Source organism: Diadema setosum, chromosome 21, assembly GCF_964275005.1.
Source record: "Diadema setosum chromosome 21, eeDiaSeto1, whole genome shotgun sequence".
Lineage (NCBI taxonomy): Eukaryota > Metazoa > Echinodermata > Echinoidea > Diadematoida > Diadematidae > Diadema > Diadema setosum.
Genome location: NC_092705.1, coordinates 9,558,972 through 9,683,222, shown reverse-complemented (window position 1 = coordinate 9,683,222; position 124,251 = coordinate 9,558,972). Strand labels below are relative to the sequence as shown.

The window sequence follows — 124,251 nt, the reverse complement described above, 5'->3', positions numbered from 1 at the left end:
ACTTTCAAGTCTCGCGCAACTTTTGAGACCAAATTTGTCGCGACCGGGCATACCGTTCCGAAGCCACGCCCCTTCAAAAAATGTTCGTCCACCCCAAAATTGCTCAAAAACGTGATTTTGTGTACAAAGTCAATACAAATTGTGTTTTTTCAATTAATTCATATAAAGATTCATATTTTTAATTTTAATGGCTGAAATAAATGTATTTTAGTATAGCTATGCTTCTAAAGATGTGTATGACAAATTCTGCTGAAAAAAACAACAAAAACAAAAGTTCGAAAAAACAAAGAAATACATTAAAAAATGATAAAACAATAGAAAACATAGGAAATTAATTTTGATACTGATTTTCTTTTTACGTACAAATGTTCGGAATGTCACTAGGAAAATTTGAAACAAAAATCAGCATTCCATAAGCTTTTATAAGCCAATTATAGACGAAAATGAGTTTTTTTGCATATATTTGCATAATTAATTAATTTAAAATAAAAACTGCAAATTTTTTGAAAATTGAACTTAACAGTCTTGTAGATTACATCCGGCTTTATGTTCATGCAAAATTTTGCGGCGATCGCGCGATCAACGGCCGAGATCTGAAGGGGGGGCCATAATGGCCCCCCCCCCCCCCCCAGGAATTCAAGCTTGCTAAATAGCCCAGGTAAGTTAGGGTTAAAAGAGCTACTGGACAGCATGCTTTAGTTCATCAGGAGATGCCACAAGTTCATAATTTACCCAAAACATACTGAAAACTCAGAACTAATTTGCAGCACATACTGCTCTTCCCTTTTTAAGGTGGCTCTCTACCTTCAATGACCAAAAAAAAAAATCACGTAACAAATCATTAAAAATCAATCATTTGTCATACAACTTTGTAACCTTGCACAGGTCAAGGTCAAGTTCAAAGGTCGAGGTAAAGGTCAAAAGGTTATTTCCGTCCAAATTGTAGAGCGATTTTTCAAAGTTTATGCATTTGTTTATTTTTTAATCCGATTTCTTCCTTCGCAGGAGATGTCGATCTCGGTTTATCCTGATCATTCTTCTGCGAGGACTGGTGTCTCAGAAGGAACACGCACAGGTGAACAGCTTCTGCTCATCCGGCTTGTCGGTCTTCTTGGTAACCTTTCCTCGAGGCAACCTGTTGGATGTACGTGGGGACCATCATGAACTCCTCGGCCAAATTTTAGAGACCATCAATATCTTTAAAACTATGGTACCTTTCTTGATTTCGGCCTCCCTTTTGAAATTAATGTGTTTTTATCTGTGTTTTTTTTTTTTTGAAAAATTGTCAATTTTTTTTGATCGGCCATATCTCATTAACTAAGGTACCTAGAAAAAAATGAATCATAGGAATAAAGGTCATCATCCAATAATGATGTGTACCAAATTAGAAACAAATCTGATAAAAATTAAACAAATGCATAAACTTTGAAAAACTTTGAAAAACTGCTCTAAAATATGGCCGGAAATGACCTTTGACCTTCATTTTTCCACCATTTTTGGAAGCCCCAATTATTCTCATATAAGTGTGCAAGGTTACAGTGATTGATTTTTAATGATTTTAAAAGTGATTTTGGACATTGAATGTAGAGGGCTCCCTCTGTTGTTGAAATGCCATTTCACTAATTAGCTGATTATCTCATTAATGGGATCATATTTTTTCGGAGAACAAAATCTTTTTTTCTTCAGTAGCAACCATATAACCAATCTATAATGTAAGATTCTAACACCAGTCATCAGACCACGCAACTTTTTAAATGAAGCCTTAACATTGATATGGCCTACAGTCTATATGCCACATTTTGGTACCAAAATAGCTCAAGCAGAATAAGACAACAACCCCCCCCCCCCTTCCACTACGTCGCATTTTCACTCTTCTATGAATAACTGGATGGCATTTGTTCTCCTTAATAATTGACCAGTGCTATCTTGATGATTGACCGTCTTATGCTGAGTTCTCACTGCCGTGCAGATTGTGATATACTGTAGGAGCTGGAATTTTCGCGTACAGATATTTTCGCGAATTGCTACTAGGACATTTTCACGTGTTGTTAATTTCGCGGTTGCGAGGTCTAAGTGTACTTAACGTTCGCACGTTGTTATTTTCGCGTGTTGTTATTTTTACGGTTCAAAGGCGATTCGCGAAATTCGTGAAAATAAAACCACCGCGAAAATTTCAGCTCGTACAGTACATAAAACAAAAGTTTCGCAATCAGCTACTAATGGCCAATCGTGGCCTCCGTAGCAGATCATTCCACAGTGGGAACGCAGCATTAACAAGGAATGCCAGGCAGTAGAAGATGCAGACAGATAAAGTGTTCCAACAATGTCAGCCTCCTCCAACACCTCCTACTAATATACGGCATGTCCACCATAGGTACGCCACGTCATTATGCAGCCCACACAGGAAGTGCAGTCTTGCCGCCATACAACCAATACAAATCCTCGGACTGGTATGCATTTATTGGTTATAAAGTCCTGGTGCCAGTCACCATCTGCGGACAAAATTTGTAGGACGCGAGAGAGCTTCCGAAGGAGAGCTCCCACCCACTCACAGCAATGTCCATCACGGTTAATATGAGTTGTGGTTGTGAATTTGATTCCTGAATGGATTCTTGTTAATATGATCTCATAGTAGTGATGCATCTGATAGTCAGGAATGTAGACTTGCTCCATAGCTGAGGGCTGGTTGGATAATGCAGCGAATCTGCGTAGACCAAGAAACAAAAGTACGAACATTGCCCCTCTGCCATTTCCCAGTTTTTCACCCCAAAAATTGCCATCAATGAGGCAAATTTTACAGATCGCTCATCCTAAAAATCATTGATTTGGTCCTTCCGGCAAATATGTGAACTATTCTCCGATAACAGGCTCGTCCAATCCATTCAGATTTGAGTAGTTCAACTAAACATGGATTGCACTTAACTCATCGACCCTGTTGCACTGAAACCACACTTCTGGGAGTTTCTCGTCACGTGAGCCCACTGTAGCACAAGCCAGTCACACTCAGCAACAGGTTGCGTTACAGAGTTGCAATGAAACAGGTGGAAGTATTGCATGCGGTACATTTGTGTACATCCGAGAGATGGTCCTTTTCATATGCATCCGAGCGACTGTCATGGTTTGACCACATCATAGTTCCTTACACTTTTGAGTTGTATTTGAAAAGAGTTTCAGCCTGCGTCATTACAAAGTCGTCACCAAACGGCCCAGAAAACGCTGTAACTTGCTCTCTGGGAGTAAAAGTAAAGTCAAAGGATACAGTGGCAACGTAACACGTTCCAGCTACCTCCTGCCATGTTTGACTAGTTTGCAGCATTTTTGACCCAGGAACATAAGGGCAAGTGAAACATCTGGCCCCATCCCTTCAAGAAAACAAAACATAAAAACATTGGACAACTGCATGCACTTGCCCAGTCAGCATCTGACATCAAGGCTCATTATACCTGATTAACTACCTCAACACCAAAAGGTATCCATCAAATGCTCTTGGTGTACAGACATCAGTTCACACACACATATCACTGACTGAGCTTGTTCCACTTGGTCCTTGCACATTCTAAAAGTCTTGCAGCACTGTACCTTGTACCTGCAGTTTTGGATTGCTCACACTTGTCCCAGTGAGAACAGACCCTTGAAACTACATAATACTGTGTGTATTGCATGCTCCCGGTAATGAAGGCTTGTTTCCACTGGACTTCTATCGGGCATCATGCAACATACACCTGGCATCTGTGCTTGACAATGCGGTCTATGCTGGGAGCTGACTGGTCCTCTGAAGCAGGGGGCGTGGAGGCTGTAGGAGATGACCTGCAAACATAAGGAAGATAATAGTACAAGGAAGAAGTGTAATATTTCTACTGTCAACCTTTCATCCAACCAAATCCTGGGATAGTTTTGCTGCAGAAACTTTCGTCTCGTCTTCACTAACTTTGCAAAGGTGAATTTCACTGCATATTCTATATTGGAGACTGGCTAGATGGAGCTAGAACTTTCAATTCATTGAATCTGCACAAAATTAAACAAAAACATTTTTAAAAATTGCCAATTCGAGAGAGAAGTATTATCATCAATCTTCTTAACTGACCGGCCAAATTAAGGACCAGTTTTGAATTCAGTGATGTAGACACTTTGGATAATTCTGCAGTCTGAAAATAGAATGCTAGCATCGGCCAAAACAAGAGAAAGTTTTATTCCACCTTATGAAATACTAACAATGAATGGTACACATTGTAGTAAAAGATAAAACATCTTACCACAGAAGAATGGTTTCTGGGACTTGCTGGGTCATAGCTACTGATCTCTTTTGAATAGGAGGTATCTGGATATCTGACAGGCCAATGGCTTTGAAGCCACCACGCTGCCATCTTACCATGCACATCGCCCATACATTTGCGTACACTGCTCACGACCTTACGTGATCTTGATGAGAGTCTCTACTGGAAAATACATGCAATCCCCATAGAGTGTGCCTGGTAAGATGGCGGCATGGAGGCTTCACTTGTTTGTAAAGTGTGAGTGGGCTATTGAGATATCACAATACCACCTACAGAGATCAGTGGTCACAGCATCATCTACACAAGGAAAAATAAATTTGTACTTTTTGTCCATGGACAGATGGAGCAAGAGAAACATAGATGGATACCACCTACAGAGATCAGTGGTCACAGCATTGTCTAAACGAGGAAAAACAAATTTGTAATTCTAGTCCACGGACAGACGGAGCAAGGGAAACATACATGAATATGTGAACAGGACAGAAGATCCCCAACAGAGATACTTATTGATAGAAAGGAATAAAACAAAACAAAAGAGAGATAATGCTCTGGACTGCTCACTGGTCTATGTCCTTCATTACACAAGAATAGAAATGAGGTGAGTTTACCTGATTTCTGGGTCACTTTCTGCACTTCCATCCCTTTGGAGGTCACCTGACTGGTCGTCATGGTGACCCGCATCCCCTACGGACTCACCGCTGAATGAGTGGGAGCGGATCCCGGCCAAGAACTTCCTACGGGTGAAGTACATACAGGAGAATCAAAGCACTTTATGTATGAAGTGTTCTATTCGATTCAGTTCAATTCAATTCTTTATTTTCATCATCTTAACATGAGGCAATCAAAGTACAAAGTGTACAAGCAAAAAGTAAAGTATACATACTATAAAGAATAGTACTATTAAATGTAAATTTTATGTATGCAAATGAATGTATAAAGTATAAAACAAACAATGTATATTTGGCAGAATATTACATTATTAAAGAAGTAAATAAAGCTTGTACTTTACATTTGCACATTTCAGTCTAGTGTTCTTTCATAGATAAACATCACACAGCACATCCTTGTAGGTTCAAAGCAATTTATGATGAGATGTTGATCAAGTTGTGATTAACTTTACTGCAGCAGGGGGAGGGGGAGGGTTTCGCTGCATAAATACAAAGCATGACATTTGCTCTTTTGATTTATGCATGATGATGCATATAAACACAAAAGTATCTAGATGTATATGTCAGCAGTTTACACTGAAACTTGAAATGAAATCAACCGAGTGACAACCAAGGAATTACAATTGTAAATATTTTTGCAAATGTTCATCTGGTCACGATGACCTTTGGCCCTGCATACGATGGATCAACGAATGCAACAGGGCAAGCAATGAATTTTTCCTCTTTATTTGTTCACATTTTTAAGGAAGATAAGTTCCAGTCATTTTTGGAGAGGCGCATCCAAGTCAACTCATGACAAAAATATATGAACAAATGGAAAGTGAAGTCTCACACATCTAGGATGGAGCAACATATACAATGAGAAATGAATCTTTATACATGACAAGAGGAATAAGATTATTAAAATAATCAGATTATTAAAATAATCAAACTGTAAAGACTGCAGTGACAAATGCACAATAATGGGACCAACCTTCTCCAAATGGTTGCTAAAAAAGGGAGTAATAACTCATTCATACAAAACTTACCACTGTGATCTAGATACCATACAAGTAATCACTGTTAAGTAATTTTCCAGTCTTTTACAAGACTTTTTGCCAACAACTTCATCTGTTTTAAATCTGTCCCATTTCCTCTCCGCTGCATGCTAGGTCACTTGACATGACCTCTGCGGTACGTTTCACAGTTTACTTTAATGAGTCACACTCGACCAAATCATTGCAACCAGGGCAATGTGGAGTACCAAACGAGAACGGAAAAAGAAAACTGCTAAATCAACAGTTACTCAGGAGACACGCTGGCTAATGTGGAAGTTTTTTTGTTTCATGCCAAGTGGTGAGGCCTTCTTTATAGGGTCTTCCTATTCGGAAAAAAAAAAAAAATTCAGAGATGGCATTTGGTACCTGGATTTAGGTGTCATAACAAGGCCAATCTAGGCAAAGATACTAATATAGAAGGGAACTGGCTGGGACAAAATGGTAACATTAAAGCATCATGCACAATGTGTTCCCTGTTAAGCCACTGAGGACGGGCTGATTTTGCTAAACACGCATTTCCCATAGACACCTGCCCGAGTATACTCGGGACTCGTCTTTAACGGGCTAACGGGTTAAAGAACAACAACAACAACAACAAATATGTCTTTTATATAGCATGTCAGTATGTCTTCATTTTGTCTCTTTCTTGTTGTTGTTGTTTTTTTTTCTTTTTGAACACCATAAAGGTCCATCTTACTTGATGGGATGAGCACTGGCTGGAGAGAGGGACATCTGCCTGGTCAGCGCACTTTTCTTCTTGATGAGGACACTGTTCGGTCCGATGCTGAACACCTTCCGCAGGGCCACGGGGCTATTGGAGGTGGCTGTTGTGGTTGTGGGGCTGGGCTGCTCTGCTGTGGGGGTATCGGAAGACTCGGGGGCTGCATTCTCTGGCAGTGATTTGGGGGCAGAGGATGAGGATGTTGCCGTGGTGACGGACGAGACAGGAGATGAAGAATGAGGAGATGACTTGGAAGGTTGGGATACTACAGATGATATCTTACTGGCTAAAGGCTGGGCGGCATACTGGAGCTTCATCTTCATGTACTTTCCAAGCTGCATAGGAAATCAATGTGTAGAAACAACAAACTGGATAACCTCAGGATTCTGTCTGACTTTGCAAAAGAAAAATGAAGAAAATGATATACTGCATTGTTTTGTAACTTGAGCTGCTCAAAATATTTTGAAGAGCTACAAATGATCTTGCCTTTTTAATTCTGCTCAATTTACTACTAAATTGTTCAAAACAACATAAACATAAGAAAATAATACTTGCTATAATTGTATGATGAACCTCGCACATCAAAAGGGGGCACACTGCTTTGGTCACAGTACAATGCCAAATCAATCATCCTTCCAAAAGAGAAATATTTATAAAAACTTATGCAACTGTTTATTCTATCCCACACTTAATGCTTTTGGTTTCTCTTTCATGAAAATAATGAAGTCAATGTAAATATACACGTAGAACAGCAATATATGAGTTATTTGATGGAAGCATTGATCGGATAACTCCAACCAGACAATTACTTCACAGACAATTTACAATGATCACCATTTTAATGTCAATGTTGTGACAAGAGCTATTATCACCTTTCAGACATTTTGTACACAAAAAATAAGGACATTAGAAAGGATAAAATTTTCAAAAGCAATCAATAATTTTGTATTTAGAGATGTATAACAAGTTGACAACCACAAAGGTACTAGGATGATGTCATTTGCAACTGATATTTTCATGGAGGGACTGTTTTTCTGAAAGCCTGAAACTGTTGGCTTTCCTGTAATTCCTTAAAACATGTATCCAGTACTGGGACTTTCCTGCTTTTCTGTACCTAGCCAGGTTTCAAGGGAGCTGTAACACTGACCTCCTGTATGCCGGCTTGCAACGCCTGGAATGTGATAGGCACTTTAATGGTTGACCCCTTCTTAGACGGACCGAGCTGCTTGACCGGTTCCTGACAAACTAACCTACCAGCTACGTTGGAGTCTTCTAATCTGTCACCTATGGATGAGGATCACAATAACACATATCTAGATCACACGCACACTATTTTTACTAAATCAGATGAATACTGTACATCTGAATTTGGATTAAATCAACATGGCCATTGAAGGAATGAATGAAGTGCTTATAAGCAAGCAGATACAAGGCAACCTGCTTTGAAGTTCTATTCTAGGGACTACCAATACTAACAATGTGATAAGTAAGGACAATATGCCTTACAGCTGTATCTACATTTGTTCTGCCACTGTCGCAAACAGACCCAAATCAAAGCATTGTAAGCTTCATTTTTATAATCACTCATCTACAGCTCATGAACAACATAAAAGTAATTTTCTGAGTAGGCCTAAAGAGCTAAATTAACAGCTAAACAGGCAACAGTTGTACATGTTATTTGCATTCCAAGCAAAATCACAGGCAATATCAATGGATATGATAACATGAAGTACACTAGTATGGGTGAAAGAATGGTTTGTTCCCTTTTGAACAGAGCGTGAGTGATGTCATGGCAATTCACGATTGGAATAGACTATAATTTTATAAGAGTATACTGGTCATCAAGCACTGTTTATTTCTGCTCTGAAGACACTGAACTAGAATAGACAGAGGAGTAGCCTTCAATCTTTAAATTGCAGGAAATGCAACTAACAATATTAAATCTTTTGCATTCAATGCAGATGGCATTAGAAATGGACAAGACTTCAATAATGCTGATATGACATGAAAGAATAATGCAATCATACAAATATATACAATATAATTATGAATTAGTGATGAATTGTGATGGTTTGATTTCATTTACATGTTTGACATGACTATTCAAATATGACCAAGATTGAAACGATGTCATGTGGCATGTGTACCACGTGATGATGACTTTAGGACAAAATAAAACCAGCGTAGCTTCCTATATTTATGAAGAGAAGAGCGACTATTAACCATACACCCAAACATTCAGACGGCAAAGGCCAGAGATCCACGCACATCAATTCAATAGAGACGTTTTAATGTATAAAGCTAGGAATCAATAACAGAACTTTAACTGACTGAAATAGAATTACATTATATATCTCATATTTTTCTCTCCCTTTTGCACATATTCTAGTCAGCTTCTAAAAATAAAGATTCTCTGAACATGCATGGTAGTATTAAAATGGAAGACATGAGTAGAATGAAATGAGAAATAACAGGCATTAGTTTCATAGACAAAAATGACATGCATTTATGCTGGCTACTAACGTATGAGATGTATGACGTGCAATTAATGAATCATGCATTCATTGCAGATTACACAGGGATGATGTATTCGGCATGACCATGACAAGCAGAAGACAAAACTACATAATGCATGCAATTCTACAAGTTAAGGGGATAGTATAGCATTGGTGGAGATAATGATGGAGCTTTCAACTTTTTGCAAGATACCAAGAAACCACTTATGAAATACTACAAAACATATATCATTTTAAGAGAAATTCAAAGCTTATTTGATGAAAATTGGTTTTGGAATGGCCGAGACATCCGAAAACAAGGCAAAGCAAAGCAATTGTAACAAGGAAAAGTAGAAATTACGCGGTGCGTAATATATGTCCCCGCCGGAAGTAGCATTTAGTAGCAAAATGTACAATATAGGTAAAAAGATCAAGGTCAAAGGTCAAAGAAGTCAAAGGTCAAAATTCTATGTAGAAGTTTTGAAGCCCTCACCTAGTGCCATCACATAAAGCAAACGGAATCGAAATCGGGTTAGAAATGGCGAAGGAGTAGCATTTTGTAGCCAATGTACAATATAGGTAAAAAATCAAGGTCAAAGGTCAAAGAAGTCAAAGGACAAAATTCTGTGTAGAAGTTTTGAAGCCCTCACCTAGTGCCATCACATAAAGCAAACGGAATCGAAATCGGGTTAGAAATGGCGAAGGAGTAGCATTTAATAGCAAAATGTACAATACAGGTAAAAAATCAAGGTCAGAGGTCAAAGAAGTCAAAGGTCAAAATTCTGTGTAGAAGTTTTGAAGCCCTCACCAAGTGCCATCACTTAAAGCAAACGGAATTGAAATCGGGTTACAAATGGCGAAGGAGTAGCATTTTGTAGCAAAATGTACAATTTAGGTCAAAAATCAAGGTCAAAGGTCAAAGAAGTCAAAGGTCAAAATTCTGTGTAGAAGTTTTGAAGCCCTCACCTAGTGCCATCATATAAAGCAAACGGAATCGAAATCGGGTTAGAAATGGCGAAGGAGTATCATTTTGTAGCCAATGTACAATATAGGCAAAAAATCAAGGTCAAAGGTCAAAGAAGTCAAAGGTCAAAATTCTGTGTAGAAGTTTTGAAGCCCTCACCTAGTGCCATCATATAAAGCAAACGGAATCAAAATCGGGTTAGAAATGGCGAAGGAGTAGCATTTTGAAGCAAAATGTACAATATAGGTCAAAGGTCAAGGTCAAAGGTCACAACTGAAATTCTTTATAGAAGTTTCAAAGCTCCCATGTAGTGCTATCATATAAAGCAAACAGAATCAAAATCGGGTTAGAAATGGCGAAGGAGTAGCATTTTGAACATTTTGATCACACACGGACGCACGGACGGACGCACGGACGCACGGACGGACACACGGACGCACGGACGGACACACGGACACACGGACACACACACGTACGGAGCCCGTTTCATAGTCCCCTGCTCGAACTCGTTCGGCGGGGACAATAAAAGGTGGGTCCCAACTTTAATTATGATGACTTTGTATTGGATATTGCAGCCATTTCAAAACTAATTTTCATCAAATAGATGCTGAATTCCTTTTGGAATTACATGCTCTTTCTTATCTTATGAAAGGTTTCTCATTATCTGACCAAAAATATTAGGCCTATAAACCTGACGTTAGGTCTCCATCAAAACTATACAACCCCTTTAATCCTATGGGTGCATATAACATAAAAACATCAATGAGAGCAAAGCACTGAAAAAAGAAAACCTCTGGATAGTTCAATGTCAGGAGAGGGACAGTTGTGTGGCAGATTGCAGTCATTTGTAAAAATTAACCACATAAATGTAACTGATTGACAAATTGTCCTACATCGTCGTAAAGAAGCACTGCATTGATCAGTGTTTTAGTAGTAATGACAAAAGAAATCATGGGCATACATGTACACTATACTCGAGCAGGATTCAAGCCTATGACCTCCTGATCTCTGGACAGGTGTCTTATCCAATAGACCACTGAGATTCTGCCCAACAGCAAGTGCTGGTTCTAATCCTAATAGCATGCAGTGGGTACTGCTAATTATTCAAATTTGTGAAATTCTTCTGTCGAGTTGCTTTTATTGCAACCGATTGACAAATTGCCCAACGTCGACATACACACTGATCAATTCAGTGCTTATTTACATCGATGAAGGACAATTTGTCAATTAGTTGCAATAAAAACAGCAGAATTTCATAAATTTGAATTAACCACATTGTTCTATTGACCACATGAAGATTACATGCCTACTAATCTGTAAATTGCAAGTACATGTACTACGATTTTTTTAATATTTCCGTCCACATAATTAGCACTACTTACAAAGGAATGCACAAAAACTCACATAAAAAGATATATTTTCACATACAGTTTTAAAAAATTCACTGCAGACAGGGAGGTGCCACCTTCCTGCTGCAGATCAACAACTTTCTCAACATACATCACTTTACATAGCATGTTCAGTTACTTGTGAGAAGAAGAATTAAAAAGTGTTATGCTAAAGCAATAGCAGGCAAATTAATTAAACTATATGAAGTGAACATATAGACAATACAGAATTAAGTCCGAGAATTTCTAGCAAAAATATTGGCAAAATAGCCCAATCTGCAACATCACTGGGGCCATACACACATATTGTGACTGTCCAGCTCAAAACCCATAAAAAGTCACAGATTACTAAGATTTTCTGTAATGGAACAAACAATGTCATTTGGGTTTACCACTCAAATTTTTTAAGTTTGTCTTATACCTGGGAGAGTAATCTTTTCTCTACCTACTGTCAAAATTTGATGGCTTAAAACAAAACTGAATTAAGACATTAGCAGCTTTTCTGGACCGTATTTGGGAGGATAGGCACTGCTTCACTGAGAATTTGACACCTCTACAAAGCATGCTTCCTCTTTTCTCCTTTTCTATGAAACCCAAACTTCTAACTCTCAATTATTTCAATCACTTTTTGGATTGGTTAGGATGGTCCAATTCCTACAGGTTATAACATACACACTGTACATGTGTATCATTTCAAAGATTGGAGCTTACTCTTTTAAACTATGTAGAAAAGTGGAAATTCATTTTGGCCTACTTTTTGTAGGTTTTGAGTTGGGTGGTCACAAATACACCACACACACACACACACACACACACACACACACACACTGGTTCATAAAAGCTGCAGTGCATGATTTTTGCATATTGATATGCGCAGCACTTTTGAAGTAATTGAACTTAGTGCTGGAAATCCTGGATGTTATATGTGGCAGGTGCAAAATTTCATGTGTGTGCTAAGTACTTGTAGCACAAAATCTGAAAAAAAAAATCAATGTGCTTACAATATCTATAGCGTCACAGCAGTTTGTCCCTTGAAACATGCATTTTTAACTCCTTTCAAGAGGCTGCATCTTGTACATCAATTGGCAACAACAGAAGATGAAAGTATCATATCTAATGAACATTTCAAAATACTTAAATTAATAAGTCCCAGCTTATTTCCTGTATAACCCTTTAAAAAATGGAGGTGGTGTGATGGGGGGGGGGGGGGGGGGCTGCAGTCATGGAAGGGTACACTCAAATTACACAGCAAGATGAATGTGTTTGCTCCGACACGCCTTGACACATATTGTGGTCACTGGCATGAGATAAAAGCTCAAATAATAAAGGCGTGCCAGACCTGAAGAAAGCAATGTTATTGCAACAGGGATGTCTGGAACATTGTGTAAGTATGCACAGCAAGTACGCACGTACTCTCTTGTTACTACACATTCTATGTCCATTATGCACTCTTTTGAATTTCCCCTTTTTCACCACACGCACATACACACACAAACACACACCATAAAGAGAAAGCACTAGGTGTGGTATTGGACAGATTAAGTGGATTTTGGTTAAATGCATGCAATACACTAGTTGGATGATAATCAATGACCGAGTAGAATACTTCATACGCCATATATTTCGCGAGTCTAAATTTTCGCGAATCGGGAAATCTCGACGATTTCGTGAGTGGTTAAATTCGCTATCATGGAGTCCTGTGCTGAACGGAGAAGTGTACACGCGTACGTCATATTCACATCGGGATCAGAGTCAATACTTTTGCGTGTCTTTAATTTTGCGAATAGCACCTGACTCGTGAAATTTGTGAAAATAAAAACCTCACGAAATATTTGGTGTATACAGTACCAGATTGAATATAATATGGTGGACATGGTTTGTTATTGAAACGAAATAAATTTTATTTTTGTTTTTGTTTTTTGTTTTGTTTTTGTTGGGTTTTGCTTTGTCTTGTTTTGTTTTTTTTGTGTTTTTTTGTGTTTTTTTTTTTTTTTTGTTTTTGTTTTTTTAGGGGGGGGGGGGTATTGCTGTTGTTTATAAATCACAAGCTATGGAAATTACAAAGCAATATAGGGTGAAAATATGAGGCCAGTGACATGCTATGGTAATAACACCACTTACCCTCAGTGGAGTCTCCCTTGTAGATGCCAATTTATCATGTTAACACTGTATGTATCTTGGAAGGTGTTTGGTGCATAGCTACAACTCATATACTGCATTTTAACAGAATCAAATCAAATCTATGAGGTACACACTTTCCTTCCTGGATACTGGATTAAAGACAAAAACACCTCCACATTGTCTTCCCTTTCAAATGTTCAATATTAGATTAAGAATGTGATTCAAGTCATGATGTCATTGAGAAACATGAGTATTTGTTTCTGAGAATATTTAATGTCACATATCGCACAATTTTGTACCATACATCTATATAGAATGTATTTAATATAATGTATGGGAACCTTTACTGAATGCAACAAATTGCTGGTATTTTGATTGGCCTTCATCCTGAAATGGGAAGAAAAAAAATCATTAAAAAGAAATCCCTTTGTGTGAAGCAGGACTTTGGATCCTCCACAAATTGAATTGTCCTGAACAAAATGGATCCAATGTAAATATATCTCAGGGTGAGGCTCTCTTTGACAGTTAAACATAATGCAAATGCAGAGGGAAAAAATAACAACAACAAACGAGTGAAATGTGTAACAAAAATCTCTACAGTAGAAGAGAGGCAGACAGACTAAGAGAGAAAGAGAAGGGGTAGAGACGGAAGTAGACAGACATTTAAGCTACATCTAATATTGAATTACTCAAAATTGAGCCGTGGAACAAATACAGACTGAGCATACATTATGCTGTCATGTAATGTTGGCCTATGGCACAAATACTTCCACAGAGGCACTCTATCCTTGGGTCTATGTTAACTTAAATATAGGAACAACAATTATATGTAGTAAAGCTTGAAGGGCCACCAATATTGTAACACCAGAAATGTTTGCATGCATTTAAGTTTTGCAAATTTCGTGAGGCAAGATTCCCGAAAATGAAATGCACATGAAAGTTTTTGTCTATACTATATATGCATTGAATGCCAGTGGCAATTCACAAAAAATTTTATGCCGCGAAAAAGGCCGTCAGCTCCAATTCGCAAAAATTTCATGCAGCGAAAATATCTTTCTTTACAGTACTTTGAAATGCCCTGGTCAATATTCAATGTCATATTGAAGAAAGAGAGTGGCCATACTCTAATGAGATCTGTCTCCAAGTTAACCAGTTGAAATGCACTTGTCATCCCTCAATTTTTACCAAGTTACTCGGTCGGATTCCTTGTAAAGCTTGTCAATTTCTTGCATGACATTATACATTTAAATTTGACCTTTTACCATTGATGTGGTATCTGACATCTCAATGCTGAATGCACAGTCATATATGTAAACAAATCATGTCATTACAAGACCGTAAAACACACTGCCTTTTTAATAAAAATGTGCAAGGACATGTAAATACTGTAGGTCTGTATAGTATGAAATCTTACAAACTTTCCATACAAACTTACTTCTACTAGTAAGAAGCTAAGCACACTTGAAGTATAAGACCCAAAGTTGCTCATGCGAACACAAACTGAAGTCCCCCCCCCCCCTCTCTCTCTCTCTCTCTGGCATGCATGTGCCTTTCCAAAAAAAAAAAAAAAATGAAGTGATCTCAACTTCAATTATAATTTTCTTGCTTAACCTGCAGGCTTTCTTCTGATTAGTATCTAACATGCAGCAGAGGGTTACAAAGAGAAACTGAAGACATACTGTACAAACAGTAATTTTAAATGGAAAGTGATCAGTATATTGTTTGCACTGTGACACTGTGGTGAAACAAACATATACCAATGGTAGTATCTGTCATATTATAAGTGACTGATGAAATATTGATTACTATATTGGTGTAACTTTGGTGATATCAAAAGAGACACAAGCACAGTGATAAGATACATGCATCATATACATGTAGTATACTGTAAAAGTGGATATTTTCACGTGACAAATTTTTCACGCTCGGCCCAGCAAGAAGAGTTTCACATGCTTTTAATTTTGCGGAATCAAGACAGTAAGTACAGGAACATAGGGCCTATGGCATGAAAAAATATTTCGTGTGCTATCATTTTCGTACTAGTTTCTGGTTGCACGAAATGCACGACAATTTCAACACCGCGAAAATTTCCACTTTTACAGTATACTCATGGGAGATGGGTGCATAGTTCTTGGTGAGCAATGTGCATGTATGTACATCAGGTGACTGTGTAATGATTATAGTGCTCGGCAGACAGTTTGTACATAACTACAGTTGTCAGATTTAGTTTATATCTGGTTACATTTGATAAACAACACACAGTCTGTGGGGTGACAAGACCTCATATCTCAGATTTGGGTAAAAATCACTTCTCTGTATGAATCAAAAGATGATCGCTTAAATTAATGGTCAGTACAAATCCGAGCGGTCATATCCCAAAAATGAAGCCACCATTGCATGTCAAAGGACAGGCAATCCTATTTGTTATTGTGCTTTGGCTGCCATGCTTTTTCGCTCTCCTGAACATTTTACAATTTTAAGATACAAGGTTTTGTCACCCTAACAGTGACATGTGATTGCCCAGCTTAAAACCCACAAAAAGTACAACGTTGTATGCCAAAATGAATTTCCACCTTTCTACACAGTTTCAGAATATTAAAGTTCTCAGCTTTAAAATTATATAACTTGTTAAAATGGGACCATCCTAACCCACTCATCAAAAATAGATTAAAACTAGAGAAGCACTCTGAGGGCGCAGACCTCCGCCAAGTATGCAGCTCATTTCCACCACTGATCTTGTTCTTCCATAGAGATATCAGTGATTTCCACCCATACATACTTACAGCATTGTGTGCCGAGTCGCCCGATTTCCCAATATAGAAGCCTTTGTCACGTCATAAACCCTCAGCTGCATGGCACACCTTGCCCTAGCAGAAACTAGAGCACGCACTTTAGTGCGCGTATGCAAACCTCAAATATGCGCAGCCTGAACTCCCAAGTTCATTGACCCTACCTACCAAAATATAAAAAATCCTTCATAAATTCCCCAAAAATTCTAGGATCACTACCAAAAGTTAATTGTTTGGTACTTCTCAACCTTTCCTGCAAGTTTCATCCCAATCCGTTAACTACCTTTTGAGTTATTTTGCACACGGACAAACGAACTAACAAACAAACCAACGGTAACGAAAACATAACCTCCCCCCCTTGGTGGAGGTAATAAGAGGGAAAGAAGGAGTTAGAAGGTGCCGTTTCATAAAAAAGGGAGTAATTAGGGTCAATCAGGAGTGCTGTGCAGAAGTATCAATGAAAACTTGTGTCACTTTCCAGCGAAAGCAGTGCCTGTTGAAGAAATACTGCTTATACCTGGCTTTCTGTTTTGTTTTAAGCCGTCAAATTCCACTACGTAGTCGTAGAGAAAAGATTACTCTCCCAGGTGAGACAATCATTGTTTGAGTCGGTCAACCCAAAAGGGTATATTTTGGTTCACTGCAGAGAACTCTAATCTGGGACTTTTTGTGGGATTTGAGCTGGGCAGTCACATACAATTTGTACATATGTGCTGCGTCATGGCATTTAAAGCAAATATTTACAGTGATACCCTCTCTGTTTTTCAAGGGCAAATGCTTTGCATTCAGTAGAAAAAATTATACTTTGATACTATGATATCTGACTTCATAAATAAGGCAGACCAAATCTTATTTGCAAATCAATTGTGGCAATCAAATACTTTTTTGCCTTGTTATGGGGGAATTTTCAGAAATAATATATAGTATGATATACACTACTGGTGATTCAGGCAGCATTTGTAGCATAAGCATAATGAAATTGTGCAAATGAGGGGATAATTAAATCTAGCTTGTTATGAAAAACTGGGGATAGAACTAGAACTTAATTAGGTTGCGACAAATCACACGGTAAGAATGTGATATGTTTCCATTCTATCAAATCGGGTCAGAATGCACAATTACATTGTACAGCTTTATGCGGAAGAATGGAGTGGAGTCTCATGAATAAAGGATGGTTGCATAGGGAAGCTATGGAAATATAATTAACAAAATGGGTCATTTACCCCAACAATTAGCCGGTGAAAATACCATCACCATCATCAAGGCTGTGAATGAGTACATTTTCTTGTGTGACTGACATGCAGGAGAATATTACATGGATCTGGTGAGCTATAAAAGTTTAACCCATTCAGCACCGTGTCATTTAACATCCAAGCATGCATGCTTTGCTGAGCAATCCCAATCAATGAGACATTTCATGCAGTTCTTTTGGCAGCCTTCAGGTTAATATACCTTTACGGTCCTTGTCGGGCAGCCAAATTAGGGTTACCCCCAGGAAATCTTGCAGGTTGTTCAGGAGAGTGTAGGTGACGGTAAAACTAAATGTAAAGCCAGAAACGATGGGAGGGCCAAAAGACACATCACACAGCATGGATATTAAACACCAAGAAAAAAAAAAAATGACTGTAAAAATAAAAAAATTCTTACACGAAGCCACACCTAAGCCACCACAGGCAGTATGTACATTGCTATAAATATTGATCTGCCATACAGCTGTAGGCATTACATGATACAGGTATACTAAAATAATGTATGTAATATATATAGAGCAAATTTAAGTTTTACATGATATATCACATATACACAGGGTCACATGTAAAGCAACTGAACAAAACAAAACAGGGGAAAATGCTCACATGGGATTACATATTGACAGCCACTATTAAAACTAAAGAAAGGCATTGACTGTAATGTGACTGGTTCAAGATGATTCCCAGAAATAATAAACCAGTTTTCACTTTGTATTGAATATTTATCTTTGTATGTGTGTTAAAGGGACAGTACAGTACTGGTTGAGGTGGGGATTCATCTTTTGAACATTCCTAAGTGAGATACTGAGAAACCTCTTATGAAATATGAAAGAGCATGTAACTTTAAGGAGGATTCGTTTATTTGATGAAAATTGTTTTTTAAATGGCTGAGATATCCAAAAAAGTGATAATAATAAAAGGCGACAGGCCACGCCTTTTATTATGATCTCTTTGTTTCACCTTGTTTTTGGATATTTCAGCCATTTCAAAACCGATTTTCATCAAATGAACTTTAGATACCCCTTAGAATTACATGCTCTTTGACATCTCATAGAATGGTTTCTGAATATCTCGCAAAACGTTAAAAGCTAAATCCTCACCTCAACCAGAACTGTACACACCCTTTAAATCCATCCTCTGCCAATCATTCCATGCTTATACTGTTTTCCACTGATCAATTAGGTAAAACAAGATATTCAAGAATTCTATATTTCATGAATTTTATATATTTCCATATTTCTATGTATGTATGCTTGGGGTATATGCATGATGTGACACAGTTTGATTTCACTGCAAGACAAAATTCTAGTAAACAGTCCAAAAATGGGACAAATGCACTGAGGCACTTTGCCACATCTGATTGATGTTTTGTATAAACTGATTCTTGACTACAGCATTCAGGTATGCAGTGACCTATAGTATTCAAAACATGGTTGAATACGTCTTGAATATATGTTGATCATATATATATATATATATATACTGACTTTTCACTTCATCTATCACACTTATTTCATCTTTCAGTAAAGTTGAAAGACAGACAAAAGAGGCCGAAAAGGGTGTCACTGACCGGTGAAGGCATGCATTAATAGTCTAGCCCAAGATCCACCCTAGCAGGTACATGTCACTTATGGTGTAACTAAAGAGTGTGCTAGGAATAGTGTTTATTCAAATCACAAATCTCATGAGCATATTGATCTGCTTGGCAAATTCTTCATCATGTTTTCATTTGGGAAGCAAAAGAAAGATATCAGCAATATATCGACCATACACATACTGAAGTATGCAGTTTGGAATACTATCAGTATTCAGAGCAACTTTCTCTTTTGGACCAATAATTGAATCTGAAAATTACAATATAAGTAACAACATTTCTTGCCTTGTAAATTACTGATACTGGAGTACCATACATACTTTGGAAACAAAATGATATTTCTTCCCTTCTCTTTCCAGATGTTACTGAGTATAACCCCAGCCTCAATACTACGTAGATCTATAAAGAAAATATATATTCACAACCAACATCTACAAACTTGTATGAACTAAAAAAAAAGGTGTGGAGGCAGTGAGTATGTAGAATACACATCAACACAAGTTTGTAACAAAATTCTGCTTCCAGATTTTGGCATCAAGACAATATTACACATGAAATGAAATGCACATAAACAAGGGTTTTCGCTATTAAAACAATCTATGTAAAGATGACAAATGTTAGCTTGATATACATTTTTGAATGGCCCTGTCACGTTGACTTTTGGCGAATAGAATCTATCAGATGTGACTGTATCACTTGCCTTGTTCATACACTGTTTTCTGAGGCCAACTGAGGTGAACCAATTTGATAGTACCAATGGCAACTACATCCAATGACCTACTGTAGTATGGATGACCTCAAACTGCATCTGTACGAAAGCGGCATACAATCAAATGTCTCTACACTACTGCTAGTTCAGCATGGAGAATGAAATGAAGGCATGAAGCATTCTACTGGCCTATCATCTGTACCTAAAACTAGGGCAATTTGCATGAGATGCAGCATTAATGTTAGAGGTATGATTTTTAGACAGAGGCGCCATTATTTGCATATATGACATCACATGAACTTCCAGTTTCTGAACTGATATGGTCGGGCATAAAGATGTCAGGTACATGCTGATGACACCATATCTTGGTCTTCATTTTTGAAAGACACAAATACACTGTTTTCAAGTTTATTCTGTGAGCAACAAAAAAGCTCGCCAATTTTTTGACATTACAGTTTCTTTGGTGCCTGGAGCATATTATCAAAGTGTCACGCTGTTATTGTTTCAGCATTCCTTTGTTTCAACCCTAATGATTTCACTCCAAAGATTCAAATGCGCTGATGCAGTATTAACAACATAAATCTTTGAATCTACAGGTTAAATAAATTGAGAGCAAGCTGTTTGGTCCAAACAATACCTCAAAAGCTCTTATCTGAGATTAAAGATACATTGGACATTACTGTTTCAAAGTTGAAATGTGATGTCACATTATAATTCATTAAAGTTACTTTCCCCAGATCCCCCTCCCCGTACCTCCCCTGCCCAAATGCAGATAAGTGCACCAATATCAAATGGAAAAGGTACGACATACACTTCATCCTTTCACAGAATAACTACTTGCACAACTTAACAGCATCAAAAGGCTACTGCTTTCACACCAAAGTTTAGAAAATAAGCATTTACATGAACTGACCTTTGACCTGTGCCGACAGGTGACTGGCACTGCGCAAGCACAATGAATGCTGGGAAGTCCATGGTAACTGTTGGGAGATGGTAGTGTGTTTGGATGGACTGTTCCACTGCCATTGAAGGGGTGTGCCATTTGATGACAAGGAAAAGAGGGAACTGCACAGGCTGTACAAAGCAACAGAGGTAAACAATAAGGAGATCAAAGCTCACACATAATGATGAATGTAAAATGCCCTGGTGATATCTATCATTTAACAATGCATTGGAAATATCAATTATGAAAACCATTTTATCCGGAATCAACTGAATATCTGATTACTTACTGTTCTTCGATCAGGAACTCAAATTTACTTGTCCCCCATAATGGGACATACCACGTGCATTATAGATTTCTCCTACACAATGAATACCCTAACATGCAATACTTTGAAATCTGCTCCTTCACTTTTCAAGAAATGAAAGTAATATAGAATGGACATGTTTGAAAATCCAAACTTTGACATTTTATACATTATCTAGATAAATTTTGGATAAACAATACTACTTCATGCAAAGTACAAAAGATGATGGCATGACATTTAATGTTTCTTTTCTTTGTGGAAAAATTCACATTTAGATAAAGAGCAAACTTGTTCAAACCCAAACTTGTTCAAACCAAAACCTGTTCATTGTTGACATTTTGTCAATAGAGGCCACAAATATTCCTCAGCAAACAGGTACTCTTGTTTAAATAACCCTCCCCCCCTCCTTTTAAATAATAGCATGCTCTCATCTTCTTTCTGTCATAGCCGTTTCTATTTCTGTCCCAAGAGATGCAGCTGCTGCAGAAAAGAAGCTTCTGACAACCAGGCTTGGAAATGCCTCGAGACTTTCTCACTCAAATTCCAATCCAAATAATCCAGCGCTACATTGAGAGTGTACCTCGTCCGGTCTGTTTGACGGCAGCGAGCAGTCCCAGGTGACCTGGAAGACAAACGTATGCTCTTCTTCGGGGTGGAGACTGGTGGACAGCTGGTCTCGCTGGCTTGGTATGAGCTCGATGGCGAGAAACGAGGACCAGTCTCCTCCATCACTGCAATGAGAAGAAATCAACAATGCATTCCCTCCACATTCTCCTCATTGTGGTAAATGCTATGCTTTACACAGGGCTGCACACTAACTCATTTTTTTCTACTGGTCTGACCTGTCTGTCGGACCAGTAGGTACCCAGTTTTTCCATTTTTTTATACTGGTCCATTCCTGAAAATGTTACCGGTCTGACAGTGATGTCTACTAGTCAGGGACCACTGGACCAGTGCCAGTGTGCAGCATTGCTTTACAAGGCATTGTGTAAGTACTGTATTTGCCATATATTTCATGGATCTCTTGAGTGAAGTTCCCCCTCACAAATACACTGTATAACACAAAAAGGTATATTAACTCAGATCCCGACACAAATTCACGGACATTTCTTTGTTCATTACTGTACTACACAATCGCGAATTTCAAACCACTCTTGAAATTGTCGGGAAGTCCTAATTCGCATAGAATTAGACCCACTATAAAATATAAGGGGCCTTTTACAATATCATCCTCAACTGAGTGTGGTGATAAAGGGGAATACATCTGCCTCCAAAGATAATAAAAATGAAAAAGTTGCTGAAACAGGGCTCTGTCACCCTCTCGCAGGTCTAGATCCATATCAAATATTCCATTTGAGGTTGGTTACATGCTCTTTCTCCAGAAAGCTCCATCTGATCATGAATAGGTTTGGTTTGGTTGCAAGGCAGATTTATACACACAACACTTTAATGCAATCTTTACAGCCAAGATTTGAGACATTAAAATGCATGCAAAAGTTTTTGTTTACACTACATGCATTGAATGCCAGTGGCAATTCACAAAAATTTCATGTCACAAAAAAGGCTGTCAGCTCCAATGGGAAAATTTTCATGTCACGAATATTTTTTGCTTTACAGTATGCTGCATCCACAAATCGAACCTAAGTAGTCATATCATTTTCATATTGAAGGGAGTTTTACTGTACTATCTCATGACCAACTTGAAAGCTCACTTACCTTGATAATACTGATGAGGGGCATGTTGCCTCAAGGTTGCTATTTTTGTTGACAAACACTTGGATGTTGCAAATCAGCAGCTCTTCTGGGTAAGTATTGCACACTGGCAGGGTTGTAACAGAGAAAACTTTCCTTGAGAATCGTACTCAACAATGTTTTGGCATGACATAACATGATATCAACATACAGTCTGTACAATCCAATATCAGTGACTTGTGAAGATACAGGTCCATGATTGTGGCACTCCAATAATAACCTACTAGTATAAGTATTTGATTACAAAGCAACAATATTATGAATTGCTACATGACAAACAAAAAGAGCAAAAAGAGTTGATAGACCAGCCCTACATTGTATGTCAAAAGAATGAACCTTCATATAAAATGCTGCATATGTCCTGTTCCCATAAAAGTTATTTATATACTGGTCTGAAATGATAATAGTCCTTCATCTGATTGCTAAATCATTCATCTGAATAATGCCACACCTTTCCATACCATCAATGCAAACTACAGTGTACTGTGTCAGTCATTTGATCCCACCTGAATGACAAATTGATCCAGATTTAAAATTCCTGGTCAATTTCCCAAAACTGTATCTAGAATTTGAAGGTTAATACAATAGCTTGAATGGCTACATGCACAATTCATTCTAGTGCATATTATATACTGTAGCACTTAATAAAACAGCAAAATCTTACCTTTTGTTACTAGGTAATGTTTTCCAGATACACTGAAATGTTGACAAGTAACCTGAGGTGGTGGAAGCACAGGGAAATCTGCTGAAACTGAAAATAAGCAAATTTATAAGCAAAGTTTGTTAAATGTAATTGTTCATTCCTTGTAGTAACAACAATCTTGTAATATACCTCCTGAAAGTATAAATACTAACAAAGTCAAGTACTAAACATCTTCAGGCATAGAAAAGCTTTAAAATATTAAAAACTCATACACATCCATTATATATCACAACTATCTTTATCTAAAAAATTCCTAAATAATGACTCCAAGAATGGGCAAAATTTGTGCAATCTTTTGTTTGATTGACTCTCTCTAACTGATCATGGTTGATGCAATCAATGTAATGTAGACTAATATGTATTATTTAATATCATTATTGCTGACCTTGCATACAAATGTACACCCAGTCGCAGCCATTATGGTGCATGCATGATAACAAAATGTAGTTAGTCTATACCTAATGTATGCCTACTCTATATGCATGCGGTGGATGCTTTAGATGCTATATAAACACTGAATGTTCATTTTAGATGAAAGTCACACACATTGAATGTACACACTTGATACAATGTATCTCATAATAATTTCTTGGTTTTTATTCACAGATATTATACCAGTGCTCTTTGGCATGTGTCTTCGGAGCAAAAATTCAGTTCATAAATAAAAGTCTTCCTTTGCCTGGTGGAATGGTCCCCAATAATACATTGTACTTCTAGCCCAAAAAAAAAAAAAAAAAAAGTCACAAAGAATCTTGGAATATGTGCGAGAACAGGGTACCAACAAACATTTCAAAGTAGATCGACAGATTTTTTTTTCAATAAAAAGGAAAATCAGGAACATCCTAAAACAAAATAAACAAGGATCATCACAAAAACAACCTTTTAATCATGTGATATCACAATCTACTAAAAATAAAAAGGAGTAGAAAGAATACATATTGATTTAACCCTAACTAGGCCGGGCTATTTAGGTAGTTGACAGAGCCGGGGGGGGGCCTCCCAGGCCCCCCCTCCAGATCTCGGCCGTCGACCGCGCGATCGCGACGAAAATTGGCACACACATTGCCTATGATGTAATCTAATATGCCATGAAGTTAATTTTTCAAAAAAATCATCATTTATGCTAAATTATGCTAATTTATGCATGATAATGCATAAAATCAGACTATTTGGTATAAATCACAAAATAAAGCTCAAAACAGGCACATTTTTTGTGTAAATATTCTTTTTAGTGTCCTTAGCAAATGTAATAAAAAAAATTGTGATATCAGAAAAAATTCTTAAGTATTTTATTGTTTTTTTTAAATTTCTTATGTATTTCTTTGTTTTTTCGACTTTATGTTTTTCTTTGTTTTTTCGATGAAATTTGTCCGCGACATTGCTCCGAACAAGAAAATATGTTATTCATTGATTTTAATCAATAAAACACCAAAATAATCATGCTTTTATGAAATTTGCCAGTAAGCACAGTTTGCATTGAAATTGTACACGAATTAACGTTTTTGAGCAATTTTTGGTCTGACATGCATGTGCATATTTATGCATTACTTCGGAACCGCGCGCCCGGGCGTCGCAAATTTGGTGTCAAAAGATGCGGGAGACTCGAAAGAAAAAAGTCATGAAACGTCGCGGCGATAGCTTTTTGCGATTGCGATACATCGCGCGGAACGTCGAGGGGGGGGCCTCGGAGGCCCCCCCCCCGGCCTAGTTAGGGTTAAGTACATATCTAATATTCAAATCATTTACATTGTCTGATGACAATTAAATCATCAGTGCACCATTCCTCTTAAAATCTATTTTCCTATTTTAACTCAAAACAACATTCTTCTTGACATAAACCATTTTGCGATGGGCCCTATACATGTAGACCATGAAAATAAAGAGACTGTATGCACAAGACTGACCATTGTGGATGATGTGATGTTTCTCCTCTGATTGAATGACCTCTTCGAGTGGACATCTCAGAAGCATGTCCAGACGGTCACTTTCATCCTTGTCCAAGATGAGCCTGGGTTTGGTGATGTCCACGCTGATGGTTGCTATGTGATTGAAGGCTCCGCCCACATCTGGTAGGTCTCCCAGGGATACGCTCATTGGCAGGACCAGGTTCCGCCCATTCAAAAAACAAACAGGTTCAGTTTGCTGAAAGAAAAATAAAATACAGCAGTGTACACCAGTATATTAAATTTATAAGTTGCCTGACCTGAGCAAAACATTTGTGGGACTTACTTAATAGAATCAACTTCATATTTGCTACACTTTTACTTCTACAGAGATTTCTGATCATCTTGACAGGACATAAGTCTCCAATATACTGTACACCCATTTTGTTACACTTTACCATAGCTGCATAGGTTTCTTCATAATCATCTTTGTACAAGATGCAGAATAATTTTTTATTTGCAGAAAATTATTTACAGAAAATTGCTTATTTTCAACTGCAAATTGCAGACTTTTCCTGGAACAAATGCAGAATATCCCATTACATCATTGCACACATTTGTGCTGGTCACAATACCAATTACCATATCCAATCCGGCAGTACCACTCTTCACTACCCTACCCTTGTTAGCATACAAACCAATGCACAAACACTCACACATTCAGAAAGTGACTGACGGGGTATAATTCTGCAGTTAAGCCCTTTTCCACGATAAATTATAGGGTCCACTCACTCCAAGTCCGAAGTCTTTAAGCAAATGTCCACACTAAGTACTTTTGTATAAAGACAGAGTTTTCTACATTTGTACATTGGTACTTGTTGGTTGTGATGTTTTGGAAGATTCATGCTAAATTTCACTTGACATCCACACATTGCATAGTAAAATATTACATATAATTTAAAATTATCTTTTAGGCATTCATTCTAGACTGCCACTGGGCCAGGAAATAGACAAACATTCTGGAGTGTTGAATTGCGACACAAAAATCAAGGTCTAAGTGATGAGTATATAAAAGCAGTGTCTTGGGTATTTCGGAGGAAACAAATCACTGACTTGTTACTGTTTATAGGTGTAAAGGCACATTAACACTCGATTGCACAGATCATATCTATCACTGCCCGCATGCAGGTGTTCATATTAATAATGTTAAATCTCTTCCTGTCCAAGACGGTGTTGGAATCTCACCTTTTTGGAGACCGTTCTTGATTTTGAGGAGCTATCAGCATCTTGCATAGCTACAGAAGCAAATGGAGAACATGCAAGTTTGTCACTTTGCACAGAATGACCGTCAGAAAATCGTCTCTCCCCGCCTTTAGAAGGATTTGCTGAACCCGCTGCTTCAACACTCATGGACCGAAGCGCGTACATCATCCTCAGCGAGGCCGCGTCGACATCAGCGCCGGAGTTGAGGGGCGAGCTGTACCCAGCACTTGCTGCGTAGCAAAGTGACTTCCATGTTTCTGGCATATCATTTGCACCTGTTGGTTCTCCATTTGTTTCCGGAAATGTCACTTTTAATCCAAAATCAAGAACCTCCCCCGCATAAACATGCTTCCTTTGCTTATCATCCTGTATGTCACCCCAGGAGCCATGATGCGTCTCAGGCAAGACAAGACAAATATTGTCTACTTTAGCAATGAGTGATTGCAGACTATCCTCCATTGCCGATCTTATTTATTAATACGGCGCATGCGCGTACGAACTGAGATGTTATCGGTAAAATGGCTCAGTGTAAGCGTTGAGGCGCGTTTTACTTTCCAAGAGACGAGGAGCAACATTATTTTTTTTGCATTATTTTTACTCCAATGTTTTAGCTCTCATCCCGATATTCAGAGTGTATTTTTTTTTGTACCAAAACTTCTGCCATAGGCCCTATCTGACGAAAATATTTTGTTATCACAAAAAAAAATCCACAGTTTCAATATACATATGCCCAGCGATGAAAGCAATTTTACGACAAAAAGTATGCAACGCAGTCGCGTGATTTGTTTTTATTTGTGGTTAGTGGGAAATCAAACAAGATCACTATTTTTACATAAATAAAATTCAAACAATTGTAAAACAAAATCAATTGGCAAATTATTCTAAGTGAATGAATTGATTGATATATGCAATACAGAACAAAGTGGCAAAAACCGAAGCCTAATATAAGATAGTCTTATGTTTCATTTTCATTTCCATCCATTTTGTTTAATTTCCAAGAAAACACAACATTTACATAGGCCCCTACGCATAGTAATACAAAATCGGTTGTAACAAAGAAAATACTGTGAATTGACAATAAACAGTGGCCTTTCTGATCCGTTGGAAATGGAGTAGACATGCTGTTCGAAAAACAAAGTCAAATGTCAAAATCAATTAAAGAAATGAATAAATAAATATTTTAATAAGTTATATACAAATACCGGTAAATTGTCTCTTGTCACCATGTTATAAACAGGAAAGATGAAGGCACATGTATAATGTTAGGGTCTATTCAAAGAAGATGACATTAAAATTTTGGAAGTTTGCAAAAGGGAGTTTGCTGGCTGTATGTACAAACACAAAATCTGGAGAGCCTCAGGAGGCTCAGGATATAGATCGCAGAAGCACAACAATGAATGGATTTTGTATGTGTTATACACTTAAAGAATGATAATGATAATAACTTAAAAAAGTAACAATTTATCATAATTATAGAAAGTGAGGCAACACAAAGTCATTCTTGGAGTGGAAGTCGGTTCAAACACGAGTACTCCAGTCATTGAAGGTATAATTTTCATTTTCTGTTGTTTTGTATTTTATACTTTGATGTTCCTTATATGGGAAATGTTATCACCTTTGATCGAGCGCCTACAGCTTTTTATTAGAAATGCAGTGAAAGTCAACGTAGGATCCTATAATCATCAAACCATGGACCCTGCCAAAAAAATATAATGGATAGATAATGAGATAAAAAGAACATGATAAACCATACAAGTACACCAAAAAAAAAAAAAAAAAAAAAAGAATTGCGAAAACGAGTGCAAAATAGGCAATTATCATTTATCTCTTTTGTAGTGTGGAGCAAACTCTCTGCTTTGGAAGAAGTTGTATCTGTCAAACCTCTTTACTTCAAACGGTCAGCCGATCGGTTGTACCGAATACTGTATGCAGCTTTCTCAGCTATATCAGAAAAGCGCCCTCTTTGCCCATATTCAATCTGCATTCTATTTTTTCCCCTCCATGATTTTGCCCATTCTGAATATAGAGTTCAGTTTAATTTCAAGAAAGTGTTACTTCATCAAATCATGTCATTTGAATTTCATTTCAGTTTCATTTTCATATTACTCAATGAAAAATACATAAAATAAAGCAAAATAAAACTATTTTACTCAAATTTTCATTCTTGTGTTTTTTATATGACACTCTTTCTTCTCGACTGAACTTTCACGGTTAGAAAATTTCCTTTATGTATCCGCGGTCTCACTTGAGTAGGGGCAAACTAGCGCAGATTTTCACCTTTTCGTTTTTTCTATTAGTTATACAGCTAAGAATAAAAGATTCTTGATATCAGGAATCAGATTTTCCTTAAGTTAATACCATGCAGTTTACTGATATCATAAGGACTTTTTGTTAAGATGTCATGGGTATATAAAAAGTTAATAATGTAGATCCGGTTATACGGTTAACGAGAACTGATCTAGGCCTATTGATGGGTATAAGGAACAAACCATTTCAAGCAAAATGCATTTCTATTTCTTCTTTAGAAAATAATTGTTCATCAAGTATTTTCGCATTTCTAAGAAAATTGTGTATGAGATTAACTTCTATTATCTTTGGATCACTTGACCATGATGAAATAATGTATTATCTTTTTTATCAAGAATAAAAAGGGTGGGCCTATACACTGTATATATAACGATATTTCTATTACTTTAGGAGATGACATGATTGAAAAAAAAAGCATTAAATGCGTTTTACTCAAGTTTAGACTCTATAACTTCCGGCATAATCGAACAATAATTCCTCGTCAAGGTGCACAGAAAAAAAAAAAAAAAAAAACATACTTTTATCACGGTCATCATGGGGGTTCTGGACCATTCATTTAAAGTGCCATGCATGCCTATATCTCTTATTATAATTATAGAAACGTCCTTGATGGACAAGTGACCTATACCATGTCCCTCTCGATCCAGGCGCATCTGGGATGGTTACCTAATTGCAACACTTTAGAATATAATAGGGTATAGATAAACGCAACGCCTTTTATCATCACCTGAGCAGTTGACGAACAATGAAGAGGCTATACTGAGGATCAAAGGAGACAATTATTATAGACCTACTTTACTTACTTACTCACCATGCTCACTTTTACTTTACTTTTCCGGAACGATGCTGTAGGTCAGAGCCTGCAAGCATTGATCAGGATTGTATCATCGGCTGCTCTTGTAATTCAAACACACCGCCGGCGCCACGTTTTTAAAAGTGGGGCCCGAGATCCAGGGGGGGGGGGGGGGGCACTTCCGGGTTTCATCAGCTAACAAGCAAAAAAGAAAAGAAAAGAAAAGAAAAAAAAAGGGCCTTTGAGCAGCGCAACTTGTGTTGCCACTTCCGGGTTTCATCAGCGAACAAGCAAAAAACAAAGGCCTTACCGCGCTCACACTTCAAGCTTTCATTCTTTAGTGCCACTTCCGGGAAAAAAAAAAGGGGGTATGGGGCAGGGCTGCCAACTCTCACGCATTTTGGTCCTTTCTCACGCTAAAACTTAATTTCATTTGCATGCATTTCTATTGATCTCACTCATTTTGACTCCTAAATTATAGCATTGGCCTATGGGAGTCTCACTCTCAACTATAAGTTTCAGTGTTGGCAGCCCTGTATGGGGGAGGGGGGGGGGGGTTGGCGCAAAGTGGTGACACTCTATGTATTCCTATGTATGGTGCAAAAAAAAAAGTGTGTGTGGGGGGGGGGGAGCCCCCCGCTCCTACCCCCCCCCCCGTTCCGCCGACCATGAAACATGTCTTCATATAATTAAAAAATATATATATAAATCCATTATGGACCTACACACGGCAGGGATAATGTTTAGATGCTATAACGAGGGACACCATGATGTGTAAAGTGAGATTTCTCTTTTTCAGACTTCATGACATATCATTAATAAAAATGAATTGATCGGAATCATTTCTTTTCATGTACAAATTACACTGCCTGCTTCAATCTGGATCCTCATCTTGCAGCTTATAGTGTCGTTGTTGTTTTTTAATCCACCAAGCCAAGGTATGTAAGGAGAAAACCCCCTTCGACGATGGTGTAACGATTTTGCTGAATTTATAATGATGATTTTGAAAAACAAAAAATCCTCATTCTAGAATCTGGTTTCCGGAAACTGTTAATAATTATTAAGATTGTGCGCGTGAAATCAAACGGACTATTTTCGAATGCTGCAAACGCTCAATTTTCTAATAACATTCACTGAAAAATGAAAATAGGAAAGAAACATGAAAGGAAATTAATGTAAGTCAACTGTAACACGAAAGCCACAACTGAAAGTGGAACTTTGCTTTTTCTCAAAAACATCCATGGTTAACATAACGCGTTTTATGGGCGCAAAAATGGACCAAACAGAGATTTTTTTTTTTGGGGGGGGGGGGAGGGGGAGGGGTCGTGTTCATGCAAGCGCCTTCCAGGGCTTGTTCGGTTTGAAAATATCTTGCAATAAATGGAAGTGAGTCTAGTGAGAGATAGTTATAAACTTTCTAGAAGCTGCTCTGTATTTACAGATGGTGTTTCCAAAGTATCTGCCCATCATTACCGCGATAAGCCAGTTCGGAGATAGCTCATGTGCACATGGGTACAGGCTTAATGACCTTTCATTTTTCTCAGTTGGTTAGGCACTTCACTCAATTCAAAGTGACATGGCCCGAATTCACGAAGGTGGTACAAATGAAACCATGGTTTAAACCATGGACAAAAACCATGGAGCGCCAAGTGTCGCACGGAATATGTCGTCACGAAATTGGTCATTTCGTTGAAAAAATGACCGTTTCGTTAACGAAGTTATCATTTCGTGAAAGAAATGTTCATTTAGTTACAAAATGTTGTCATTTCGTTACAAAATAATCATTTCATTGACGAAATGACTGATGTCGTAATGAAATATTCCATGCGACACTTGGCGCTCCATGGTTTTTGTCCACGGTTTAAACCATGGTTTCATTTGTACCACCTTACCCAACATAGCAATTTATGGAACTCGTATTCTAACAAAGAATGAACCAGTGCATGAAGTGACCAGAATGGTTCGTCAATCAACACTTTGGGAAGCATCTATTTCATTGTGCTGTTTTGAATACATTAACAAACTTTTTCTGTTAACATTGCCAAATACCAGGCTTGCTGTCAGGTGGATGTACTGGCAGGCGCCATTTATAAGGATTCCATGAATAATCATAGCATTTTTTAATACACATGCTTTTAGTAAGTGAAATTAAAACCAACCTGTCTCTCGGTAATGACCTTTTTCTGCTCATGCTCAAACTGGAACCCCGAACTGGCTTATCAAAAAGTGAAAAAAAAAGAAAAAAAGTAACCTCTTTGAGACGGGGTATGGAATAACGACGTGTGTGCATGACTGGGGCGGATCCAGGAATTCTGTGAAGGGGGCGCAACTAATATTTCTGGTGCCACTTCCGGGTTTCATTTCATTTCTTCTTTTAATTTCTTTTGTTTTTAAAGGAAAATAAAGGGGGATCGGCCACTGCATGGACCTACATGGACCATGATGAAACCAGGGAGGTGCTCTTTCCACCTCCCTGATGAAACGACCCAGGAACGTGATCGAGGTTTTCGATCAGCGCGCGGCACAGTGGTCGACAGTTTCAGCGAGTGGCACCCACGTCGACGTCGGGAGGTGTTTACGTAATGCGGGCATCCAAATAATACGTCACACCGGAAATGCACATCGCATCCAGCGTGTACATCTTTTGGCAAGAGGAACTACCTCGAAGAAAAAGTCGTGTACAGAGATATGTTGCATACGCATACGACGTGCACGGTCCCCGTGTCCACTAGCTGACTGTACTGCGTATAGTACGTTGCCTGCGCCTTTACTTTCGACGCGCCGGTACGCGGTGGGATGGAATCAAAGATCGTATGACACTGCTCTTGTAAACGAAGGAATTACTTGTGCTTCATTCTGTGTCTGAGGACGGGATTTGTATCTCGACAATATCGGTAAATTCTTGAAAGTAAGTGTCTTCATATGAATACGCAAGTTTGGACTGCTTTATTGATATGTGCTTGGCATTAATTGTTTATTTGCCTATTTTGTTCCGCTATACTTCCACCGACTGGATTGGGCTTTGCAGCGCAAACTTCCTTGCATGTTACCCGTGAGTACCGGCGTGGTACGAAGGTATTTGGTGAGTCGCTGCAGCAACCAGCAAAACCTTCACGAATTATTATTGTTACAACAGTGTGGTGTATACCCTTCGCACTTCGCTTGGATAAACCATTTAATAAAGGCACCCCCTACATTCCTAGTGCCGGTAGGCAGAAACATTGTTAACAGTTAGTTAGAACCCTGGGGCCGTATTCTGAGAGCTAATTAAGTGTCTGATTAGCACTTAATTACCGAATTGGTATTCTGAGAGCATGATTAAGTAGGGGGTATATTAACTACCATAGCAACAAGCGTTTTGGCGGGAAGGACTTACGCGTTTGCGCGTATCAATGCGCGTGCACCTCTGAGAGGACTTAATCACAGAGTTAATTACGAATCGGTATTCTGAGGGTGTAATTAAGTATGAAAGTTAATGGAAAACTTAATGATACCAAAGAGTGTCATTAACTACTCCGATATCACGCAATACATCGTGTTTTCTCTGCCACAACGATGCTTACCGTCTTCGGTAACCGAGGAGCGGTTGAATGTTGTTATCGTGGTATCCGTAGAATTCAGAGAAAAAAAGAAATATAGCCGATCTTCGAGGAATTTTGTCATTTTATGTGAGCAAAGAGGTTGAGATCTTCGCGTGCGTAGGTGAGGGGTTGTAATCAAATACCGGAGTGTGCGCACGGAGCTCTTGGGTTGTAATTACAGGGGGCGTGGAGGAGCGCGCATTGAGGGCATATTTGCGCGTGTAATCATCATTTTTGCTTCTAACAACGCGTCTGATTGGATGGAATAACAATTAGATGGGAGGGACCTAAGATAATTACAGGGGACTTAATCATACCTTAATTACGTCCTCAGAATACCGATTTTGCCCATGATTAAGGGGTAATTAACTTCACGACTTAATCACGAAGTTAATTACAGACTTAATTACGACCTCAGAATACCACCCCTGGATTTAAAGTCACTCCTACAAAAACTAGATCTAGAATCTAGACCATCTATATTCTAGATTCTCTTACAACTTTACAACTAAAGTAACAATCGTATCATTACAACATTCAAAAGACAATATTTCAGTTCTCAAATGAGAGATTTATTAAAGTGAAATTTATGTAATCTAGCTACATTACTAAAGACTAATTACTACAACTACCACAATCTTTGAGAGGAATTCTCTCAGAGTTAGCCCGACCAGACGCCGTGCAAAGCATGGCACTTGTGTACAGCGACAGGGCTGTGTATATATCTCAGAGTATGAATTCCTAAAGTATTTTAAGTGACAATTTTGAGTATAAGCATGACCTATTCTAACATAGAGGTATATTTACACCACTAGATCTACATTATACATATATTTCATGACAAAGCTGTTGTGCCATTGTTTGATTCCGCTTCAAGTCCGGGCTGGTCACAGTTATTGTGCCATGTGATTGTTTTAATTTTTGTTTTTTTACCATGTAGACTATCTCATAATAATGTAATGATGTGGATTTGGATTAAGTAGGCCTAGTGTTATACAAAAACTCTGGACAAACCTTATTGGATGAGGCCTTCTTGGATTATTCCTTATATAGATCTAGAAAAAAAAAGAAATGTGTGTAAGTAAATATACCAAGAACCAAGGCCTTTTTTTGATATTTTTTAAGGGGGTGGGGATGGGGAGAGGAGGCAGGGTTCAGTGGGGGTACCCTATTACTGCTTGTGTCTTTATTCTAAAACAAAATCTGAGAGTTCAGAAAAAGTCTGACACTTGAATAGGATTGTTTTGTTTGTCATGATGATGCAAAGAGCTCTCTGTGAGACACAGTTGATATGATGTAAGAAAGTGATAGTAGAGATCTTTTAGTGTACACACCTTTTTTAATACATGCAACTTTCATCCACAGGGCAGGGTAAAATGCCTGATTTCAGCATGTTTTTTGTTTTTTGTTTTGTTTTGGTTTTTTTAAAGTTAATTTGTGATCTCAGTTGATTTCCTAAGTGTGAAGGCTATTTAAAGATGGTGCAAGAATGGTGTGACAAAGCCCAGCAGAGACTTTACTGGCCCTATTAACCCACTGAGGACAAGTCCCAAGTATACTCGGGCATGTGTCTATGTAGCCCGACCAGACGCTGTTAATACGCTGCGCGCGCTACGTACGTTCAGCGACTGGGCTGTTTATAGTTAGTGTCTATGGGAAATGCGTGGTGTAGCAAAATCAAACTGTCCTGAATGGGTTAATAATCTGTGTCGCAGAAACTGGCTGGTCAGGATAAATGGATCATTGCTATATTTGTCACTGATCTTGGCCACAAAATGTGTTTGGAACTTGAAAGTAATCACTTTCCTTAGGAATAATGGAAGTTACATTTGTATAGTGCTTTTAAATCATATCCCCTTTGTATTGTAACAAATCACTACCTTGAGAGGTCCAAGGTACTGTAAAAGTGGATATTTTCGCGCGACTAATTTTTCGCGATTGGCCGGGTCAGAAGAGTTTCGCGTGTTTTTAATTCCGCGGAATCAAGACGGCACGCACAGGAGCATATGGCAAGCAAAAATATTCGCGGGCTTTTATTTTCGCGCTAGTTTCTGGTTGCGCGAAATGCGCGAAAATTTCAACACCGCGAAAATTTCCACTTTTACAGTATTCTCACACGCTGTATTACATGTACACACTGTAACACTGATTTCACATGATAGAAGAAAGACAGAACAAATTGTATACAATCAGACAGTGCAAACCTCTGCTAAGCATGCAGCTCATTTCCACCCATTATGCTGAAAATCATCCTATTCTATTCCTACTGATAAAGCAGCCTTTTTACTATATACATAGTGTCTGCTATATAGTATCTCAGAGTCTACACAACCTCATCAGCTTGCTGCATACAACATGCTACTCCTTGAGCGTGCACCCAATGTGCAATATGCACCCCTCAAAAGTCATCTACCAGCAGTTTGAACTCCCTCATTTGTTGGCTCTATTTGCCAATTGATGATAATCCTTCAAAAAAAAAAAAAATGCTAAAAATGTCCTACATGTACGATCCATATGGTGGTCAACATCACTACCAAAATTTAGCAATCTGTTCGTTGTGTCCTTGTCAACTTTTCCTGTAAGTTTCATCAAAATCTGTTCACAACTTTTTGAGTTATTTTGCAAACAGACAGACAGAGAGGCAAGTAAATTTATCAATGCCAATAAAAACATAACCTTTTTGCAGATATGTAACAAAGTACAATGGTTGCAGTGCAATGAGAATGGAATCATGGTACATTACAATTGAATGGATGACAAGGAGAGTCCGGGATTGGTGAAGATGGGTGTGTACGCACATGACAGAATGAACAGCTAGGAGAATAGTGTGTGTTTACAGTTGGAATAGAATGTCAAAGAATGTAGAGGGTGAGCAGTGCATTGATTGTACAGCAATCATGAGGGATCAGCAAAGGTTGTTGGAGCCATTTGATAAATAGCCCAGAGCCTGAGAATTTGGCCTTTCTGTCATTCCGCCCGAATATGAAAATGAAATGATTGAATATAAAGATGTTGTCATGTATAGTCTTGTTTCCAGTCTTTGGTTTGACTCCTTCAATCTCTTTTCTTGCTTGGACTAATAGTTTGCAAATTTGTGTGTGTCAGCATCACAAATGCAAAAGACTATACTGTATACACCATAAATTTAGCGAGTTTCAATTTCTCCAAACTCGTGACTTCTTAACAATTTTGCAAGAGGTTAAATTTGCAATTTTGGAGTAGCCTACATTCCTGAACAGAGAAATACAGTTTGAAAGCGTGCATGTCACATTCATGTCAGAATCAGCCTTCATATTGTTGCATGTTTTTAAATTCATGACGTAGCATCCGACTCGCGAAATTCACAAAAATAAAAACCTCAGGAAATATTTGCCATAAAGGGCCCTATGTAGTATTCTCCATGAAGACACAATTAACAAAAAGAACATTGAAATTATGTGTTTTTGCTGGTTTCTGATCTCATTGATTAAAAAAAAAGCAAACAAAACATCGAAGTGCAGATGTGAAGTCAGAAGTAGACTCATATACAATTAAAAAAAAAATGTAAACATGTACATTGTCAACTAAAAATAGTGGCTTCACTATATTAGCGTGCATGCTTCTTTGTGCTCATCTGTTTTTACATAGGTCGTACATTTGTAGCATAGTGTAGTGAGTATTTTTTTTTTTCTTTTGGTTATACAAAATGTAGAAATAGGATTTATATCTGAATATCGACTCAAAACAGAAACTGCCTCTTTTACCCTGGGTAAAAAGACAAATTTGTAAACTGATATGTTGTGTCCTTTAATCTTTGTATTGTAAACAACAATAACATTGCATTTTCAGTGACATTACAGCCATATTTTGTTATGAAAAAACAAGAAGAAGGAAACTGTTGAAATCACATGCACCACAGTGAGTATGACAGGATATCTAAAACTCGCTCCTTGGTGCTACCCTCCCCTGTTTCACTTTACCATGGAGAGTCTGATGTCATTTGCTATTTATAAACATGATTCAGACTATTTGGGGAGGCCGCTCAGGGGGTTCAACTGCTGTGACCCCACAGGTGTCGGCATTCCATCGCAGAAAAGGGCAGTGATTTCGGAAGACAGGGCACTGTGATGATACATATTTGGTCTCCCTTCAAGGCCCTAATCTGTGGGTTCTCTTTTCTGTTCCATGTTTGTTGTTGTTGTTTTTTTGTAATATGTGTACACAAAACCTTAAAATGTCAGTCTTGTCTGTGTACAACATTAAGATGTTTCACCCTCTGATAGGTTTTGTGTAGGTTCCCCCCCCCCCCAAGTATTTTAAAGTTGGATATTTATTTGTCTCCTATTGGTAGAGAGATAGGCAAAACAGTGAGAAGCATCACAGTTGTATTGAGTTGTACACAATTTTGCATACTGACTAATACTTCAAAGCAGGCTAGAACAGAAACCGAGAAATATTTCATTCTTGTTTTAAGCCCCCCATTCCACTGATAATTGGAGGATCATCTAATCTGGGACCCATGTAAATGCAAAAATGTTGGTGTTCTAATATCTCCGATGAAATCTGATGCGACAAACTCCAGAGACTGCCACCAAGGCTCACCAAGGGTGATTAACACCTCCAGAAGAGCCCCAGAACCAAGACTCAAGTTAACCTAGATGAAACGCAACAGACAGTCATAGGACATCTGCTGGACAAGCCCAAAAGTCGCTCAACACAAGTCTATTCCACACATCAGATTGACTTGACACTTATCATCGGATTGACCCAAAATTGTGTGACACAGACTTGCCCCTTGATAGCAGTGTGGATGATCAGTCGTAAACAAGATAAGATGTCTGGTGACACTGTCCCTGTGATGACGCGGGTCTAGTGTGAACGCGGGGATCATTTTTCTGTCTACAGTGTACTTTGCATATTATGTAATTGCGACAGATAACATTGTCTCACAAAAATATGTGAAACATCAACATCCTTTCTTATTTTGTGTTTCGTCGCCTGAATCATTGGACTTTAATGGCATCATACCGCGCTATTTGTTCAGTTTACTGTGATATGTATTATGGTCGACTGTGATGTGGAGTGTTATCGCACTGTGATTGGTCTCATTGGCTTTTTACACCCTATCATCAAGGCAGTCAGATGAAACTAGAGCCCCCTTTTGCATTGTTTGGGGAGGGAAGGGTAAGGCAGGGGTATGGCTGGTGGTAGAGGCTCCTTTCCATATTGATGGAAGAAGGTCATACATGTATGTGAGATGCTTGGCTGATACAGCTTGGTAGGTGTTACTTGCCAGAATCAGCTGCCAACATTTTTAAAGTCGACAAAGTGTAAACATCGCTCTGGGCATCATACTGATTACATGTGCCAAGTGATTTGCATTGCGCCTGCCACCCAGTTTTAGTGACATACCTGTACGTGTCATTATGAGGACTTAATTTATTTATCTTTTTAAGGAAAAATGGCATGAATCCAAATCTGAAAGTGTTGGTAAAGCAAAAGGTGTAACTAACTGTGACTGTCAAGGTGGCCTATGATAATAATAATAATAATATCAATTTATGAAGCGCAAAACCTATAGATGTGAATTCTTCTGTGCTGTAAAAGCTTCTGATATTCTTGACAATAATGCACAGTTGAATCAGGGTGCTGCATAACTTTATTTTACCACTTGCCTGGTCCAGCAAGCAAATTTTCAGATTTGCTGCAAAACACTTGCCCGAACATTAATTTTACTTTCCCGAAAAGAAAGTCCATAATGTAAGGAAATAATATAGAAAATCATGTATAAGTCAAGTGCTTGATAAAATGCAATCATTTGAATAAACAGCACACATTGATTCACACCCTTAAACACAATGGAGTAACAAACTTGGTCCGATCAAGTGTTATCATTGCATTGTACTAGGACTTCTTCACATTTAAGTGTTGGAAAGTTGCTGAAATGAAATATAATATGTGTTGCATCACTAAACAGCCATTATCTTTTGGCTTCTGTATGGTTGACTTTGTGGGGTTGTTGGGGGAATAAGTGAAAAAAAAGGTGGCTTCAAAACTTGTTGCTTGCACAATTCGGGCAAGCATTTGTTCTCATTGTTCAAAAACACTTGCCCGAATTTGATTTTCACTTGCCCTGGGCAATCAGGCAAGTGCTTTATATGTAGCAGCCTGGTTGAATGAAAAAACTGGTCTTGAGTCTTGATTTGTAGCAGACAAGTGTTCTCCAACATATGTACTTATTCAAATTAATTCCATTCAAGAGTTAGAGGCGAGTATTGAGGACGTCAGGGTCTTCATAGTTTGGATATGAGATCAGTACCTAAAATCAATTGAACCATTGTTGAATGCTGAATTGTGCTGACTGTTCTTACTTTCTAATTATTCTTTTTTGACCTTAGTATTTTTGTTGTATCCAACATTTAACCCCCCCCCCCACAAAAAAACACCCAAAGAAACAAACACTGTGTGTGTATGTGTCTGTGTCTGTGTCTGTGTGTGTGCTTGTGCTCAATGTACAGAGAGAGAAAAAAAAATATCATTTTAATCTTGAGCATTTAAACTTGATTCATTGTTGTAATAACTACTCAAAATGCTTCACATTTTTTATTCATTAATGGTTCTGACTGAAGAATTATGTCTTGGTCAATCGGTAGACCAGCTGGCATAATTGTATGCATAATTGCTAGAAAATTTGGCTGGTGGCATTTTATAGTGGGTGCGGTCAGTAATGAAGGGATTTATGGGTGCAATGTGTGGCAATTACAGTGTATGTTGACTCGTCATGATTGGACTTTGATAAAGCACTGCTTGTGTCACTGATATTTCGATTGAACCTCTGTCCTTAAAATACCTTTCTGTGGGATGGGAGATTTGTGTGTGTGTGTGTGTGTGTGTGTGTGTGTGTGTGTGTGTGTGTGTGATTTTGTATCGTGTGTGTGATGTGAATGCAAATGTGTAGAGTTACTTGCTAAGCCATATTGCAAATAGGCAGCTTATCTCTATGCCTTTGTGACTTTATATTACCGATGGTAATTAGAAACAGACTTTACAATCATGGTTTTCAGCAGCAACATTTGCAGAGGGATTTTTAAACCATTTTGCGAGAATCCTTTGTGCGGAGTTGAGCTATCATTGTACAATATATAAATGCTATGTATCCCTGCCTCGCGATATTACAGTTATGATGCGCAGTGAACCATTGATTCCATTTGTGCCGTTGCTAGCATTGGAAAGTACATATTGGGGTCATTTGCTGGTAAAGTAATTGATTTTGCAAGGTATTCCTCAATATGAAATTATTGCAAGAATGAAACAATGAAATGTTGAGTATTAGTATGTTCCTTTTTCACACACACACAGACACAAAAGTCAGTGGTGTTTACAGTGCGGTAAATTCTTGCCAGAAATTGATAACTGATGATGATTAGATCAAATGATGGCGTCTCTGCTGATGCTAATGTGGAATTATTTAAATATTTATGAACAATTAAACAGAAAGTATTGATTTTGCCACAGTCCAGCTGGATTAAAGATAGAGTGTAAAGTACATGTACTTACACTGTAGTACTAGTATACATTTTGAATTTCAAAAGTACATTTCAAATACTGTACAGTGCATAGCCAGCCAATTGTGGAATACTGGAATTTGCCATTTAAATACAATGTAAATGTCTTTCTATTTCCAGTGAGCACACTAACTTTAAAGCAATCTTCTTTGCTGTTATGCAAAATGAACGCTGTAAGGTAAATATTCAACTCTTCCCACGGTACAAGTTAGGAAAGAGTACTGTATTCTCCATATATTTCCCCAAGTTTTTATTTTCAAGAATTTCACATGTCAGATGCTTTTGTTCACAGACTGTAAAACACAAAAAAAGAAAATATGTACTTTGATCGTGACATAAAATACAGTATGTAAATATGCGACTTGCGGACCACATTTTTTCATCCATTGCTGTACTCCACAATCGCAAATTTGACCACTCACGAAAATTGTCCGGAAGTCCTGATTCACAAAAATATTGGAATAGACTGGCAGAATTATGATTTGACATGTGGATAGTATGTATATATAAACAGTATGTCATGTCACTCTCTCGCCTTCACTCTTTCTTTCCTGACCCCTTCCTCCCCCCCCCCTTCCTTCTTGCAGCCACCCAGTCCCTCATCCATCCAATGATGAAAGTTGGGCCCCCAGGTGATAGACATGTACTTTGTGCAATCTTCAGCATCCAGTCTGGTGTTTAAAATTGTTTCTTATCCCTCTGGTAACAGGATAGGGTAGGCAATCTGCACGCGCTTCCAAAGCCGAAATCGGTCCTGGCTATGCTCCTATCGTCGAAAGGTCTGCACGTAGGAGAAATCATCGCCAGAATGCTTTGTGGTTGGGGTTGGGGCTGGGGAAGGGGGGGGGGGGGAAGAGGAACTTGAGAAGTAGAGCCAATAATAATACAAGTATGCATGCACAACATGATGGAAAAAGTTTACCAGCATTCCTCAGCGTGTAAAATTGCATGCATACCCTTTTTCATTAAGACAAACATGCTTGCAATAGTCTGAAGGTGTTCAAGTGTTGACAATATACATGTAGGGAAAAAAACAAATAATCCTAGAAGATTGTTAAGAGAGGATAGATGTAATAGATTACAAATAATGTCAAAGTACAGGGAAAAAACATAAGGATCGAGAGGCATGGCATTTTGTGAATCAGGACTTACAAGATACTTTTGCATTTTGGTTGAATTTGAAATTGAGAGCCACGGCAAGAGAATGAGTGATGAGGATGAACCCCTTTAAACAAGCAAAGTTTCCAAATTCCAACCATGGATACAATACATGCATTAACTCTTACCTCTGAGTGAAAAAGGAGGCAAATCCGGCAACATTATGGTGTGTTATACACGTACTTTACCAATATCAGTTGAATTGTAGAATGTTTGAAAGTAATACCATCACAAAATGTGTTGCATATAAATGTGTTTCATATTAAACTTTTAATATGTTATTGATACCATTGATGTTGTTTCATGCACGTCATCATTTGTGGTATGCCAATATCCTGCTGATGTCATGAACCTCAAAGAGCTTGTGACTGCATTCCACCTTCATGTGCTGTTGTTTGAATTCAATCTTGTGAGCACTATAGGTCATAAAAACCTGGCAAATATGAAGTCAACCACAGGATTTTTGTCCAATTATCCATGTGCACACAGTGTGAGATTGGCAATTCAGGTCATAAATTGACAACATCTGTAGGGCTGAACTCCGGTATAAAAAGAGCATACATGCTTGTGTGTTTGTGTGTTTATGTGTTTGTGTTTAAGTGCATTAATTTTGTGTTTATGTGAGTGTGTATGTATGCTTGTATGCATACAATGTGTGTGTTTTAGGATGGGAAAATGACTACATCACTATATACAACATGTCCTCTGCTTGCCGTGATGCTGTGTGAGAAATGTACACCCTGTACTTTAATTATGAAGGCAAAAATGACTGAAATTAATGTCAAATTACTCATAATAGCACTGCAATTTTTGTATACAGTACATGTACTGTCATAATGAGGTACTTCTATTAAAGGTCCAGTTTACCTTTGGGTGCAGTGATTTCAAAAATGTTCAAGATATCACATTTGATGCATATGTGTAGGTCTGTTGTATCATAAAACATCCTACCATATGAAATATTTGCAATAAAACCTAAAATATAAGGAGATATCAGGGTTTTTCTCAGTAAACCGTAACTGTATACGGTTTAGTCTTGAAACATTGTTATTATAACTATTGTTCACATTTTGTGTATTTAACAACACTTGACATCGATTATACGGATTCAAATTTTGACAGTGGTTGTTTCTATCCCTAACTCACATTTTAGAACTATTTTAAAGCAATAATGCTTTCATCTGCAAATGGTAAATTATGCCTTTAATCAGTGTAATGATTTTGTTGTTTGTATAAATTTTGTCTACATGCTGTGTGAGACATCTCTCTGGACTGTGTTCTCAGGGAGGGACCAGGTACTTTAAACATACCAGTTGATTAGAAATAAACTAACATCAACATTATGCCTTATGAGGTTTGAATCAGGCTTTAATAACATGGAGAATTGCATGAAGAAACTACTATGGCATGCCAGCAACTTTGCTTTCAGCCATTAAAGGCAGAGTTCACATAGAGCAAGAGTCTTGTTTTCTGTGTTTTGTACAAACTGTACAAAATGGCATTTACAAGCTGATTTGGAGATTCAAAAGGCAGGATCGTCGGGGGGGGGGGGGGGGGAGGAGAAGTAAGAAGAGTTTGAGAAAGTAAAAGCATATGAAGGGAAATGGAAAAAAAAAAACAAAAACATGAGAGGGCAGAAGAAAGGAAGGAGGACTGTAGATAAGAGGTAGTGTAGAAGGGCGGAGACCCGTTAGCTTTTTAGAATCGCCCTTCTCTTTCTTATTGATATACTCTCTCATGGCACTCAGAAAATAGATGCTTTTCCCCCATCCATCAGAGCTTAATTGACTTCAGTTATTGAGTGTGGAGCCATTAACTCATGATATCTTTGTGTCCATGTTCTCTACCTTTACCTGCAGGCGTTTGAATATCGGGTGCCTCTTTGCAGAAGGGTGCTTACCAACGACGACGACGTGAGATGCATTTGCAGCCATCCGTCTTGACCTTCACATTTCGAGTCTGGCAACAGACGTCATAGGGAGAGGATGTAGACAGGAGACAAGAGACATTCTAAGCACAGGAGCTGCATCTTTTTAGCCCCCTCCCCCTCCCCCTCCCCAGATTGGAGTGATCTATCCAGACAGGAATACATGAACTTCCTTCAAGCAGAGAATTGACATCGTCCTTTAATTAGTGAAGGAAAGAGGACCAAATCTGGTGTTAATTGGGACAGATTATCACCCACTTATAAGCTGTCTTGTAGATCTACGACCCCACCCTTTCCTCACCTCACCCCCCTCCCCCTTCCCCCACCTGTTTGTTGCCCTTGGCAACCACCGCCACAATGGTCTCCCACGTGAGGCTGGAGTCGAAGCAGAACTACCAGCAGCAGGTGTGCCTGTCGTGTGTGACGGGGATGTACGGCTGCCGGTGGAAGCGGTACAGACGCTCCACCGACCCCACCACACTGGTATGTATCAGGCAGAATGATGCATATATGTTCTTAATAGTCTTGTTTCTTTTTCTTTCTTTTTTCCGTAGTACACGTATTGCATGGATCTAAATGATAATAGAGATGAGCAGAATAATTCAGTCATTTACACTGAAAGAAGATTGGACATGTATGGAGTATGTGTATAAAGTATGTACAAACTTTGCAGTAATCAACATGGAGACAAGTCCAGGCAAACTCTTTATCATTTTGTTAACTCAATTTCATTGATTTTGCATGATATGATTGTTGTATATAATGCTAATGATACCAAGAATAGCAATGATAAAAGAAATCATCATTTGTAGTCTTCATCAAATTATTAGTAATGATCATAGAGATATTGTTAATTTGCATGATAATTTATGATGGAGTGGAGGTGAATTGTGTGTTGTCAGGTAATGTCCTGATGGAAAAGTGAATTCATTTCAAGCTGTTAAAGGGTTTCACATATTTTCAGTGACGCAGAATGGCATGAAAAGAAAAATCTTGTTTTATTCATCTCTACCATCATTTTAATGAAACATGGGTAGTTATCATCAGAAAAATGCCAAATGTAAAGAGAGCAATTGGATGCTAATTCTCTAAACTTCATATTTTGTATTTATTTTTCTTTTAGCTTAATGTCATGAAGTGACCAAACTTTCTCATGTGTTGTTTTCGATTTTCAATTCTCCTGACTTGCAGTACGAAAAAGTATGGCTTGTAGTCGTCATTGCAGCGTTCATCTTCATGCTGATGTGGCTGTATTTCTGGCTAATAGCACAGAATGACTCTGATGATCTTAACTGGTGAGTAAGACATTGAATTAAAACGCAGCAAGAAAAATTGTTTCAAAGTACAGTATGATGTAGTGATTCTAGTTCTTATTGAGTATCGAGGATATAGTTTAAATGCTTTATAGACAGAGTGAGTTTGAACGGAAGTGCCCTTGCATCACATTTTTTCCCCCATACATGCACTTCCTGTGTTATCAGTGGCAAAGCTATGACTTTCCCCACAAAGTGGGTGGGATACGATAGCCATGAAATACGGGGAAAGTGACGTGCACATGGTGGCTAACAAGAACTCAGAGAGCCCCTAAGTAGCCTACTGTCCAGTCTGGTGTCAGATTTCTTTCAGATGATACGCTCGGAAATTGCTCTCCTAATCCGCTGCCAGAGTCTGTGACAGTGTTCGCTTACAACTGATTCACTGCTTGCAATTTGTGAGTAAATGTGAGCACTATGTTCATGCTCTAGGCCATTGAAGCATGAAATGTATTCTGTTTTCTTTGAATACAGTGTTGTTTTCATTTCCTGTGGCTGATCAGTTCTGGCATGACTGGATTTCAACAATAAAGTATTCTTACTTTTGCTGGACATCATTTTTTTGTTTTGTTTTGTTTTGTTTTTAATTAGATTATCTGAGAACATTTCAGAAAGAGTTATTGTCAGTTTTACTATGAAATGATATCAAACTCCATTTGTATGGAGTCTACAAATATAGGTAATTATATCCACCATGGGAAAACACTTCTACAGTGCACTCCTGATATAATGAACGCTGTAATAATGACATTTTGTGATAACGAAGTAAAAATTCAGGTCCCAATATCATTATCTACACTACAGGCCTATACATTGTAGCTTTACTTTATTTGTTCAGGTATAACAAAATTTCAATATACTGTTTAAAAGAAAACTGCCAGTCCAGAGGATTTTATTATAATGGGTTAGCATATATATACCCAGGAATCTTCTGAGCCTATCTGTAGGTGCTGATCTGAAACTTGCGTAATGTTTCAAATATTATCAAATATCTTACACATTATGGAAAGCCTCACATCTGAAGATACAGTTGTAGCTACATTTGTATCAGTGTGGCAACAGGGAAGCTTTCAATGTATTTTCCATTTTTATGTATAAATGGAAAAGAAAAAGAAGATAGAACATGAAAGGAAAAAGCTCAAATGCCATAAGAAACTAGGGGGAGATGCAGGTACAACTGTATGTCACGTTTTGGGATATCTCCTGCTGTATTCACTTTGGTGTGCCATGCCATGGGCAGGCCTCCTTTGGAGAGGTCACACAGGGCTATGCACATCACTGAACCACTCGATGTCCATTCGTCATCACTGACCACAAGGCTCACCCACTATATACACAATATATTATAGAGGTCGCTCAGAAAGTGTGCCTGAAGGTACAGTGTATGCATACCGTGAGATACTCTATTCCCTCATGACCATGCATGTTGGCTGTCCGGATACTAGAAAGATATTTGGTCATTGTCAGGACAAGGTCATCATAACTGTGGCTATCAATTAAGGTCAGATGTACACTCTTGACCTCAGTGGCTGACAAAATACATTCACTGTGATCGTAGACGACATTTGCTTCCAAAGACTCATGTTCAATGACAAACACTTGATGCTTTGCATACCTTGAACATACTAAGTGTATGTACGCCATAGATTAGCGAGTCTAATTTTTCGTGAATCAGGACTTCCCGACAATTTCACAAGTAGTTGAATTTCCGATTATGGAATGTGGTAATGAACGGAGAAATGTGCGCGTGCAAGTTGCATTTACATACGTATGTCAAGATCAGAGTTAATAATTTCATGTGTTGTTAAATTCGCGAATAGCACCCGACTCTTGAAGTTTGTGAAATGTGATGTATACAGTACTTCACGGCTGAGAACCAAAGAATATGATTTCTGTTAACCCTTTTACTCTTGATGCGACCAAGGAGGTACAAATGTACATGTGTGATACCTCTGTGGCATGGTATCCCTCTGTCCCTCTTACAATCACTGAATCCCCCACATCTGTGCACTTGTGTGTGTATGTGTGTGTGTGTGTGTGTGTGTGTGTGTCTCGTGTGTGTGTTTGTATCCAGGTGTTAAAGGAATCCTGGTATAGTTTTGGTTGAGATAGGGCTTTGATTTTCCAACTTTTTTATGAGATAATTAGAAACCTCTTGTGAAATATGAAAGAACATACAATTGTAAGAGGAATTCAAAGTTTATTTGATGAAAATTGGCTTTGAAAACAAAGAGGTCCTAATAAAAGATGGACCCAACATTTTTTCCAGACCACTTTGTTTACTTTGTTTGTGGCTTTCTCAGCCATTTCAAAACCAATTTTCATCAAGTACACTTTGAATTCCTTTTTAAGAATTATATGCTTTCATATTTCATTAGTGGTTTCTAATCATCTCACAAAAAAAGCAAAAATCTGAATCCCCCATTTCAACCAAAACTATACCATCTCTTTTCATAATGTCTTTGCCTGGTTCTAGGACTGTATCACCCCAGTTTCAAGTTTAATCTCCATATACTCAATCAATGTCGCCAAACGCGGGCTAAATTGTGTAAATGTTTCTGAATCCTTCAGTGAGTAGAGACTGATATTGCAAGAAACCTAGATGCTACAGGGTTGGCATAATGACTGGTGTTTGGAGTTTGTGCCTTTCTTGCTCTAAAATGGTGATACGCTGTGCAAGTGAGATCTTTAAAAGTGAAAGAAAATTGCTTTGCATGACAGTCATCACCAGAGCATACTACCGTCACAGATCCAAGCACCATATAAAGTGGTTTTTAGGTTTTAAATGTCATTTTTGTATGATTTAAAATTTTCCAGAGTCAGGAATAAAGTAATAAAATAGCAAAAAAATTGTGAAAATGCACAATGTTCATTCAAAATTGGACTGAAATTAAGATAAATATGTGCAACACATAAATATCGATACATAGTACAAGTCACCTAATGAGGCATGTTAAAGGCACTTCATCAAATTGTTTGACTGCCTAACAAATTCAATTACACACTGAATATCATTTCCGCTTGTGCTCTTCACAGCAGCACCGGTAGCAGACATTCGCTCAAATGTCTCCATCGTTGTATGTATGCACCCCTGGTGATAAGTCTACTTCCTGTCCACAGGAGTGATAGTATGACTCTCTGTTAAAGGTAATGATGGCCCTATGCACCACAATCCCCCTAAATTCCCATTCTACATATCAGTCTCATTTGCTGATGGCCATTGAAACTTCCAAGTGTGCACATTGAAATTGAGGTTGTACAGATCTGCCTTTCAATTTTAATAGAGATCATTAATTTCTCATACTTTTGCTTTTCATTTTGTTTATGTCTGTATCAAAAAATTATGTTCTCCTTAAAGTTACATTAAACACAATGTTCTGTGTAACTTTGATAACCCCTCACCCCCCCCCCCACTAACAAGTCTTTTATAATTGGTACACTGTATATACAAGTATGCGTAATGTTAGCATTTGTTATTTACTGCAAATATTGGTATCTAATTAATTTTTGTCAATAGGAGGGTAAAGTGGCCAAAGGTCAATACACTGTAATCCCAGTATGCCTATGTCTAGCTTTGGAGCCACCTTGAAAGGGATGATGCAGTTTCAGCTGTAAGGGGGGTTCAGGTTGCAAACTCTTTTTCATGATAATTCATTGAAATAATGAGAATCCTCTCATAAAAGAGCATATGGGAGGAATTCAAAGTTTATATGATGAAATCAAAGTGATCCCGATAAAAGGTGGGACCCACCTTTCATAGGATCGCTTTGTTTTACTTTGTATTTGAATATTTCCGCCATTTCAAAACCAATTTTCATCAACTAAACTTTGAATTCCTCTTAGAGTTGTATGCTCTTTTACATTTTATAAAGTGATTTCTGAGTATATCGCAAAAATTAAAAGTTGAAACCTCACCTCAACCAATACTATACCATCCCTTAAACTGACCAGAATTATCTGCAAAAGTTTCTTTTATACCTTTCAAGTGTCATTAGAAGACCTAAAACAGCAACAACACAAATTCATATAGAGTTTAAATGGTTAAGACAGAGATCGATTTTGAGCAAAAGGTGGGCCATCAAATAACCGAAATGATATTATGTACAAGAACTTGAAATATAACCAAGTTACTGTGCACCCTTTACTACCACGTATCTTGATGCTAAACCAACCCCAGGTATCTAGAATCCACACTCAGACAAGGAGAACAATTGTACAGCTTTCTCCCACAGCCTACTTTTATCGCTCAAAATTCTATTAGAGCTTTAAAACAAACTGGGACACCTGTTTCAATTACTTGGTCCTGAGAGCACATGTATACACATTCAGAGGTTAGCAATAAAACCTGTCCCGGAACATGTGTACTGCCTCGTGCACACAGACATTCCAATTATTTTGTGGATGACTGATTGTTTGCCATCTTACAAATGGCAGGGGGAAATAAACTGTAAAGGCAGTTAGGTGTCAGTGCTTCCTAGTATTGTATTAAAGTGCTGTTTCCTAATCAGCAAAATGGGATGGTAATCGTCCGAACCCACCCAGCCAGGTGCTGTGACAAGACCCGGTGATTCTCAAAATAGATTGAAACGATACAAGTTACGTTCACACAACGTTTGTAATCTTTGAAGTCTTGAACGTCGATGATTAGCTTGTAGCTTTGAATTATGACGTGCATCCACATGACACCCAGTCTTAAAGGGATGGTACAGTTTCAGTTGATATGGGGCTTCAGGATTCCCTTTTTTAAAATTATTATTGTTACTTTTTGAGATAATGAAAAACCTGTTCTGAAATATATGATAGAGCGTATAAAATTCTAAAAGAAATTAAGTTTATTTGATGAAAATTGGTTTTTAGATGGCTGAAATATCCCAAACAGAGCAATCCTAATTAACTGTCGGACCTTTTTTTATTAGGATCGCTTTGTTTTACTTTGTTTTTGGATATCTCTGTCATTTCAAACTGATTTTCATCAAATAAAGTTTGAATTCCTTTCAGAACTATGCTCTTTAATATTTCATAAAGTGGGTTCTACATGTAAGTATCTCACAAAAAGATACGTTGAATCTTTACCTCAACCAATACTATACCATCCCTTTAAAGATTGAATTTTTGAGAGAGAATCCCACTCAATGATGAAACTACAGAACCAAAAGAAAAGTAATAATATGTTCACACAGCACTAGCTAAGAACCTGACAATATGCAGAGTTTGACGTGGAAGCTGAAGGGCATGGGGTTCATGAAGAAGTCATGCTGACTTTTTAGTTCGTCAGTTATGGTGTCCACACAGTGGTAAACTAGAGAAGCATTCTGAGAGCCCAGACCTCTGCCAAGCAGCTCACTTCTACCAATGATCTTGTTCTTCCATAGAGATCAGTGATCTCCACCCATACTTACGTTGTATGCATGCTAAAGATCATCCAAATTCCCAATATAGAAGCCTTTTGTTACATCATCAACCATCACCTGCGCGGCACGCCTAGCAGTAGAGCACAGACGTTAGTGCTCGTATGAAGACCTAAAAAATGCGCAGCTTGAACTCCCAAGTTCATTGACCCTACCTGCCAAAATATCGAAAATTCTTCATAAAATCGATAAAAATGTCTGGATCACTACCAAAATCTAATCGTCTGTTCCTTGTTTCGTTCTCGACTTTTCCTGCAAGTTTCATTCAAATCCGTTCCCAACATTTTGAGTTGTTTTGCACACGGATAAACAAACAAACAAACGGTAGTGAAAACATAACCTCCTTCCTTGGCAGAGGTACACTGTAAGAATCAATGGGGACCTCCCGTGGTTGTACAGAGCATAAACGGTAAGATGTAGTTTTGATCATTGACTAAACTAGAGATTGCTAACTTTTGAGTGCATCTATAAGAGGTATTAGTTGATACCTAAATTAAAGAGTAAGATAAAGAGGCACATTTCTTTTATCCATGTCATGTCCACCTACTGTACATATCCTTTGTATGAATCAACCATCAACAATAGGCTGAATTCTGGGAAAACCCATCAGAGGAAGAGTTATAGACAAATCTTCCTGTTTACATTCTGAGAAAGGAGGTACTGTTTACATTGATATTTGATATTGTGTGGGAATTGTACATGGTACACATGCACACAGAAACATATTCGTAAAAAAGTTACGGATCTCATTGAAATGTGAGTTACGATACTAGGAATGTGTGTGTTAATCATGATATTAGGATCTGCACCTGAACAAGACATCAATGGATTTCTATGGAAGTTGGTAATGATGTTGCTTTTTTTCTCTCCTCAAGGCTGTTCCTGCGTTGTACATGTATACATACATTAGCTATTAATTTGTCCATGGCATAGTAAGCAATTAGTTGAATTAACGAGTTTCAGCCCAGTTTGTTGATCAGATGTGATTTGTGAGACCCCCTATCGGTCACATCAAAATCTGGAGCCACGTTCCAGCTGGGGGTCTAACAGGTGCAGACGTGTAACCATGGCAACTCCCTGGAAACCATTCAGTTTTCCCTATCTGTCTCCCTCTCACAAATTTTCACAAAGGCAGTAGTAGGCCAGTCCTAGTTTGTATTCAACACTTATTGCTTTTCATCTACACTGTAGATGCTTTCAGCACAGTTTGTTTGATTAAAATACATGATATTGATAGTAATATTAGGATGACATATTTTGGTTTGTACTTTAAAAAAATGCAAGATTAAAAGATACAACACTTTCCGCTGATGTCTGTATTAAGTTACACACATTAAGAAGAAGTCAAACAGAATCAAATTGAATGATACAAAGTACTGTAAAACAAGGAATGTTCACATTCATTTTAATTTTGCAAATTTCGTGAGAGCCAAGATTTGCGAAATTAAAACGCACATGAAAGTTCTTGTCTACACTATACGCATTGAATGTTAGAGGTAACTCGCAAAAATGTCATGCCTTGAAAATATCATGTTTTACAATATATTGCATACATGTACACACATACATTGTACTTACATGCAAATATGTTGAAAAGTTTGATAGTTTTGTCCTTGGAAACCAGAATTCTGTATATAATAAAAAAGGTTCTGTGCAAGAATGGTCATCAGAAAGCAAGCTTATTTTTGGTTTTGTCAAGTCAACATTAGCAAAGTTTAGATCTGTGACCGGAACACTAAGACGATGCAGCATCTAGGGTTGAACAGTGGAAAAGGCTGTCTTGCACATGTGCAGAACACCATTTTTAGCCTAAAATAGCGTTGTCTTTAGCAATCACATCACCGGTCTAAAGCTTGCTGTTGAACACTGAGTATATTGCAGCTGGTCGGTAGTGTTTGGTTTAAAGTACAGTTGCAATGCCAGTTTGCATTCCGTTTTAAACAGAATGAAGTCAGTTCAGTGTCTGATCGCTGCTCTCTGAACATGATAAGAAATTTGTTTCAGAAACATGATAAGACATTTAGTTCTGTTCTCTCTTTCTTTCTGTCAAAGATTTCTCATTTAGTTTTGTTTATAGTAGTCTTTTAGACTGGTCGCACATGCCCGCCCCGCTGCGTTGAGCTGTCAGCCGCATGAGTCATACAGGAATAGGGGCGAGGATTTTATAAATAAACTCCCGGACGGAGTCTCCTGTCGCCCCTCTGGCCGAGCGAAGGGTTCCCTGCCAGACGGTGGCACAGTGGGAGGTTTGTTCCTTTACCTCGATAACGACAACGCAATGAGTGAGGAAAGGTGGAAATGATGAAGGCTTTCTTTATGGGGGGGGGGGGGAGCAAAATTAAGTTTTCTTTTCTCAATCTGTGAACCAAATTTCAAGCATGCTGTCTGGATGAAACTCACTCTGGTATGCATGTTGTAAGAATACTTGCAATGATGCACATCCCACTACCCTTAGGTGTGATACAATTTGTAAGTATAGCACATGCTGTAAAACGAGGAATGTTCGCGTGCATTTTATTTTCGCGAAATTAAAATGCATGCGAAAGTTTTTGCTTACACAATATGCATTGGATGCCAGTGGCAATTTGCAAAAATTTGATGCTGCAAAAAAGGCTGTCGGCTCCAATTTGTGAAATTTTCATGCCGCGAATATATCGTGTTTTACAGTATCTACCATTACTGAGATGAAATTACCTAGATTAAATGAGATGATCGTCTTTTCATTACAAGGAAGCTAGGGAAAGGCAAGGAATGCTAGTTTAAACATTTATATTCTAGGAAATCTGAATAAGTTTGATAGTTATTTGAAAAGGCAATAACCTGTGGCTATTTTTACACCAATCAAGAAATGTGGATTTTACAATGCTGAATTACATTCAGTAGAATTACAATTACCATTAGAATTATTGTTCATACACACGACCAAGAAGGACTTCGCGGATTCTGCGGATTTGACTTTCAGAGCAAGGAGAGTGTGTGGCTTCTTTCCCCAATCAGTCACTCTTGAGTAGTAAGTAATGCACGCTTTGACTGTAGTGCGAGCATTTGAGGAACTTGGTTTTTTTTTTGTGTGTGTGTGTGTGTGTGGAAGTGTTTTACAGGTCACCGTAAACTCAGCCCCCCAAAAACACAATTTGGAAGTCAATCTGTGCACACAACTGTTTTGTTCTGTAATTCTGGAGAATCGTGATTGGAAAACACATCCAGACCCTCATTTGAATCACGACTGGAATTATGATTCAGGTCACCCTCTGTGATTCCAGTTTGCATACACACGTCCAAAACGTGTCACGTGAATCGTGATGATTCTAGTGATGTGTCATTAGAATTATGATTCAAATGACACACTCTCCATACATGTGAAAACAGCCGAAGTCGCCCAATATAAGAAGAAGTGCAGCTAGATTAAGGACAATTCACATCATGGCTGTTTTGATTAAAATCAGTTGGATTTCCTCTCATTTTTTCCTCCAGCGTCTCAGCCATGCGCCGAGGCATGCGGTGGATTAAATCTTTTTTTGAGTTTCACCATTCTCTCTAGTTTGGTATGGATTTCATTTCAAGATCCTAAACACGTTAACGAGAAACGAATGAGACAATTATGCCCATGGACATCGCCTCAAAATTGGAAATAAAGCACCGTCTGTGCTGGGTTGCAATATTCAGAGATTTGTTTTTCAATCACACTGCATTACGCTGGATCACGTGACCGTGTAGTACAGTGTACACTGTACAGTGCTGTAAAGTGCAAATCTACTCCATACCTAATCTTGACTTTTCAAATGGAAAGAAAACTGTTTAACAAAATGCTGAAAATCGTGTTAATATTCAAACCAAACAAAGAAAATCAGACAATGAAACAGCTGTGGAACTTTCAAGTTTAAAATGGGGGCTCTTGGAAGTTTTAAATGTGGGGGCACTGTGGCATAGTGGATTTAGACTCTTGACCTTCAATCATAGGTCTCCGAGTTCAAATCCTGTCAAGTTCCTGTAGATGTCCTTGGACAAGATGTTTTTGCCTACCATGTCCCTCTCATATAAAGGTGGGTACCTGGTATTCAAATGTTAAGGTAATAACAATGGCAAGGCCATTTAAAAGAACAGTGGCAACATTGAAGAGGCTAGCCTGGATAAAGAAGACCAGATTGATAATAATAATAATGATAATAAATAATGATGATGATGATGGTGATAATAATAATAATAATGATAATAATAATGATAATGATAATAATAATAACAATTGTTGATTTTTATCATTAGTATATGAAATAACTTTTTTTTTTTGGTGTGAAACAGTGATATTAGCCACAATCACTAACCATACCAACAAGACAAGATGATGTCATTAGTGAGCAGCTGTCTTGATCATGCCAAAAGAAAATAATTCTTTTTGTCAATTATCAGCAACTAGAGCCCTTCCGCATGTAGCTGTACATTTACCTCTACCTCTGTGATTTTTCAGGATTTACTTTCCAATTGTATTATCATCGCAGGGGCGACAAGACCTCGTAAATATTTATCTACAAAATGTCAAATTTTCAGGAGAGCCAAAAAACATGGCGGCCAAAGCACTGTGGCAAATGGGATAGCCTTTCCTTTGACATGCCGTGGTGGCTTCATTTTTGGAGTAAGACAGTTGGGATTTGGACAGGACATCGCTTAATCCATTATTTGACCTTTAATCCAAAAAAGCCATTTTTACCAAAGTTGCAGATCTAGGTCTTGTCACCCCAGTGACGTTATGCTCCTGACATGTTTTTCTTTGTTTGTCCATTTTTGTTGTTGTTGTTGTTGGGGGGGGGGGGGTGGGTTCAAGAAATGATCTGAGAACCCAGTCATTTCAGCCATGCAGATATACTTATTGCTAATGTGCCATACAAATATTTGTAATTTGTTTCAAGAGTTTTAATCCTTTGTCTTTTTAGGACAAAAGAAATCTGCCTCCCCACACCCACCCCCCCCCCCCTTGCTGTTTTCCTTTGTGGTCTCCCTAAGTGGGCCTATAATAGAGTGAAACTGTCATGCAAGTTTCACTACCAAACCATCAATCAAGTGTGAAGTGCTCACACGATGAATTTGCTGCACAATTATTATGTAATTTATTAAAAGGTCCATGCAGTATACTACTGTAGCTGTCCCCAAGATGTGCAAATTAGGGATCATCTATAACATCTTTATATTCTTGGCATCTTGACAGTTTCCTTTAGTACATCAATGAAATGACTTGCCAGTACCTTTTGATACAAGATGTACCTTGCATGTCATTAGTGTCAGCCAAGCTCAAACCAGGGAGGTGGTCTTGTGCACTTCCCTGCTCAAACAGCAGTTGCCATGGAGACATACAATGCAAGCAAAGATGTGTTTGCTGTCGCATCTGGTGGTAGACACTTGTACAGTGGCTGCTGTGCTGAGGTTCTGCACATTTTCATGTCATACATGTGGCAAAAGGGTGAAAATTGTCAATTTTTCTGTATCACTGTTCTTAGCAGAATGTATCGTAATTCCTGGGTGTCCTTTGAGATGTTTCTTTTCTACATCATTCAAGAGATTACATGTAATGGAGATCTAATCAATGCATGGGTATCTCCAATAAATGGAAGAGTTTGTAATGAAGACTACCTCGTGATGTGACACAAAAAATGCTGAAGTTCACTTTGCTCATGGATATCAAAGGAATCATTCCCGACTTTGCGCTCTTACGGCTCAGACTGTCCTTGGTACAGAGTAGTGGATTCTGTTTGTTGGACATTTTTTTTTTTTTTTTTTGATCAAGGTTAACATATATAAGTACAGGAGTAGGTTTTCATTGCAAGCAGTACAATGTCTCATCAAATAAGCACTGAAGGTTAGCCTCACCCTACGAAGTACAACATCAAATTTTGACAAATTTTACATGCAGTTCTTTCAAGGTACGTGTGATAAACAGTATCAGAGAAAATATCCGTATTTTGTTTATGCTACTCTTACGATGTGGTACAAGAGGATTCTGGACCAAACTTACTTCTGTGATGATTACATTAGCAGCAGTGATGACGAATTATTAAACTGGTACATTTTGTCGCTTGATTGGTGGAGAAAGTCTGATTGAATTTGATTCTGCTGTGTATGACTTGCTGTAAGGCTTTGACTGCAGGAAGCAAGTGTTTCGTATTCAAAGGATATGGGGATTTTAATAACTTTCAGGGAATGAGTTAAAGTAAAATTTTATAAGAAGTTGTAGTGATTTTATGGGATATATTTCACTGTTTTCATTTGTGTGAATTGTGCAAGTCAACTGATATTTGTGAAATATGCAACTCACCAGAGGGAAAAAAAAGAAATAAATGCTTCCCTTTTAACTATTTAAATAACACAAACTATGCAGTGTACCATCTCCAGGGTTGAAAATCATTAAGTTTTCTTTTGAAAGGGAATGATATTTTTTCTTGTTCCATCACTGTGGTTCTTGAGCATGAATTTGTCTTACAAGTTTCAATTTGAGAAATATTATACAGTTGAACCTCTCTTATCCGGCCTCCCTTTATCCGGATCTCTCTATTATACGGACGCAATCTCGCCGTGATTTTTTTTTTTTTTTTTTTTTTTTTTTTGTAATAATTACGGGAGGAAAGGGGGATTCCCAACTCCTTGAGAACTCCTACACAAACACACATGAATTACTTCAAACATTAACATACACCTCTATTTTGGGGTCTGTTACTGAGTGTAACAATGAAAAGGTTGCAGTATACACATTACTACATGTGGTACTACAATGGGCTACATCAGTACATGTGTATGTATATGTACATGTATAAAGCATTGAGTCTCCCGTATCCGGCCAAGTCCCTTATCCGGATGAGCCCCGGTCCTGACTTGTCCGGATACGAGAGGTTCAACTGTACTTGCAGAATATGTGGCGTAGAGTATAACTCTGCTACAGAGGGTATCTGTGCATGTAACGCATACAAGTACCTTTGGATTGATACAAACATTTCAGCATCGTCCCATAGCGCATGAGTTGAAGTGGCGATGCTGTTTCATTAATCAGATTTTGGGCAGGATGTTGCAAAAGGTTATCTCGTTAAGAAGGGAAGATTGAAAAAGGTCATCGCGACTTATAAGAGAGTTTCTTCTGTTTAATTGGGAGGAACAGGAAATGTGGATGTGCAATGTTTGAAAGAGACTCCATGCATCGTATGTATTGGCTTTTCATCGATATACCTTATGTAGCGGGTGAAAAAGTTTTAGTTTCTTTTATTTTGGAAGTGGAGTTTTTCTCTGAAGGGTCAATGCCCTTGCTTTTCAGGAGTGGGTTTGCATATTACAGAAGTTTGTGGTATACATGTGCACTGAATTCTGGGGGAAAGCTATTTCTTTACCTACAGTTTACCAGCTGTGTTACACTATGTCATGAAAATGATAATTAACTGTATACTCTGAAGTGTCACATTAGGCGTGTCTTCATCAGCCCGAAGTTTCAAAATAGCGCGCTATCTTGCGGTTACCAAACTAGTCCGATGTCAAAATAGCGCGCTATCTGTGTAGTGAAGACGCAGATAGCGCGCTATTTGATCGGGAAAATTTCACCCAAAATCTTGGTCTAGTTCGTCAACTAGAGCGCTAATTCGTGAAATAGCGCGCTATCTTGGGTGCGTCTCCATCAGCCCGAAATTTTCTTGATCCCTCCACGCTTCTGGTTAGCCAGCTGGCAATGGAAAGCGCATGTACAAGCAGCTAGTGATTGTGTATAGTACATTACACGCACGGTGTATTCAAGGATCACATGTGTGTACTATAGGCCTGTTGCTGTCATCTTTAAAACCAGGGAGGTGATTTCTCTCACCTCCCTATTAAAACTCAGTGCCGTGCATGCTAGCTGTTTTTTTTTTTTTTTTTTGTAAACTTCTTCTTCTGGTCCACTCTACCTTATAGCTGAAGATTCTTGCAGATTGTGTGCATTTTGGATTTGTTTAAACATTGCAATTCGTTAATTTCATATAAGATGCCTCACTGGACAGAAGAAAGAGTAGCGTTATTAATATCCCTTTGGAGAGAATTTGCTGTACTGCTCACCTCCCTGGTTGTAGAATCGTACATACGGTGATATAGGAGATTTTGAGCGGGGAAATCCACTTTCGAACCGCGAGCCAGGCAGAGTAATACTGCAAAGTGCGCATGCGTCAATTTTCGGACTAATTCCCGAAGCAGGCTGTTCGAGCTGATGAAGACGCACATTCGCTGTATCGGGCTATTTTCTCAGACCGCAAAATGTCCCGCTAGTTTGAACTTCGGGCTGATGAAGACACGCCTATTGTGATCAGGACAGATTTCTATTTCATTTCATGCTTTACTAATTTGAGGATAAGGAAGTGTATGTCCCTTTTCATGTTGAGCGTGGCTGTCTTTAGAGATAAATATCTGCAAGGCTCACTTATTCCTAAGTATTTATATTTACATTTCGTTTGCAGTCTCTGATTGGAGGTACAGGAGGTTCAAGAATGCAGATTTTTGACCTACAGATCTATGTAAATACACTGTAATGTTGAGTTTGTTACAAGAGTTAATTATGACTATGGACGTTCTCGAAGTTCACTCAAGATGTACCTAGTTGTACAATATGTGTCCTTTTGACCGCGATAATACATTATAGATGTTTGATAAAAAACTAAACATTAATGATGTGTTATCATTCCCAACCTAAAAATATCTGCATGTGGACTTTGTCACTGATTGTGTACATGGTGTATGGGAAATTGGGAATGAGAATGTTTGACATGGCAGAACATATACCATATATTTATGTTCAGTTTATCACGACAAAAAATTAGAAATTTGCAATTGTATGCACTTCCTCAAAGCTCTCTACATCTACAGTGTAGCTGTCATCATTTAATCACTTTGTGTGCCTGAGCACTGAATAAAGCATACATGATGCTAAACCAGCATTTTAGATTTTCTATTGCATATTCACCCCTTTATCCTTCATGTTAACTCTATCATACTGGAGCTTTTTTGCCTGTTTGATGCCTCTAAGTATACTGAATACGCTGAATATTTTTAAAGGTTTTTATTTCGCGAATTTTGAGTGTCAAATGCTATACGCAAATTTAAAGACATGCAAATATATTGACTCTGATCCTGACATTATTGCGATGTGCACGTGTAGATTTCTTCATTCAGTACTGTACTCCATGATCATCAATCTAACCACTCGCGAAATCGTTGGGAAATCCAGATTCGTTGAAAATTAGGCTTAATAAATATACAGCATATGTGACCAGCTACAACAAAAGGATCCTAAAGTCGCTGACGGGCGAACCAAGCATGGCCCAGAAAAATGCTATTTTCAGGCCTTTCCTTTGATCATTTAGCTTCGAAATTTCGGCAGATGATAGAAGATACATTAGACTACAAAATTGTGTAAAAACAGAAATCCGAACGTTTTGACAGATTTTGGAGATCTGACTTCAAACTTGATTTTTTCGGCTCACCCGTCCGCGACTTTAGGATCCTTTTGTTGTAGCGGGTCGCATATTGTGTACAATTTCATGCATGTACCAAGTATTAATTCTTTTTTCGGTACTTGATGAAACTTGTGTGGTGTGAATCTTGTCTTTCTAAGGGCTATCTCTGTCATGTTTTGCATAATATTCCTATTAAATCATAGAGCATTATGATAGCACGCCTCTTCCCAGTATTTGCCCTTCCTTTGAGAGTACAGCTAGACGATGCGGCATGACTTGCCCCTTTAATATAACAAGTGCATTCACGGTGATGCAATGATGGATAGGCTGCAAATGACACTGGGATGAGTCATCACCATGGAGACACCCGATTTTGAGGGCCAAGGAGGCCCTCATCTTGGAGCGGCAGCGGCAGCATGATTTGTTGGGAGAAAATTGCTTCTTTTCGTCATTCAGAGAAGAGGAGAGATCTTCCCGATACCTTGAGCATGCACTCATTCATTCATTCATTCTTTCGTTCATCTCTGTACCGTGGCATCTCGTGCGTGCATCTCTAGTGGGGCCATGACACTCGGGTAACATGATAACGCGCATGCTGATTAGACATTTAGGCACTATAAGCTCAGTGTAGTGTAGCCTGTCTGAAGTTTCATGAATATTTTCGTCATGCCATCTGTCTAATGCTGTACAACATGTACATGTGACTCTGCCGTAATGACAGTAAATGACAGAACACATTCAATGAAAGTGGATCTGATGGTTTAGAACACCTGAAACTAAAGTACCTGAATCAATTCCCCATCGAACAACTGAGTTCTTCCCTATTTGCACAAATGAGAGGTAGAATGGGGGAGGGTATTGATATAAAAGACATCCAGGAAGCTAGATAATTTATTGCTGATTATCTTTTCCATACCAATCTTAGTTTTATGGGTTTGCCACAAGCTACATGTATATTTAAAATCTTGGAGAAAACACTTCTCGCTGGTTGTGTGAAAGTACAAAAACAAACACAAATACAATTTAAATAAAACTATAAACAGTTTAAATTGTTAGAAATTCATTATCAATCATCAAATTTGTGATCATGAGGAGAAATTTCAGGCTGCAGCTACTTCTTTTATTGTTTTTATACTTTTTTTAATATTGGGCAAAAGGAAAATCAAGGTCAGACATCAGTAGTCATCAATGTTAGTGATTAAAAACCACAATAAAGTTCATCATACAGGTCAGAATGTAAAAAACAAAGATCACAATTATCAGTTCAAGGTGCTTGCTCGAAAATTCACCTGATAAAGTAAACCTTTTTTTTTTTCTCTTATTAATGCACTCGTCTTCTCTATAGCAACGAGACAAAAAATAAAAACAAAGGCAGGGAGTGGTGTCGTTTACCCTTTAATGCTGAATTTCATGTGGATTGTGCCAGCTGCAATTTTGGATTCATTCACACTAGTCGGTTGCCCGGCAACCAGCACCAGCTGAAAACTCGTGCGTGTGAAGCAGCGAGATTTTGTCTGTGTGAGGAGCGATGCCGTCTAGACAATTGATCTATCACGAGCATGTACGTGTGTATCAGCCCATAACTTCATGTTTATCGATATGTGTCATTGCACATTGCATGCTGGAGGGAATTTTCTTAAAATCCCTTGATATTTTATTTCGGGGGGTGGGGGGATGGTTGGGAGATACTTCTTATTGTGTGACAATCCTATGCATGCAGCTTCAGTTTTGTTAACCCGTTGAGGACGACTCCCGAGTATACTTGGGCAGGTGTCTACGGGAAATGCGTGTTGTAGCAAAATCAAACCGTCCTCAACGGGTTAAATAGCATCTGTCTGTTTTATTTGTCAGATACTACTTTGGGGTTATGAACCTCTGTCTGTAAGTAGCATACTTGCTAACATTTTGAAGTGCTAAAGTGGTAGATTTGCGGGGGAATGAAGCAACCGAGTCCGAGCGTTTTTTGTTTTTTTTGGGGGGGGGGGGGAGGGAGGGTGTGGGAGGGGTGTCTCCCCCCCCCCCCCCTCCATGGTGTGGAGTTTTTTGGTTTTTCAACTTCAAAATATGTGATTTGGAGAATCAATGCACAAGGAAGAGGAATTGTGACTTTCATTTTATCTTATGGCAGGTTTGCCGCAAAATCGGTATATCAGATTAAAAAAAATCGATAGCCAGCTAAAATCTCGGTAGAGTTGTCAAGTATGAAGTAGCAACCTTGTCATTTTTTGCCATTCCAAAATGCATTTTCGACATGTTAAACCTTTCTTTGTGAGGGACTTTAGACAGTATGTATACAACACGGTGGGATCATGACTTGCAGCACACATAGGGTTAAACTGAGCTGGGACACCTTTGCTGATTGTGATGCTAGTGCAAACACCGCTCTGCTCACGCTCCGGAGGATGAAACCGCGAGGGGAGGTCGATTGCAGCAGCTCTTGTAGAATACACCGATCATCTAATTAACCGGTGCATCGGTAATCAAGTTAGCCAATTAGGGGCAGGTGTCTCCGCTGTTCTTACTTCAATCCTGGGCTTTTGGGGGCTTGTGTTTTGTTTAGAAGGGTTAAAGGGGGCCCAAAATGACATGTGTGGTCTAATGTGTGTATAATATTTTGTGCAGACTCAAGACATTAATTACACATTTCTGTAGTTTAGACAAAATCATCTTGTAAATCAACATATGACTCCCTTTGAGATACACTGTAGTATGTTGATGAAAAACAAAAATACCAACTTCCCAAAATCCCATATCACAGTAATTTTTTAATATATTCTCCTATCCTGCACTTATTGAAAGTAAATGTTTATACCTGCACTTATTGAAAGTAAATGCTTATATGGAAAAACAACAGGTAAGATATTCCTTGTTATGGTGGTATTGCAGCAGTGCCAGTAAATTGGAAATATGTGTGTGTGTGTGTGTGTGTGTGTGTGTGTAGTTAAACAGCATTCCTATGATGTTCTTTTCAACAACAGGATATCATCATGTTTTCGTGAAATTTGATATCATTGCTGGCTTGCAGGTATCACAATTTCTATGACACATTTAATCAATATTATCAAAGGACACATTTAATCAATATTATTAAAGGATACATTTAATCAATATTATTAAAGTACACTACTTCCTTGCAATTTTTTCCCCTTCAAAACAGTCTTGCCCCCAGTCATGTGGGTTAGGGATGATTTCTCATATTCATATACAACCTTGAAGCAGGTTGGGACCATTCTTCTTGTCTATCTTGTTTTTTACAGTGTGGAACAAAAATAGTATTGATTCAATCACAGGATACTTACAAATATAGAACAGATGTTTCAGTGTTTTGGGTCTAGAGGCATTGTGGCCATCTTTATTAGATGTGAATCTCACTCACAAGAAACAGACATGATCATTGTGAATGTATTAATATTAGAACTCTCTACGTGCCTCATGTAGCTGGTAGTTTTATCACGTAGATTGATTTCTAGATATGTTGTCCACGTGGCTTCTTTCTCTCTCCCCTGTTAAGAACTTCTAGTGCAAATATTATCTCTGTGAGCATATAAATCTTCCAACCCCACGCCCAGTATATTGCGTTGGGCAAATCGAATGAGGTTTGCCGATCTTACTGTGATATTTTGAAGAGAAAAATTAAATGAGGGAAGTGTCATCATAATTTCTTACCAATCCGGTGGGAATGCCATGGACAATCTCCATAGTGAGAGAGAGAGATTGGGGGGGGGGGGGGGGTAGTAGGGGAGGAGGGGGGACAGTGATTCCATGCTGAAGAGGCCTGGAAAGTAGAGAATATGACGTGCGGACAATGACTGTAAACATTGCTTTTAAGCTGCTGAGAGACGATGGAATCCAATTAGCCTCAGATCTCGACAGATTTGGAAATTGCCCTCCATAGGACATCTCAATTTTCCATAATTGTCGACATGTTTTGAGAAATGATCGCCTCTTGGAATGAGGGCCTGCCGAGAATTCAGGAGTGTAGGGCTACTGTGGGTGTGGGGAAGCTAGTCTCACTACTCCAGGCTGCTGTATCTTTCTGTTATAAAATTGCCCAATTCTGCACCTTTTGACATTGTTGGGTTGGTTTTTTTTTTTTGCCCCTCTCATGTTTGATTTGGTTTTATGGTCAATTGGCTGTTGAAATTCTTTCAAGCCAAAATGCCATGTTCCTTTAACAATGTTATTCTTTGTCTGATCTGCTGATGTGCATCAAAATGTGCTTCTTATTATGACATCACAAAAGAAATTTGCTAAAGCTGTCATCCCCCTGAGCCGAATCATGAGCCGAACTGTGATCTGACCACTGACACAGTGGATCGGACTTCTTCGGACTCGGGAAAGTGGGCCAAAGCATAAGCGCCCAAGAGAAGTCGATAGCATAGGTCTCTATAGGGAACTTGCGCTGTGCGCCCGCGTACGCATTTGACTAAAAACACTGGGACCATGCACCTTTAATGTATAATGTAGTGCAATTTTGCCAGAGACCGATCAGGACTGAGCCCAAGTGAGCAACGAGGCAAGCAGTTGCTGGGATGGGGGTGGGGGTGGGGGTGGGGGAGATGGTGTACATTATAGCATGGGTTCTTTTACGCAGCCAGTTTTCAAAGGGTGAATGTCAAGTGGAAAGATATAGCAAGCAGCTGCAGTACTCAAACTTAATACAAGCTCATGCATCGATAATCTTTGGTATCTGACAGCTCTATATGATGCAAATGGCATACTTAAATAGCTCCGTGAAGTGTCAGATGTGGCATGGAAAACTCAATGCATGGCCAAAGCTCCCTCCTAAAAGCTGTCCACCCTTTTGCCTGAGATGACTTGTGGTTGTTGAACCAGATTTGCAAATGTAGCACAAGAAAGGAAGGCACGGTGCTTGAGAGATTTCCCTCACAAAACTTGGAATGACGATATGCAGTGAATCACTCCTTGATCATATTCATTACATGTACCTAGACAGAACATTTCTGTCTTACGCCCTTTTCACACTAACATACAGTGTATAGTCACTCGGAGGATCGCCTGCAAGATTCACCAGAACCAAACGGGAAACACCCCGAAAGAATTTCTGTTATACCACCGAATGAGCTCCAAGTAGAAATTCTCCCTTCTGCTCTGGATCTTCTGCAGTGGAGGCGCACGTTATGACACATGTGTGAAATGTTTGGCGAGATGTTGTTGGCATACAGGCCTGTCGCTTTTCACACGAGAGTTTCACCGCGATGCCTTTCACACTATGCGACCAGGAGTCTAATCTTTAATACGAGGGACACTTCGAGAGCAAAATTCAGAAAAGTCACTCGGCATTTTACTCTGGATTCTTATCCAGAGTACTTTTTCATACTTCAAGATATTCCCGGTTTGCATGCGAGCATCCAGGTGAAATTTGTTCAGTGTGAAAGGGGAATTAGTGCAGATCAGCGGACAGATATTTTTCGGGACAGGGAATGCCACCTGCCTACCGTTTTTTGTTCCCTCCAGCTTCAAATCTCTCTCTCCCCCTGGCTGTCAACCATAACATTGCAAACTGGTATTATGCAATAACGAGTGACAGATGACTTCCCCCAGGGGATGCGTGAATCATAGCTTAATGGGTCTGGCAAGACGCGCTGCCTGCTGTCGCGTTATTTCTCCTTCCATTTTTGTCTCGTCTTTGCAGAGAGAGCCTGTCATGTCATTGTGTCTTAGATTTTTATTGAATTCATGCGCTTTGCTTATCATCTTGGTGAAGTCTTGCATAATTGAAGTGTGCTTGAGGTAATCGTTGACAGTGATGAGGGTTCAGAATTGCAAGAAATTGCACACAAGTAGACAAAACGAGCTTGTTCTGAAAACTTTGTCATGGTCTGAAAATATTATCGTCTGAAAATATTGTCATCGTCTGAAAACATTATCATTGTCTGAACACATTCCCATCAAGAAAGCTCACAGCCTTCTTTACAATGTTTATTCTGCCACTTTACAATGAGCGGACCTTGGACATTCCCAGACATGGGTATCTTCTATTGAGAAACAGGGTGTGGCTTTTTCAAAGCATTAAAAGTTCATGTGTCCCTTTCGCAACCCTGAAAATTAGATTCCTTTCATGAGCTGTTACATATTGTAGAGGTTGGTTATTCAGACTTTTCTGCAGAATGATAAATCTGGAAACTTCTTTATGAGGGAGGGGGATAAATATTAAAATTTCCAGGGAATTCATTCTGACCACAAAAACAACAACTACAACAACAACAAATTCCAGCCGTTGTTTTTGATGCAAAAGGAGAGCACGTTCTTGAGTGACATGGACTTACTTATTTCTGTTTTGAAAAGCTGTGAAGCTTATTACCATAAGATTTCTTCCGCAATGTTTGGAGACATTATTCTTCAACCATGCAAAATTTCATGATGTTTGCAAAAGGGATATACAACCTACACATAAGGAGCAGAGATAAAGGCACCCCCCCCCTCCCGAATAATATTTCTTCATGTTTCTTACTATCTACTCAATTTCTGTCAAAATTACTTTGATGGTGGTGGGGGAAAGTTGTACATGTTACCCATCAGTTCATTATAGCTGTTTGTAGGACATTTCAAATGTACATGTTTGTTTTAAAAGCCTCGTTGCAAACTATAGATGACTTATATTTTTGAGTAAGAGTTCATGCATTCAACCTTTTCATCCCTGTCAAAAACAAGCAAGCAAGAGAAAGAAAAAACAACAACATCAAAATTATTCATGGTACGCTGACGTAGTGCTGAGTAAGGGATAGAGGAGAAGTGACCACTGATTTCTCCGGGATGGCAGCTCCGCAACATCACCTGCCCGATTGTTGCTAGGGAGCATCCTCCCAAAAGAAGGCATCCATTTATTCAGCTGGTCCCATCCATCATCGGCACTTTTGTTTCATTTGTTTCTGTCTTTTTTTTTAATACATGCTTTCAATGGCTCTTTTCTTCCCCAAGCTTTTGTAAACAGGTTCATGATTCATGTGCTCCATTGAGAAAGAAGATCCTTTTTTTTTTTAAAGGGGAAGGCTAGTAACTGATCAGTGGGAATCAGTGGAAATGCTGGGAGATGATTGTTCCAATCCTTATGGGATTCATTCAAGAGTTCACTGTATATCTATTGTTGTGTGAAAATGATTTGCTTCAGAACGGTCTCATATTCAAGTAATGTGCAGATTAATGCTCCGTCACTGACCAGGGACACTAACCTGGAAGCATTAAACTGCACATTACTTGAATATGAGACCAGTATCCCCTTGGTTGTACATTGCCCATCCTGGCAACAAAATGGAGAACTGATTGTTGAAACTAGAGGAGGTCCTAATGCTTTCTTCATAATACATTGTAAGTTGATGTTTTGCTGAAGCAGTCCCATAAGATACATTGTATCTTGCTGAGAATGCCAAAGTATTGAACGTGATTGATATGTGGAATATTTCCTGTCCTTGGTCATTAATGAGTGGTAAAACATGGTTCATTAACCCATTTAAAGGGACATTCCAGATGATAATTTCACATCATGTAGCACATAAACCAACAACTCTATGTATAGATTTGTGGAATTTATTGTGTTTCTTGAGCAGAGACACAATACTTTGAAAAATCTTAAACAAATGACACTGAACAAGGATGATGACATAGGAGGTTCACATATTTCAGAAATGTAGCAGTGTAATTCCATTACAATAGCATTTACTTGCGAGTTCACCTGCGTATAATCTTTGCATGCCTTCTTCTTTTGTTCTGCTTCCTTGAGCCCCAACTCGTGCATTCTTATGGTGACTCTGCCATGTCATCATCCTTGTTCATTGCAATTTGTTCTAAATTTTGAAAATATTCTTATTCTTTATCCCAATTCTCTCAAATTCTGAAACTCTGTCCTCAGTATAACTAATTTAAAGTTGTTCGAATGTAAAAATCTTAAAATCATCCAGAGGTCTCCTTTAAAGGTAGGGAATCCCATTTGCATGCCTTACATGAAGAGTTGTGTAAACACAGTGGTATGTTGAAGAGAGTATCATTTTAGGAACTCCCATAAAGTATTGATAGTGGGAGGTAACATTTAGTACATTTTTATTGACCGCTAGATTTTGAATTGAATTTTTTTCGGGGCTCACCGTAAATTCCAGTACATTACTAGGCTACCTTTGCAGACCCATGCACTACATGTGTGTCCATCATGTATATTTTGTGAATAAAGTTCATCAAAACTTACAAACATTTCTATATACATTCTTGCCACACACTCTATATGTTATTACATCAGCTCTTATACTTTTAGATTTGTGTTTATAGATAAAAAATATAGAAGACTGCGACAAAAAGGCTTAAGTGTGGCTGACACACAGAACTACTGAGTAGTTGAGTTTTGTGCATTATTCAAATTGTAGATGACTGTTGACTTCCAAATTTCTAAGCAGTGGCCTAAACAAGTCCCCTGAGGTTCATATTTAATGTTTTGCTGCATTTTGGGAGTTCTGTAAAAGGTAACCCCTACCTTTAAGACTAGTCCTGAGTATACTCAGGCATTATGTCTGAGTTTTGCATGTTGTAGCAAAATCATCCTATCCTCAATTGGTTTTTAAGATGTTGAGCTCATGTCATTTGCAAGTTTAATAGCCAGCCGTGTAGGTTTCTAGTACAGAAGTCTTTAAATAAATTGATAGAATTCATTCTTCCTGTGGAAAGCTACATTGAGGCAAATGGCACATTATTGCTTTCACATCATGTATGTGTGTGTTGTGTATGCGTTTTGTTTCCACAGTGATTTATGTGAGTACAGTTGGTACCTACTGCCTGTGTAGTACATGCAGTTATCATCATAAGTGCCTGGATTAATTTGACATCACAAGCATTTACTGGAGACTCAGAAACACACAGCATATTATGTGTTGCTACACTGTTTTGACAGAGAGAGTTGTGAACAAATGAATGATCCGGTGTCAAAAATCAATCCCTACATAAAGAGATGATGCCTGCTCCACTGTGGCAGATACAAAGGTGTTCACAGTTTGTTTTGGTTTGTTTTGCTGGTTTTGATGGAGACAATTTTGCATCTGTTTGACACGAGACAGGAAATTTAATGTTTATCAAATTTTGTGGTCTATTGATGGTGTTTTATAGAGTTTTAGCCATGAAGTGGTCTTCTTGTGTTCCTGCACTCTGAGTATCGAAAATATAGACACATCTTTGTATTTTTCATACAATTTGGAAACTGCAGAGGGTTTTTTTTTTTCTTTTTTAATTGGGTTGAGGATGGGATGAATTTGCTACAACATGCATTTTCCATATATAGACACTTGCCCGAGTATTGGGACTTGTCCTCAACGGGTTAAACTGTGTTTGGACAATGACATGAATATCAATGTGATGATGATTGAGTATGAATTCAGGCGATGAATGCATTAGGCCCCAAGTGGCACTATTCATAAGGAATCTGTTCTGTTGTTTATTACCCTTGTGACCTATGACCCATGATGCTTTGCAGATGCTGACAATTCCTCTGAAGATATGTCTTTGTTTATTTGTAGTTGTTGTGGGGTTTTTTTTTCTGAGTGATGAGTTTTTATAATCAAACTGGTATTTCAAAGAAAGCTCACTGATGTTCAAACTCCTTTACCATTCCAGTTTTATACAACTTTGTTCTTTTGTCTGCCCATTTCTCATTTTCTCCAAACTACAGGCATTTCTGGGAGGATTTTAGCTTCTGGTTTGACTGGTTCACTTTGCTGTTTGCATGGTGCATCGTAGCACTTCTCTACACAGCACTGTTATTGGTATGTTTTTATCATATAAAATAATATGAATATGGTTGACAAATCAAATAACTCAATTCACTTCAATTATAGGTTACTTCTATCCAATAAAATAGTAAAACATTTCCCAAATTATATTCTTTTTAATGATTTGTAAGAAATTCATTTAATACATGGTGACTCATTAAGTATTAAGGCAAAATACATTATGTATGTACAAATATATGAATAGAATTTTAAGAGAAACAATGGTCTGGTATCGTGAGAGTGTCCATTACACACTTTTAAAACTTATTTGCGATTGAAAAGCTTGTTATAAGATAATTTCATAAATAGAGTTTCAGACATTCTCATGGTCTTTGATTATCTGTTATTATGATGTGCTTTGAATGCCATCATACTAGTCATGTAACAGGGGCATTTATGGTTGCAGGAGTAAAGATGTGTTTGAACAGAATGTTTTGTTTTGTCATAGCCACATTTAAATAATTAAGATCTTTTCTTATGTTTTGGTTCCATTAAGTTTGCACAAATCTTCACTTTATTTCTTGTGTTCCATTTTTTAAGACTTGGAGTTACTGATTTCTTTACACAGCGGTTTTTATAATAGTTTAAATGCTCAAGTGATTTTTTATTATGTTTCATCAGTGCCTTTTATCCTAAATTCATAGGACCACTGAATAGAATTTCTGTATTTTAACAAATGTAGTTTTGTTCTTTTGAGAATCTGGAATGGAATTGTAATGAGTCATTATAGACATTTGAAAGATTTCTTTATGCACAGTCAGTCAATTATTGCATGATATTGAATTGCAGTTTATTGCATGATATTGAATGGCAGTTAAACATATCAGGTTTAATATTTTACCATTCATTATTTCCTTGTTAAATCCCCTACCCCATCCCCACTCCCCCCGCCCCCACCCCAAACATCAACATTGTTCTCTCTTTGTCTCTCTGGTGTCCAGCTCATGGCCATTGGTCACTGCTTCACTGGTCAGCAGCTGTACCTGCACTGGTTCCACAAGGCCCTCCAGGTGCTCATCCTGGCGGGATGTGTCGTCACGGCAGCCCTGATGGGCAAGATGTGGAGTTCGGAGTTCCACCTCCTTGCAATCTCTCTCCAGGTAAAGACTCCAGTGATGATATTGACCCGTTGAGGATGGACTGATTTTGCCGTAACACGCATTTCCCATATACACCTGCCTGAGTGTACTCAGGAATCGTCCTCAACAGGTTAAGGCAAGGCTCAACATTAACATTTCCCTCTGGTGGCCCCGTTCAACCACTTACTTTCATTGAATTTGAAATGTTTGGAGGACCCCAAAAGGGTGTAGTGGTGCTATATGAAAGGAAACATAGCAATCTATTTTGAATCTTAGTTGCCCCATTAGGCCACCAGAAGATACGCTTTTGAAAAGTTTGGCGGTGCGACATTGAATTTTAAGTGGCCCTGGACCACCAAGCCACTGCTAATGTCGAGCCCTGGTATAGACATGGTGTTCACGCAGAAGATACAGTCTAGACCATGAATGATCTCAGTTCAAAATGGCACTTAACTATTTCTTTGGATACTTTTCCTGTAAAGGATTACAGGCTATTCCATGCACCTGTATAGACTTAATTCTTTTCTATAGTTGGAACGCACTTTGCAATCTGCATGTATTTAAAAGTGGAACCAATAGGCGCGGTCAGACTGGCAAAAGATCGAGAAGTTTAAGACCGCGATCTTTAAGATCTCGAAGTTTTGCCAGTGTGACCGCAAACTTCCCGCGAAACTTCTCGATCTGTTTGCGGGCGGTGTCTGCGAAGCGCGAGACCATTGTCATGTACAGATGTGCATTGTTACGTCACAATCACTAGCCATCGGACGGCGCACTCTTTCTTGCGCGCGTACGAATGGCCCAAACTTTGCGATCTTAACTTCTCAATCTTTTGCCAGTCTGACCGCGCCTAATGTCTGGCAAATCTAAAGGGCCTTTATTCACTGGATGAGATATTGCCATGACTGCCGTGACTCTGGTGACTCAAAAGATTTTCCTTTCTATTGTTGCCCATGTGAACATCTAAAGGAAAATGATCTAAATTTTTATTTTTTCTTCAAAACATGCATAATATGCATTGCTCTCGCTCAGGAAGACTAGTTTATCTTCCTGTGGAAATGCCTCTAACAGAGTAGGAGTATTGCTTTGTGGCCAGAGTACCGACATATCATGTGAACATGAGGGAAGTGGACACAATGGTGGAATTTCCTGTCGGTGTATGTAGCCCAGCCACAAGATAGGATAACTCAGAAAATGTGGTTTAAGCCTATGAGATAACAGCTGTCAAGCAGGGCAAGATGTTCTGTTTTGTGAGATACTTTTTTGTTTTTGTTTTTGTATTTTTTTTTTAATGATGGTCATTAACAATGACTGTGGAAATCATATCACCATAAAAATTCCAAATTTAAGGTGAAAATCACCAGGTCAGAGTGCCAAAGCCATCCAAAATATTGTCAGAAATATCATGCACTGGATTGCAATTTTCATAACTTTGTACAGGTCTGGTGATGTCATGCTATCAAGATTTATTAAATCCATGATGCGGAAAACTAAAGTTTGAAATAGGCGTGTCGAGGCTTACAACTAATACATAGATTCCAGGGCTTTTAAAATGTGATATGTAGCTAGCTTGAGAGTGCTCTCCAATGTTCTGACATGAAATCAATTCTTGGTTTGCGTTTGTTTATTGTTTCCATGTATGTGATGTGCCAAGCAGAACAATGCAGTAGAGGGGGCACAAACAATCGTAAACTGGCGTGGGCAGGGAACATTAGCTTGTGGGCTTTTGATTAGAAAATAAGCCTCTTCTACTAGGCGTACAATAAGATTGAGCACAATTATCACATATTCGTAGTTCCCCCCCCCCCCACATATGATAATGGAATATATGAAAGCTAATCAGATAAGCATGTGACTTCCATTGTGCCTGAGACTTTGAGCAGCCTCCAATATCAGTTTCAGTGTACTCAGTCACTCAATGTGGATTGTTTGTTGCTGAAGGAAGTGAGAAAAGGCAAATGTTTTTATGTCATTCATATGGTACAGTTATACATAGCATTGGTACTGCAGTCAGTGTTGACACTAATTGTGTGAAATCTCAGCTGCACACTCTAGGCCCAATTACACTTTATATAGGGTACATATATACATACCGTTGGTATTGCTGTTGGTGTTTACACTAATTGTGTGAAATCTCAGCTACACACTCTAGGCCCAATTACACACAAGAGTTGTCAATTTTTTTAATCATGATGTAAGCGGTCAATTCTATTCACCACCATTCACACCTGGCCGTATAGACTCATTCATCTGCAAGCGAAGCAGTGACAGAACGTAACCCCATGCACTTTCAACCCAACCTTGGTAGGGCGAGTTGCATCATGGGAGTAAAACTCTAGGTTTGGGGGTGTGTTTTTTTTTTCCATGTGACAGTCACAAACACTGCATAAGGCAAATCATTGAAAGGCTTCAAAAAAATAATCAGATTAAGATTTACTGAATTTGTGTAGATCACAATAATGATGTTTTTGTGTGTCCATACACAAAAGTCATGAGGTTTTACATAGTGTTGCAAAAATCAGGTTTGAAAACCATTAATATGGATGTGTGTTAACAGGCCTATATTCTCGTTCTTTATCATCCAAGGAAGTCAGTCGGGTGACAGGTCGTGAAGACTGTGCTTGTCTAAGACCTCATCTCTCATTTAGTAGAAAACTGTGGAGGTGCTCAGCTAATTTCCATTGAAAGATTGATTTTCAGGACTATGAACAGCAGCAGTGCAGTTGGAATAAAGAGAGTTAACCCGTTGAGGATGTGCTGATTTTACTACAACACGCATTTCCATAGACACTTGCGCGAGTATACTCTGGTCTTGTCTTTTAACGGGTTAAAGGATGATACAGTGGTATAAATATGAAGTCGTTATAAATTGATGCAAAATTATTAAAGTACTTCAGTACTAGTGATTTTAACTTACAACCGTGTAACCTGCATTTCCGTACATCTAGATAATGGATGAGTGAATTAATAGAGGCATTTTGTATCAGTTTCTCTTTGTGCTATCAGTTCCGAAACACAATCTTTATTCTTATCGCATGCTTCCAGATGAATGTGAACCAGAGTGTATATTTATCTTGGAAGTCTTTAAATAGTGATAATATTATCCACCATGAGTTATTCCCAACTAGAAAGTTTTGGTTTTCTCTCCCTTCATTACAAATCAGCCGAGAAAGGACCGTTGTCTCAACCATGGGCTTACGTTTCTCCATAAAGTAGGTCCAAGAGTATACATGCCATTGATTTTCATTTCACGGCAGTCCAAAAATAGCACAGTCTTCAATTGCATGCTGCCTATATCCTAAGGAATGAGAATGCCCATTTTAGAGCCTACCTACTGAGACAAACTAATAATTTGTTCTCATAACCCAATGGCCCGCAAGGACTGTTTGTGCTTCATTCAGCCGGACCAATTTCAATTATTATCTCTCCCCCCCCCCCCCTCCATTTGATCAAAAGCACACTGCCCTTTGGTGAAGAGAATGCAAACACAAAGTCTACATCAAAGTTAAAGGGATCATATAGTTTTGGTTGAAACTTAACTTCAGGTTTTTATCATTTTTTGGTGAGATAGTGAGAAACCTCTTATGAAATATGAAAGAGCATGCAATTTTAAGAGGGATTCAATGTTTATTTGACGAAAATTGGTTTTGAAATGGCCGAGATATCCAAAACAGAGTGATCCTAATTAAGTGTGGGACCCACATTTTATTACGATCGTTTTGTTTTACTTTGTTTTTGGATGTTTCAGCTATTCCAAACCCGATTTTTATCAAATAAACTTTGAATTCCTCTTAAAATGTTATGCTCTGTACTTTTTCAGAAGTGTTTTTGTGGTATCTCGCAAAAAAGTAAAAGCCCAATTTTCATCTCCACCAAACTGTACCATCCCTTTAACAAATAGAATTCTGACGTGACATACTTTCAGGTGAACAGGAGCAGCCACAAATCATCACAATGATATCGTCATGATTCAGACGCAGTGTTGTTTGCCCACATTTCTTCCCTGAACCAACTAGCTCACATGATCCCATTTCACATCTGCTCAGCACAGTGTCAAATTGTGCTGGATCCTAATATGACCACATTGAATAAAATGATAGTTTTCAGATTTATTGGTGAGGTATGAATCAAAGTTCAGCATTCATGTATTGATGTGAGCTCACTTCCCTGTCTCATTGGCATGATAGAATGTGTTTCAGTATGTTTTTACCTACTCCTGGCAACAAATTTAAATCTGTGACTTCAGTGCACTCCCGTTACAACGAACACGGTTATAACGAAATTTCGTTATGACGAAGTTAAACTTCTGGTCCCAAAATTATCGGCATTAAAGTCTATGATTCAAAATTCGCTTATAACGAACACGGTTATAGCGAAATTTCCATTATAACGAAGTCTTTTCTGAGCACCACTGAGAAAGAAAAACAAAAGAAATGTGCACCGTTATAACGAAATGAGGATCGCTTTCGAAAATACGTTGCGGAAAAAACATTATGATAAGCGTCTCTGCATGGGCGAACGCTTCAGATCACTGTGCATTCGCTCCGTGTGTCACGCACAGTTTCCGAGGGGAACTTGAGTTACTGGTATACATTAATCTGAAGTTACATGAGGTTCGTTTTATTGTTCCGATGGTCCTTTATTACAAAACACACCTATTCTGATACAAATAAAATGTCTGTTAGTTTGGAAATGAAATAGGGTTTGTTATTATCAACATTTTGGCGTTTTAACATTTCCAAGGTTCCTTATTGATAAGGTTCGTTAATCCGACAATGAAATACGGTTCTTATTACAACAAACCTTTGGAATCCCGGGAATGGCGGAACTTTGGAATATTAGGATCCTGCGGAGTAACGAACTTTAGCAAGAAACGAACCTTTGGAATAGCGAACTGTAACCGAATCTTAAACCATCATTTTCTATGATACATGACTGTGTGACAATACAAACAACTTTATGCTCTCTTTTGAATGTAATATTCAAACGGAATTAGGAAGGCACCATCCCATTTCACATACCTTTCCAGTGTATGACGAGTATTCAACAAACAGAATATGATATATGCGTGGTTTCCTTGTTTTTGATATATATTGTATTTGTTCGGTTATAACGAAAGAAAACTGCTGGTCCCGAGCATTTCGTTATAACGGGAGTGCACTGTATTCACAAATGAGTAGATGGGGCAACAGGAAGAAGTCAGGTTTAATTCCAATCAGGGAATAATATTCCTTGTATGGCACTGCAGTTTGCTATGCATTTTCGATATGACTACAATATAAGATTTCTTGTGGGTAGCAGGGTTTTGTTTTTTTACCTAGGACTGTTCCCATTGATGAAACTGCTAGTCAAATTTGATAAGTAAAATTATTCCCTGCCAGTGCTAGAAAATAACTTGAATACAAGACTAGAGTGCGGTATGCCTTTCAGTGGTAATGCTCTCAGTGTGCTGCCTACCTTTAAAACAGTTAGTATCCTAATTGTTAAAAGTAGATACAGTGTACCATCTTGGAGTTTCTAAGGGGGCTTAGGATGATTCAACACAACATTGCAGCATAAAATGAAAACTGTCTCATAGAAGAGCATCGCCATTTACACATCGTTAACACAATTGATTAGCATGTTTATCATTCATTAAGTACGTCGTCAAACTTCAAAGAATATAGAGATAAATTCATTTGCTCAGTTTCATTTCTCAGTACTTAAGGTACATACTTAAAACTGTGTCAAGTCAGTAAGAACATCAGTTACCTTTTATATACAGACAAAACTTCACTGAAATATTTGTTTTGCAGAGAGAATTCGAACTCAGAGCCAAAGGCCTTTCTTTTTCTTTTTCTTTTTTCTTTTTTTTTGGCATGGTTTGATTTGAAACCAACCTTTCTCCTGCACCACAAACTCCCCACAGGATTTTGAACATCCATGCGAGTAACAAATCTGTTTACGATTGAGCAGACAGCTCCGACATCACAGTCTGACTTAAATAGTTTTTAGGACGGCCTGATTTCAAGATGCGCAAGCAGATTGGATTTGCCCGAGATCGGGGACTTTTCCCAAAGAGCGCCGATCAATCTTGAGCCGAAATCCCTCTCACTTTATCACTTCCTCGCAGACTCACGTACATTTACCCTCTTAGCAGAAGAGTCCAGTATAAAAGCATTACCCAGGTCTTTCACCATTTGTGTGAAAAATTTGTTTCGCGACTCTTTGGTTTCCAAGCAGGAGAGATTGATAATTATTGTAATGGACATCATAGAATTTTTTTTTTAAAGATTTCTTTCAGAGAGGTGTCATGCATTTCATCGTGAGAGGTGAATCATTTTTTGAGGATGAGTGATGATTTGTCCTATATTCCAGAGTTCATGCTAGATTTAAGTGGCTCCAAATCAGAATATTATGATGTTGTAGGATTACTTTGCATGAATTCTGCTAGATCAGAGAAATCCCACAAATGAGGAGAAATTAATATTTTCTGCACTACCTTCTGCTTAGACTAGATAATCATGACTTTGAAATGAAATGCTGTAATGCAGTAGCAAACCTGACACTTCTGTCATTTATCGAACTCTCTCTCCTGCAACTGCTGAAGGGAGACTAGCAGACCGCTTTGCCTGCTCTGCTGGGGTTTGTGGGTACTGAGTGAACAAACACACAGGCGCTAACATCGGACAGACGCCTGTATGTCGAGGTATCGTGTACCCAGGTGTATCTGCCGACAAATGGTTGCTAGAATTGCTACATAGTATCACATGGTATCGCGATTTGTGGTGTATGTGTGACCAGGATCACATGGTTTGCCTGGCATGTGACCATCACTCACTTTCTTCTATAGAATATAAACTTTGGCTGCCGCGTTTTCCAAGAACCCTATTGTAATGCAGATTCCACGCAAGCAATGAAGTGAAACATCATTCTGTGTCACTATTGACTGCACTTTTACAGTAGATTCAAATCAACCAATCAGAATTGTCATCACCCCCCCTGCATTTTTCTGAATTAAAAAAAAAAAAAAATCACAATCCTACTTTTCAGTAATAATACCGAGACTGCAATCTCCGTCCACCATTAATTCATCATTACTGCACCATGAGCTATGATAACTCAACTGTAGATCGAGGTAAAGAATATAACTTGATCATTTTATTTCATTTAGAATAAAGGAAATTTTATAAAGATTCATGGGTATGTAGACCTGTGTGGTACTCTTATGATACCATCACTTAGTCTCATCTTTGTGATATTGATTATAATGATGTGATTGTCATCTTTATCACTGTTTTACATATATAAAATTTTTAACACTTTTAATACACGAATACAACTTTTTATTCATTCAATTCAATTATTCAAGTCAAAACACAAAAGTTCTTTTATTTTTTTTTCCATTTGAGGGTAGTGGGCTTGTTATTGCATGATCCCCCCCCCTCCTTGACCTAATTCCAACCAATGTTTCACTACAAGGCAGACATACAATGTGTTTTTACTTGGAGTGCTTACAAAATAAGCTGCTGGGGGTGCAATTAATATTTTTTCCACTTTGATATTTTGTTAGGCTGGAAGCATCATCTAGCCACTGTAGAACATTGAAGATTACGGGTTTTTCACTTGTGTGAAAGTCATTGTTTCACATTGAGCACCACATATTGGAATGCTGTGGTGCGTCTTTCTCGGGAATTGCCACTTTTGTTGGGGGGGGGGTATGGGGCAAAAATGAGTGCTCCCCTCCCCCCCCCCCCCCCCACAACACCTGCAATGATTCATAGACAAATGCTAGTCCCACTGAGTCACTCACACAGAGACAAATACTTTGTGGGCAGAGCATTGCAAGGGTCTGGGGGTCCCAGAAGTACTGAGGTTGCTTACTAGAGATTACTGTAAAAGGGGATATTTTCACGATGTGGAAATTTTCAGGCATTTGAAATTTCGCACAGCCATAAGCTAGCACGAAAATAGAAGCACACAAATATTTTTACATGCCATATGTACCAGTAATCAATGTCCTGTTTCCGCAGTTTTAAAAACATGCAATATTCACCTTACCCAGCCTGGCGCGAAAAAATTACTAATGCGAAAATATCCACTTTTATTGTAATTCATCAAGTCCTATTAAGGGAATTGTGCCCTTGTATTCATTAAATTGACAGTTTGGAATTTTACTGCACATTTAATATTTCAGAAAGATTACAAAAAAACTGGTTAAATTCATTAAATTTGCACAAGATCAGAATGATATTTTCTTTTTAATTGTAATTTGAGAGAAGAACAGGATATGCAGGATTTTTTTTTTTTTTTTAATTACAATGTACATGTACACACTGTACATGTACACACTGTACATGTATGTAGCTACATCCGTATCAATTCAGCCGTAACAGACTTTTTCATATTCTTCAATGGTACAGGTCTGTATATGAACAGAATAGGGCTCAAATCAAATACATGTACAATATTTTTTTTTTAGTTTGTACTACACCTGTAGAAATAGTAACAACAAATAGTAAATGTCAAAATTAGAAAAAGAGATGAAGTACCAAACCTCATAAATGTGCTTTTTTGGACCTGATAAATAGAATGATGACTTTAATACAGTAGATGAGGAATAATTCAGTGTGGACATATTGTCACACACTTACTGTATGGGCTATGTTATACGGATGCAAACTCAATAGCATGTGTACCTTTTTTTCATGATTTTTTGTCCACTTTGCTGTATTCTACTAGCAATGAATAATGTGTGGACAGTCAACAAAATGAAAAGCATCATGCATGAGTGTATCTTTATCCCTCAAGCATGAAAATTTCTACTCTTTGCAGTGCAAGATTTAACGTGTCAAATTTTCCAGGTTAAGATTGGAACAGACATTTGCATGATACATCAAGCCCTAATGTGCTTTGTCTGTTGATTTGAACATCCGCTGGTTTGCCCATCGGCATAGATTTCTTGAAATAACTGTTAAAGAATAGGGATTAGGTAATCCCCTTAATCCCCATTGAATCATCATGGCCTTTGCGGAAGGACTGTTTTATTGTTACACATGAGGCCTCATCTCGAGAAGTTTTATTCATCGCACACAATATACACAACTGTAAACTCCGCCGCAAGTCCCAGACATGCATATATGTGACTGGCCTAGAGTCACATTGTGTTTGACATGTGAAGTCACATTTGATTCCAGTCTTATATTAGCAACAGGGGGCCCCAATTTAAATTGACAAACGTGTGTTACAGTCATGCTCTTGGAGAGAATTACAAAGCAATGGAGCCATTGCTCGCAGGAACTGGGTCTACCACCCAGAAAATTAGTTTCTGTAGATAGAAGCAGAAGAGTCTATAGAGGAACAGGACAGTAAAAGTTTTAGCAAATTCTGATAAAAACTGAAAAAAGTTATTATTTCTTTTTAAACAAGTTGTAATCAATCAAAAACAAATGGGCAATTTTGTGATGTCTCACATGCACAAACTCAACCCCCTCCCCCACATTTACTCTATACTATGAAATGAGACATTTTCATTTTCCCATCTAGTGAATAAATTTCCACTCAAATGTGCACCCGTAGTACAATTATTCTAACTTTTTCTTTCTGTACTACCTCTGCATGCAAAGAATATTTTCTGTTATCAATGTTGAAGAAAAAATGAAGGGGATTTTTATGGAACTTTTATGCACAAGTCAAATGGAAAGTGAGCTCATCATCGCACTTTGCATTACAAAACTTTTATAATTTACATCAGAATTTGCTCAAACTTTAACTGTCCTTTAAATTTCATTTTTTTATCCATTCATCTACTTATTCATTTATTTGCTTCTATTCACACAAACTTATTTTTTGGGTAGACTTTCACTTTAACTCTGTGGGATCACTATACTATACTAGTATATCAGAGACTGCATGTGTGCCAACTACTTATGAAGTAATAGCTTGGCAAATTTATCAGCTACATGTATATGCTTGGGCACTGGAAAGCAGTTTAATACTCATGTGCACGTACTGGAAGAATTCTAAAGAAGGTTCCGGAAGGTTCTAGAGGAATAGAAGAGAATATCACTTTTGTTGCGACAAACCATGAGACCATTCTTCTCGACATTCACATTTCCATGCCAAGTATGGTCATTTTGATGCAATTTGGAAATTCATGAGGCCTTGCAGTAATTGCTACCACCTGAAAAGCAGCAGACTTGTATAAAAAATATCATGATATATCAGTCACAATCCTTTACAATAGATGGTTGCCGTGCAGCATTGTGGGGAACAATAGTAAACCGTATTGTACAGGAAAGCGTTCATATCTGATGATGATTGTAGGGAATAGACAGGCTATTCTCAAAACTCAATGAGTTCCCTAGAAATTACAGCCTTCTGTTGATAGCCATGTACCAGCCCACACATGCGCCATCAGTTGGGGTGTGTGTGTAACTGCCAATGCGTTGGATCCAATCCAACGTCGATTGGGGTGATGAAACTGATTTGGACTCAAAGGGATGTCACGTACGATTTGAGAAAACTTGAAACAGCTGTTGCTTTGGAGCAAGATCTTTTTTTGTTTTTGTTTTTGTATTTTAGTAATAAATGTGCTTCATTGGAGACTGGTGCTGACTGTGAGGCCCCTACCATCTTCCTGAAATAGAATCAATGAGAGTGTGATGGGTACTTGATGATACTTAGTCTGTAAACTTCGCTCATGTGTAGATGGTGTGTTGATGAAAAGCTTCAATAATCAATGGACAATTTGCATCCAGTCAGCTTCTGTTCTCTCACTCTGCCTTAACTGGATCAACTTACTCAGATTGAACTACAGCAAAACCAGAAATTTTCGCATGCATGAAACTTTCACGAATTTTGTGAGGAGCCAAGATTAGATAGCAAAACTAAAATGCACTGGAAAGTTTGGGTCTACCCAATGCATTGAATGCCAGTACAATGCTGTGCACAGTACAAGTGAGTTGACTTGTACCTCTGCTGTAATAGTTAAACCTACATTGTAGTATGTGATCAGATATGATTACAACCCCTGCACTTCCAAATTTAGTGCAACTAGTGTTGTGTGTTTTGTATGGACCAGCATATAATTTAAAACAGTCGTCAGCTATGAAAGCAATGCGTGGTGTATATAAAAAATGAACTGTTTTTATAGGAAAATCAGCCTTGGCTGACTGATAGTCAAGAACTCTTACTCATGAATATGTGATCAGATGATCAATGTTATTCAAGAATTCATTTACTTCATGTGAAAAAAAAATTGTTGATGTTGGCTTTCATTCAGAAGCGAAGCTGAATTTTTCTCTTTTTTAAAAATTCATTTATTTATTAATTTTTTATTTTTTGGGTGGGGGTTGGTGGCTGTTGTGTGTTTCATCAAAACAGGATGAGAAAGTGTCAGTACCCTGCTTTATCATTGGTATGTCAATGTTTGTTACTTTAAAGGTTATTGATGAATGTTAATAGCAGACCCTGAGGCTGCTAGATGTACATGAGCATGGAAACAATATCGTTTGCAAAAAGTCACCAGGAACTACATGTACACCAAATCTGTGATTGATAAAACAATGAATTATCCCCATGAGGGGGAAACGTTCGCGCATGCCGGGGTTACATCAATTTTCGGTCCCAGACGCAGCGATTTGTTTAGGCGATGAAATATCATCCATTATTCACAACCCTGAGGAGGAGGAGGAGGTGTTGTTTGTTGTTCTGAGAGCATTTTGCGACCTTTTTCTTTCTTTTTTAAAGGGATAATATAGTTTTGCTCAAGACAGGCATTCAGATTTTACTTTTTTGCAAGCTAATTAGAAATCACTTTTGAAGTATCAAAGAGCATGCTATTATAATATTCAAAGCTTGTTTGTTGAAAATTGTTTTTGAAATGGTTGACATACGTATACAAAGACAAAATGGAAAAAAAAAAGTTCTAATAAAAAGTCGGTCCCACCTTTTGTTAGGACCTCTTTGTTTCTGGACATCCCAGTCATTCCAAAACCAATTTTCGTCAAGTAAGCTTTGAATTCCTATTGGAACTATTGGAATTGTATATATGTTCTTTCATATTTTATTCCATATTCATAAGTGTTTTTGATTATCTCACAAATAAGTTGGAACCCTGAAGCCCCATCTCGACCAAAACTATACCATCCCTTTAAATACCACCTCAGTGATGAGAAGTTTCAGGAGGATGCGATGCAGAAAGGAGGAATTGCGTCACTAGCCGTGAGGGGGTGTGCGCGCCTTTCTTTCCCAGGAGACTCCAGGAATAGCAGCGCATGCTGTCCTCGGTTTGAACTGTTGTCAAAACAGGATTTGAACGACAACAGCAACAAAGTGATATTGCTTGTTTATAATTGCAGTATGTGCACTGAATTTTTGGAAATGTCAAAAGAGCACCAATTGCAAAGAGCTGATGCAGCGTTGATAAATGTGGCCTGACAATAATGAGGGACAGACAAAGAAGTGGACGATAAAGTTGTGACTAGTATCAAATAGATAGATCTGGCAAAACAACAACAACAACAAAAATATCCTTTAAAACAACCCAAACTTGTATGTCTGAACTTTTTTCCTCTCTGAATAAATGTCAAAGTCTGGGAATGTTTCTGGCTTTAGATTTGAAATTTTTGTCAGTTTTGTGAAGCACTTTGCTTTCATGGCATTCAAATTGATCGAATGTGCTCACAATGCCTAATCTCTTGCACACTTGGCTGTGACTCTGTACTTCCATGTCATTTTTTTTTTCTTCTTGAATACTCAAGACAGTAAATTTTGGTAGCCCCCTTTATTTCCTGTTTCTGTTGTAGGATAATATGGATATAAAGTGAAACAAACTATAATATTGAAAGCAAGAGAATACTAATCAGAGGGATGAAGGTTGAGGTTTGATAATTGAATGTCTCCATTTTGTCTCCCTCTACAAATGTTTTTTTTTTTTTCAAACATGTTTGTTAGATTACAGATCAGCAGTTGCAATCATGCAAATTTCATTTGTAGAAGGAGACAAACTGAAGAAAACTCACACCTCAAACTGTGATATTGTTGCAAAGGGTAGAGTCGTGAGAGTGTGACAGTCCCAAAGTAAAGGTGACATATTTGACTTTTGTGGTAGCAGGTCACAAATTCATACTGTATACGCCAAATATTTCGCGAGGTTTTTATTTTCGCAAATTTCGCGAGTCAGCTGCTATTCGCGAAATTAAAAACACGCGGAAATATTGACTCTAATACCGATATGAATGTGACGTACGTGTTAACATTACTCCATTCAGTACGGGAAGTCTTGATTCGCGAAAATTTAGACTCGCGAAATATGTGGCGTATACAGTAATCCATAACAGACCACTATTTGCTGACTACTTTTAAACCGAAAATGTATTGACATTAGTTTGAGCTTGTAAACCTTGTGAAGAGTCACAAGACTCATGCATTTATCACTTCTAGGTCAGCATGTGAGGTTTGAGCAGGAATTTGTATATCGTGCAATGCTTCTGATAGTGGCGTAACATTTCTACAGTTGAACAGGAAGAGACTTTGTATGGTTAAAAAATGTCAACTTGATTGAGGTTTACGTTATTTCAGTTTCCATTTATTGATCACACAGAGATATTCACTCAAGGAATAGAATCCCTTTATAGCTAAAGCTGACTGAGCGGTGTCTCAGGGACCTAGAAAAATGTAGCAGGAAACCTGTAAAATACTGGCATTTCTCATTGTGAAGTCTTCAAGTGAATTGATTAAGAAATCAACTGGAGATCTTTTAATTCTAAACATGTGCCATTATCAGAGAAGGAACAAGGAAAGAAGAAATTCAGGATGTTTTTTATCTAAAAGAGAACTTTAACCTTTAAAGCTGCCGATGATAATCCCGCCATATTCATTGGTTATTTTTCAATGCAGTTGCTGCGCCCGACATATTACCTCGTGTGTTTGTTTTTACAATTTTTTTCGTTGTTCATTTGAAAAAGGAAGATAAAATAGTGGTGAAGTCATCGTGTTTGAAAACGAGGAAGTGTTAGTTTCTAGAACACAGGACATAGATACCTCTTTACAGTAGATCGGAAATCCTGCGTGAGGACAAGGAGAAATCAGTATGTTGCGGTCGAAGGGGATCGCTTGGAAGGTGGTGTAGCAACCCCTTTATCCTAATGAGGCCTGGTCTGTGTGTAAGAGAAGGAAAGTTAAAGGGAGAACCTTTTTTGGGTTTGTTTGTTTGTTTGTTTGTTTGTTTTTTTTTTTTACTTGTAAGGGCTTTGAAAGATTAGGAAGCAAGATTGGAAGACAGACTAAAAATAGTAACTGAAATATGAAAACTTATAGCTTAAATATTTGTTCATTGTGACATTTTCACCCTTTTCATCACAAGTGACAAGAAAATGTGCATGGTGGATTTTCCTTTTCCGTTTATACAGTTTGAGTTAGGGGCATTAAAACAGCACTGATTATCTTTGTTGTCTTGCCATATACAAATATAGTTAGAAAATCTTATTCTGTGTGAGCTCAGTTTATTTGTAGTTAATAACGGTCTACTTCATCTGATTTGATAAACTATTAAAGTCCTTGTGTCAGTAGCTGTGTTTGTTTTGCAGATTTTACAGTTTGTAAGAATGTAACAATAACCTTTTCTGTAATGTACTGATGACAGCAGGAAAATTGGTGATAAGTTGGATGAGATGCATGACTGGGGATTTATTCCCCTGAGTTGTTGTGCCACAAACTTTCTTCTTCTTTTGGGGACACTTTAAAAACCTCTTCCATCCTTATCTGAAAGGATTCATGTTGGTAGAAAGTAGAAGGCCACATGTGCAGTCAGGTGATATTATTTCTTTTCTTTTTTTGTTCATGTTTTGCACATACAGAGGTCAGAAAGTTCAGAAATGAGAAAGAAAGTTAGAAGGTGTAACACTCGTTTGTGTTGATGACGGGGTGACGCTATTTGCACACTCCTGTCATTCTTATTACTATGTTGCTGCCACTTTAGATGCAGTGGTTGTGTTGTTGGTGCCATCTGCACACTCCTGCCATTCTTCTTGGTGTGTTGCTGCCACTTCAGACAGTGGTTGTGTTGTTGCAGCTACAATGTACATGATATTTTTCTGGTCTACTATATTGATATGCGGGAGAGTCGAAGGATTATAGCCAAAGTTTCTGTTTAGTGAGGGGTACCATAAGCAACTCTGTGCTGAAATGAACTTTGACACTTGTGGCTTGCCAAGATATTATTTTTCCCCACAGATCTCATGTAGGACATACATGTATATGGTCCCCTTAGTTAATGGGTTATTTGTCAAGAAAAATATGCTTTATGGATCCTCACTCCCCCCCCCCCCCCAGCTGAAAGTCAAAGTCCATGTCATTGAAAAGTTCACTTCAAAGAAAGGAAGAAAAGTTTACATTTGGGGCAAAGTGACGTCATGGCTTTTGTCCAATTTTGCAAAACCTTTGACTGTTCCCTTTATTGGATTCTGTTCCATTTAATCCAAGACAACTTGGAAATGGATTAGAGATTGCTTGAAACCTTGTACACCCTACATCCTGGTACACTCTGCTATGCATGCATGCATGCATGCGCCTGGTTTCCTGAATGATTCTTGCAGCAGTCAGATAGTCACGTGCCGTGGCACTTTGATCCTGGACCCTGGTCAGATTTGGGGTGGATTATTGTCCCGGATTTTGGTTTTCGGTAAAAGTTTGGTGATGCAGAAGCGAGTCTGCAGGCGTCATACCATGTCTGCGGAGGGAGGGTCTGATATTTGTTGGGCAAAGTTCATCAAAATGCAGGTTGCTCCATAAGAGATAAGATTGTGTCTATACCACTTTTCAATGAAAGCACATTAAAGAGAAAAATGAAGAAGAAATTATGTCTTGAAGGCATAATTTACCATTTGCAGATGAGACAAAAACCCAGATTTAGTGCTTCAAAATAGTTGTGAGAAGTGAGTTAGGGATAGAAACAGCCAATGTAAGAATTTGAATCAGTATCTATAATCAATGTTAAGTGTTGTTAAATATACAAAATGTGAACAATAGTTATAATAAGAATGTTTCTAGACTAAACCGTCTACAGTTATGGTTTAGTGGGGAAAATAGTGATATCTCCTTTTATTTCAGGCTTAATTATGAAATTTTTATATGAAAGGATGTTTTGTAATACAACTGACCTACACATACGTATGCATCAAATGTGATAACTTGAACATTTTTTTAAAGTCACTGCACCCAATCGTAAACGGTACCTTAATGTTGCCAAATTGATGTGTGTTGATGTCCAAGTTTGAATGGACACCTTGTGTTATAAAAAAAAAAAACAAACAAAACATTTTTTTTTTCCAAGCTCATGGCAGTTGAAGATGAGTAAACCATACCAAAAATTTTAAGGACTTTCATATGATTTAATAATGGCAATTAGTGCTAACATTAGATAATACCAGGCAACGTTCTACCACCAATGATCTACCGCCACGGAAGCCTTTAAAGATTTCACAATACCAGGCAAAAGTGGATAGAAAATTCAGTAATCTACCCTTTTGAGGTAGTGAGTACTATGATTATGGTAGTTGCCTAGGATATCCAAAATCATATGAGCAACAGAGCAGTGAACATTGGAATACACTTTGACAAATGAAAAAGTAGTCGTGACCTTTAGATTCCTTTTGTCTCACATGTCATCGTATGCATGCCACAGTATGGCAATACTGGTCAGCGTGACTTGGATGCCTTACCATAATCTGAAACCCCTTGTTTACATTGTGTACATAAAGACAAAGTCATTTCATTTCTCTTTTTTTTTTTTTTGTTGTGGGAAGGAGTCAGTTGTTGCTATGGCAGATGATACCAATATGTGTGGTGACATTAAAATGCTTTTCAGTAGAAATAGGATGGAAATGGTTGTAAAAGAAAAAATGGAAACCAATCACATTTCTTCAATATGTGTGGTGACATTAAAATGCTTTTCAGTAGAAATGTGGAAATGGTTATAAGGAAAAGATGGAAACCAATGACATTTTTTCTTCTTCTTAAGAAAAAAAAAAATCTGAGGAAAATTTGTTGCAAGCATTATCATGATCATACGACTCAGACAGCTCACCCTCCCTGCCCACAAGTACGCCTTGTTTAGATGACTCACAACCCATTAAAGGGATGACTACCTCACACGATGTTGGTGTGATTTCTTTCAAATATGGACTGATCTGCATCATTTTGTTTCACTATTAACATACAATACAGTTGTCATCTTTTCTCCTGGGGGTATAAGGTTTTCCTGTGATGTCCATTCAAGTTTGGAGCAATTATTGTTGATTAAATGTTGCAATATGCCTATGTTCAGTGCAGTAAAGCCTGTTTCCGTGTAGGACCGTGAAGGGGTTATCCATTACCATGGGATTTATAGCGAAAGATTTATCAAAACTGGTTGTCATGGAGACAGTAATTTGAATTCAATGCATTTTCAAATTGACATATAACAACAGGATGTAATTGATTTCAGTTGCCAGGGAACATGCCAGCGTGCTTGCTTGCAAATGCATTGCCACATTTTCCAAGAGATCGATGCAATCTCGCCCCATGCCTTGCTATTGGATGACAGCCATCAAGCCGAGATTGAACAATATATACGGCACTGAGTGCCAATCAGCTGACATTTAAATGTGACAAGTTCATGCTGAAGTGGGCAAGGGATGGCTGAAATACGTGTCGTGCGTAGCTGGAGCTGGAGTGGTTGCAGGCACGTTTCATGTAAAATGCATTTCGGGAGATAGAGAAGAGCACATGCTGAACGTGACACACCATCCAAGGGTGCCCCTCTTCCTCTCTGCCACCTCCACACTCCCTAAAGATGGTGTTTGCCATCATGATTTAAAGGGAAAACATAGTCCCTCATAGACCTGCCGATAGAAACTATCAATTTTTGCTCTAACGAGTACACATATGTACGAGAAGTGTGTGACATAACAGTGTGATATCATGATTTCAGTTGGGTTTCAACAAAAATGTGAAATATTTATAGCCAAATGGGTACGCAGACAGTATTGTGGTTTCTATAATAATTCTATGATAATTGATTATCGATGATACAAATCATTTCATAGCATTATCCATAGATCTACCATGCGAGAGTGAATAAGCCAGTTCGGGGATCCAGTTTGAGCATGAGCAGAAAAAGGTCATTTGTACCGAGAGACAGGTTGGTTTTTAATTTCACTGAGATAAGCATTTATTGTAATGCTATGAATATTCATGTCATCCTTATAAATGGTGCCTGCAGCCAGTACATCCACCTGACAGCAAGCCTGGTATTTGGCAATGTAAACAGAAAAAAGTTTGTTAATGTATTCAAAACAGCACTATGAAATGGATGCTTCCCAAAGTGTTGATTGACGAACCATTCTGGGCACTTCATCTACACAGGTTCATTCTTTGTTAGAACAGGGAGGTGCTAGAGAAGGAGAGGCAACTAAAGCTCTCCTTTGAAGTCATGTGCGGCACCGCCGAGAAGTTATGCGTTCAACTACAGGTGTTACCCATGTGCTTTGACAAAAGAGAGCATCAATAATCGGGACAAGCGCTCTCACATCTAGAAATATTTGCTCCTACTGCAATTCGCTCTCTCTTTCAATGTGATGGCAACAACGAATTTGTGTACCTTGAATTGGAGCAGCGAATGAAAATGCAGTGTAAAACTCACAATTTTAACAGCAAATAGTTTAAAAACACGCTGGAACACGCTTTAACGGAGTACTTTATTTGAAAGATCAAAATATCTCCTTATTAACAGATAGAAAATTAACATGCGGAAATGTGCGCATTATAGAAAAAATTAGGTTTTTAAGAGGGCCTAATTTTCATTTCCTTTCGATTTGCGAATTACGAAGAAACTAGAAATACATGTTAATAATATTGAATTCTTTCCTAAACTATTCTGAATCAATTCGAGTATTGCATTTAAAATTTTGCGGTGAAATAAAGCTTGTAATTCAACGAAAGGTGAAATGCGTTCTTCGTCTCCGAACTTCGTCTTGCAACTAGAGCGGTGCCGAGCATGACTTCAAAGCGTAATGGAATGCTAGACATCCCATTGTAACGCTTTGAACCCAAACATGTGTTTGCATGAATTACTAAGAGTTGCCACTCCATCTCTGTAACACCTCCCTGGTTAGAACACGAGTTCCATAAATTGCTATGTTGGGCAAGCTGCTGCATTATGTTGCTTTGAATTGAGTGAAGTGCCTAACCATCTGAGAAAAATGAAAGGTCATTTGTACCCACGTGCACATGAGCTATCTCCGAACTGGCTTATTGCATGCAGCTTGGTTAGAATTTATGATTGCTAGGGCATGATTGATCCACCTTGTAGCATTTTACAATAGTTTGTACCTGCCCACTACTGAATGGGGAAGGCTTTTCAGGAATAAAAATTGTGCACATATGATCGAATTCATTGCTTTACTCTTGATCTCAAAATACTCCAAACTGACTCATCACCATCCTGGCAATTTGTGTCACTCGGCCAGAAATATTTCTCGGTAGACCCTTTTGAGGCATTGCAAGTAAAAACTCAAAATGGTGGAAGATAAAAATTGAGAGGACCTTCTGAGAACTGTGTTTTACCTTTAAAGTTGACCCAGCAGAAGATGTGAAGGGTATGGAGTGTGGCTTTGATCGTTTGAGAATTGTCTTTGAAGACACCAGTCACAAAAAAAGTTTTTTTTCCCTTTTCTTTTCTTTTCAGCTGCCACCAACAGAGTACCAGAAGCATTTTATATGTTTTCAGGTTCTCTGTCTGTCTGTCTGTCTGTCTGTCTGTTTGCCCCAGATCTTGTGATTGTGGCATGTTTTAGGAAGAAAAAAATAAAAACAAACCTTTGTGCAGATTTTCTTGATGCTTGACATTCATGTACCATCAGTATGTATGCTGCATGATGTGTGGCTGCACTGATCAGATTTACAGCAAATTCCTGCTCGGGCAAAAGTCACCGAACTTTGGCCTGATGATGTCGATTTGTAACCATCATGACTTCAGGTGGGATCATCCGAAAGTGATATGATTTGGGAAGAAGGATGAGAATTGACTATCATGATAAAATGGTAGGGGTGAAAGATCAAGGTTAAAGGTCACCCACTTGAATCCAAGAATGTTATTGCACAAGGGGAATTCAGCAAGGAAAGTCAATGGTAATTCAGCTTGAGGAGATGAATGTACATGAATCTGGAAAGTATTTACTATCTGCACAGTGGGTCAAAGGTCAAGGTCAGCGAACTTAATGTATAACTTGTAAATGTAGAAGGGCCATATTTGGGGTATGCAGTACTTCCATGCGTATAGGCAAAGGCATCCCACTTGCTGTAGTTGAAATTTGCTGTATTCAGTGTGATTACATGACTTCTTTTCTTTCCCATGCTTAATTTTTCCCCAGGTTACATCCCCGATACTCCAGATTGTGCTGGTCGTTGTCCTGACAACCCTCACGTGGCCTTTTGCGGGAGTGTGGTACAGAACTGACCACTCAGGTAGCTTGTATTCTTGTTCGTAGTGAACTTGTAATGTACGACAAATGTGTGTAATGTATATTCAGAGTTGATAATTTAGGGGTGTGAAACATTCAAGCATACATGTATCTCAGAGTCCAGTGTGATTCAAGAATATTTGTGTTTGGCAACAAGAAGGCTGTAAAGGTAGTATCGATAGCATTTGATGGAACATTTTTTTCTCCAACTATTTGCAGTTTAGTACCATATAAAGTTATAAACATTTGTTGTGAAAAAGTAAGACACAGTTTGCATAGATATCATGGCAATGATATCAGTGATGTTGATTGTCAGTAAAAAAACAACAACAAAAGAGAAATACACATTCACTGTACCTCAGTGCTCAACGTACCGAGAAAGATAGTGCATAGCCTGATTAAACAAGTAAAGCCAAACATTAGAATGGTCAATTACTATGTAAACATAGAAAACGAAAATGTGTAGCTGTGTGTAGTCACATAATATTTACTTCCTTGTGTCAACAATGATCACAGTAATGGTCTTGTTTGTATTCTGTGGCTGTGTCAATCTGTTTTTGCCACTTCCTGAACTCTTTTTTCCCATGAGACATCTCATTATGTTGGCTTCATAGACTTTAATTCCAGGAAATGTGGTCAATTGAGCAGAAAATTCAGAAGTCTGCGCCATTACATTCCCCAAACTGAGCTGTCGATACAGCAAAGTTTTACAACGCGGACAGTTGTGGAATTCCGTTTCTTCCGTCGTGATAGGGAACCCTGCGAAGGAGATGCTATCGTCACACGCCATCGATTTCCCATCAGCCTAATGAAGTGTTCACTAGATTTGCCATCATGCAGCTATCATGAGCAGTCAATCTACTGTATCATGACGTTGTTCACTCGTGTTGATTCTCTACTTGCCAAGCATCCTAAGTTTTCCCACAGTACCTTTTCGGCTGCTGTGGTTATAGGCTGATTACTATATCATTATGGCGTTGCATTATCATAATGACATGCCTTGTTAGAAGCAAAGCTTGTACTTGCAAAGACTTGCATTTTTTTTTTTTTTTTAGAAAAATCTTGTTAGTGTCTGGTAGGGAAAGGTATGTGATTTGTCTTCTAAGATCAGGAAGAATAATGACAGAAATAATGAAAAACTACCATGTGATAAACAAAAATGTTGTACTATAGGTAGGGTAGAATGTTATCTTGGGCTGTATTACTCTAAACAGTGGTATTCAAAATTACAATGCCCCTCTCTAATTTGGACCACTATTGTTTTAAAGGCATAATTTACCATTTTCTGATGAAACAAAAACCCAGTATTAGTTCTTTTAAATAGTTCTGAAATTTGAGTTAGGGATAGAAACAACCACTGTAAACATTTGAATCTGTATAATTGATGTTGAGTTTTGTTAAATACACAGAATGTGAACAATAGTTATAATAAGAATGTTTCCAGACTAAACCATCTACAGTTATGTTTTATTGAGGAAAATACGGATATCTTCTTGTATTTTACTATTAGGCTTTATTGAGAAAATTTTATATGGTAGGATGTTTATGATACAACAGACCTACACATATGCATCAAATGTGATATCTTGAAAATGTTTTAAATCACTGCTCCCAAAGGTACATTTTGTAAACTGGACCTTTAAAGCAGATAAATCAAGACAGAGTTAGTTACTGTCCTGATTTTGTCTATTTAAAAATTAAAAACAATATCTGAAATGAAAAGTGAAATGTCTCAGTGCAATCTGTTCAGTTCTGTTGCCATGTAAATGGGCTGAACCGGCCTTTTGAGAAGGTTCGAACCCAGATTGCCTTCTGATTAATGCTGTCTCTCCTGTACCATGGGACCACCATGCCTATGGTTTGAAGAAATAAACTGCCTGCTACCCTTATTCATGCAGAATTTTAATCCTGTTGTAATGGCCATTGAAAACAATGAATTAAAGATTAAAACCTGCTTAACTTGAATTTGTATAACATTTCAAGACATCTCTCTGAACTTTCCATCTCTTCCACGGTTTTATTTCTCTGTTTCTCAACGCTAGTCGTGAGGACGCTGATGTTCCTGTCCTACGTCGCCATCATGGTCTTCTTCTACATCATCCCCCTCTTCATGGACGTCCCCTGCGTTGCCCAGAGGAGCGACCTTCCTCCCAAGCCCCTGCTAATGGGACTGGGAGGAGCGGAACAGGTACGAATGTGGCATTGATCTCCTCTCATCTCCTCGTTCTGTCTCTCAATTTTTCCTTCATCTCATTTTCTCCTTGTAACTCTCCCTGTCTCCGTCTCCCAGCCACATCTTTCTTTCTCCCTCCCTATCGCCCTCTCCCTCTCATCTTTTTTTTTAAAGAGTCTTTTTTTTTTTGGTTCAAATACATGAAATTCTTCCGTCAGAGATGTTTTCATTGCAGCTGATTGACAAATTGCCCTACGTAGATGTAGGTTTGTTTTGTTTGTTTTTACTCTCTAGATTACTACTCCCACATGTCTTATCTGTCATTTCTTCTCAGAGATTTATCGTACTCAGACTCATATTAGTTTTGCGGTCAGAGAGAAAGACAATGGAGATTTTTTTTTTTAGTTTGTTCTTTTAAGTACATGTACATTTATGTATATAGTTGATCATGGTAATCTGTAAAAACAAACAGACAAAAAAAAAACCAAAACACCACAACGACCTAATAATTTTGTTTTTAGTTCTTGCTCATGTGCTTTTCAATATAAGCATTTGATAGACGGAACAGAAAGTAGTTTGGAGCTACATCAACAGACATGTTTTAGGGGTGACTGCAGGATTAAAAAAATTGCCGCTGGAGTCAGTCAGTGCCAAGGCAGCTATTTGTGTCAGCTACACATGAAAATTAAAGCTATAGGGTGCCGATATTCCGCTGCCCGTCGGGCTGGCTGAATTTCCTGAGTATTTGATGCCGCTGATTATGCTCATTATGTACTTGGATTCAATCCATCGCCCAATTTGATGCCCAACCAGGGGCTACTTTGTAAGCTAAATTTCTGTCTATTTCAGCAATTTTCAACTTGTTTTCATCTCAAGCAAGGACAGGGTCCCCATCGCAAGCAGTGCCTTAACACATGAATTTGAGGGGAAAAAAGAAAACAAGATTAGAGTACAACCGCACAGCAAGTGTTGATAAGTTCATTTCCGTGTCCGTCAGTGATGTGAGAATTGGAAATGTAATCCAGGGCAGAAAAAAACAAAAACAAAACAAAAAACAGTTATCACAGAAAAATTACAAACAGAAAGGTCAATGTGCTTTTGAGTTAAACTCTTCCAGTTCAACTCCCCAAATGAACATTTCTGGTATTTGATGTTGTATTTTTGTGTGTGTGTGTGTGTAAATTTATTATGCTTTGTGATTATTTCATAAGGTAGAAAAAGAAAACCTTCATTTTTATTGAGCCCTTATTTTGGACAAATAACATTTTTGTAGTTGTTGTCGTTGTGTAATTATCAAAAGCCCATGAATTTGTAACTGATCTTACATTGTAGTAACATATATCAATGACAAGGGACATTTTTTTTTTCTGTATCAAGTTAATACATTTTAGTCATTTTTTTTAATTTATTGACAGCACAGATTCTCATGTTTGAAATAATAGATAAATTGTCAAAATTAGACATTCCCAACCCACTAAAATGAAAAAATGAAAAAAACAAACAAACAAACAAACAAACAAACAAACTATATGCTACATGTACTTTGAAAAAACAAATAGAGGGGCTTTGAAGTTCAGGGTCAATTTAACCTATGTTATCTGCCCTGACTCACTCAGAAATGAAATTGTAACAGAAAAAAGATGGGTCAACCAAAGATTGTAAAAACACTACAATAACCTGTTACCCTGCTGAATTTGGCTAGGAATCAAAACTTCCCCTTGTTTTCACAAAAAGCATAATTGCAGCACTGCTTCAGCATTGACCCCCACAACTTTTAGCAGGTTTTCTGATGCTTAATCACATGTACAACAACATGAGCGTCAGTTTGTTTAACATTCTGTATCCACCTCGTTTTACTTAATCTAGATTGCACCCGAGAACACCATGATGTCCTTTGAGACGGCAGCCAATCACAGCGTGTATGGATTTGAAAGCAGTGTCAGATTGAGGTAACTTCCTCGGGATATTCCACGCCATTTGACTGATGCTAGCTGTGTTTGAGATTCCATGATTTGTCCTCGTTCCCACCCAACCACCCCCCCCCCCCCCCGCTTTATTTTGTCTTTTTATTCTTGTTCCATATTCCACGTTTCATACAAGTTTCATGTTCCATTTTGATTTTTTTTTTGAAATATGTTTAACACAGCAGTCAATTTGAGATTTAAAAAAAATGCACAAAGGTATAAGGATATGTAAATGATGTGTAATATGACAAACCTACTAAAAAGCAAAGGCTTGTAGGATGTAGGTTCCAAAATCATAATATGTGACCCTGCACCTCAAAACAAACAAAAAGTCGCCAGACATGAATTTTTAGTTAAGACCATATTCTGAAAGAGCAGACTTTAAGCTTTAAAATGATGTATAACTTAAATCAAATGGACTCTCCTAACCTATCTAAATATTGGAAAGAAAGCACAAACTCAGGAAAAGTGTGAACTGAGAAAAAAGGCTCTGAAGTACAGTGTCTGTGGATCAAGCGCTTAATCTTTACCAAACCGTGTTGGCTGTGCGATGAATGGGACAAAAAACAGGAAGTAAACCACCAGAGTAACAACAATGAAGGGATTATCAGATTAAATTGAAATTAAACATGCCTCATTAACACATTCTGTCCATAATTAATGCCAACTTTCAGAGCAGTAGCTCTATCCTTTCAAAAGTTATTAGAGTTGAAAGTGAAGAGTGTGGACAAGGTTTTTTCAGAAATGAAAAAGGGATTCTAAAGACACACCTAATCACACTATACTACCTAAAATGTTCGAGATAAACTGCTAAAAAACACACTTTCCTGCCCGTTTTATGAAATCAAATTTTAGCATAATGTAAAAGAAGACCTGCTCTTTCAGAAAATATAAAAAAGTCAAGTTCGGCTAGGTTGACCCATTTCACTTATTTTCAGTCTTCACGCAAAATCAGTGTGTGCGACTTTATGTTCGTTTTGAGGTGCACGGTCACATATATTAAAGGGGAAGGCTAGTAACTGATCAGTGGGAATCAGTGGAAATGCTAGGAGATGATTGTTCTAATCCTTATGGGATTCATTCAAGAGTTCATTGCATATCTATTGTTGTGTGAAAATGATTTGCTTCAGAACAGTCTCATATTCAAGTAATGTGCAGATTAATGCTCCGTCACTGACCAGGGACGCTAACCTGGAAGCATTAAACTGCACATTACTTGAATATGAGACCATTCTGAAGCAAATCATTTTCACACAACAATAGATATACAATGAACTCTTGAATGAATCCCATAAGGATTGGAACAATCATCTCCCAGCATTTCCACTGATTCCCACTGATCGGATACTAGCCTTCCCCTTTAAAGCGTTTAGTATAATATCCTAATTACAAAAGATGACGAAACATTTGTTAAACTGATGTCACATGTGCATTGTACTCTTATCGTATTTTCTATATGGGTGTATAACTTTACAACATACCATTTTGCAGCAAGGGACTTTTCCATCAAAATGTCCATTCAGGGTCAAGCCACTCCTTTCTTCTAAGAAATATCAATAGAAAAAGGAATAACGTAGAGAAGAAAAGTGGGGAACTTGCATGAAATTTTCCATCTGTTTTGCACCCAGGGTCACTTAATTTGGTGTTTAACACAAGACTTTGTAGCAATGCCAAAGATTATACACAGACGCAACATCTTAGAATACCAGGGGGGGGGGGGGGGAGGAGGTGGGGGTGTGAAAAGAAGATATAGGGGCTTGATATACATTGTACATTACATTAACCTAAGGTATATCAGCTGTACAGTATGAGTGATTCCTGACCTTGAGTCTCAAACCCATCCCCCTGGAGCACCTCATCACTTCCTATGGCTGAAGAAAAAAGTGTGACTCACTTTTCATTCAGTTGCAAATTGTCAGAAGGACAGAGGGCTATCCTCATGTCTAGGAGTTGATGAAAGAACTATTCCATCCGTTATTTACCATTTGCAGATGAAACAAAAACCAAGCTTTAGTGCTTCAAAATAGTTCTAAAATGTGAGTTAAGGATAGTTCTGAACAACCAGTGTAAAAATTTTTATCAGCATAATCAATGTTACATGTAAGTATTGTTAAATAATCAAAATGTGAACAACAGTTATAATTAAACTGTTCATAGAATAAACCGTCTACAATTGGTTTCTTGAAAAAATAGTGATGTCTCATACATTTTAGGCTTTGTGGCTTTATTGTGACATTTTTATATGATAGGATGATTTATGATACTATTGACCTATGCATATAGCATGCATCAAAAGTGATAACTCGAACACGTTTCAAATCACTGCTCCCAATGGTAAACGGTACCTTTAGCAAGATGTAGTACAGATTGAGTGCAGTCAGACTCGGCAAATGAAGTGAACTCGTCCTAGTCTATGTAATCTAAAATGTATGACTGAGAAATATGTGGGAAATCAACTTTCAAGAGCAAGACATAAGCAGTTGCTCTGAAAGTGAAGTCATGTTTGTAGCAAAGAATTTCATCATATCATGATGAGCTGCCATTTTGCCCCTTTAAACTAGCAAGGCGACATTTCTTGCAATGTGAACCTCTGCCTCAATGAAGTAAACGCTGAATGGACAAATCTCTTCTGTGGGTTTACATAGATGAATTGATGACACATTCACAGAGGTCAGATTTGAAACTAGGGTGATACAGAACAAGCAAAGACATACATAATATTTCCCTGCACAATACCCTACTACACCTAAACATGCATACTCTGTGCGCCCGCAAGAGTGGCTGCGGGCAGTTCAGGGGCTGAAAGTTTAGAGGTGCATGGTCCCGGTGTTTTAGTCAAATGTGTACGTGGGCGCACGGCGGAAGTTTCCTATAGAGACCTACGCTATCGACTTCTCTTTGGCGCTTACGCTTTGGCCCACTTTCCCGAGTCCGAAGAAGTCCGATTCACTGTAGTCAGTGGTCCGATCACAGTTCGGCTCATGATTCGGCTGAGGAGGATGACAGCTTAAGCAAAGTTCTTTTATGATGTCATAATAACAAGCACATATACACGCACCCTGGCATTACTACAGACTGCGCGATGCGCAAAGAAGACAACAAAGGCAACGTTACTTAGCAACACCTACGCACTTTACTCTTGATGACAGCTCAACTTCGGTAACCTTCGTATCAATGCTAATGGTGATTGGCAGTATCATCAACAGTGCCATCTATACTACCGGGACTATGCCCCTTTAAGAATTCACTGACCCCACTTGAAACTTGTGTAAGAGAACCCACCCCCTTTGCAGGATGCTTTGCAAGTGGCAGCAGCTACCTTCCACAAGTGCAAAAGGCAGTCTACTTGCTGATTGAAACTGTTTACCCCAGAGAAGTGTTGGGAAGAGTTTGAATTAGATATCACACACTACATGTATGTCGCCTCATGTTTTACCATGCAATGATGAGTAATGTCTATAAAGCAAAACAAAACAAAACAATACAAAACAAAAGAAAAAGGATACATCATGTACATCTTCCTTCCTGTTATGTTCATAGTCCTGGCAAGGAACTTTGAGCTAGATCATTATCATCTTCTCAGCATCTCTGCACCTATCTCTCTCTCTCTCTCTCCCTCCCAGCTGGGATGGTACCCCATTCTTGATGCACGATGACCGGCTAGACCGAACCACCAACGTGCCCGAGCTTTACCCAAACAGGACTGACCCGCGGCCGGAGCTCTTCACCTGGATGGAGCTGAAGGAGCTAGACGCCGGCTCCTGGTTCCTGAAGGTATTTGAAACCCCTCTCACCCCCATAGATCGGGAGGACACCCCCCCTTACCTCACCCCTTGGTAGCAATTCATCTTATCTGCATTGTATCACCTGAACCGGACTATATAGTTATGGTCTATAGTTTTGGTCCTGGAAGAGAATACTGTAAAACATGACATATACGCGGTATGAATTTTTCGCGAATTGGAGCTGACGGTCTTTTTTGCGGCATGAAATTTTCGCAAATTGCCACTGGCATTCAATGCATATAGTGTAGACAAAAACTGTTGTGTGCATTTTAATTTTGCAAATCTTGGCGCTCACAAAATTTGCGAAAATAAAATGCGTACGAACATTCCTCAGTTTACAGTAATAATGGGGAAGATAACTATCTCAAATATCTCTTGTTGCTAAATTCATATCAATTTTCAAATATTTTTGGAATCAAAGGCTTGATGGTGTGGTTACTATGACAACAACATCTAATGGTAAAATTCATGGGGTTTGGTCCCTATATCTGCTGAATTCAGAATATCCTGTCTTGCCTTTTTTTTTTAAAGGGATTAAATATTAAATGTCTGCCAGTGGAGGATGGGCTAGTTCATGAAAATTACATCATTGTATTAGTTATTCATCACTAGAAACAGTATGTCAAGGTTTATTACATTGTCTGTCGTGCTGATAATAATTATAATAATGACAATCAACAATGCTTACAAAGTACATGACACTGAGTGTATATATCCCTCTGTGCTCAAGGAAAGGAAAGGAAAGACTGTAATAGAACATACATGTACAGATGCAACTGCAATGGTACTGAGTTTCGAGTTTGTTTAGACTGTAAAAGATGCTTTTCTCAAAGCAGACTTGAATTCATGAATGTTAGTCATTTGTCTTAAATTCTGGGGTAGATAGTTCCGTAGAATGCTATGAAAAGGACCTGTTGTTGATTTTGACCCTTGCCAACATGGACTGCTGCATTCATTACGCTGTATGATTCACACTGCGCAGCAAAAGAGAATGTAGCAAGTAGAAACATTTTTATTTGTACAGGCGAGTATCTGAATAGAGTGTGCTATTAAACAGAGATACCTTTCCTGCCTTGCTACTTGCAGAAAGACCCCTTTCACACCGTTGCTTCGCTCTCGAAAGAAACAAGAGAGAGGATCGCGGAACAGAAGGTCATGAGACTGTCGGACTTGATGATGCTCGGGATCAAGTACAACAGGAGCGTGACCTTTGACCTCTACGAGACTCCTGAGAACCATCCTTTCCGCCACAACGTGACTGAAGTTGTCGTGGACACCATCCTCAGCTCTGGGATAAATCAGAGTCAGGTGAGGAGCACCGGTATGGTTGGTTACCAGGGCAACAACATCCATGGATGCAAATCTCTCCCAAGTGTGTTTTTCATCTGCATAAATAAACACCCTGTCACAAAAGCAAATGAAGATCAAATATTCATCAGAGGAGAGGCTTAATGAAAAGCAAACCATTATATGTGGTACTCACTACTAGAACACCTAGATTTTTTTTTTTTTTTTTTTTTTTTTTTTTTTTATCAGGACCAAAATTTTACAACTTTGAGGAAGAGGGGTATGTGTTTTACCCTCCCAGTAACTTGAGATATGTTGTTGTTAATCTGTTGAGGATGGCCTGGTTTTGCCACAGCATGCATTTCTCATAGATGCTTGCCCAAGTATATGTGGGACTCATCCTCAACGGGTTAATCCTTTGTACATTTGAGAATCGGCGATGTTAGCACAGAAATAGGAACACACATTTATCAACAGTCAAGTTCATCGCTGTTTTCATGTTCATAATGGCATAATATGAAATATAGTCAAGTGCAGTGCAAAACTGAAGTTATTTTTGCATCTCTCGTACTGATTATCTTCTTTGCCCAATCCCAAGCATGGTATTCCATTTTGTGCAGACAGTGTATTTTGATTTCATTTTGGCGTGTCGATGTTTATACCTCAAGATCTGGTGGCTGTCAGATAAAAAGAGGGAATACGTTCGCCAAGTCGCGCCCGATTTTGTGCAGGCGGTGAAAGGTGGACGTCACATGCCCAAAGAACTCCATGAGAAGGGCATCGTCAAAGTCAGCATGGAGTATTTTGAGGTGGACGATAAACAGATACTGTAAGTTCCCTTACGGTTTCCCCTCATTTCTATGTAGTCATGTGACAGTTGCATATGAAGAGTTTTGTTGCAAAATGAGCTAAGTGCGATATTTAACATTTCAAAGTATTAAAGTCCACCATCAGATACAGCAAAATTAAACCTTTCCAGTAATACCTCACTTTTAACATAAGGAATATTCTAGAAGTTATGATTAAAAACATCCTGTATTTTCTTATTATTTTCTTTGTTTTTTAGCAGCTTTAATCACAAATATCTCAACTTAACAAGAATGGAGTTAGCTCATTTTGCAATAAAAGTCTTCATATATTCATACTTTGTAGCCATAAGTAATTGGATAAGGAAAGTGTCATCCATTTGCTCTTCTTCTCATCTCCCCCCCCCCCCCCTTAAAATATGTAGTTTGATTTAGTATGAGAAATCAATCGCATGAGAAACTGGCCATGTGCAGTTCTGAAAAGCTGATCATTCAAACTTCCTCATATTCCTGACACTATTATTGCAACTACTTGACAAATTGCCCTTCATGGAAATAAATAAGCACTGATTATTCAGTGTTTTAGTACTAGTAGCCAAGATAAAAATCATGGGCATACATACTACAGTTGAACTCAAACCAACGACCTGCTGAACGCTAGTCAGGCGTCATATTCACTCAAAAACTATCGAGCTTCTGCCCAATAGCCAGTGATGATTGTGATTCCGTATAGCAGTGGGTACTGCATATTTATTCAAAAGAGAGATTTGTGTAAAGTATTTATTGCGACTGAAAGACAAATTGCTTTTGCCCTGACATATGAATCAGTAATTTGAATTCCTGAGTCTTTCTATTAAGGTACAAGTTTTTTTCCCCTGTTTTTCAGAAGCAGGCATTCCTAAGACTAGTTTTCTTCACACTGAAATGCCCTTCATAATTAAGGTCCATTTTGCCATCTCCTGGTCCTATAAGACATCATTGAGAACAGTGCACTCTTTGTGAGGACAAGAATTACCTGGATATTTCAAATTATGGCAATTGCACTTAGAGTCATAGTGCAATTGCTGTAGTTTGAAATATCCGGGTAATTCTTGTATGTTCTTTGTTTTTGATTTATTTTTTAATGAAGAACTCTGTAAAATTGCTATTGTTATTTAACCCATTGAGAACATACTGATTTTTCTGTAACATGCATTTCCCATAGACACCTGCCTGAGTATTCTCGGGACTCGTCTACAACGGGTTAATGTTTACCAAAGTGCAGGACCATTTTGAATAACCAAGTCTGTAGTTATCTACGTGTATCTGCTTAATTGTCTCTCATTCTCTCTCTCTCTCTCTCTCTTTGTCCCTCAACTTTTCTTTTAACAATTTCTGACTTTTTCTGCTTCCCGCATGTCATATTTCAGTGACTTCAGCCAGGCAAACATCACAACCAATGTCTACACCATTAATGAAGTGTGGCTGTTCTCTCTCTACTGGTGTGTGGGGGCGTCGTCCGTCACCACCAGTGCTTGCCACATCCTTGAGACTGTGGACACGCCCATCTGGCACATGGTGAGACTGATACATACGTACACCATAAATAGTAATGTAGTATTGGCTGGCCTGGGGGGGGGGGGGGGGGACACTGGATTTATTGCCCAAGTCAAAGATGTTTGCTCTGCTGTTTGGTCCTAACAAGGCCAATACAATTCTTGTGTCAACTAACACTGGTCAGTCAGTGTTGTTTTTATAATTTTTCATGCTTGTGCTATGCTTTTCATCCAATTCTTCATTGCTTAGAATATAAAAAAGAACTCTGAAGTGATCAAGTATATGCCTGTTCCATCAGTTAGCTTTAGTGATGGTAGGTTCATTGACTCAATTTTTTTCACACTTCAACACAATTTATGAGCAAATATGAATCCATATGTTGTCGGTCTATGACATACATGCATACATACATAACAGTAAATCTTTGTTCATCTCTGTCTGTCTGTGAGTGTCAGTCACTATGTATCTTCAGATATTTCATTTTTGGTTTATTGATGTTGTCAGAACATATGACTGAATGTCAGAATAAGGGCTGGAAGAAGAGCTTTCTTATACTTTGTAACTTCTACTTGTCACATGTGTTTATTATACTGCAAAAAAAAAATAAAAATTAAGGCATTGAAGTATTTGGTTTATATATCAAATTGTTTGTAGGTGATTTTTGAGGTTTATTCATTCTAGAAATGGTCCAAGCGTTATGAACATCCTTTTCTGTCGACATAAATTGTACAATGCATTCGACCCAGACAATAGGCCCAACAAGTTTTTTGTTTGTTTTTTTTTAAGGAAAAATTGCTGTGCATTTCGTTCTACTCACTGCAGTCTTCATTTCTGCTTATTTTTCAGACAAAGACAACATACTTGATTGCCTGGGTTCTAGTCGATGCTGTTTCGCTCGTTTGCGTGGGCCTGATCTTTCTGCTTCAGAGGTGAGATGGTTGCATGAGATGCCAATTAACTACTGTATACGTAATATTTTTCAGGAGGTTTTGATTTTCGCATATTTCACGAGATGGGTGCTATTCGCAAATTTGACAACGTGTGAAAATATCAATGGTGATCTCAACATGAATGTGATGTACAGGTAGACATTTCTTCAGTCGTTACTGCACTCCCCGAATTGCGAGTTTAACCGCAAGTGAAATTGTCAGGAAGTCCTGATTCGTGAAAAAAAAAAAAATAAGACTTTGCCAAATATATGGCATACTTGTTAGTTTTGTTTGAAAGGAAATGTCGCTTTTGACTTTTTTAAGCTTTTAAAAGATAAAATTTTTTGGATTTGTCTGGTTTTCATCCACCTTCACTAAATGTGTACTACTAATATTTCTGCATTCACTGAATTCACAAGTATGTTTGAGGTTAATTCCCCATTAACAAAAACTGTCAGCATTCTGCACTGGTACAAAGGGTCATCTATTGATTATGTAACAGAAAAGGGGAAATGATGAAGGGAGGGCCAACCACTTCCTGTGATATTGACCTTACTGTACATTATGACCTAGTATTGATTTCAGAGGTCAAACCTGTCAACCAGACACCCTGAGTCACTTCCGGAATGTAAAGAGATTATAAGTCTAACCCACTTGCTGTACAGGTTAAATGATCAGCCAGGCTAAACTATGCTAACATTTGCCTGGAACTTGAAGTGCTACTTTGTCCATGGGCAACTGGACATGTCAAGTCCTTCACTTTCAAGAAAGCAGGAGCAGAACAGTTTATGAACATTTTAAATTCTTATTGCACAAGAAAGGACAGCTTTGTCAAAGTGAAGATTATCACCTATGTTACAAATTTTTGAGAGTTACTTACCTGGTGCTACATTGCCATCAGGACCTGTCTTCCTAATACATTGATTGTGCCTCTTCTCAATTGTGACAAGCTTGAAGATTTCTATCTGTTGCTATGGTTACAGTCCACTCCCGTTATAACGAACACGGTTATAACAAAATTCCGGTTAAAACAAAGTAAAAATACGGACTGCAGTATCATCCACTCTGTGTATTCTTATTGTTTATTTGTTTGGTTATAACGAAATTTCGATATAACGAAAGAAAACTGCCGGTCCCGAGGACTTCGTTATAACGGGAGTCCACTGTTCTAGTTCTTCTAAGTCATCGTTAAATCAGCTCTGTTATGCTATAGTGGCTGGTTTATGTAAAGTTAAAACAGTAGATGGACACAGTGGGAGAAGTGATCACTGTTGAGATGCTCTGATGCAAAACTGAACCATGCACTATAGTAATAATGATAGTCATATAGTGAAATTTGATTGACTATGCAATATTTACATGAGGGCTTTCTTTTCATATTGTTATACACAAATGTGAAACAGAGTGCTAGATACATGTATGCTCTGTACAAGGTCAACTTTTAGTTGTGAAAGTTTGATTAAAGTTGGACCTGATATGCACTGGTTATTTTTCTCTAAGCGAGAATATACTTCAGATTGCTACCTTTTTGCTCTCATGAGCAGGTCTGCTTAAAGGGACTGTACAGTACTGGTTGAAGTGGGGATTCATGCTTTGAACATTCTTAAGTGAGATAATGAGAAACCTCTGATGAAATATGAAAGAGCATGTAATTTTAAGAAGGATTCAACGTTTTTCTGATGAAAATTGGTTTTCAAATGGCTGAGATATCCAAAAAAGTGATAATGATAAAAGGTGACAGGCCACGCCTTTTATTAGGATCTCCTTGATTCACCTTATTTTGGATATCTCAGCCATTTCAAAACCGATTTTCATCAAATAAACTTTTGATACCCCTTAGAATTGCATGCTCTTTGACATCTCATAGAGTGGTTTCTGAGTATCTCACAAAATGTTAAAAGCTAAATCCTCACCTCAACCGAAGTCCAGAACACACTTGACGAAATTAGCAAGGGAGGACTACTAATGTAAAAATTCTACCTCTTTCAATGCTCTGCTGTATGTTGGTTTCCAGGGTGAGGAATCCAAACCATTCAATAAACCCCGAGGCCATCTCCCTGAACTCGCCCCGCCAAAAAGCCCTGCACCACCACCATCACCACCACCACCACCACCGCAAGAGCGATCGGGAGGTGCTCTACCAGTCCAACGAGGACACGCCCGCCGTGACGCCCACGGGCGACCACGGCACCCTGGGCAACATGGCCATCATGATGGAGGATCCCGTGGCCAACGTCGGCCCCATCATAGATCACCGCGAGATCCACATGCAGCTAGAGTGAGAACCGTAACCATCTGTGGGCCCCGTTTTAGGAAACAAAGGCGTGGCACAGACAACATGACTCTTTTAAGGCATCCCGGGTTGGATCCTTCGACCTCTGACCCATGCGTTCTGTGCCATGCGGAGGCAGACATCGTTATCTAATCTGCCATGAAGACTTTACAAGGGTAGAGGTGGGGATCCTGGTAGACAGACCTTGTGGTTGTAACTGGAGGGATGCATCAAGGAGCGGTCAAATCCGGATGGAACTGGTTCTGTCAGGATGTTGTATGGATCTGGGTGTCTTTCCAATTTGTGTGTTTCATCCTCTACTGGGGTAGTAAAGGTTTATATCAATGGAACTATCACCTTTCCTGAAATTCACCCCAAGGACTATTAGTGGAAAACTAAAGAAGGGACATATTTATCCTCTGGGGTAGTAAAGGGTTGTATCAATGGAACTATCACCTTTTCCTGGAATTCTCCCCAGGGACTATTCATGGAAAACTAAATGAAGGGATATATTCCTCAAACTTATGAATGCTGTCAGTGGGGTGCATGACAGCTAATCTTTAAATGAAATAAAAGGAAATATTGATCATGGAGTTAAGATGACAAGGAAATGTATCTTAGAATAAGATGTGTTGTGGTGTTGTAAGTGAAAAATGTCAAAAGTTTGTCAGAGGCAGAAATCAGGGCAATTAGACCTTCAAGAGGTTGAGCCAGGCTTGAATTTAACTCTCTGCAATACATCCCCCCAAAACCTTAACCTAGTTATATTATGTCAGCCAGCCCACTTAGGGCAGAACAATGTGCCTCAGTCAAACAGGATGGCCATGATGACGGAAAAAGGATGAAAGGGGGCGAGGTGAATCTCCATTTTAGTGGCAGTTTGAGTACAGACATGATATGTGCTATTCGGCACAGAAAGTACAGTAAGGGTTAATGTGTGCTTGTGATGCGTGATTAGTTTTCCTTGTTTAAAGGATGATGATGGCTGCCAGACCAGACAAGGTTCAATGTGGGCTAGTTGTGAGTGGCACTGCTCCCACAGACCTTTGTGGATAGTAGGAGTGCACGAATTGATGTCTGCCCAAAGTGAATGTGCTCAATCAGGAGGGAGAGTAAACTCTGAAATCATGGTGGCTGTTAATTCCACATGATTCGGGGGAGGGGGGTTTCGTTCCAGAACATAGTTCTTTCTGAGAACATTTGGGCAAAATGAGATGTTTTGAAGTAATTTTCATTAATGTAGTGGTTATGTATACCACATTTCATAACTCAACTGAGAAGAAAAAAGAACAAAGAATTGAGTTTAAACAAAGAGGGCCATTAGGAAGTGTGGTGTGTCAACAAAATCTTGTCACCTGCAGTGTTATACAGTCTTGTCGTGCATGTCTGGTCAGTGGCAAAAAGTTGCTGCGTGGCAATATTTCACTGTGTAGAGAGCATGTTTGGTCCAGTGTACACGATGCTACATATAATGCATGCCGTAGTCAAACTGCTGTATGCAACAAAGTCTGTGCACACAAGCATTAGGACTTGACCACTGTGATCTTGACAGGCAAAAAGATTCACAGGTGGTATGTTGTCACATGGTCCAAAAACATCGGCTGGTATGTACTTCATGGATTCAAGTCACAGATTTACAATGTCATTCCCCTCCAAAATGATATTTATACTTATCAGGCCCTTAAGATTTTTAGTGCATGGATTGGGAGGTTGAAGTACTCACTGACTGATTAAGTTATCACAAACACATCAACAAAATTGCTGCGGGTCAGATTTGATGTGATTGGAATTGTGTTTGTTTTATGTGGCCGCATATAGGAAGCAATGAATGCTTTATAAGCAAACAACTGTAGGACGGAGCTATGGATGCCCTCCACAGGAATATAGGCAGTGGGGTGAAAAGTGCCTTTCCCAGGGGACTCTTACACTAACAAGGAAAGTATTATCGAGCCACACAATGAACCCGAGTTGGGACAGATTCAGATCAGGGTCCCATTTCATAAAACTTGTTATCAGCGACAACTGCCACATTTCTGTGACAAATTTGCTCTTAGCCAATTTGACGCAAGGATTTCAGTAGCTTGTAACAACTATCGCAACCTGTCACTGATAACAAGTTTTATGACACGGGGCCCTGATCTAGTTAGGAAAGTTACACAGGCATTCAAGATGTGGCAAGGTGGGCACAAGATATATAATGTTCCCAAATTGCTTCGTGAAACATGTCCTAATTTCCTAGGACTGATTGATCCAAAATTGTCCCTAGGGTCAGTTGACTTGAACTTTGGATTGATTTTAGAGCTTCGTGAAACATGCCCATTTCATGAAAAGTTGCTATGATGGTAAACTCTTGCTGCAGTGGCAGGTGTCCTGGAAATGAAAAGAAATGAAAAGATTAAGACTTGACATTGGTGCGAGCCTTGCTAGAGTTTCCTCGTCCAGACATGATTGGAGGCTGAGAAACAAATGCGTTGACGTGATCTGAATGCTGATTCTGCCTCCTTATTGGCTGCTGCTACAAGGCATTGCAATTCTAGCAAGTTTATTGCTAGTCATAGCATCTTTATTGAAATGAGAGCCTCAACTCTTTCCTTTTCTTCAGAGGGGATGTGACTTTTAAAGCTGAAATTGACTTCGTCAGGATTGGTTACTTTCTCGCGTGATTGAGAGCACACTTAAATGTGGAGCAGTTGGGACCTGATATATCTTCGTACTGAAAGTGCTCATAACTATAAATATCTGTATCCATCTGATGAAACTGAGCACTATGCGACAAATGTTGTAAGAGGAATCCACTGTCACGAAAGAGCTCAGTTCAATCATAGGTCATCCATGTGACAGTAATGTAGAGCCAGCAGAGAAACTTGGATGCGCATAGGACGGTAAACAGAGTTCGAGATATAAAATGCACACGGTCACAATTTATGTGGAAATATGGATGCCAAACAGAAGCGAATCACCTTTTCATGATTTTTGTGATGCAAATGCCTTTTATGCCTTCATCTGCATGATTTTGAAGTTCATGGCTATTCATGGCCAATGGAAGAGTTCTCTCTGTCCTGTCCTTCGTAGAAGTAAGTGTCATGTCCACTATACAAGTGGCCAGCAGAATATGATGTCGGTCAGTCTTTTTGTCTTTCTATTTATGAATGTATTTCCACATTAAAGACTTAAGGATCATTTAACCCAAATCAGGCCAGCACATGCGCCCTCACAAATACGCAAGGAGGCCAGCCGCTTTTCCACATTGTACCTGTAAGTGCACTCAGACAGACAGCTCTCAAAACAACTGCCTTTGATAGGCAAACAAAAACGAGGAACATCAGCAAGTTATGTGTCATTTTGAAGAGGAGAAAATTGTCTCTGTTTCCATGTGTAAGTCACTGGCATTCAATTTATTCAGCAATTGTAAGTAAGAAAAAAAGTTTTAAGTAACGGCTGCATTGCTGCTTTTCCATCTATGGAATTTTGAGGATGTTATATTTCTGCAGGGGCTTGCGGCAACTATGGGGTATCCTGTTTTCTGGCCCGATCTGGGTTGAAGAGCGAGTTCAGTTTGAAAGTTCATCACTCATATCATGCTCATCCACATTAACTTTAAGTTTTGTTGTGATAGACTATAAAAACAAAGAAAGACATAGCTAGGTAACTACGAGAACACCACTCACATTTAGTTTCTATGGGTCAGCCTCTTTCGATTATTTCAATCAATTGATGAAATCAGTACTTATTGTATGATATATAGTGTAGATATATATCTTTCTATTTGTTTGATTACTTCCTCATTGAATGTAATGGATTCACAAGTCGTATTTATGCCAACACTTGGGCACCAATTAGACAAATCACCCAGCAGGTGTCACCCGACATAGTGGTCCATCTTATTACGCCTATAATGGCTCATATAGTTTGAAGTCACAAAGAATGAAAATGAAGGTATATCAAGAGCTTAGATCAAGACACAAGAGATCTATATTATTATTGTCTATCCTTGTAAACTTCTTTATATAACCGCTTATTCCTTATGCGGAAAAGCACTCCACAGATATGCATACATGGGACTACAGTCAGAGTCATTGCGCAATTAATGCAGTTGTATGGCTGCACACACATACACACACACTCTCTCTCTCTCTCTCTGGACTATTAATCAACAAAATCTGATGTTGACTTTCTACAACACTTTTTTCAAACAACAATGCCGAATATATTGTATAGCCCACATACAAATTGTAATGTCAGATAGTTTGTTTGTTCCAGAATTCAGATTATCGTTGGAGGGTGAGCTGAGAAATTGCATAACCATGGGAACCACTTTGGCCTTTTTCAGCTTGTGTGGTGTGCATAGACCATGTCGTGAATGTAACTAAATGGTCACATTACATTTCATTGAGATATTCAACTTAAAAGTTGAGCAAGGCAATACTAGTGTATTCAAAATGAGGACATAGATATGATTATGTTGTTTTGTTTGTTTCGTTTTTGTCTTTACCATGTCAAAGTTCATCATGGATTGGTGTATATGTGTATTGTCAATGTACACATTGTACATTGTCAATTGGCAAATACAGAGAAAAATCTGGCAGTGTTATGAAAAATTATATATGTGTACAGAAGGCTTCGTTGATAAATCAGCTTGAAAATATTTATTTGTTATGTGGTGATGTCGTTCGATTGCCCTTTCTGTTTTTCACCAATGACACAAAGCTACTGTCATGTTTTTTTTTTTTTTCCAGACTTGGCTTATTGGTGCATGAAATTGAAAGCAAAATTTAATGTCATAGCAATCTTGCTTCGTGCAGTAAATGTGTTTTGAAAGTTGGGTCACGCACGTCACAAGAGCAGCTACCATATGGAACCTGTGCTGCAGTGGCTTATGTATTGTGTAGTGATGTAACAAAGGTAAAATGAATTAAAAACTAAAAAAGAAAACAGAAACAAAAACACAGAAACTAAATGCAATCAAATTGTGCATGTGGACACAAGATTTGTTCACAGTGATCAACCAGCGAGTAAAGATTCTCCGAGACATTCCTCGAGTCTCCGCGCAGAGGTCAAATGTGACTGTGACTAGCTGACTGCATTTCAGCTCACTTCCTGTCCATAATGTAGGGCCTATAGGGAAGAGGTGATATGTCGACATACCTGTGGTATTTACAAAGCAGGATGACCATTAACTGCTGCACCAGAAACATCCTCTCTACCTTATTTTTTACCAGCTGCAGATTTGGTATTTTGCAGTAATCATTTACTTGTATTCTTGTTGGGGTCATCCCACAAGACCGACACCCATGAGTCATACAGCCCACCAGTTCACCATTGAAAATAGGTCCATGAGTCGTACAGCTGACGAGTCATACAGCCCATGAGTTCAACACTACGCAAATAAAGCCCATTAGTTTGACACCAGGTAAAAACAGCCCATGAGTTCAACAGATACAACATGGAGCTTAATTGTGTCGGTCTCGTGGGCCTTGTTAGCTTAATGTCGAACTCATGGGCTGTATGACTCGTAAGCTGTATGACTCGTTGGTGTCGGTCTTGAGACGTGCACCCTTCTTGGTTGCCCCTTACCAGTATGTTGGGAAATGCAGTAGAAAAACCTCAATGATGTCAGTAGGCTTATAATATTCGTTGTAGTACGGGAGGAGCCTTAAAATGAGTTTAAAAAGAAACCCAAAGTTTTCAACTTTCTATATTACTTTAAAATACAGAAAGAAAAGTTTAATACCATTGCTGAAAGCTGGTAATTTCTTGTAGAAGAAGACAAATACATGATTAACAACAGTGTGTAGCTTATGTCAGTGGTGTGTCATAAAGCCCTGCTCTAGATCCGTTTAGTCGTCTGGGTCTAAAACTGAAACCTCAGACTGACAGGATGAGCAAATGCCTGTGACCTCGGAATGACCTCGCAATGTTGATTGTAGAGCACATGCATGACAGAGCACACCTACCTTGCCATGCTGTAAGCAGCAAGTATGGTGAGGTGTTACCATGGCAACAAAGCGATTCTGACAACTGCACGACCTCGCTCCTGTCAAAACAAAACCTCACTCCTTATGCATGGAAGAGTGATAAAATCTTTACATAGCCCAACATGCTTCTTTTTTTTTTTAGGTATATGTGCTGAATAAGAAAAGTAAAAGAGAAAATTTTTGTGGTGTGGAAATTTTTGCGCATTTCGCGCGACAAGAAACTAGTGCAAAAATAGAAGCATGCAAATTATTTTGCTCATTATATTTACTGCTATGGAATATTTTGATTCAACAGAATTAAAAACACAAAATTCATCGTACTCAGCAGAACGCAAAAATTTCTCGAGGGAAAATATTCACTTTTACCATATATTGAAAGATGTGAAGTGTAGTTACAGTTTGTAGATGCTGCCAAATACAGTGCACTCCCATTATAACGAACACTGTTACAACAAAATTCTAATTACAGCAAAGTAAAAATTAGGGTTGCAACATTATTCACTCTATGTATTTTTATTGTTTATTTGTTCGGTTATAACTTCCGATATAACAAAAGAAAACGTCCAGTCCTGAGGACTTCGTTATAACGGGAGTCCACTGTGTAATGAAGTGTAATGAAAGACCCCCTCTTCCCTGTAAATCAAGAATGCTGTCATCATCACAGGTGGTAGAAAATGTAATTTCTGCTGTTTGTATGGTTCTTGGTCATACCAGCTGTATTGCCTGTTTTTTTATAAACTGAACATGATCAAGAGAGTTTGTTGCCATGGTAGTGTCAGCTGTGGTCAGCTTGTTTCACTCCACAGCAGATGCCTTTAGCCCTGCTGCTACACCACGTGCAGTGTTTGAAAAGAGATAACATTAAACAAGAAAAACAGAAACTTGTGAAGACCGCCCTCAGTTGGTAGAAATGAGTGGAGTCATATGTGTGGTCTGAATATGTTTGTTTGTTTGTGTTCTTTTTTTTTTTTTTGGGGGGGGGGGGTTTGCCACAGTGTGGCTGCAACTGTAAAAGCTTGAGTCCAAGACTGATGTGTTTGGTGTTTGAACATTTAAGTTATCATGATCTATTTTTGCTTTTTTGTTATTCAAAAAAGACTTGGAGTGGAAGGACTAGTTTTATTTTATTTTTCAATATATTATATGTGCTACCTCAATGTGCTTCAAAAGCTTGTTCTGACATTGCTCGTGGCAGTGTTTCTGGAGTTGAAAAAGGTGTATGACTTTGGTTTTATGTCTTTTCATGTTATTGTATCATGTACTGTCTAAGACTGTTTTTTTTTTTTCTTCTAACATTGTGCTTTGGATGTTACAAATTTTTGCTGCAGTTTTCAAGCTGCAAGATTGAAAATGTACTCTGATGAGCGTATTTCAGATATGCACAGTAACTGTGCATTATATTATGTTCTCTTATATTGCTTTGTGCTGGTTATGGTTCGTTTCGCGTCTAAAATCTTCCTGTTCATTCTAACCAGCACTCCAAGTTTGATGAAATACAAAAGCAAAGTTCTTGGAATGTCTTGTTAGTACTCATTTTTTGTCTTATGTTCTTATTCTGTTGGTGTGTTGTGATTGGTGTATGAGATATTCATAGCTTTGTGAAAATGGAAACAAATTAAAGGAATTTTTTTTTTTTTAAGTGCATATCATTCATATCCAGATTGTATTATCTTTGGGATTACTGTTCTGTAAACCCACTTATGCGGACACATGTGCACAAAATGTGAAGAATGTATTATTAGAAAACTTCCAATAAAAGGCATACATTTTAGGTAACATTTTCAAAATAATTATTTTAAATCTTTCTAGTTTTGTAAAAAAGAATCTTCGTTGTTTCCAAGCAATCGGTTCTTTTGTTTGAGAATGTTTAAACTTGTAACAGGGTGAAGGATGAACACAATTTCCTTTTCAATGTTATGTTGGCTTAAATTAAAAAAGAGAAAAGAAAACCAAGACGACTTGTAACGGGAAGGAACTGCACCATACAGACAGCGAAGTTCCTTTCCTTTCCTTTCAGGAATTAACATCTCCCTGATACACGAGTACATCGTATTGATTTTGTCTCACGTATAGACATTATGATACAGCAAACCGTGCCAAGGCACCATAGATTTTAAACATGACCCAGACAACACGTTCTGCCAAAAAGGATGTGCAGGTCTACGTTAAAGGAAGTGTTTCCCCAAACATTAAGTAGAATCAAGCAATGCAGAAAGAAAAAGGAAACATTCAAAGACCGTTTTTAGGGAAAACTGGACAATTCGTCCAAAATTTATTAGTTTCCATAAAATTTCGGTGTCACTGTCATTCTTCTCTGTATAGATAGGAACTGAACAACAATTCGCGATGCTACGGTATTAGAACGGTATAAAGAGACTTCAATGTATTAATCGACATTCACACACCGTCATTTTCTGTGGCATTTTACACAAGAGCACCTGTACTAGCTTCTTCAGAAAGCATGGAGGAATACCGGTAATGTTAGCCTTCGGACATCTCTCTAAGAAGTCCGGAGAATGTGTATTTTTCAAGAACAAATGAAGACTCGGGGAAATTCCCTGTCTTTCTAATTTATCTATTTTTGCTGCTGTGACGAAATTGTGACAAATTGTAGAGTTCCCATATGGAGACGACAGCAGATGGAATTCAAGGAAGACAAAGCACAAATTTAGTGGATTGAGTGAAAGCAGCAATATCAGTGGAACACATCAGTGAAGGTTTTAGGAAAATCGGACAATCGATTTAAAAGTCATGAATTTTTTAAGTTTCAGAGCCGTCATCGCTGGATAAGGAGACTACTTACACTTCATGACGTCATCGTGGACAACAATATAAGGAAAATGTAAGGAGAATTCCACAAAATTTCATTTTTCATAAAAAGGACACCTCTCATCGACTTGTTTCATAATGATTATATGTCAAGGGCAATGCGAAAGATAATCAAGTGCTCTTTCATTATGCTAGAAAAAAATGAAAATATGTTGATTTTCTTTATATTTTCTTTACATTGTTTACAAGGACGTCAAGAAGTGTAGTTTTAGCCTCATTCAGCGAGGACAGCGCCGAAACTTTAACAATTCAGAACTTTTGAATGGATTGTTCAATTTTCCTCATACTTTCAATGATGTGCTCTCCTGATATTGCTGCTTTCACTCAATCTACATTTATACATCTAGGCTTTGTTTTTCTTTCTACAAGGTTTATTACAAAAACAACAACAACTTTTGAATAATTTCTGCCTGAAACATTAACTGAATGTCCATTATCTTGGTGCATTCATTGAATCTACTATAATAATCGTTTTGGGGAAACTTCCCCAGCAACCGACCAACAGCAAAGATTGAAAGAACAAATGGATAAATGATGAATTAGTCACGGCAACCAACGAATCCAATCAAATCCTTGACCTAGGCAAATACTGGTGTGCTTTTGCCTGTTGTTATCATTGACTGTTGAAAGTACGGTATAAATACAAATGTACGTAGTTGGAATTCACGTTGTCTGTGGAGTCTGATGATAAAGAGTAACGATATCTCCAAATGTTCCGGAAACGTAACAACTACGAAAATAAATCCGGGCGACCAAGATTACAACGCAGCCCCATCCATAAAGAGCTAATCTTAAAGGAGAATGAAACCCAGATCTGCCAGATACCGTATGTGAACTGAGGGAGTGTATAGCAATATTGCTAGCATATACCAGCGGAAGATTGAGGAAAATCCGACAACCTGTCGAAAAGTTTATATATATATATATATATATATATATATATATATATATATATATATATATATATATATATATACATATATATATATAGGGGAACCCGGGGCAAAGTGGACCAAAAATGTTTGTGCAGCCAAAACGGGAATTCAAAGCAGAGTAAAGCAAGGGTTTTTGTTTATACTATTACCCGAGGACTACCGCTAACAAATGGCAGTAAAATTTGTTTTCAAATTATCAGTTTTATCAATTACTGTGAATTTGAAAAAAAAAAGTATGAAAATTCCACTTTGCCCCAGACCATTGGGGCAAAGTGATACAACACGCAAGGCATGTGGCGTGCGTGGAAACGCACCAAACTTAATTTTACCAACAAGCCCATTAGTTAACATGTTCCACCTTGCCCCGTCCACTTTGCCCCAACCATGTATAATTTTCCCAATATGCATCACTGTGACGTCGGCCAATATTTGCTAGCCCTGATATCACGATTTATGGAAGCTTAAATTACTTTGTATTACTTTAAATGGAAATGAAATCATTTTGAACTGAATTGAATTGAATTGAGATGAAATCTATGTATCGTGGTTACCATGGTTTTCGAGATACTATTTCAGATAAGCATGATAATTTGGCATAACATATAATCATCTATTGTTGGTTTTGAGGTATGCAAAACAGATATTTTCCCCTAAAGACACACATACAATTATCTATTTACACAGCTCTGATATCAAAAGATGGAGCATCCCTAGAGGGATCCTGGTGCATGAGCTTTAGATTCAAAACTGAATATAAAGGTTTAATGGAGGTGTTTCACTTTGCCCTGTGTTCCTATTTGCCCCGGGTCCCCCTATATATATATATATATATATATATATATATATATATATATATATATATATATGTATATATATATATGTATATATATATATGTATATATATATATATATATATATATATATATATATATATATATATATGAAGAGTTTGTTTGCAAAAACCGATAAGTCCATTTTTGAAGATTTTGAAGTACGGTCTCTCTCATAAAATGCAAAATAATATCTTTTAAATGATATATTGGTCACTACATATAAAGGCACATTTTTGAAGTTATGGCCAAAAGAAGCACATTTTTTTCTTTTTATTCTCTTTATTTTTTCTTGACCTTTAATCGCAAATATCTCCATTTGGCAAAAATGGACTTATCGGTTTTTGCAAACAAACTCTTCATATATATATATATATGAAGAGCTTGATTCCAAAAGGCGCTAAATTCATTGGAAAATTGTGGATTTAGCGCCTTTTGGAAGCAAGCTCTTCATATATACAGTATACATATATTATAATAGAAAAAGGCGCTAAATTCATTGGAAAATTGTGGATTTAGCGCCTTTTGGAAGCAAGCTCTTCATATATACAGTATACATATATCATAGAAAAAGGCGCTAAATTCATTGGAAAATTGTGGATTTAGCGCCTTTTGGAAGCAAGCTCTTCATATATACAGTATACATATATAATAGAAAAGATGACGAAGTAGGGTGGTAAAGCATTTCAGTCCAACAGTGCTGTAATAGAAAAAGGAGCTAAATTCATTGGAAAATTGTGGATTTAGCGCCTTTTGGAAGCAAGCTCTTCATAATAGTTTACATATATAATAGAAAAAGGCGCTAAATTCATTGGAAAATTGTGGATTTAGCGCCTTTTGGAAGCAAGCTCTTCATATATACAGTATACATATATAATAGAAAAGATGACGAAGTAGGGTGGTAAAGCATTTCAGTCCAACAGTGCTGTTTATACAGACCAAATTTTCGACGAATACATTCATCTTCCTCAGGGTCATTGTCATTGATTGTCGACCCTGAGGAAGACGATTGTATTCGTCGAAAAATTGGTCTGAATAAATTGCACTGTTGGACTGAAATGCATTACCACCCTACTTCGTCATCTTTTCTGTACTGGCACTAACACGCGGACTACAAGTGTCATTATATATATTGTATATATATATATATATATATATATATATATATATATATATGATAAGTCTTGGTGCTGCCATCACTGGATGAGAAGACTACCACAGTAACCGTTCATGACCGGCCGGTCAAAAAACAGGTATAAATACTCAGATGTTCCTTTCGGCTGCACCATAGAGATGCGGTGTGAAGCCTCCATTTTGTTTTTTTGTTTGTTTTTTTACTAGTTGACTTGTTTGAGTCCGAAAACCATATGATAATACAACTAGATGTAATGCGCACAATTATTATTATTATTATTATTATTATTATTATTATTATTATTATTATTATTATTTACTTTTACCAAGAGATAAAAGCTCATCTTCGTTTCAAACTACATGATTTGTGTCTACCATCTTGTCGGTGAGGAACTTTATCTTAAAGGTTCTAATTCTTACCTCACGAATGGTGTCCGATTAGGTATATTCTGCCTCCGTGTGTCCCACATGACGTCCACGATGGCGCTTGCGACTGATGAAGTCCGCTCTAGCTCTAATATAGGGCCTATCTCTTTTTAAGTACTAACAGTAGGACCTCGATTATCCGGGTTCTCTGTTATACCGACGTCAACTGGCTGACACTTTTTTTTTTATTTTCATGTTTTTTCAAAGCCAAATCTCACTCAAAGCAAACACACATTCAACCATTATCATGCGAATACATGACGGGACATATTAATTCCAATCCTCGCACCGGACTGTAACTTTTAGGTCAGTTCTTGAGACGATGTCAAAGACTGGTGCCGCACTTGTCACTGGCACTGAATGCACAGCAGTGGTTTCAGTACAATGAAGTGGCAGTATTCGACGAGTCACAGTATCGATCCCATATATTGTCGGTCAATGGGCCTATCAGTCTAACAAACAATACATGAAGGGAAATTTCACTTATATTTCGTTTTATTAGTTTGGTATCAATTTATGACAAAAGAAACATGAAAATACCATGCAGATAATCATTATATTAGGGAAGTGGTAAAAGCATGCGTATACCCCTAGAAAGTGCTGTATTTGAGCATATCTCTCTTATCCGGCCAAATTGATTATCCGGACACCTGCCGGTCCCGATCGACGTGGCCGAATAATCGAGGTCCTGCAGTATTACAATCGTATGCGCTCATGTTAAAGTGTCGTGTCCTCGCCTACTGCCGTGACGGAGCACTTGATACATGTGGCACGCCGAAGGGGAAAAGGATTCAGGGGTTAACTCGAACAAAAGCCCCGTCTTAACAGACCCTCCCCGGGCGCGCCCGGGTGTTCGCCGGCGAAGATAAATTACCCGTGTTCACATTCCACAGATTCCAAAAACACGCGTTGAACGCCGAATGCATTGTTTTATCAGGCATTACTCGAAAACCTTCTCCGGGGAGGATACGCTCTCCTTGGCCAATCACATTACAGATACGCTGAAAATGGATCGTAACATTTCACATCCCAGGGCGAAAATCCAATTGAATCATTTCACATCAACTGCACGTGCAGTCCAATACACGCTGATGTGCATAAGTCGCCGCCGTCTGGTCGTGCTTATACAATAAGAGAGCGAGATCGTAGGATTTGTGTGGAGCAGCGCTATGGTCACGTGACGCCTCCGGGGAAAATTCACCCCGCAAGCGTCTTAACAGACACCTCCGCGGGGTAAGATTTTGCCGGAGGCTATACCCCGAGGCTACCCCGTGGCTGTCCACTGTGTTGGTCTTAACAGACACGTACAATCTTCCCCGGGGAACAATCTTCGCTGGAGGCTACCCCAAGGCTACCCTGCTTTTTGTGACCTGTTAAGACGGGGCTTAAGAGGAGATTAGAAAAAGAAGCCAGACAGACCCCTTGACTAAGCTACAGCAAGTTGGTGTAATACTTCGTCGTTGTGAGCCGCGCCCAGGTAGGACAGTTGGAAGCTTCCAGTCACAGGGGTCTCTATCGACGGCCCTGTAGCCATTAGAAAAGGGCCGACCGGCACTCACAAGCGAAGCGATGGAAGCCCACTTATTTGGAGATGTGGTGGTCGAGTGGTTGCCTAGCTGAGCTTTCGATGAGACGGTCTAGGGTTCGAGTCCTACAAGGACACTTGTGTCCTTGAGTCAATTACTGCACAATGCTATATACCAAGGTGGAAAAATGGGTAATCGCGGTAGGAAACTAAGCACCATTGTTGTTGGAATTCACATGGCCATTGTATGCGCTGTAAAATCAGCAACCGGGCTGCATGGAATGTTTTCTTGGGGGTAAGTCGAGATTGGTAATGGAGGTCCGGGTTTAATTCCAGTGGGCGAGGTGAATGCTTAACATCTCGACGTGGTAGAAGTGTGATGTACAAAAACCACTGTTGCTATGTTATCATTGTTATTGTTGTAATTGTCATTGGTGCATGGTGCACGATCAGACGGGTTCCTCCTGAAATAGCATCACCTACGTTAATAACTGCTCGTTCAGTGTATGCGTAGAATTCTCCGTCTCAACTTGCCCATGTTGCTGGAGGCAGATCCAGTATCACAGAGACGTGGGTTATCCGTGAGTGCACCATTTTGGTCGTCACAACCTCCCATATACCGGAAGGACATGCCTCTGACAATAGCTTACCTTAGACTTCCGCAAGTGACGTAGGGGGAAAAAGATATGAATTACCGTCCAATGTACCGGAAGTAGTAAAATGGCCCATCATTACCATTCTGTATACAGGATTGGATGCTGGTGCTGTACCCGGGCGCACCATTGCCGGTTGTTGTGGTTGCAGCTGTGCAGGACGCCGGGGACAGCCAAAGAGTATTGCATTATCGCCCGTCCCCACTCACATCGAGAGGTTGAACGTGGTCTTTATTTCTTTGTTAGGTGATCCGAGAATCCTCTCGGATCACCTATTGTATCTGTACGGATTCTTTCTTTCTTTCTTTCTTTATTTCTGGACAAAAGTTGTGCAGAGGTTAGCTCAGAAAGTGCATTGCCTCTCAATGTCAAACTTATACCATATATGTATCATGTCGCAAAGACGACAGCGCAAGTAAAATCATAGTGATCAGTCGACCGTGACGTCACTATGACGTCAGTATAAGAAAACACATTTTCATGCATCTCATTAATGGAATGGAATATTTCAATGAAATTTACGTCACATATATTTCAAGTCAAGCGGATTCTACTCATATTCTCAAAATGCATTTTCTCTCAAAACGCGCGCGTACGCGCGCGTTGAAATATTTGTATGCTCAAATCGAGCTCAAATTTTTTTTTGCACACGTTTCAGACCATTTAGAGCATTTTTTGAAAAATTGAAAAAATTGGACGGACGCGTACGCGCGCGCACATATTCGCACGCACAGCTGATATGAAATAGAAATTTTCAATTTTTTCACACGAATCGGATGTCCGAAATATCAAGGAATATTTCTACCAAGTTTCAAGTCGATCCGATTCAATATGACGTCATAAGGGCCCGTCAAAGTTGAAATTCCGCGCGCGCGTCAATGGCGATACACAGTGCAACTATGCCAAAAAAACGCCAATTTTAAATCGGATTTTACTCGTCAGGATGGACGGTGACCCCCCCCCCCCTTTTCTTTACATATTCTGAAAGCTGATGAGTTGTACATGTCATTTCATGGGCTGGCTATGCTGACAAAATGATTGAAAGATATCAAATTTCTTAATAAAGTAAAAAAAGTAAATTTTCAAAATGACGTCATCAAATTTCAAGTTTACTCGAGCGTATCTCACTTCTCCTTTGCCAATTTTCACCCAAATTTCAATATGTTGTAGCTTATGAAATGCTCTTTCATAAATGTAACTACGCAATTTTAATTAGATGACCACATCACCTCGAAAAAATGGATTGAAAGTAACCTTGTCAAATTTGACCAGTTTACGTGTAATCTCTATAGGAGTGCAATTTTTATGGAAATGAAAATTGACATGACTATCTTTATCGAGCACTAGCTCACTTATGCTTCGGTGAATTTCTCTGAGATTTTAATATGTTGTAGCTGAGACGTAGGGCTATCGTAAATGTGCCCTTCGTTTTTTCATACGATGTCGGGATCACGTCAAAAAACTTACTTGAAATTAAAGTTTATCTTCGATGTATTGAAATATTTCTTTCTTTTTGCAACTTTATGTGCAATAACTCAAGAAAAAACATACCCTATCACCACCATATTTTGCACATGTTTAGTTCATGTCACGAACATTATTTCATAAAATAACAACTACTTGATCAGACGCCATTTTGGGTATGTAAATTAGGGTCAAAGGTCATAGATGTTTCATCCTGTATCTTGGTGAATACATGGCCTATCTTTCCCACATTTTGCACACGTAAAGACCATGTTACAGGGATCATTTCATAAAATAACCACTTTTTGCTCAGATGCCATCTTGTCTGTGCAAAGTGGGGTCAAAGGTCATATGTACTTCTTTTTCTATCTTCGCTATGACGTGTTATCTCTATGGGAGGGAATTTTTTAGATGTGAAAATTGACATGACTCTCTTTATCGAGCACTATCTTACTTATGCTTTGGTGAATTTCTCTCAGATTTTAATATGTTGTAGCTGAGACTTTGCAGTATCAGAACTCGAATCATTGATTAAAAAAAATCGGATCACCTTAATTTGTCAGTGATGACAAATTACAATCTCTAGAACCCTATGAATGAACAGAATGAACATGCCATAGGGGCATAAGTCGTAGCGCTTCTGGAGTACTCTGGGTCCAGTTGTGTGTATAAATGGGATATATCATTTAATGTTCCTCTGCGGGTTTTTTTTTTTCTTCTCTTGTTTTATGGCTGCTGGCTGAAGCGTGAATCACGGTGCTATTCATTTGAGACCCAAGGCATTCTGTATAATATGGCAATGAAGAGTAATTACGAGTCAAACCATGATAATGCGTGGTATAATACTCCCGGATCTTGAACGTGTCCTGGCTTGTTCATTTGATGAACTCTGTACTGCTCTTTTCTCTCAATCCTATTCTCTCCTTTATTTTCCCTGTCCTACATGTATGTACATGCGAATCCGGGCAATTGCCCCCAGAGGGCAATTACCCCCTGGCAGTGGCGTATCTAGGGGGGGGGGGGGGGGGGCAAGGGGGGCACGTGCCCCGGGCACCACTCGGGCCTTTGGGGCGCAAAAAAACGAAAAAAAAAACGAAGAAGAAGAAGAAAAAAAAGAAAAAAAAAACGAAGAAGAAGAAGAAAAAAAAAAAAGAAAAGAAGAAGAAGGAAAAAAAAAAAAAAAGTCGCCCGGAAGGGGGGAGGGAGAATGATGGGGGGGGGGGGGGGAGGGAGGGGGCAGAAAACCAAATCAAACAAGATAAAAACAAAACATGATGACGCGGACAAAATGACAATGTTTATTGTGTTCACACAAAAATTCCACGTTCTGTGAGCTGAAATACAAAAATTTTCGGCTCGCTCGCTGCGCTCGCTCGCCAAAATTTACATAAAAAAGAAGGTAAGAACAAAACGTGATGATGACAAAATGACAGTGTCTATTGTGTTCACACATGTCATTTTATATTTAGCAGGCAAAATGTTTCATGGAGCAGCGGCTGCAATTTCTTTCGTTCTGAAGCGATCGCCAATTGGATCAAAAGAAGGCGCCAACGGTTTCGAACAAACGGAGGGGGGGGGGGGGGGGTGCAAAAAAACCCGAATCAAACATGCAGCAAAACGTAATGATGACGCGGAAATATACAAATTTCGGCTCACTCGCTCGTACTAATTTAGAGTATTTTTTCAAGTCCTCAATTTGTTGGTATAAATCGTTATCTATAAGGCCGTCACTATATCTTGATTAGAATTGTAAGATTTAATAAGCAAAAAATGACAAGAGTTTCATGATTTGTAAGCTGAAATACAAAACTTTTCGGCTCGCTCGCTGCGCTCGCTCGCCAAAATTTGTATATAAAAAAGAGAAGAAGATAAGAACAAAACGTGACGATGACGCGGACAAAATGATAATATCTATTGTGTTCACTCATGTCATTTTATATTTAGCAGGAAAAATGTTACACGGAGCAGCGACTGCAATTTCATTCGTTCTGAAGCGATCGCCGATTGGATCACAAGAGGACGCCAACTGCTTCGAACATACGGGGGAGGGGGGCGCAAAAA

General features: G+C 38.4%; 2 protein-coding genes across 2 annotated transcripts; one reads left to right on the top strand and one right to left on the bottom strand.

The window, feature by feature from the left end:
- Positions 1–3,449: 3,449 nt before the first annotated feature.
- On the bottom strand, positions 3,450–27,320 carry LOC140244722 (trafficking protein particle complex subunit 14-like). Its single transcript, XM_072324336.1, has 11 exons — positions 26,844–27,320; positions 25,620–25,857; positions 23,677–23,763; positions 22,977–23,079; positions 21,841–21,991; positions 20,924–21,084; positions 17,910–17,995; positions 7,848–7,984; positions 6,677–7,035; positions 4,883–5,008; positions 3,450–3,807 (listed from the first exon to the last, which is right to left on the bottom strand). Exons 1-11 carry the CDS (start codon positions 27,318–27,320, stop codon positions 3,708–3,710), a joined length of 2,025 nt encoding a protein of 674 aa, XP_072180437.1. The 3' UTR covers positions 3,450–3,707.
- Positions 27,321–32,750: 5,430 nt separating this feature from the next.
- Positions 32,751–106,429, top strand: LOC140244636 (glycerophosphodiester phosphodiesterase domain-containing protein 5-like). The gene is made up of 14 exons (XM_072324256.1): positions 32,751–32,869; positions 44,104–44,654; positions 45,363–45,466; positions 70,009–70,102; positions 71,050–71,208; positions 91,578–91,671; positions 93,710–93,855; positions 95,707–95,789; positions 99,428–99,578; positions 100,676–100,897; positions 101,545–101,705; positions 103,092–103,239; positions 104,065–104,147; positions 106,162–106,429. Exons 2-14 carry the CDS (start codon positions 44,529–44,531, stop codon positions 106,427–106,429), a joined length of 1,839 nt encoding a protein of 612 aa, XP_072180357.1. The 5' UTR covers positions 32,751–32,869; positions 44,104–44,528.
- The last annotated feature ends 17,822 nt before the right edge of the window (positions 106,430–124,251 follow it).

What these genes read in the sequence shown, in the direction of transcription:
- LOC140244722 (XM_072324336.1), bottom strand. Translation starts at nt 27,320, where the DNA reads ATGGAGGATAGTCTGCAATCACTCATTGCTAAAGTAGACAATATTTGT. An exon ending in CAAGAACGGTCTCCAAAAAG is followed by an intron (nt 25,858 to 26,843) that starts GTGAGATTCCAA and finishes TTTTTCTTTCAG; the next exon opens with CAAACTGAACCTGTTTGTTT. An exon ending in TGCAAGCCGGCATACAGGAG is followed by an intron (nt 7,036 to 7,847) that starts GTCAGTGTTACA and finishes TTTCCTATGCAG; the next exon opens with CTTGGAAAGTACATGAAGAT.
- LOC140244636 (XM_072324256.1), top strand. Translation starts at nt 44,529, where the DNA reads ATGGTCTCCCACGTGAGGCTGGAGTCGAAGCAGAACTACCAGCAGCAG. An exon ending in GACTCTGATGATCTTAACTG is followed by an intron (nt 45,467 to 70,008) that starts GTGAGTAAGACA and finishes TCCAAACTACAG; the next exon opens with GCATTTCTGGGAGGATTTTA. An exon ending in GTACAGAACTGACCACTCAG is followed by an intron (nt 91,672 to 93,709) that starts GTAGCTTGTATT and finishes TCTCAACGCTAG; the next exon opens with TCGTGAGGACGCTGATGTTC.